The sequence below is a fragment of the Gopherus flavomarginatus genome, chromosome 4 (assembly GCF_025201925.1).
Source record: "Gopherus flavomarginatus isolate rGopFla2 chromosome 4, rGopFla2.mat.asm, whole genome shotgun sequence".
NCBI lineage: Eukaryota > Metazoa > Chordata > Testudines > Testudinidae > Gopherus > Gopherus flavomarginatus.
In genome coordinates this window covers 130,208,907-130,353,085 of record NC_066620.1, presented here as the reverse complement: position 1 = coordinate 130,353,085, position 144,179 = coordinate 130,208,907, and positions in this window count along the sequence as shown.

Here is a 144,179-nt window from a genome sequence, read left to right as displayed (position 1 = left end):
CCTCCTTGTAACACCCTTTTATGTACTTGAAAACTGTTATGTCCCCTCTCAGTCTTCTCTTCTCCAGACTAAACAAACCAATTTTTTCAATCTTCCCTCATAGGTCATGTTTTCTAGACCTTTAATCATTTTTATTGCTCTTCTCTGGATTTTCTCAATTTTTCCACATCTTTCCTGAAATGTGGCACCTAAAACTGGACACAATACTCCAGTTGAGGCCTAATCAGCGTGAAGTAGAGCAGAATTACTTCTTGTGTCTTGTTTACAACACTCCTGCTAATACATCCCAGAATGATGTTTGCTTTTTTTTGCAACAGTGTTACACTGTTGGTTAAGGTCTCAAGAAACAGAGATGCCTGCCTGCAAATCTTAACTCACAGAGGTAGTGCTTCCATTCGTAGTGCCAGTGGAGTGAACAGGACTATGCATATGAGTAAAGGTTTGCAAAACTGGTCCATTAGTAATTGAATGACTCCCACCTCTCAGAGTCACATGTATTTTTTTAATGAAAAGTTCCATAACAGAACAAATCATGTCAAACCAATCTGATAGCTTTCTTCGATAGGATATCGAGTCTTGTGGATAAGGGAGAAATGGTGGAAGTGGTATATGTAGACTTTAGTAAGGCATTTGACACAGTCTAGCATGATATTCTTATCAATAAACTAGGCAAATACAACTTAGATGGGGCTACTATTAGGTGGGTGCATAACTGGCTGGATAACCATACTCAGAGAGTAGTTATTAATGGTTCCCAATCCTGCTAGAAAGCTATAACAAGGGGTTCCACAGGGGTCTGTTTTGGGACCGGCTCTGCTTAATATCTTCATCAATGACTTAGAAAGTACGCTTATTAAGTTTGCAGATGATACCAAACTGGGAGGGATTGCAACTGCTTTGGAGGATAGGGTCATAATTCATATGATCTGGACAAATTGGAGAAATGGTCTGAGGTAAACAGGATGAAGTTTAATAAAGTCAAATGCAAAGTGCTCCACTTAGGATCAATCAGTTTCACACATACAGAATGGGAAGAGACTGTCTAGGAAGGAGTATGGCAGAAAGGGATCTAGGGGTTATAGTGAACCACAAGCTAAATATGAGTCAACAGTGTGATGCTGTTGCAAAAAAAGCAAACATGATTCTGGGATGCATTAACAGGTGTGTTGTGAGCAAGACACGAGAAGTCATTCTTCTGCTCTACTCTGCGCTGGTTAGGCCTCATCTGGAATATTGTGTCCAGTTCTGGGCACCGCATTTCAAGAAAGATGTGGAGAAATTGGAGAGGGTCCAGAGAAGAGCAACAAGAATGATTAAAGGTCTTGAGAACATGACCTACGAAGGAAGGCTGAAAGAACTGGGTTTGTTTAGTTTGGAAAAGAGAAGACTGATAGGGGACATGATAGCAATTTTCAGGTATCTAAAAGGGTGTCATAAGGAGGAGGGAGAAAACTTGTTCATCTTAGCCTCTAAGGATAGAACAAGAAGCAATGGACTTAAACTGCAGCAAGGGAGGTTTAAGTTGGACATTAGGAAAAACGTTCTTAACTGTCAGGGTGGTTAAACACTGGAATAAGCTGCCTAGGGAGGTTGTGGAATCTCCATTTCTGGAGCTATTTAAGAGTAGGTGTAGAGGAGCAGACTCACCCCTGCGACGCCTCCTGTTGGTGACTCCTGGGGAATTAGCTCTTTTTCCAGCCAGGAGCACCCTCTGCAGACCGGTGATGCCCCTGTCCTCTGGCCCCGTGTGCCTCCCTGGATCCCGGTGCCTCTTTTAACTGGGGTGCTGCCCCCTGTCAGTATCCCACCAAACTGGGTCTCCCCTCCCTGGGGCACCCCCCAACCTACTATCCCCACTTTGCCTCAGTTTTGGCTACTGCCCAGTCTCCATCTACACCCCCCCCTTCAATGGGGCAGACTGCAGTATCAGCCGCTCATCACAGGCAAACGGGTTTGGACCTGCTGCCTTTGCCTACCCCTTAGGCTGCCCTCTGCAACCCCTAGTACCCATTGGTCTTCTGCTAGGCCGCAGCCTGGGGCTTTCCAGGCTGCAGGTCCCCAGCTCCTCTGCCTTTCCCCAGCCTTGCTCCACTTAGGTACCCTGTCTCTAGCTCCCTGTATCCAGGCCCTTCTCCCTCTACAGGCAGAGGGAGACTGAGATTTCTGAGCTCCTGGCTCACAGCCTCTTTATACAGGCCAGCTGAGTCTGTTTGAGGCATGGCCACAGCTGCAGCTGTTTCCCCGCTCAGCCTAGGCTTTCCTTCCCAGGCTCAGACCTCTCCCAGGACTGGCTTGAACCCCTTCAGAGCAGGATCAGGGTAATCACCCTGCTACAGTAGGTTAGATAAATGTCTATCAGGGATGGTCTAGACAGTATTTGGTCCTGCCATGAGGGCAGGGGACTGGACTCGATGACCTCTCGAGGTTCCTTCCAGCCCTAGAATCTATGAATCTATAAATGCCAATAGTTATTCCTGAAATCTCATCTGTAGTAGGCATATAACATTTTTGTCCAGGCCTCTATTTGATTTTTCAACAATTGCCTATTCAACTTTAAGACATATGCCCACCAACAATCCATGTAGAAATCAAACCACTCATGTTGACTTGCACACCTCAGCTGTTACATAATCATTCCCTCCCTTAGAAATCACAGAGGGTATGTCTACACTACGGGATTATTCCGATTTTACAGAAACCTTTTTTTTAAAACAGTTTGTATAAAGTCGAGTGCACGCGGCTACACTAAGCACGTTCATTCAGCAGTGTGCGTCCATGTACTGACGCTAGTGTCGATTTCCGGAGCGTTGCACTGTGGGTAGCTATCCCATAGCTATCCCATAGTTCCTGCAGTCTACCCCTCCCCTTGGAATTCTGGGTTGAGATCCCAGTGCCTGATGGGGCAAAAAACATTGTCGCAGGTGGTTCTGGGTACAGCCTCACCCCTCCCTCTGTGAAAGCAGCAGACAACCGTTTCGTGCCTTTTTCCTGGGTGAACTGTGCAAACGCCATAGCACAGCAAGCATGGACCCTGCTCAGATCAAGACCGCAATCGTGGACTTTGTAAACACCTCGTGCATTCTCGTGCAGTCTATGCTGAACCATGCATGACCTGCAAAACCAGGTGAGGAGGTGGCAGCTACGGCAGCACGGCGACAAGAGTGATGAGGACATGGACACAGAATTCTTTCAAACCATGGGCCCCTGCGCTTTGGAGATCTTGCTGGTAATGGGGCAGGTTGTAGCCTTGAACGCCGATTTTGGGCCCGGGAAACAAGCACAGACTGGTGGGACAGCATAGTTTTGCAGGTTTGGGATGATTCCCAGTGGCTGCTAAATTTTTGCATGCATAAGGGCACTTTCATGGAACTTTGTGACTTGCTTTCCCCTGCCCTGAAAAGCCAGAATACCAAGATGAGAGCAGCCTTCACAATTGAGAAGCGAGTGGCAATAGCCCTCTTGAAGCTTCCAATGCCAGTAGAGAATCAATTTGGAGTGGGAAAATCTACTGTGGGGGCTGCTGTGATGCAAGTAGCCAAAGCAATCATTAAGCTGCTGCTACGAAAGGTAGTGACTCTGGGAAATGTGCAGGTCATAGTGGATGGCTTTGCTGCAATGGGATTCCCTAACTGTGGTGGGGTGATAAATGGAACCCATATCCCTATCTTGGCACTGGAGCTCCAGGGCACCCAGTACATAAACAGCAAGGGATACTTTTCAATGATGCTGCAAGCACTGGTGGATCACAAGGGACGTTTCACCAACATCCACGTGGAATGGCCGGGAAGGGTTCATGACGCTCACATCTTCAGAAACACTACTCTGTTTAAATGGCTCCAGTAAGGGAATTATTTCCCAGACCAGAAAATAACAGTTGGGGATGTTGAAATGCCTGTAGTTATCCTGGGTGACCCAGCCTACCCCTTGATGCCATGGCTCATGAAGCCATACACAGGCAGCCTGGACAGTAGCCAGGAATTGTTCAACTACAGGCTGAGCAAGTGCAGAATGGTGGTAGAATGTGCATTTGGCCGTTTAAAGGCGTGCTGGTGCACATTACTGACTCGCTCAGACCTCAGTCAAACCAATGTCCCCTTTGTTATTGCTGCTTGCTTTGTGCTCCACAATCTCTGTGAGAGTAAGGGGGAGACCTTTATGGCAGGGTGGGAGGCTGAGGCAAATTATGCACAGCCAGACAGCAGGGCGGTTAGAAGAGCACACCAGGAAGCGGTGCACATCGAGAAGCTTTGAAAATGAGTTTCATGACGGGCCAGGGTACTGTCTGACTGCTGTGTTTATTTCCCCTTGATGAACCCTCACCCTTGATTGACTCATTCGCTGTAAGCAACCCACCTTCCCGCTTTGATTACAGCTTGCTTAAGGAAATAAAGTCACTATCATTTAAAAATCATGTATTCTTTATTAATTGATTATAAAAAGAGGGAGAGAACTGACAAGGTAACCCAGGTGTGGTTTGGGAGGAGGATAGGAGGGAAGGAAAAGGCCACTAAAAAAATTTCAAAGTAATGACAGCCTTTTGATTGGGTTGTCCACAGGGGTGGAGTGGGCGGGTGCAGGGAGTCTTCCCCCACGCTTTCTTACACGTCTGGATGAGGAGGGTATGGAACATGGTGAGGGGTGAGTGTGGTTACACAAAGGCTGCAGCGGCACTCTGTGATCCTGCTGCTGTTCCTGAAGCTCCACCAGATGCCAGAGCATGTCAGTTTGATCACATAGCAGCCCCAGAATTGCATCCCACCACCACTGATCTTCCTGCTTACACCTCTGATCTTCCTGCAGCTGCCTCTCATCTCGAGCGTCCCTCCTGTCTGCACGTTGGTCCCTTCTGTCCTCACGTTCACTGGCATCTTCCCTGTAATTTGATACCACGTCCTTCCACTCATTCAGATAAGCTCTTTCATTGCTGGTCACTTCCATGATTTCCGAGAACATTTCATCTCGAGTCTTTTTTTTCCGTCTCCTTATCTGAGATAGCCTTCGGGATGGAGTAGGGAGGCTTGAAAAATTTGCAGCTGCATGAGGGAGGGAAAAAAGGGAGAGAAGTATTTAAAAAGATACATTTTACAGAACAATGCTTATACTCTTTCACAGTGAACAACACTATTCACCTTACATAGCACATGTGATTTCACTACAAAGTCGCATTTTGCATCTTAATATTGAGTGCCTGCGGCTCTACTGTTAGAGATCTCACAGACGCAGGTCCGGGCAGCAGAATTCAGCTTGCATGCATCCATGGTAAGCCATTGTCTTTCGGCTTCTGCAGCCTTCATATATCCAGTGCCCTCCTTTCCCAAATACCAAGCAAATCCCATTCAGTGCTGCTTCTTTCCTGTTAACATGCAGCAGCAGAAACCACCCCGCGATCTAATTCTCTGGGATGATCGCTTTACCCCTCCCCCCACCGCATGGCTGGTATCATGGAAGATCACTGCTAGCCAAACGTGAAATAGCTCAGTACCAATCATCCCCCCGCTCCTCCTGCTTGGCTATCAGCAGGGAAGATTTATTTTAAGCAACAGGCAAACAGCCTAGTAGGAATGGCCATCTCTGTCCCCTTAATTAAATTCCTGAATTTCAACTAGGTTACCATGAATGATATCACTCTCCTGAGGATAACACAGCGAGATAAAGAACGGATGTTGCTTGAATGCCAGCAATCACCGGGACCATACACAGGCTTTGTCATGCAATGATATCAGATTACTTGCTACATGCATGGCGTGGTCAAGTGTCCTACCATGGAGGACGGAATAAGGCTGCCTTGCCCAGAAACCTTCTGCAAAGGCTTTTGGAGTACCTCCAAGAGAGCTTCATGGAGATGTCCCTGGAGGATTTCTGCTCCATCCCCAGACATGTTAACAGACTTTTCCAATAACTGTACTGGTCGTGAATGCATCCCAAGTCTTCAGGGCAAATTAATCATTAAAAAATGCTTGCTTTTAAACCATGTTTTATATTTATAAAGGTACACTCACCAGAGGTCGCTTCCATGGCTTCATTGTCTGGGATAGTGGCTTGGGAGGGCTGGGAGGGTAATTCCGTCAGGGTGAGAAAAAGCTCCTCGCTGTTGGGGAGAATGGAGTGCTGTGTGCTCTCTGCAAGCTTGTCCTCCTCTTCCTCCTCCTCAAATTCCCTGTCCGCAGAATCCTCAGCCATAGCTGAGATTACCATCCCCACCTCGGAATCCATGGACGGGGGGGGAGTACTGGTGGCGGACCCCCCTAGAATTGCATGCAGCTCAGCATAGAAGCGGCATGTTTTCGGCCCTGCCCCGGACCTTCCATTTGCTTCTTTGGTTTTCTGGTAGGCTTGTCTGAGCTCCTTAACTTTCACGCGGCACTGCACTGAGTCCCTGGTGTGGCCTCTCTGTATCATAGCCTTGGAAATTTTTTCAAATGTTTTTTCATTTCGTCTTTTGGAACAGAGTTCTGTTAGCACGGAATCCTCTCCCTATATAGCGATCAGATCCAGTACCTCCTGAGCGGTCCATGCTGGAGCTCTTTTTCAATTCTCAGGAGACTGCATTGTTACCTGTGTTGATGAGCTCTGCGTGGTCACCTGTGCTGGTGAGCTCTCCAAGCTGGCCAAACAGGAAATGAAATTCAAAAGTTCGTGGGGTTTTTCCTGTCTACCTGGCCAGTGCATCCGAGTTCAGATGGCTTTCCAGAGCAGTTACAATGGTGCACTGTGGGATATCGCCCGGAGTCCAATACCGTCGATTTGCGGCCACACTAACCCTAATCCGACATGGCAACACCGATTTCAGCGCTACTCCGCTCGTCAGAGAGTACAGAAACCAGTTTAAAGAGCCCTTTATATCGATATAAAGGGCCTCATTGTGTGGATGGGTGCAGGGTTAAATTGGTTTAACGCTGCTAAATTCGGTTTAAATGCGTAGTGTAGACCAGGCCAGAGAAAACAACAACCTGCCACACTCACTGCAGTCATTTAGCAGCAACCTGGTTTTATGCATGTATCACTATCCAAGTTTCCATTTTTCCCTAGAGAATAGGATAAATATAATATTTAGCATGGAAACGTTTCATTTTCAAAGCACTTTACAAACATTAACTCATTAATTATTTCTTAGAACATCAAAACCTGAATTAAAACACTCCTGGATTTTGGTATGGTAGATATTATTATCTTCAGCTTTTTAATTAAGTAAAACCAAAGCAGAGGTAATCATGATAAGTGGCTTCCCTTGGGCCAAAGGAACTGATCCTAAGAAATACTGAGCACCCACAGGTTCCACTAACTTCAGAAGGAATGAGGGTGCTCAGGACCTGTGAGGGTCTCTGAGGATCAGACCCCTGGAGAGAATTAGGGTCACGGCTCAGGAGTTCCTGGTGCCCAGTTTGGCATAGGCAGCATTAGTTCATACATTTAGATGTTAAAGAGAGAGGTTTGATTAAAATTTCTAGAAAGCAAGCAAGCAAGACACTGATTATATTTTCACAGTTCCCTCCATCTCCCAATTATTAGACCAGCTTTTGGATTGGTCATGATTTTGGCAAATAAACATTCCACAATCTCATTCATTCCCTCCCCCCGCCACTATCATTTTTCAACTATATCTAATATTAAATAAAATTGGTGTTGTAAGAAAGTGGAGTTTGGTTCACTCTGGTATAGACATCAGAAGCATCCACAAAGCTCAGGTTTGGATTCCAATCCAAACCAAAATACAGGAGTGTTTTAATTAAAGTTTTTTATTTGAGCCACCTCTAATTTTGCTGAATTATAATTGCACCCTTGTGTCTTTTTTTCAAGCTGAGAATAAAATTTATGGTTTGTATTTTTTGAAATAATACTGCTTTGTCAGAGTCTTTCATTGCAACCAACCAGCCTACTTCTCTCACAGGTATCACACTGAGTTATTTGCCCTATAATTTAATTAGTAGTGGTCAAAAGAAATTACTCTAGCTCTGACAGAATACCAATTGCACATCATTTAAAATGCTCATTTTCCAAAGCTCTCTTCCCTGTAAAATGTATAACTTTCATTCCAATTAGGATTGGGTGAACCAGGTCAGAAGAAATGAGATCTAGCATGAACCTTTTGAAACTGGCGATATTTTGCACACTCCATTACAGGTTTCAGTTGATCTCCCACTTCTTTCTCCCAGATATGGAAACAGCAGCTGGCCTATCCTTTACAAATTAGGGCCAATCCAGCTCCCATTAAACTCCTTGGGAGTCTTTTAGCTGACTTTTATGGGAACTGGATCAGGCTTCCAGTGCAGCCAGAAGTTTGAAATGTATACTGGAGTGCTTCAGGCCAGGGCAGCCTCTCCAGGGTACAAGTTTAATGAATCAGCTGGTCCAGCAGAGTCTGTTGGGGCCATGGAGGCCCACACAGTAGATTTGTCAAGAGTAGCAAGTCAGGGGAGGAGAGAAGAGTACCATGTGGAAAAATATTTATTGCCAGATTCATATGATGGTGGCAGGACAGTAGAGCCAAGAATAATTTAGGAGAGCAAAAGGCTGCACTGGGGCAGGGGAAAGATCAGGTTGGCTTCGCTGGAAAAATAAGAAGAAAATTATCAAAATGGCCTGATCCAAACCCCTTTGAAAATCAGTGGACAAACTCCAAGTGGGCCTTGGATCAGGCCCACTATACAAAATATGAGAAGGAGAACTAAGAACTTTCTTAAGTAGTCTTGTAGCCGTGTTGGTCCCAGGATATTAGAGAGACAAGTTGGTCCAATAAAAGATATTACCTCACTCACTTTGTCTCTCTAAAATCTCAACTTTTGTCAGTTTAGTCAAAGTAATCCTACTGGGCTTCACCCATCAGGGATTTCTTTGAATAACAGTGAACATTTAAGATACAGAGGTTATGTAGAATTGTAAAGTGGCATAATACAGTGTAGCAAATTTTAGGAGGTGAATATGTCATTAATTTAATTTTCCTAAGTCTTTCCAAAGATTGTAAGAAAAATTTTCATTTGAAGAAAATTTAATTGTGCTACCTATTGCTGCTAGAATTGTATTTAATAGCAGATAGAAATGTTGAATCTTCTTTGGGGACTCTGGAAGAACTAACGGGGCCTCCCAATCAAGTCTGCAATAATACAATTATATCCAATTTATAAGTAATCCAAGGGAAAAAAATCCTAAATCTCAGTTCTTGGGCAAAGAACAAAGAACCTTGTCTTTGTAATGTATCAGTAATCCCTATTATGTGCTACAGTAATTTGAAATGTCATCATTGTATGAATGACTCCATTTACATCCAAGAGCTCATCTATATTTATCATTCAAAACAAGTGGAAAAACAAATTTTGTACACTTTAGATGGCTCTGTATTTTATCACCCTCTGCTGTATCTGATTCTACAGTCTTTAATCAAAAGCTTGAATCTGTATGTACAGTCACTTTCATATGTTTCAGTCTACAGTGTTCCTTCTTTAAAGCCACTTTACTGTACATAAAGGCATGCCTGCTTCTGATCCCTGTCCCATTAGAATGATGGACATTGTTTTCTATGTACTATATGAATTGAAAATGTGTCCTTGAAGAACCCATGCTCAAGCTGTGTATCATCTTTTTTTCATTCTTCCTGTTAAATTTCACTTGATGAGAACAGAAATAGTACGTTTTCAATATTACTTGGCTCAAACATATTTGAATTAAGACAGGTACCCTAAAGGTAGATATATTTTCAATCATCTTCACCATAGAACATCATTAAATACTTTATGACTAGTTTAATTTGCTTCTATCTAATAGATTAAAACATCCGCTGGAATTTAATATTACTGTAAAAATATATCTAAGTCTTACTGAGTTGACTGACCCTCACTGTCAGATGCTTAAAGACATTGTTTCACTCCAGTGAGCTTTTGCAAAGCTCATGTGAATTCAATTAAGGTAGTTTAATATTTATTAGTCCAGTTATTCACATAAATAATGGTATCATAGCAATAACAGAGTAGTGAATAGGAGAGTTATGATAACCATGGAACTTCCATCATAATCTCCTTTTTTCAGAAATGCATAGCTATAATTGAGGAAACCTACAAAATGTGTTCTGCTATTATTCGTTCTGATTTTTAAATGAACTCACTTTGACTCTGCTCACAATCTATTTGTGTTTTCTTTCCAATAATGTTCTAGCAAATGCGTTCACTAGCAGAAACATTAATTGAAATGGTGATTTTAAAGTAAATATTAAAGAGCATTCATGGAAAGAAAATTTTGAATTCCAAACTCAAATATTCAGACCAGATGTGATTTTAAGAGTTAAGATCAACAGGAAACAAGCATACAACGTGGCCTATGTACCCTTCCAACAGGTGTTAATACAAAATTTGATACAAAATTTAAAATAGTTACAATTAATTGCTTACAAAGAAGCTACAGGCAAAGAATTATTTGCAAAATCTATTCAGCAAAAGATTAAGAAAAATAAGTATGTTTAAGAAAATCATAATTGCTTTGTGAACAATTCACAGATGAAAGAAGATGTGAAGTCACTGATGAATGTTTGATTAGGAATTGCTCACCAGATGTTCTTACAACTTTCTCAAAAGTGCAACTTTAGGCTTGACATTTTTCTGCTTGGCCCCGCCCACAGGTAAATTTTTTGGAAAATCAGAGCAAGACCCAGGAAAAGTAAAAAAAACTATAGACCCCCATTCTTTCTTAAACAGCAATCTGCAAATTTCTAGGAACACTATTTTTCAAAACCTTTCATGAAAATTTGGTATGCATTTTCTCAGTGCATAAAAGACACAATGGCCCATGGAAAACAATCAGGATAAAGTACAGCGATTCAAAGGAAAGAAGAAACATGGGAATAAGCAATAATGCCTAAATGGACCATGGGTAGATAGTAGACTACTAACTAGATATGAGTTTGAAATACAACATGACAGCAAAAAGACAATTCAGTTTTGTATCATATCAGAGTATTCATGTCATGAATATCATCTGACTGCAGAAATAACACTTGTAATATTATTGGTTCCATGCATGTCATTACTAAATTAAAAAATATTAAGAAAATAGAAGGAGTCCGTGGAAAAATGACAAAAAGGATTAGGAGAAATGAAAGAGTGAATTGGGACCAAAAATATAAAATACTCGAAGAAAAGCTATATAAGCTATATTAAGCACACACAAATCCCAATGAAGATGTGGTTTCTCAACACTTTTGAAGTCAGGTCACTTTTATTTAGAAACATAGGTGTAGATTTAAGATGCAACTATTTTTGGATAGCCAAGTTTGAAAATTTGGTCTATGGTACTTTGAGAATTTGCTAGTTGTATAATAAGTTTGGCCACTTAAATCATATGTTGTTGATCTGCTTTCAAATGGGATGACTTCTAAAGCCACTAAGAGCTATCAAGATGGCCATGCAAACACTTCCTTTGCAAATACTCATGTAAGTATTTATTTGCACAAGTATTTCAAACACTTTGTTTTAGGCCCAAGTATTCTTGTGAACACTAACTCTTGGACTTGAAAAACGGACATGGAAAGTGAGCAAGAGAGATCATGAACACTGTCAAAGCAAACGACGGGCTTTTATTTTAAGGAATGTTTGCAAATACTTTTCTCAGTATTCCTCGGTCTCTGTTACAAAGGAAGGAGCTTCTGCAATGGCTCTTCCCAATGGCAGCCCTAAATTGTACAGGTTAACTTAACTGGCAGAATCATTTACTGAAGTATCTTTTAATACAACTCTGCATGGACATTAATGTGCCAGTTAATGGCAAACTTGATTCCATAGGTTTTCAAAGTAGAGAATCAAATGCAAGACTGTAAGAAACACTGTGTAATCTATAAATAATAAATCCATTAATTAAATATTATGGCTTAGACAGGCCTGTCTCAGTTAAAAAGAACATAAACTTCATATCTTAAAACCATCCTATATCATCTGTAGGCCTGGCAAAATTTGGTTTTTATTTTTGATATTATCCATCATCATTATAAATGTTTATTTTTAAGCATTTTATATATTTGTATATATTTAAATGTTCATAGTTGTGGGCAATTATGGGGGTTGAGTCATTCAATGGGGGTGTTATACAATAATTAGTTAATGATAGTAGATTCTGAAATTCAAAAAGTTTTAGCTTTACAACCATTAAAACACAAATTGACACTAATTGTCAGAATCACATCATAATATACAAAGTAAATATCCTTAAATCAAACTCTAAATTCTTACGCAGCAATTTCCTTACTCTGTCTGTACATTCTGATTATTATTGAGGGAAATAATATTTGTGCGTATAGGGTGAAATGGATGGTTACTGACATTTACCAGTAAAATTCTAATACTTCCAAGCCTAATGATGTGCCTAAATAGTTTTCTCAAAGAAAAATGCATATATTCTGGATCCAGTCATTCCCATCAGACAGAATACAGTGAGTTGTGAGGGGAGGCCATGTCTACACAGTCATGTTATATCAATATAGTTTGTTCACTCTAAATACAGCAATTTAACTGTAGTGAACCAAAATGTGTCAATACCACTTTGTTATGGCACTTTCATTGCTAATCACTGCACACTTCAGCATTAATCTGAATTAATCACTCAGCATTCTGGGCCCATATCCCATGGTGTACTGTTCTGCTGCTCCATTGTGTGCTTTATGTTTTTTTCATGTGGTACATTCTGGGATGAATACCAGAAACTAGAGGAATTCTGGGACTTGGAGTCAAAATAACAAACTCCCATGATTCCTCATCTGGCATTTATTCATTTTGTCAGCACTATTTTCAAACTAGTGTCAGGAATCTTGGAGGACCTAGTGATAATCATGACAATCACTAATCTGAACAGGATGAGGCTTATGCAATTTGAGTTGCACAAGCAGGTGGATTTGGCTCTGCAGTTTCATGCAGCTCGTGCTGCTCTGGCAACTAAGCTAATGGTGGAGCAGGAAGATGAATGCGGAGCATTTATCTGAAGCAGCTTTACTCTGTGGAGCATTGCTGCGGGGCTCTGCCAACTACTAGCAACCAGTAGAACAGGGTAGTGATGCAGAATTGGGATGACCAGCACTAGCAGCAGAACTTCAGGATGACAAAGGCTATTTCCCTACAAATCTGTGCAAAGATCATCCTGGAGCTGCCGTGCACTTTCTGTTCATAAAAGAGAACTTAAGGCAAAGATAGGGTCATAAAGCTTGGCAATGTGCCAGAGATTGACTGCTTTGAAACAGATCACGTTAGCAAACTGTACTAAGGGTTATTGATGGGATACATGTGCCTATTCTTTGCTCCCCCCACCTCCCACCAGACCAAATGCTTTTATCAACAGGAAGGTTATTTCTCAATTTAGTTTTATAAAGTTTTATTAACTATCCTTAACAACAGCAACTAATAGTATAGGACAAAAGAAGGCAGAAAATGGTATTGGACTATGATTTGGCTAACACAAACTAGATAAATATCAGAGGGGTAGCCGTGTTAGTCTGTATCCACAAAAACAGCAAGGAGTGCGGTGGCACCTTAAAGACTAACAGATTTATTTGGGCATAAGCTTTCATGGGTAAAAAAACCCACTTCTTCAGATGCATGGGGGCAGATAGTTTACTGTCCTTTTTCCTCTGTAGAGAAGTAAAGTGTGCACTGTAAATGGGTTGTCTCGTTTTTGTTAAGGCCAGCCACGTGGAAGTTTGTGTGGAAGGTTGGTTTTGTATGAGAGTCTCCAGTTATGAGAGCTCATTCTTGATCTTCTCCTGTCTGCTGTACAGGATGCTGATCAGGTGGTTCCTCAGTTTCTTTGAGAGTGTGTGGCACAATCTCTAGTAATAGTCAGTGTAGTATGTCGATTGCAATGGATTTTTTACCTTCAGTTCATTAGGTATGCTGTCCAGCTGTTTGCACTTGGAGAGGAAGATGATGTCTGTCTGTATCTGTGCAAATTTTTTGATTAGGTTGATGGATTTCCACTTCATGTGGCTAAATTCAGTGCCTCGCATGGTGTCAAGTACCAGAGGGGTAGCCTCCATGCTAGACAACTGGTTGGTATAACCATTCAGTTTTCAGAATCAAATCACAATAGAGAAAACCCTTGTACTCAAATACTATCTTGGGAAGGTGACTTTGTTTAGCTTTTTGACTAAGAATCCCTTAGAATATGGCTTAATTTGTGCCAATTGGTTATCAACTCTGGAAGGAGTCTGGATCTATAGTAATCAACCCCTTTGATCCAATTCCCAATGAATTATATTAGCCCCAAGGTCTGACTGACATTTCTAACTACCTAAAATAAACTACTACATTTATGACAGACTGTATATCTTGAGTGTAGATAAAAAATCTTGCACATGTTCTCATTTTGTGCCTATATACACCTACAACTTGAAAGGCACTGTAAAACCATTAACTATGGTAGGGCAGTGTTCTATAATCCTAGTTAATAACAGTCACTTGTTTAGTTTTAAGGCTATTTTGCAACAATCTTGATTGAAACCTGTTACAAAACCAAGACACATACACTAACTCTGACAATCTTTAAAACACTTACACAAGCATGTCCACTTCCTTGCTAATTAGGTCCCTAGTTTCAGCAAGTGGTCAATTGATTGATTTGGGGCATCGCCCAAGAGAAAATCTCTGTGTTACTTATCACCAGATCTTTGCTCAGCTGTCAACTTTCAGGCCTGTTATTGTTGACAGCAGGAGCTGATGCTGCAAACACAGGTGGCACAAAGGATGATCATGACTATAATTTTTTCCCCTAGTGGGCTAGCAGGCAACCCAAATTGCTGCACAATAGAAAGAAACAGTGAAAGGTGCCTTCTGAGGTAGGTACTTAATGTCACTGGTAGGACTCCCAGATGGCTGGCTCAGGACATCAGTCTTCAGCCCTCTGGGTGTCTTCAGCTTTGGTGAAGTGATGTATTGAAGGAAATAGAACATTTTATCCCTTTTCTGCTAGGTGGTCAAACTTTTGCTTCTTTTTTGAGGTACTGGTACGGCCCAATCAGATGGTCACCCATACTTCTTCTGAAGAGTCAAAAAGTTCAACCAAAAGAAGGGTCATCCTCTCTCACCATCCAATCAGGGAATGAGACATCAGCTTTTGAGTTCTTGAAACTGGGACTAGAATTTTCCATTGTGCAACACATCTTGTCATACCAACTTGTGTAAGACAAGTTAGAACATAGCTGTTGGTACAACCATCTTGAGGCATACCTTGGACAATGGTTGGTTTGCTCTGGTTAGCAACTTACTGTCACAAGTTGCTTTCCGTGGGTCCCTTTGCAGTGCACTTCTTAGCTGTCTTTGCAGTTATGCTTGTTCATATTTCGGTTTCTCCATCAATGCTCTGCTAGCTGCTGAAATGTCTAGTTGAAAGTTCATATAATTTATATAAAGGGCCTCCATATTCCTTGATGCTCTTTAAACTAATTTTAACAGTCCACTATACATTGCAAAGTCACTTCAAGAACTATTGTTCTCTAGCAAGTTGAAACAGCCGCATAAATCTACCATTTCTGTTCTCCTTGTTTTAACAACAATGTCAGGACCTTGGTATGTATGGCTGAGCTGAGTCTGTGCATTATTAATCAAACAGTTACATTGCTGATTATTCCACACTGTGGTTGAGTGGCCTTATAAACACACGATGAGATTTCAATTTGTTTTATCTGCTGCCTCTTTCAGCACAGGTGTATTTCATTAACTTGATAGCATAAACATTCTTGATTCCAAACATTAGTCTTACTTTATCACTGAACTAAAAGAAATCAATAGAAACTCAATCCCTTTCTTTCCTAATAGGATTGCCTATGAGGTAAGCCTTGTCATTAAAGTTTAAAATATTTTGACCAAAGCTGTATCACTTAAAGTTGACTTCCCTTTTATATACACTTTAATTATAATGTTAGGTTCCTTAAGTCCCCCATTTTACTGCTGTATCTGGCACATCATATAATATCAATATTTGATATTAATATAATATTAATTTTAATTCAGTTACTTATTCACAGGGGAAAAAAGCTGCACCTGCAGGAACTCTGAGCATCTGCAGATTATAGAAGAAATATAGCTGTTAGATCATAGGTTTTGTATTTCTTAGGCCTCTGTTCTATCTTTTGTAAAAGGTTGAACAATTCTTAAACAGTAAAAACTCATAACTTGGGTCCTTAGTTACTACAACTCCCTCCCAAGGGGCACACACTCCATTTTGATCTTTTCAGAATGCTCCAGGAAAGAGTCTTTATCCACAACTTCACCTTCAAGGCCCTCTGTTATGATAAATTAAACACTTCAGAGAACAGATCTTCTCTAGCTTTTCTCCCCTGAGATTTGACAGCCTCCGTGTGGCGATAACTCCCCACTTTGCACAGTTACAGGTTCTAAGGGAAATCAGAAAAAAACACAAGTACTTGTTATTCCACTCCTCCCAGTCTCCATGCCAGCAATGATAAAATGTATCTTCTCCCACAATTGTGGAGTGTCATTCTCATCTCTTCCCACTCTGAAGGTAACACATCCCTTCAACATGGTAACACATTTTATAACTTAATTCTCCATATTATAGGGCCTCTGTAGCTTTATGTATGCTTGACATTTTTGTAAATGTAGTTTGGGAGCTGTAGGGTGAGAGGTTCAAGTCTCTTTTCTTTTTAGGGTGGCTGGCTGGGATGGAGTGGGAAGAGGTGGGGACAGGTTAATAATTGTGTGTGTACTTCTGCAAGCTGTCCTAGAATTGAAGGATACAATCTTAGGCGAATCACTAGAAGACAGAGAAAGTTCCTGTTCAAAAAGGCAATTGGCAAACTGGGGAGATACACATGCCATTACCCCAGCTGGTGAACAAGTGAAAGGCAAACACTTGTTATATGGAGAGCATTGAGGGAGCTGCTTTGCCATTCAATCTTTGTGTCTAAATTGAGCAGTATCTTTGCTTTCAGTTCTACAGGTCAGCATAAAGTATACTGCAGCATTAATAGGATTCTGTATCCAAATACATTATAGGTATTTTGAAATGTCTCTGTTGCCTGAGTTGGGTTATTTACTTCATGAACACTAAACTCCTGTAAAAGCTGAGTGTGCTAATGAAACTGTGAGCCAAGTACCATTTCCAATGATTTTGTAATCTTTCTGTTTCAGCGACTACAACAAAGGTGACTTACATGTGATCCATTTCATTTTTAAAGGACATCCTGACATCCCAGTGCTGACAGCCTGAGCAAAGAGTGTGGAGGGTGGGGAAATTTCATTGTAGTTCATAGTGGGAGGGAGAGCAAGCAGGAAGCAGCTCGATATGGAGGGGTGTTCAGATGCAGAAAGAGTAGCAGGTGGTTGTGGGATTTAATACTGCAGAGATATAAAAATATAATGCTGAAAGTCTCTGGTCCAGATGCCACATGCAGCATGCCGCATGGGAGGCACAGTTAAATGCTGAGCAGGTGGAGAGAGATTGCTAGGCTCCACATGTTACTGGACAACTTGTTTTAGGGGGGGAAAGTAGTTTAAATCACCCTATGAAGTTGTATTGTAATATGGAACATAATACTTACAGGCAATGATCCCCTTCGAAGCAGTTTCAGCCAGGGTGCTGGCTGTGCTCTCTTCCACAGTGTTTTCTGTATAGCTGTTTGGACAGGGTTCTTCTGTGTCTCATTAAACAGTTCTTGGCTGCCCTGATAAATCTCCTCCTGGTTGGACCCCATGGCATGCATGGAGTCAGGGGAGCAATCAGTGAGTGGTTTCCTGGGTGTTTGCCATACTCTTTGCAGCCCTGTCCACTACAGCAACTTTGGAGTCAGTGGTGGCATCACTTGCTCAAATGTGGTCCAGTTCCACATAAATAAATATTTGCTGCACCAGGAAGCTAGAGATTGACTCTATAGAACAATGTGGGAGACCCAAATTAAAGTCCCTGCTCCACTGACTAAATAGGTTATACAAAGTGGAACAGCTTCAACAGGAGAGACAGAGAGCCTCACACAGACTTTCCCATAAGCCAGAGGTTAGGGAACTCCTGTGGGAGACCTAAGTTACTATTCCACATCTGACAAAAGAGGGATTTGAATCTGGGTCTCCCACATGTTGGATGAGTGCCCTAACGTCTGGGCTGTTGGATATAAGGAGGCCACCACCTCCTCAGTTTTTCAGGGAAAAACACTGACCTGACTTTGATGCCCATCTCCAGATGCACTCAGCTAAGAATCCTGCCCAGAATTAGCACCTAATTCCCTTTGTGGGACAGGGCTTAGGCTACACCCCTCTCCTCAGCATTTCCTTATGGCTAGATTAGGTGGCTCCTTGCTCAGTGTGCTGGCATCTGTGGATCCCTCTTTTAGGAGTCTATCTTTTCCTGACATGGAGTCATGAATTCCCCTTGGTGGCAAGGCACCTAGAAGTTAGGCACAGCAGCACTCAGCCTAAGTCCTGCTTGCAAATCTAAGCAGAAGTAACTGTAGTTATTGAGGAAACACCTCTAAAACCATCTCAGACATAAGGGCTGTAAGGCTGAATATTAGCTTTCCATCCTCCCTCTTTAATGTACACAGGAGAGTGCTCAGAAAGCTAGTGAGGCAGTGATGGTGCTTAGCTCTACCTTGCCATCTCCTCAAATTGTTGACATTTTTGTGGGGGTTTTGACCAGCTATACAACTGGTCAAAATATTTTGACAATAAAAAATTAGGATGAATTTTCAGATTGGAAATAACAGTAGAAAAGGTTTTAAAAAAATCTCCTAGAACATTTTTTAATCATCTTTAGTTGTTGTTATTACTGTTTGGATTGTGGCAACTTCTCAAACCCCTCAACAACCTTCGTGCTAAAGATGGTACAAACCTACAATAGAAGGGTAGTCCCTTCCCCAAAGAGCCTACAGTCTGGATATACAAGGAGAGACCATATGTTGGTGGCTACAACTAACAGCGATGAAAGCTTCAGGTAACAGTCAAATGATTAGGATTCATGAGATAACTAGCAGTCAGAGCACATCGCCTGTCTCACCATTGTTGAGGGGTTAGTAGCTATGATAAGTTATGGGGCTGAGATTTTGTAGTTTATTTGTTGCCTAAATAGTTCTTGAGGCTACTTCTCCAGCATGGACACAGCTGAGTGTAAAATAGTAAATGGAACAGAGCTAATATGCCTCATCATAAATGTTGCTGACACGAGCATTTAATATGCAACAAAAGAGTGTGTGGTAATGACATTATAATGAGTAACAGGAGAAATCGGTTCATGCTGTCAAAGGTGTTCTAGATGCCAGTTGACTGTAGCAGCTTAGTCATTGCTTCCAGTTGATCTCTTTAGAGCAGGCATTTTGCATCGCTACATGTAACCCTTCAGAAATGTTCAACGTCAGTGATTTTTCTGGTTGGTAACTGAATGGGTTATCGCTGCTGTTCACTATCTTACTATGACTTCATATGAGCTGGAAACAAAATCAGCGAAGAAAACCAGGATAATGATGATAACAGATGGCACAGAGAGAACGATAGCTCTGCGCCGTAGCTAGCACAACACTCAGAACACCTACCCTACTCATTTTTTTGTCATAATAGGTAAATTGGAAGAGTAGCTAAAATTAATCGTTGGTTAAAATACATAAATAAAAGAATCACAGTGTGTTACCATTGTGAAATTTAACATTGTGACATCAACGAGCAGTTACAGGCAGTATGACTGCAGAAGTATTTGGGTAAAATAATATAGTCCAGTGATATATTGCATTGTTTTCTCAGCTTGGGTGATATGGCATATGATTTTGCTTATATGGCAATTTGACCAGATGTGACCACATTACTAAGCACAGATGTGGTTATGTTATCTCACAATAACAATGAAGATAACATGTCATTCATCACCTTTTTTATATAACCCATATAGATATGTCTGCATAGTGCATTTATGATATATGTCCTTATGTAGTTTTTATGTGACAAAACACAGTCTGGACCTACATAATTTTCAGCAGTATAATCACCAGTCAGCATTCCAAAATGAATGCCAGAAGGCCATCAAATAACTCAGCCAAGCTTGCCATCCATCTGCCCACTCACAGTCAGCAGAGTAGGCAGATTTTATCTTTATTCATTACAATGTTCTGTAAAAATAAAAGTCTTGTGTTTTAGTTTTTGTAAGTAATGCTAGTGCAGATTTTTTGTGTTGATTTCTTCCTATAGTAACATTATGTCCGATTCCAACCAGTAAAAATAAAAACAACAATAAAAATAATTTTTTATAAATATATTTTTGCATTAAATTTTCCTCTAAATAATGGCAACAGTGTACCCAGTGGTAATATATAAAATGTAGCATTTTTTCATCGAGTGTTACAAAAAATCTTGGCTCAAATGCTTTGTTGATAGCATTGTTTTGCCAGCATTAAAAATAGTAAAGCTGTAGAAGAATCATTTTCTGATACGAAGAATTTTCAGTTTGTTAGCAGTCCAGTACAACTAACCACCAGCTGATGATTCAAGGATTGGCACTTGAAAGAAAAGGAAATTGGAAATGCTGGACTGCCTCTACTTTTAAAAAAATGTGTGTCTATATAACAATATTAAAAATAGAAATACATTTAAAAACATGTCAGCACTTTGTTCAGTATACTTTGTCTATGCAAATACATTAAGAACTGTACTCAGCCACACAAATACAGCATGCAAATACTGAGTGGGTGTTTCAAACATTTCTAATCACTTGGAGTGAAATCCTAGCCCCTTTGAACTGAAGTCAATGGAAATTTTGCTATTGACTTGAATGGGGCCAGGATTTCACTTTTGGACCATCAGTGTGAGTTCAACTTTAGCACCCAGTAGCGGGTAGTGGAAAGCAGAAAGTGGGCAGATACAGTGAATGCACTGGACAGAGGCAGTCATAGTGTCTCTGGTACTCCAGACTATATTTCTGTTTCGTTCTTTGAAAGGGTGTATCATCCTCTCCGTACCAGTTGGGTTCCAGTCCTTCCCTTACAGCTTTGAGAAAGCTATCACCACTATAGTCACTAGCCTGGACAAGTCCTGGCTCTCCCTGAGAGTAAGAACTGATATTGTGCCTGGCACATGCAGGATATCAAGGCCCTTTCCTCCCATCTTCTCCCCCAACCCTTGGAACAACTTGACCCTTGGTCTCTCCTTTTTCTTTCTCTGAAACGTTTCTTCCTTGTTTTATTCCACTAATTTTGGCCCTGTCCTGAGGACTGACCCTTGTTCTTCTGTGCACAAAGTAGACTCTATGGATTTATTCCCCAAGCCATGTAATACATTGCTAGTATACTGTAAGCTCTTTGGGGCAGGGAATGGCTTTTTGTTAGGTGTTTATACAGTGCTGAGTTCAGTGGGGTCCTGATCCACAACTAGGGTTTACAGGCAGTACTCCAATGCAAATAAATTAATAACTATACATCAATAATGTTATTACTATTTATCATCTTTCTAAATAAAACTACAGTCCACCCAAAAGAATCATAGTCATAGAAACAAAACATCACCATAGATAGGTTTGGAAGCCTTAGATTTTGATCAGTAAATGTCAGCAAAGTTGATTTCACTGTACACACACAAACTGATGAAAAAATATTTCCATCAATAACAAGAGACATTTACAGATAGGCATAGTAAGAAAAATGCTGTTTGAAAACTTGTTAGCGTTTGATCTGAGGATATTTACTTCATATATTTTGACATTCACTGTTTACAATTTGTGTGTTAAAGGTTATGAAGCTTTAACTTTTTGAATCTAGGTGTCTACTGTCATTCAATAATTACTGTCTGCCTTCCCCCCACCCATGTGTGATCCCTATAATTTCCCACAATTGAAAACAAATAAAGAAATGGAAAAAAATGTTTGAAACCCATAATTTTGTGCAGTGTAGAAGTTTAAATAGATTAAAATTGAAAAAAAAATCCTTAAAAAGAAACATCAATATAATTCATCAAACTTATATATAAAAAAAATTACATTTTCTTCTTGCTTCTTTATTATGCCTATATTTAGTTCAGATTGTGCTGCTTTTGGAGATGTATTAGGATGCGAAACTGACTCCCTGCATCTCTTCAGAGGTAGGTGTATTAGAGGAACCTGCTGTGTGGCATTTAAAAACAACACACACTTAGGACTGCATTCCTACAGGATTTATACAGGAACGACTTTCACTGAAGTCTATATGAAATACTGTTATTCTGAGAGGTTCTGGTGACTGCATCGATCACCGACCTCTTTGAGATTGGGTGTGAATGTGGCCTTCAATTAACATAACTGTCAGGATGTTATTCGGAAGCCTCCCTCCACCCCCTTTGACCTAAGACAAAAGGGAGTTATGAACGAGGTCAGGAGTTTGGGCTGAGTCACTGAAGGGGGTTAGTTGATTATTGTTTCTATTTTATTTGTGCATATATATGTGTGGTGGAGTGGGGAAGGCAGAACATACAGAAACTGAGAATAGACAAGAACAGAGAGAGAGAAGCAAAAAAAGGAAGAAAACTAAGCAGTAGCCAGTGAGCACAGTTAAAAAAGCTAGAACAAGACCTTTGGGGCTGTTGGCTAAATTGGTTTGGAACTGTAAGCTAAGAAACTGCTCTTTTTGTTTTTGGCTCCTCTTGTGTTCAGAGAAGCAGGACTTTATAGATTCCCAGTAAATAAACAAGATTGCATCAAAGAAAAGACCAGACTCCACCAGTGTCTGCTCCCAGCTGGAACATCCTTAGACTGCTGAACTTTGTCTAGCTGCTTGGGTCAAAAAGGGACAACAATACAGTTAGAAAAGAGGTGATGGAACGCTGTGCAATTGGCATGATGGATGGAAAATATATGTTCATGATTTCAGTTTCTCTCAATACAGGATAAATTATTTATTCAACAGTTGCTTTATTTTCTTAAAATACTGTGAAAAGAAAAGGGAAATCTTTTTGTGGGGGAGATGGAGGGCAGTGCTAGGTGTAGGAGCTTTTTGCTGTTGTCAGCAGAAAAGAATTCTTATGGGTTGTATGCCGACTGCCACATCTCAGCTGAATTTGAGATATAGTGTGACATATGTGACTAAGATTTGGTTGATAGTCCTGATATGAAAGTATTGATCCTCAGGTTCAGAACAGCATTGCTGCAAGCTTTCTGAATTTACAGCCAGTTCTAAGTGCACGGAGTCAGCTTGTCCTCACAGACTCGCAATGACAGCCCACTTTCATTTTTCATTAAATATTTTATGACGACTTGTTTTTTGCTATCCAGTGAAGTTATAGCTGATGCACTAATTTAGGCTTTATGTTGAATAGAGGCACATTACTCATGAATCATGCATTGCAGATTAAATAAATCAACAAAGCAAGCAGTGGCTTGGCTTACATTCAATGAGGTACGCTTTTCTGGGATTTAAAGATTCTTTGTCTTGCTGAGCATTTCTCCAAGACAAATCGCTTACTGAATTAAATTACTTAAAAGAAGTGAACCATTTCCCATGCAGATCACATTTTAACTAATGAACTTAATGGTTGGGCAAAACAACCAACTTTATGAAAAGGTACAATGAGATCAAATCCTACAATTTCAGTATCAGAAAAGAAGCTGAGTGATTCCTGTCTACTTACATTACACAACATTTGTCATATCTGAAAAATAAGTTATATGTTCACTATTTTTTCCTTTCCAAGAGATCTCAGTTATCAATTCCTATTAACTAACTTAACTGAATGCATCCTTAAAAAGGACATAATGTAATTAACTAGCAATTAATTAGTGAAAAGTTTATCGTTTTTTAGGGGTGAATTTTCAATTTCAGCTTTGAACAACTGGGCACACACATGTGCACATGGATAAGTTATTCACATTTTTAATAAAACCCTGGAATGAGGTTGTATGGACCCATGGACTTCCCACGATGTCTTAAGCAGACAGACCTGTGGGACAAAGGAAACCACTACTGAGGAAGAGGGCAAATGGCAGCCTGTGGTTTTGGAGAGAACCCTCTGCCAATTGGCTAGGGCCCAGGTCTGGAGCCTTGATATGTGGGCCAGTCAAAGCTCCCCTTCCCTCTCAGCCAGAAGAAAATAGAATGTTCAGCAACAGGATTGCTGTGTTTCCTAGGCCTCCATTGACCTCAGAATATGCTGTGTAGGTGGGTAGAATATAAGCAGCTCTCTCCCCCTAACAAGAGAAACTGTGGAGTGAGCTGTAGCTACTGGTAGCCTCTTCTAGGCAAAGGGAAACTTCACCTTGTTTGTTTTGAACTTTGGCCGGCAAATGTCTGGGGAGTGTCTGGATGCCCAGCAGGAACATCAGGGGAGAAGAAACCTGCTGTGTACTTTAACACAAGGCTTTCCCTTTCTTTGTCTTAGGCTTTGTCACCAGACCCAGGGAAGTGAGGGCGGGCATTTTGATTTAAAAACAGCTACACAAGTGTGGTCTTTTGTAAACATAAATTTGTGCCTCCACCCTTAACTCCCCTCACGTGTGTGTAAATTAACTGTTTACAAATATATGTGTAACCCTTCTGCCCCTCTGAGTTGGCAGCAACAAGGGCCGGGTTCAGTATCCAGGGGTTTCGTTTCAATAACACAATGCCAAACCAGCTCGAGCCCCCACCCAGTGACCTGGGAAAATCTTACACACACCCCTAGGTGCCTCAAAGAGGCAATACTTCCCCTCTCGCAAGCACAGAGTCTCGGTGTAGTAGAAAAGGTTTAATTACATGAGATAAACAACCAGCATTAAATTGGGAAAACACCTTAACTAGAGTTCATAGACCAAACCGTGAGCAAAGACCCACCCCAGGAAATTGGGCCGTGTCCTTTTCCCTGGGCTCTTGAGTCCAGCAACCCCCAAATCACCCACAGTCCCAAAAGACCCACAATTCAAAAGTCTCTGTCCTGGGTCAGTGCAGCCCCAAAGTTCGAGAGTCTATCTGCAGACGTCCCTCCCCCCAGCCTGGGTAGAAAGGGGCACCTTATGTGGTCCAGGGCCAACTGCCCTGCCTCTCCGTGGGGTTCTGCTTCTGCCTTTTCCATGAACTGTTCCGCTTTACCAGCCACTCCACTCTGTTCCTCCAGCCGTCCACACAAACTGCTCCGCTCCGCTCTGCCAGCCGCTCTGCTCCACCAGCTGTCCCATGAGCTGCTCCAGCTGTCCCCGCAAACTGCTCGGCTCCGCTCGCTCCATAGGCTGCTCCAGCCGTCCCCACAAACTGCTCCATGCCACTCTGCCAGCTGCTCTGTTCCGCAGTATAGCTTCAGGCTCCCCCACTAGTTAGCACAGTACTCAGTGCTCTCAGCTCAGTAATTCTAGCTCTTTAGTGATTTCAACTCTTAGTGATCTCAGCTCATAGTAGGGGAGCCCCAGTGCTAGTGCACCATTAGCCCAAAGTGAGTTCAGCTCAGTAATCTGTATCTAGATTCTTAAGGGAATAAAAAATCAACTCTGACATTCCACAGTGGAGAGAGGAGTGAGGGGAACTGGTGCTTCTGGCTCCACAAGGAGACTGCACCACCAGGCACAGATACCTATCCCCAGCCTCTCTCAATTCACTGGGTTTTGGAACCCATGTCCCTTGTCTAGCAAGTACCAGCCAACTGAGATTGAGTCATTTCTGTCACAAAGCAGTCCCACAGCCCGGCAGCTTGGGATGGGGTAGGTGTGCCTATGCAAATACACTCTCTGAAATTCTTTCCCCCAGATGTCAGGGTAGAGCTCATCTTAACTCTGCTTACATCCTCCCCCCAGTTGAGAATTTGTCGTCCTGACAAATCACATTCCCTACTATACCAACTCATTGTTCCCCTCTAAAGGGCCTCAGATAGCCCACTTTAGCTTCCACAAACCTGTGCTAATTGTATTGGCTCCTCACTAGTCACACCAGGTGCATCGTAAGTTAACCATTTCACTGGTCTTATTGCCCTGTCTTGCCTATTGAGAGTCTCTGTTGCTGTGGTAAGGGGGACATCTTCTTGAGTGACGGATGGGGAGGTTTCCTGTGAGTTCCCCACAGATACTGGCATAGATCCCTGTATTTCTAGTTCTAACAGTGGGGGGTCGAAGGTGCTCTGGACATCCTCCATCTGTATGTTGCCACTGTCCAATAACCTGTGTATGTCATTACACGGGGGTCCCACCAGTGGCTCAGGAGTGTCAGGAATGGGCCTGAATACTTCTGCCATAGAGTTTAGAGTGGAAGAGGATGTGCTCTCTATTGGTGCAGCCAATCGAGACTGGAATCTTGTCTTCATCCCAGGATACACCATAGTTGTGTCTTCCTCCTCAGACTCACCCTCAGATGTGCTGATTAGGGGTAGGTTAGCTGCCGGGAGCCGGCTGTCCACGTTGGAAGGCGGCTTTGGTATAGCACCTTCGCTCTGCCCCGTTGCCCTGTTCTGGCCCATCTCATAAGGAGTGCCTACCAATTCCCCCACCGGGAGCAAAAGGTTTCTATGCACAGTCTTTGTCTGCCCTGGGCCCTCTTCAGGTTTGATCTTATAGACCGGCAGGTCTCCTAGCTTTTCCAACACCAAGTAAGGTATTGCCTTCCATCTGTCAGTTATCCTGTGTTTGCCAGCAATACCCAAATTTCGCAGCAGGACTCTGTCCTCTGGCTGGAGCTCTTGCAGATGTACCCTAGCATCATATCGATGTTTGTTTCGGCCTGCATTCTTCCGAGCTGCAGATGTAGCTAAGTGATAAGCATCCCGCACCTTTTCTCATAGTCGGGATACATATTGCTGGTGAGTTTCATAGCTATCTCCATCCTCGGATACACCAAAGCACAGGTCTATGGGTAATCTTGGTTCTCGACCAAACATTAAGAAATATGGGCTGAATCCCGTAGCATCGTTCCTTGTGGCGTTGTAGGCATGCACCAGAAATGCGACATGTTGGCTCCAGGTTGCCTTCTGCTCTGGCCGCAAAGTCCCTAACATATCTAACAGGGTTCGGTTGAACCTCTCTGGCTGAGGGTCACCTTGCGGGTGATAAGGCATTGTCCTCGACTTTTTAATTCCTACTATTCTCAGCACCTCCTTCAGAAGGTGACTCTCAAGGTCTCATCCCTGATCCGAGAGTATCCTGGCTGGGAATCCATAAACTGAGAAATATTTTTCCCACAGCACTCGAGCGACAGTAGTGGCCCTCTGATCACGTGTGGGCTATGCCTGCGTATATCGCGCATAATGGTCGGTCACTACTAGAATGTTCCCAATATTCCTCTTGTCCACTTCTAAAGACAAGAAATCAATGCATACCAGCTCCAGAGGTTTGTTGCTGGTGATGTTCTTCAGATACGCGGCCCTCGTGAGCAGAGTTTTCCTTTGAACACATCGAGCGCAGGTGTCACATTTTCTGCGAACATCTTTGGCCATCCGGGGCCAATAGAACCTACTGTGAATAAGTTCCAGGGTCCTCTCCATCCCTAAATGTCCAAAGTCATCATGCAGGGCCCTCATGGCCAGGGCTCTGTACTCTTTTGGCAGCACTAGTTAGTTCCGTTGCTTTTGTAGAGGGTCTGTGGTCACGCGGTGTAGCACTCCCTGAATCAGTTTTAGTTTAGTCCATTCTCTCAATAGTAGTTTACCCTCTGGGTTAGGCAGGACAACTGCAGCTGGGCTTCGCCCCTCTCTTTTGGCAAGTAGTGTATGACGAATGTCAATATCTTGCAGCTGGGCTTCCTGCCAGTCAGCCGCATTGAGCATGGGCAAGGGGGACTGGTCCAATGCAATATAGTTCACTGAAGCAGAAGGCACGCATTCAGGGGGCAGGCCCAAAGCTTCAGCAACACATCCATGAAGGCTCTCATGGGCCCCTGACTCTCGGCGACTCACACTGCAAATAGCTTTCACGCCATCCGTGGATATCACAGCAACTTCAGGTGCCTGTGGGTGTCTGGACAAGGCATCTGCATCTACATTGCTTCTCCCTGATCGGTAGTGAATGCTGAACTCATAGCTAGCCAAGGCGGCCACCCATCTCTGCCCTGTAGCATCCAACTTAGCACTTGTTAACACATAGGTCAGTGGGTTGTTGTCTGTCCACACCTGGAACTGAGCACCATACAAGTAGTCTCGAAATTTCTCAGTGATGGCCCATTTCAAGGCAAAGAACTCCAGCTTGTGGATGGGGTAGCGAGTTTCACTGTCAGACAGTCCTCGGCTGGCAAAGGCTACCGGTTTGCATTTGCCTTCCACTTCCTGATACAGTACTACTCCCAGACCCTCCAAACTGGCATCAGTATGTAGGATAAATGGTTTGCTTGGATCAGCAAAGACTAGGATGGGAACATGAGTTAGGCGAGTAATGATTTCCCAAAAAGCCCTCTCACATCTTTCATCCCACCGTAGCCCAAACGGTTCGAAGGGGCCATAGTGTCTCTGCAAAGGAGGCTTTGGAGGCCTCCGCTTATTCCGGGTTTTAGATTTGTTCTTGTTGGACTGGTATCCCCTGGTAAGATCATTCAGAGGTTTTACAGTCGTAGCATAGTTCTTCACAAATCTGCGGTAGCCGCCACTAAATCCAAGACAGGTCTTGAGTTCTTTGTAGTTAATGGGACGTGGCCAGGTAGTGAGTGCTTCTATTTTATCGGGATCAGTACTCACACCCTCTTGGGACACGATGTGACCCACATACTTCACTGAGGTTTGGCAGAACTGGCATTTGTCAATTGAAAGCTTCAAACCATATGCCTCCAACCTATCAAGCACTTTAAGAAGTCTGTCTTCATGTTCCTCCAAGGTTCTTCCAAACACAATCAGGTCATCCAAGTAAACTAACACTTGAAGTAAATTCATGTCTCCCACGACTTTTTCCATAAGTTGTTGAAACGTGGCAGGGGCCCCAGAAATCCCTTGCAGCATGCGTTTGAACTGGTAGAACCCTAATGGGCAGATGAAGGCTGTCTTCTCCTTATCCTCTTCTCCCAGAGGGATCTGGTAGTATCCACTCCGAAGATCCAACACAGAGGACCACTGGCTACCCAGCAAACAGTCCAAGGCATCCTGTACTCGAGGCATGGTGTATTGATCAACTGTAGTGCGCCTGTTTAGGGTGCGGTAGTCAATACACATCCGGATTTTTCCACTCTTCTTACTAATGACCACAATGGGTGAGGCATAGGGGCTTCACAACTTTGTGATGATACCATTCGCGATCAGCTCTTGAAGATGATGGCGCACGTCTTCCATCTCAGAGAGGGCAATCCTCCTAGACCTCTCTCTGAAGGGTCGGGGATCTTGTAGCCTGATATGGTGTTCCACTCCCTTTGCACATCCCACGTCCCACTCATGTAGTGAGAACACCTTGGATCTCTCGCAAAGCTTCTTCCTCAGGTGATCCTTCCACTCCTCAGACAGTGATGAGTCACCGAAGTCAAACTTCGCAGGATCTATCATTGGAACTTCAGCTTCACACTAGGGTCTCACAACGCTTTCAGGCTCAAAGATGTCTGCAATCTTCTGCCCTAGTTTTACAAACACATCACGGCGTGTTTCATTAGCAACCAGTATAGTCACCTCCTCCTGGGCTTCGGCAGGTAGGGTTATGACTCCACTGAGAACCAGCACTCCTTCTGGGAGCCCTCCCTTTGTTGGCTGCTCTACCACAGCTAATGTTCCCTTACTGCCTTTTAGGCAGGTACTCCTGACAATCACCTCCTTTTCTGACCTTGCAGGCATCACTAAAGGGGCTGGGCCCGCATACCTCAGTGCTCCCACTGGCAAATCAGGCATCACTTTTCTTGTGTCCTCAATTTTTCTGTAGGCCGCGGCACAGTGTGTGTCTATCACCAAAGTGTTCAGATATTGGTCTCCTGCTTGCTGTCTGCAGTAATCGGCAAGTATCCTAAAGAGGCTGGAGTTGGTCCCTATTAGCACGGACACATCAGAGGCTCCTTTGGGGTCAGGGCATATTAAAACAGCAGTGTCCACCTCCTGTCTTACCCCAGCAATCTCTTATGGGAATTCCAGGTGTACTATGACATAGCCCTGATAAGGGTACTCATCCATGCTGAGGCCACAAAGGCCAAGCCCTGTTGGGGCTGTATAGGCAGATGCCCAAGCATCTGCTGGTAGAAAGACTGGAATATGATAGTCACCTGGGATCCAGTGTCAAGCACTGCTCTACATTCTGTCCCTTCAACCTTTACAGTGACCTCCGCTCAGGGTCCTATCAATCCTGGTGGGATTCGGGCCGCATGGTTCCTTCCAGGGGAGCCTCCGCATCCTGCAGGCCTAGGCGGCTCCCTTCCCAGGCCCTGGGGCCATTTCCCGACTTTCTCCAGGTGGTCCTCAGCTTTTGATATACCAGCATGGGATTCTCTGCATTCTGACACTTTGCAGCAATGTGCCCACTCTGGCCACACTGGTAGCAGAAGAAGGATTGTCCTTTCCCCTGCTGTCGGGGTGGTGAGGAGGTTTTAAACGTAGTCCTCTGGACCGTGGTAGCAGAGGGTTCCTTGCACCTTGAAGTCTTTGCTGAATCGAAGGTATTCTCTAGTTCAGTTACTTTTTGTGTCAGGGCCTGCACTTGCTGAGTAAGTTCCTCTTGAGGATTCACCATTAGTGCCTTGGGCTTCCGTATGGATGTTGTGCCAGTTGCCTGGTGCTGCTGCACCTCCCAAACTGTAAAACTGATAAATGAAACTGTTTTTAATTGTTCACTTTATTAATGTAACTTCTGTTCACTATTCACTACACTTGCCTACACTGTAACTTCTGTTCCATATTGTAATTCAAACCCCATTTTAAAACACTCACTCCATTTTGTAAAAGCTTCCTCCAACCTTCATTTCTGCAAACCCTGCTGTAATCTTATTAGTTTAGTTTAGATGTGTGAATGAGGTATGTATGAATGACGGAATCAACCTCCAGCCTCAGCCTGTCCTGATGAGATAAAGTTCAAATACCAATGGCTGAAGACCTAGACAACAACCCTAAACAAAGTAAGAAGCATCCACCCTAAAAAGAAAAGGACAACAGAACAACAGAAGGAAGATCAAAGCCAGGTTCAAGGCTGAAAGTCACGCCTGCAATTGATGGGTGATCAGTCTAAACCCAGAGGCAGCGTGACACAGCAAGACCTATAGACTTTGAATCCAAACTAAAAGCCTATAAAAAAGAAGGGTGAGATGAGAGACTCTGGGTAACATTCTGCTGCCAACATGGAAGGACATCAGTGCCTGCCCAACAGAGATCCAGCTTGTCCTTGTGCCTGGCTTTCCTGGCCAGTTAGCCGCCACAAGCTACTAACCCAAGCTACAAAATCAAGCTATGAACTTAAGCTATCTTCAGGACTGGTAACTATGCAGCAGCTGCAGAACATCTGATGGATGTGTGTGTGTGTGTGTGAATGTGTGTGTGTGTGTGTGTATAGGTATTAGGTATAATGTGTGTGTATAAGAATTAAGATATTAGTTATTAGTCATAAATCAAATTGTTATCATAATAAATGTGGCATCTTTGCCTTGTCCCCTTTAATAAGATCCTGCTGGTTTTTACTGGTCTAATATAATTGGTATAACAAAACCTCGCCAGCTGCCTGCTTCTCTTCTTTCTCTCGGACCTCTTTTATCAGGTGAGAGTAACTTGGTGGATTATCTTGCCGTTCCCTTAATTGAAGGTGGAGAAGGATTGGGTTCTGATATTGAATTCCTCTCACAATCTGAGCCAATCTAGTCCCGTCCATTTGCTCAACTGCTACTGCTCCCCTCATGATGGCTCTCTGTAATAATTTCTCCAGTCTTTGGACATAGGCAGAAACCTTCTCTCCCTATTGTTACCTGGTATTGAGGAATTTGCAATAAACATCCTCTGAACCCTCAGTTCTCCCAAAGGCGTGGTCCAGGGCCTCTAGGCAGTCCCTCACCTTGACCCCAGGGTTACCGAGCTTCAGGGTGCGAATCACATCTAGAGCTGGCCCCCTGAGACACTCTACTAGTTGCTCTCTCTTTTCAGCCTCAGGCACCGCCCACTCCTGCAGCATCTCAGTGGTGTGCTCCAGCCATGGTTCAAATGCTTCCTCCCCAGGTATTGGGGTGGGACCCCCAGAAAACAACCTCAGTTTACGATAGGGGCTTGACTCGGGGGTGTGTGTGTGGCATAACCTTCTCTAATGCTTGCCCCAAAGCCTGCGCCCACTCATCAGGTGAAGGAGCAGTCTCCTGGTGTGGGGCTTTTGGCTTAAGGCCCACAGACCTGGCATATCAGCCGAAGTTTTTCCCTCTTTCCCCAAAAAGGCCAACATTTTCTTTAAAAACTCTACATCAGGGGTAGGGGCTGGTGAGGGCTGGCTCCCAGTGGTTATTACTTTCCACTCACCATCTTCCACTGATATCGTGCCTGGAACCTGTAGAGGTTCCACAGCCAAGGGCAGCTCACACAGTACAGCAAAAGCCCCCTCCTCCCTCACAAAAATGCGCCCACGCATTTTGCACTTACACAGGTACTCAGTGGATGACCTTAAGATAGGTTCTATTGAGCCCTCATCAACTGCCTCCAGCACCCCCGTTACCAGAAGACAGTTCCTGGGGTCAATATTCATCCTCTTGAACCAGTTCTCTGACAAGTGTAGGGCCATTATACAAACTCTAATCTTTTCCAAATACAACAGATCAAAACAACAAGGTAATTTGGCTTTTTTCCCAATTCAATGGATCACTCAAAATGTGCTTGCGAGGGGTACTGACCCAGGAGATCCCGGACGAGCCCCCAAAAATGTAACCTTTCTGCCCCTCTGAGTTGGCAGCAACAAGGGCTGGGTTCAGTATCCAAGGGTTTCATTTCAATAACACAATGCCAAACCAGCTCGAGCCCCCACCCAGTGACCTGGGAAAATCTTACACACACCCCTAGGTGCCTCAAAGAGGCAATACTTCCCCTCTCGCAAGCACAGAGTCTCGGTGTAGTAGAAAAGGTTTAATTACATGAGATGAACAACCAGCATTAAATTGGGAAAACACCTTAACTAGAGTTCATAGACCAAACCGTGAGCAAAGACTCACCCCAGGAAATTGGGCCGTGTCCTTTTCCCTGGGCTCTTGAGTCCAGCAACCCCCAAATCACCCACAGTCCCAAAAGACCCACAATTCAAAAGTCTCTGTCCTGGGTCAGTGCAGCCCCAAAGTTCGAGCGTCTATCTGCAGACGTCCCTCCCCCCAGCCTGGGTAGAAAGGGGCACCTTATGTGGTCCAGGGCCAACTGCCCTGCCTCTCCGTGGGGTTCTGCTTCTGCCTTTTCCATGAACTGTTCCGCTTTACCAGCCACTCCACTCTGTTCCTCCAGCCGTCCACACAAACTGCTCCGCTCCGCTCTGCCAGCCGCTCTGCTCCACCAGCTGTCCCATGAGCTGCTCCAGCTGTCCCCGCAAACTGCTCGGCTCCGCTCGCTCCATAGGCTGCTCCAGCCGTCCCCACAAACTGCTCCATGCCACTCTGCCAGCTGCTCTGTTCCGCAGTATAGCTTCAGGCTCCCCCACTAGTTAGCACAGTACTCAGTGCTCTCAGCTCAGTAATTCTAGCTCTTTAGTGATTTCAACTCTTAGTGATCTCAGCTCATAGTAGGGGAGCCCCAGTGCTAGTGCACCATTAGCCCAAAGTGAGTTCAGCTCAGTAATCTGTATCTAGATTCTTAAGGGAATAAAAAATCAACTCTGACATTCCACAGTGGAGAGTGGAGTGAGGGGAACTGGTGCTTCTGGCTCCACAAGGAGACTGCACCACCAGGCACAGATACCTATCCCCAGCCTCTCTCAATTCACTGGGTTTTGGAACCCATGTCCCTTGTCTAGCAAGTACCAGCCAACTGAGATTGAGTCATTTCTGTCACAAAGCAGTCCCACAGCTCGGCAGCTTGGGATGGGGTAGGTGTGCCTATGCAAATACACTCTCTGAAATTCTTTTCCCCAGATGTCAGGATAGAGCTCATCCTGACTCTGATTACATCTGTATGAAATTGCAGGCACCTTCTTTGAAAATCTCTTAGTGTCTCACCTGCATGCATATACCCATACATAGACTTTATATATAGAACAATATCTTTGCACCATACTGATTCTGGGCTGCTGTATGGCCCAGTGAGATTCCTAGCATAACTCAGACATCAAAGTTACAGCAGCCAGTCCCAGATTCCTGATGGTAGCAGCACTACCTAGAATCTCCACAGTGCTATGCTTTGCAGCCTTATTCTCTTTTACCTCTGACAGGACCCTCCCACCACCACCTCCAGACTCACCTTGAAAGGCCCCCAAAATTGAGATTGTAGCAGGGACCTAATAGTGCAGCATGAAGTGCCTTGCACAAAGCCTGCACCAGCCACTGGCCAGCTTTGGGCTTTATTGGTCATTTTATGACACCACAGCATAACAAAGGGGCCATCTGAGGGGTGAATCTTCCCCCACTCCAACATATTACATGCTGTGGACTAGGGAGGAAATGCACACTGACAAACACTAAGCACAGACATCCTTAAAGAAGTCTGTCAAGTGTTCTTGAACTATGTTCTTTCATTTTTTCTTTGCATTGAAGCCTGATGTGGCTCTTACTTGAATAATCTCATCACACAGAAAGACAAAGAAATTTTTAAGAACTACCGAGGGCTGATTTTTATTGCTGATCGGCACTTATGTAGTATAGGACATTCTGCAATTGTGATGAATTCATTGACAAATCCATGACTTTCAAGTACATATGTCTTCAGATGTGGTGGAGTAGTTTTGTATTTGTTTAAGAAATAACAAAGGTGGAAAACTGTTGAACTCACGCTATTTTCCTTGCTAAAGGTGTTTTTCTTTTGAGCAATATTTTGACTAATTTATTTGATTGATTAGTTCGTTTGGCCTTACAAACAGTACTGTATCAAAACGAGCACTATACAGTGCAAACATGCCACAGAGACATAAAAAGATTGGTAACCATTATGTCCTACACTTACAATAAGGTTTACTAATTTAGACTAATTTCATTTTTGTTAAACATCTTAGATATATCCTTCACACTGTCATTTTTTTTCCTAGGATAATGCATGCTTCCATGCCAGAGATGGTTGGGATGTGTGTTCCAGATACACTTTCAGGCTGCATGGCAACTGTAATGCCGACAGACCCTGTCATCAGCAGGCAGGATTGAACTGGGGACCTCAGTGCATGACCCTCTACTGCATGAGCCAAAAGCCAACTGGCTGTTAGCTAAGGCTATAGAGCAGACTCATTTAACTCTTTCTCTTTAAATGGTCTCGGTGCTACTAGATGGGACAGAACACCACACCCAGGAAGTGTGTGGGTTACACAACTCATCTCTCTCTATATAATTCATCGGGCTGAATATGAACAACCAAAACTTTAATGTTTGCATTCAGATTTTGCACTGCTGTATTCAGAAGTGTGCAGAAAGGTGATTTGGGTTTGTGCATTTTAGAGATAAACAGGGTTTTAATTTGGTCCCATCTCTCACATGAAAGCACTGGGAGTTATAAGCTCTCTATCTCCTGTATAATTAGTAGATTTTAGGTTAATGTTAGGATGAATGACAAAATCCCAGTCCATACCGGGGTTGTTTTGGATCCCAGATTGTTCTAAACATTTGTTTATGCTATAAACAGCCAGTATGTCACCCACTGCTCACCTCTACTTTTGATTCGTTCAAGAATATACAAAGGAATAAATAATCTGCAGAGTCATAACAGGGAAAGACTTTAAATAAAAGGCAAAATCAATGACTGTTAAAAAACCTGCAGAATCTACTGTCATAGAGTCTAAGGTCAGAATGGACCAGCAGATCATCTAGTCTGACCTGCGTTACACAGGCCACTTATACCACCCGCACACTAAATCCAATAACTGAAATTAGACCAAAGAATTACAGCTCACAGAAGACTCAACTATTGTGTGCCACAGGCAGAAAATAGGAGAGACCAAGGGGCACCAGTGCCTGAGGCCACTGCAATGGCAGACAAATGAATAAGTGAGACATTTCCCAGATATTCCTGGCAAGTGACCTGCACCCACACGCTGCAGAGGAAAGTAAAACCTCCCCAAGATCACTGCCATTCTGACCTGGGGGGAAATTGCTTCCCAACCCCACGTACGGTGATCAGTTAGACCCTGAGCAAGAACTAGCCAGCCAAGAACCTGAGAGAATGCTTTGAGCCACCTCAGAGCCCTGCCCTCCCCCACCATCTAATGTCCCATCTACAGCCAAGGCCATCCCGGATGCTTCAAAGAAAGGAGGAAAAAAACCTCATCAAACAAACAAACAAACAAACAAACAAAAGCCCCTGAATACATTGGGGAAAGGGCTCTTCAGGGGACTGGCTGAAATCCTAAAGTATGAATATAAGACACTGGATGTAAGCCTGAAGGTTGCTGAACCCTGCTCCCTACCATCCCAAGCATCCCCATCATATAATCACACATAAATATGTTCCTTTCTCTCTTAGAACTAATTAAGTTGCTTGCCCCTCACAATTCCTATTGGGAGTTGCAGACTATCCTAGTACAATCTTAATACTAGTAAGAGTTTCCCTTCATAAGAATTAGTTCTATTCCCATATCATATATACAAAAAAATTCTTACCAGTAGATTCTGCTCTGTGTGTGTGTGTGTGTTCTTTAAATCAACATCCCATATTCTTTCTCTAAGAAACTGTATTGTGTGAGTTTCTTATATTGTGCAAAGAATACCCTTTAGACTACATTATACCATTGTCTCATTAGTAACTGAAATACTGTAGCTAAACAGGAGATTACTAGCTGATTCTGATTAACACAACTACAATGTTTCATCTATGATGATACCAGAAGTTACGTTTACTCCAAAAGAGCTTATTTTAGATTACAAAAGGTCCTAGTTAACGGAGAAATTTAATTTTCCAAATGTGCCAGTTTCAGCCAATTGCTTGTGATAATGTATCTCGCTACTCAGAATGAATGCAGCTGCGAATACCAACATGTCTGTAATCTTGTGAAGAGAGCACTAAATGAGCAGGCTGTGTGACCTCCATCCAGGCCTGGAGAGAACCTACTCTGCATGCTGCTTTCCCTAGTGGTAAGAAAGGAAGTGGGGTAGGTAAACACATCTAAACTTAACTCTATATTCCCCAAATGAGAAGTGGGCAGACTCCATTTACCCATGTTTGCCCTCAGATACGCAGCTGGATCTTCCCTTTCTGTGTGGAAGGGAGCTCAGCTGCCTCTGTAGCATTGTCTTCATGGGCCCTCTGAAGGCCAGTCCATGTAGTCTGGTGTGACAAAGTTCCTCCTCTACCTTGGTGGGTCCTGTTCTTATTGGTGGATTTGCTCATCTCAGTGATCTTCCCCTCTGGTGGAACCCACAGTCTGGGTCAACTCCTCCTGTGTCTGATCAGGAGTTGTGAGGTTTGGGGGGAACCCTGGCCCACCTTCTACTCCGGGTTCCAGCCCAGGGCCCTGTGGATTGCAGCTGTCTATAGTGCCTCCTGTAACAGCTGCATGACAGCTACAACTCACTGGGCTACTTCCCCATGGTCTCCTCCAAACACCTTCTTTATCCTCACCACAGGACCTTCCTCCTGGTGTCTGATAACGCTTGTACTCCTTAGTCCTCCAGCAGCACACCCTCTCACTCTCAGATCCTTGTGCCTCTTGCTCCCAGCTCCTCACACGCACTTCCTCTCCCCTGGCTCCCCCTTCCCTGACTGGAGAGAGCTCCTTTTTAAACCCAGGTGCCCTGATTAGCCCACCTTGATTGGCTGCAGGTGTTCTAATCAATGTAGCTATCTCCACTGCCTTCTAAAAAGATCTTAATTGGACCCAGGTGCCTTGATTAACCTGGAGCAACTGTCATTTGGTTACCACGGTACTAGGATTTGTTTAGCCTGGGGCTAACATACCTGTTCCTCAGTACTTCACTGTAGCCATCTGGCCTTGCCCCATCACACTGGACTCTGGGATAAGATAGAAAGTGGGAAAAGGGCAAGCCAGGGTGAAGAGTAGGAAAGACATGTACGGGAGGCATGCACATGGTCTCTCTTCTGGCACCATGGAAGTGAGACAATGAAACATCTGCTATGCTGTCATACTTATCCAGTACTAACCAACCAAATCCACTGTCTGGACTAATTATGCCCAACAGACCACCTCTCCAGTGCTTGTCCTACTCACAATGTGTGTCCTTCAGAATAATCTTCAGATGTTCCAGTGATTTTCATAGACAACAGCAGCACAGGTACTAAAGCTCGGGACTGAGTGCAGCAGATATTCCTGGTGCTGGCTTAAAATTACTTAAAGCTCTTGGTCCACTTTCTATGCAACCATTTCCCAGGTCAAAGGATCTCAATTTGACATGAGTCAGAGATATTCCCACTTTTAATATGTTGCTAACGTCTATTTCAGATTTCAAAAAGCCCAGCATTTTCTCATTTTTGACTACAGCAGGTGAAAAATATTAACTAATAAACCAGGCTTTGTATCACATTGTCAGACTCCCCACCTGCTCCATGAAAGGTCTTTGCACAAGTGTGGAAGGTCACAATAGGGGTGGAATAGAAATGCCACAGAGGTGAGTTGGTCACACCAAGCCGTTTGTTTGGATTGACTGTCCCTGAAGTTAATCTGAACCATACTCGGGTCTTTTCACTCTTTTCTGTACCTTTGTACATATTAAGTTACTGGCTTTGCCTCTTCAAAAAAATCTCTCCCCATTTTCTCTGACTAGGGATCCCCATTGGACATATTCCCTTATGCACTCTAGAGTGGGGCTTCCCTTTGTTCATCTGCAAAATGCTGGCAGCTGACAACTGGGACAGCTTCTTCAGTAACAGGGGTTAATTCCTTCCCCTTTAGTTCTAAAGGCATGCTTCTTTCCTTTAACATACAAGAGCTGGTCTTGGCCTGCACCTGGAAACACACTGATTTCTTCTGCTGTAGTGGAGCGGGAGCGACCTTCCCCTACCCCATAGCAGTTTCTGGGTCTTTACCATTTCCCTCTGGAATCCCAGCACAATATTTCTTTTTACTACAGGTTAAAACATTAACGGCAGTACTCATATGCAAAATATCATTCCCCATGAGCATTTCTACAGGGATACTATTCAGCATTTGCACTGTTAAGTCACTCTCTCAACCCTCCTATTCCAAATGAACCTTAGCCAAAGACCCAAGAATTTTGTGTTCCCCTGGTGCCAGAAGCTCTACCTCCTGGCCAGGCAACATGTCAGTCTTCTGGGCCGTGCCTTCCCTGACCAGTGAGATTTGGGCACCAGTGTCTTCTACTTTTTGCATTCTTTGCCATTCACCTTGGTGACTTTAATAAATTCCTCATAAAATTAATCAGATATGCTGCAGGTACCTCTTGGGGCTCTATGTTAAGGAGAGCTGCATTAATCAGGGATTGATGGGCTGTAGGCTTAATTTCTTTTAGATTAGGGAACCGATTTCTCAGTGGAGTACATTCTTGGACCATTTTCCTGCACAGGAGGTCTGTGATGGGGATTTCTAGGAGGGAAATGATTCTGGGGAGGTGAGTGCCTGGGCTCCCAACCGCCCTCCTCATTCCTGGGGATAAAATAGAGTCCCCACTTTCCACTCAGTTTGTGCCCCTCATTAGACATTCAGGCTTGCACAAAAGAATCAGCCAATTTCTTGTACAGAGTTTAAAGATTTATCCCATATTGTGTCTCTGACTTCCTCAGAACAGATGCTTAGGAAATGTTCTTGAGCAAAGAGATCAAACAATTGGTTATACTTTTCAGCCCCTTCCCCTTTACCCATTTTCTCAGTAGCTCACACATTTTATAGGCACTATGAATCACTATGACTCTTGCTGGCACTTTCCCTGAGATTTCTACATTTCAACCTGTGCACTTCAGGGATAATTTTAAGCCTTTGTACGACAGTTTTTAAAAATTCAAGATAGTTCAAAGCCTCATCAGTCAGCAATTCCAAAAATACATGCAAAGCTTTACCAGAGAGTTTTGCAATCAGTTTGGGGACTTGTCCTCTAGAACCTTCTGAATCACACTCAGCATTTCAAAAGTGGGAGCATATTCTTCAGAACAGTTTGTTTCCTTGTATGCAGGGCACAACTTATCCCAGCTGTTTCTTGTATTAAGGGAGTGACTGTGGACTGTGGGAACTGTTCATGTTTTGTCATCATGTCCTAATTATACTGTCTCTCCTCCTTTTCTCGGGCTTCTTTGTCTTTCAGTTCCATGGCCTGCTGGTGTGCGAGTTCTTGCTGCTGCCCTTCTGCCTCTGTCTCCTTGGTTCTCATGTCTGCTTGCCTTTGGCATTCATGTTTTGTCTGTCTGTTCTTTCTCCAGCATGGCCAGCTCCAGTTTCATAGATGCTTCACTGGTGCGCATACCTATGCCTTGCTATTTCCATTTCCCTTGCCTCAAATAAACAAACATAAAACAACAAAGTGTAACCTTTCTTTGACTGTTCCCAGCCACCGCACTTGAGGCTCACTTAAAACTGTTACATCAGTGTTTAAAGTGTAAATCTCAGTTAAAATAGCAAGCTATGTATAAATCTTGTTTTGACTATGCCATTATCACATTCCAGGATGCAATCCAGACCAGTCAGGAGTTGTGTCACTGTGACATCCTGGCACCCCCTTATTCACCACTATCATATAATTATGGTATGTTTTGTACAAAGTATGATGAAGTGGGAATGTTCTTAATGTTTTCTCTGAATACAGTGTGGGTTCTTCAGTTTCCCCTATGCATTTCTTTAGTATCTACGTAGTAGGATAAGGGTGTGTGATTGTTGCAGAGCCTTAGAGGGCCAGTGTGATGCTGTCTGCACAGAAAATGGTCAACACCCTGTCTCCTGGCAATTGATGGCCTGGGCAAAGATGCCAAATGAAGGTGTTGGAGAACAAAGAGATCAGGTGGCCTCCGGGCCAGGGAAAGAGACAAAGGCCAGAGGAAAGGCTGAAGAGTTTCAGTTTGAAGCTGACTGGGGAAACGGAGGGAGCCCCAGGGCTGGGGTCTAAGCTCCCTGCCCCCCAAGATGGACTCGACTGAGGGGTCCGGTTGTCTGTACCTACAAGGTCTGTTTTGGACTTTGTTTCTGTCATCTAATAAACCTTCTGTTTTACTGGCTGGCTGAGAATCACGGTGAATCGCAGGAAGTAGGTGATGCAGGGCCCTGACTCCCCCACACTCTGTGGCACAAAGTATGCCTTGTATCATTCTAAAAGTCTTGATCTGCTAAACATTAATATCTTATTGGATTGTATGTGCTGTCATTGCATGTGAAGTTATAAAGTTTTGCTATATGTATGTTACTGAAAGATGTTGTGAAGCTGGAAACATGCACAACTAACCTTTCAGATACAATGAAGAAGCAAATCAGTGCTAATGGCCCATCAACAAAGACAATGGACCATGGAAGAGTTTATCCTCACCTATGGATGCTTCAGACTGCCAAAGGGCAATGGCTGCCATGACTCATCAAGAACATGCAAGGGCATGTGATCAAACCACATACTACAAAACTCCATTTTGGTACCTGTATTTTTCCACAAACTGGGTTGGGAACCTGGCTTAAAATAAAGGGGTTTCCACCATGTGGAGAAACTATATAAGATGGGAAGTGACATCATCTATTGGACTCACTCCCCACACAATACACCTGGAAACACCTGAGGAACAAAGACTGAACTGGGGGAAGTGCTGGTCCCAGGTTAAAGGGATTTCTAGCCTATGTATGGGGGCTTGGTGGACTGCTTGTATCATACAAGAACTAGGGATCACCAAATGAAATTAATAGGCAGCAGATTTAAAACAAATACAAGGAAGGTCTTCACGCAGCGCACAGTCAACTTGTGGAACTCCTTACCTGAGGAGGTTGTGAAGGCTAGGACTATAACACCGTTAAAAGAGAACTAGATAAACTCATGGTGGTGAAGTCCATGAATGGCTATTAGCCAGGATGGGTAAGGAATGGTGTCCCTAGCCTCTGTTTGTCAGAGGATTCAGATAGATGGCAGGAGAGAGATCATTTGATCATTGCCTGTTAGGTCCACTCCCTCTGGGGCACCTGTCATTGGCCACTGTCGGTAGACAGGATACTGGGCTAGATGGACCTTGGCTCTAACCTGGTATGGCGGTTCTTATGTTCTTATCAGTCAGACTGAGATATTGCTGATTCAAATCCTCTCTAGTATATTAGGCTTAGATTGCATTTTTATTTATTTGCTAGTTAATCTGCTTTGATTTGTTTGCTATCACTTAAAATCTATCTTTTGTAGTTAATAAACTCATTTTATGTTTTATCTTAACCAGTGTGGTTTTGAGTGAAGTGTTTGGAAAATCTCAGCTCAGTTAACAAAGGCTTGTACATATCCCTGCCAGCACTGAGGTAGCAGCAGACTATTTAATAAGCTTGCACTGTACAGACTCCTGTGCAGTGCAAGACGGTTTAATTATGGGTTTATACTCCAGTAGGGGTGCAAGGCTGAGGAGCTGGGAAATTGGCTGGTGCCTTTATTGGTGGTCTATGAGTGGCTTAGGTACAGCAGTCAGGTGACTCTGTTGGGTGTGTGGCACCATTTGCTGTCATGTTGGGTGATAGGGCCCAGAGAGGCTGGTTGTGAGTCATCAGCAGAGCAGTGTAGGTAGGGTGATTATATTTCCCTATGCTGAATATGGGACACCTGGTAAAATTACTCACATTCAAGCAAGTTCAACGACAATCAATCAGAACTATGCAGTACAAGTGTTCAGATTAACATCACGTTGACTGAGCCCCTGTTAAAAAGAAACACTGCATAGCTGGATTCTTTTTATTTACCTCCTTATCTTTAAGACTTTAGGGTTCACAAGGGGAGAGGTGACACACACCCCTAGCTCTCCCCAATCACATGTGGGGAGAGGTGACATACATTCCTGTACACCTCTCTCAAACCAGGGTGTGTATGTGACCGACCAACTGACCCAACTCTCCCTGCCTAGTGCACTCCACCCTCCATGCCTGACTGGTCCCCCAAGATGAACCTGCCTCTCCTAGTAGCTGGTGCCGCATCTGCCCGAGGCAACAAGTGGGGGGGCATGCAGGATCACATGCCTCCACCCCTGATTTCTGCCACGGCTCACACCAGAATGTGGCCAGCAGCAGCCTTTCGGTATGGTGCATGAGGGAAGGAATGGGGGCTGCTCCCAGCTGCAGGGGAGGAGAAGTGGGGGCAGGGATGACCTGGCCTTTGTCTTTACAGAGCTCGTTTCTTCTCCCCACATCCCATTCTGTGTGGCTGGAAGCAGCTTGTCCCTTCCTGTCTGCACAGTGTTGAAAGGCAGCTAACACTTCCAGGCTGCTGCTGGCCACTGACATAACCCAGACACCTCCTGTCCACTGGCTATAGCATGGGCAGGAGGGGGTTAATCTCTAAGGAAACATTGTGCACCAGGGCCCAGGGAACCTGATTGCAGGGGCTTCAGCAAACCTGACCAGAGAGGTGGCTCAGTAGGGGAGGGTGCCTAGGGGACAGAGCAGCCATGTGCTCCCTGGGGGAAGGACCCAGGGTGGAGTAGGGGGTGAAGATGGTGCTAAGCCCCTTCCCAGGGGGCTGCTGTGGAGTCTGTAGGTTTGTGCATGAACAGGCTGGAAATAATTTTCCCCCTCGTCTCCTACCACTCCAGAGCTTAGCTGAGAGGCGAAGAAGCTTCCCTGTGGCAGTGCTGTGCAGAGCTTTGGCACATGCAGGGCTTGGCTCCTCCTGGCCAGTGCCCCTGGCCAGAGGGTCTTGGACTTTCCCAGGGTGCTGGCTCAGCCAGAGGCAATGGGGGAAGGAAGGAGCCTGCTGGTCAGGCTGTTGGTGAGCTGAGTGCTCCAACCAGGGCTAATTCGCCTCACAGCGCTGGGCGTGGGACAGGCCCTGCGAGGGGGGATATGGAGGAGCAGTGGAGCTCAGGGGGAAGGCACAAAGCAGGGAGAGGACAGGGAGAGGGGGAGCATGTAAAGGGCCAATGGGTGGGCAGCAGAGGCGACACGTAACAGGCCACTGCCTGGGGCCTGCCCGCACTCACGAGCCGCCATAGCTTGCAGCACGCAGGCAGCGCTGGCCAGAAACAGGACTGGGGGCAGGGCCTTGCTGGCTGAAAGCTGGCATGCAGTGGGGGCTGTGCTGACAGACCACCCAGAGGAACAGCTGACCCTGCATGCTGCACCTTCGCCCCACCACCAGCCTTACACACCCACCCCATTATTGGCCACTGGACTCCACCATTCACTGCTGCTCGGCGGGCATCTGATGAGCAGGGATCCATCCAGTAGCAGGACTGCCAGTACTGATGGGGGAGAGAGTCAGAAAATATGGGATAATTTGCCCATTTTTAAGAAAAAGTTGGGACACTTGCAGGAGGGATTAAGTATGGGACTATTCCTTTAAAAACAGGACATCAGGTCACGCTTAGTGTGGGAGGCCAACCTAGCTGAATAGCCAGAGGGCACAGTGGCTCCAACAGCTTCCAGGCTTCACCCCAAGGGTGACAACCCTTCACAGTCACTATCTGCCAGGCAATCATGTGTGCCTCATGATACTTCGCTGGTGTAGGTCCCAACCTGGGCCACTCACAGACAGCAGGCAGGTCACACCTTGGCTGTTTGTGTATAGCTTCAGCCTGCCAGGTGTACACCAGCCACACGCTGGCTTCCAGCAGCCTTGATCCTGCTTCCCAACACACTCCCAGTCCCAAATTTTCTCTAAACCTGTGTTCTGTGCCATCCAGCCCTCTGCTGGACAGTTCGGATATTAGAGGTCCTGTGTCCACCTAAGGGGTCAATGTACAACAGTTTGCTATTTTAATTGGAGTTACCAATCAATTCAGTTTAAACACAACATTGCATTAATTTTGATTAAAGAATAAAACAAGCTTATTTAACAACAAAGAGAAAGATTTTAAGTGAGTACAAGTATAAAGCCCTGAAGTCAGAAATGACTAGAAGAGAAATAAAGATACAACACTTTCTAGTAACTAAACCTTAACAAACTAAACTTGGATCAAGGTAAAATCCTTACCACATGTTCCCAGTAATATAGCTGACCAAACTCTCAAGTCAGGGTCTGCCCTCAGGTTCAAAGGCTGGCTTCTTGTCTTCCTTGATAATTATTGACCAGTGAGTTATTAGTTTTTAAATGATGCCTCACAAGGCCTGTTTTGTACAAAGCTTATTAGAATGGTGTATAGGGTGTAAATGCAGGGAGGGCATTCAATCACAGGTGGGAGACCAACATTCAAATCCTTTCTTCCCCTCTGGCAGTGGAGAGAATGGGAATCTCTGGGCTTCAAGTTTCAGATTAGCCAGAGTAAATTAAATTTAACATTTCATTTTTTAAAAAAAGAAAACAAATGTAAATTGTTCTGCAGTACTGTTGCCAACAGAGAAAACGCTTTAACAGTAGCTGGTTTAGGAATATGAACAAATTAATTATGTCACACTAACCCTATTCAGTTGTTGCTTTCATTTTGAGAATATAGTTTACTAGATTTGAGATTTGTTTAATGTAATAAATTGCATTCACTAGGGTGGCCATCCTGACTCAGCTGAGAATAATACAATCCCAAAACAAAAATTTGAGAAAATACATGTAAGGTGACTGGGAAATGTAACTTCTTTACAGAAGACCTTTCAGTCTGCAGACTGTAGTCAAGAGAGGCAGAGAAAGGCCTGGTCTACACTAGGAGATGAGGTCGATGTAAGATACGCAACTTCAGCTACATGAATAGCGTAGCTGAAGTTGAAGTATCTTATTTCTACTTACCTCCCGTCCTCATGAAGCAGGATCAAAGACCACGGCTCCCCCTGTCGACTCTGCTACCACTGCTCGCTCTGGTGGAGTTCCAGAGTTGACAGGAGTGCGTTCGGGATAGATATATCGCGTCTAGATGAGATGCGATATATCGATCCCCGATAAACCGATTGCTACCTGCCGATCCGGCGGGTAGTGTAGACATACCCAAAGATATTAATATCTCCTTTAAACAGCAAAAGAATTGAGAAATATCTTGACCAAACAATATATGTATATACTATTACTGTGTTGCCCCAGGCCTTTTTCTTCATGTGCTTTAGCCCTCACAAGAGTTCTTCTCTCTCCTCTTCTGCCTGTCTCTGTGCCTTCTGCCTGTCTCTGTGCCTTCTGCCAGGTGTCTTCAAGGACACTCTTCCCTTCCATTTCATTGCACTACCTAACTGCCCATGTTTACCCAGATCAGGTTTTACTGTGTCCTTTGTCTCTTCCAAACACATGAAAGCACTTGCATTCTATAGTTCTGCAATCATCAGATCTCAGTCACAACATGTTCCCTGCATTATATCAACCATCTATCTCTCTAGACTACATCTCCCAGAATACCTTTGTTCTGTGCTGCATTGGGTTTGGAGTCACGCTTGGCATGTAGATACCTTTAAGGGGCCAACATACACCCAGTTACACACACCAAAATACATTTTTCTATGCATTGAAGTTATTATAGGATCCCATTAGGGTGATGAACCAAAGATCAATGGATAGCTTTATCTGCCTTATCTTGGTAACAGTCCAAATGTTTTTTGAAGTATATCCAAATATTGATATAAAATTAATATACTGAGGAATTAAAAAAATGCTTTGCTCATATATTTTCCAGTAGCCATATCTGCTGAAACAGTAGTACTAATGCATTGCTAATTAGCACTAATGCCTCAGGCATTCACTGCACATTATTGAATTTTGCAAATTAGTAAGAAAACAAACAATTGAAAAAGCAAGGATAATATGTCACAAAATATACTTGGTTCATTTGTTTTGACTGGAATAGTTTATTAGAACACTGCAAAGCATACCAGTAAATGTAAAATACACCAATTTGTAGAAGCAATGATGCCTCAGTACAGAACTCTGCTTGTAAATCTTTACTGAGAAGGGACGAGACTAACATTTTGTTGTGTCCAAAATGCATGTGAATTAGTGAACTGCAGTTTAGCTAGGTTTTACCATTATGGATTTAAAAGGATTCTGGAATATCTCTTCTCCCCCTCCCCCCAGGTATTAGATTGAAGAAAGTTGTATATTTTTATAGAGCTCAGACAAGGCATTTTCTGACTTGAAAAGATCTTGAAACAGATAACTATGTGACATACTTTTGGAACAATTCAACATGTCTGGGTATTTTGCTGTATGTACGCATATATCACTAAATTACAGAATACTTCTGGACAGTTTCCAATATATTGGCGAAAAATGTATATGCTTACCATAAAGGTATCTATTGACTATATTCCATATTTACTGGCTATCCTAAATCATCCAATTCTTATGTGTATTATCCTTTTAAAGGGAATGCAATGAATTCAACAGAGCATTATGTGCAGTTGATTTGACAACTGCTTTCCAGGTTCTTACGTTTATACAGACCAGTTGCAGACACTGGAGCTAACATGCCAATTGGTGGCTCTGAAGTTTTGATTTGGAAGAAATGTTCCATCCTATTAAACAGAAGAGACTCAGTTTTAGCTGCTCCTTCAGTTTTTCATGGGAAAGAAGGGCCATAAAGTTTTATATCAGTGTGATCATTTCCATTTCCTACAGCTGATCAGTCTTTACTCAGAGAAAGCGGCACTTCTAGGAACCTCTGTGTGATCATACAGTAAGTCCAAATGTGCCAAAGAAACCACATTACCATGAGCAGACAGCACATGACAACATTTGGCTTTAATGTGCCTGTGCATGTTGATCAAGGGGTTAAAGACAGTATTGGAAGAAATTGTATTTGTATAACAGTAGCACTTTGAGGCTTCAGCCAAGATCAGAGCCTATAGTGCTAGGCACTGTATGGACACATGGTGAATAAACAGTCCCTGCCCAAAGAATTTACAATCTACATAGACAAAACAAACAAAGAGTGAGAGGAGAAACAAGGGCTAAGGGGTTGCCTAATGTCAACAGCTGTTGAGTGAAAGAACTGGAATTCGAACACAGGTCTTCTGACTCTTACTCCAGTGCCTTGCCACTTGACCAGTTTGAAATGGAAATGGCCTATTTCATTGTATCAAGTTTATATAATAAGAAAATGCGATTTTCTTCAGCACTTCCCAGTTTTTTCCTCCAATAAATAAAATATTGAATTCATTTTTAAAAGGATACGGATCCGTTAGAATTTATTCTCAGTGTTTTAGAGATTATAATTACCTGAGTCTTAGCTTGTTTCATTTTGTGAATGGTTATCTTCAAAGTTCCTTTTAGTTACCCTGATTACTGAAATAAAAATAAATGTAGGTTGAAGGATAGTGTGACTAGATGGAAAGGATCATTCAGAGCAAAACCTCCTTTGTATAAACATGGAATATTTTCATTAGTTTGAAATAGACTTGATTCACAAAAGCCAAAAAGCTGGCCAATCCAGGCATATGCCTCCCAAGTGTAAAAGCTTCCAGTTGCAGTGCTCAGTGTTAGCCATGGAGACAAACTCACTTGTCTTGTGTGTTGGTCAGCTAGTGTTCCATGAAGGATTACAGCTGTTTGCCATTACTATTTTAACTATTTTAAAGCCCAAGCCAACAAAACACTCAGCATATGTGTAGCTCTGAGCATCTGTTTGACGTCAGCTAGATTCAGCAAAGCACTTAAGCAATGACTTTAGGCACCTGAGCAGTCCCATTGATATCAGTGGGACTTAATCTTATACTTGAAGTTAAGCATGTACTTAAGTACTTTGCTGAACTAGGACCAAAGGCTCTTGGTTTCTTAGGGCTAATCTACACTAGAATCGCTACAGCAGCGCAGCTGTACTGATGTAGCTGTGCCTCCGTAGCGCTGCTAGTGCAGACACTCTGCGCTGAGGGGAGAGAGCTCCACCATTGGTGTGATTACTCCACCTCCCCCAGTGGTGGTAGCTATGTCAGTGGGGGAGTTTTTCCCACTGACACAGCACTGTTCACACTGGTGCTTAGGTTGGTAGAACTTACATCACTTGGGGGGGGGGCGGGGGAGCTTTTCCACACCCCTGAATGACTTGAGTTATGCCAAAGTAAGTGCTAGTGTGTACAAGCCCCTGGACAGGTGGAGGTGCTAAGGAAGAAGATGACATCTTTCTTTGCATCCCTCATGCAATGACCAAGCACCTGCAAGTTTAAGCCATCTGAAAAGAGATAGAGAGGAGCTAGGGCCATAGTTCCAACCCACCTTTGAACCGGTCAATCCTGCATGGGGAAGAAGCATGCAGCACCATCCTAAGCAGGGGCGGCTCTAGGCATTTTGCCGCCCCAAGCACGGCAGGCAGGCTGCCTGCCGCCCTCGTGGTGACCGGCAGAGCACCCCCAGTGGCTTGCCGACCCAAGCACGCACTTGGTGTGTTGGTGCCTAGAGCCTGGAGACGCCCCTGATCCTAAGACACTATCCCTTCTGGTGTGTTCCGTGGGACAGCATGCACCAGTAATTAAAAGCCACAATGTAGCCTTTAATCTTCAATGAAATACTGTCATAAAGAAACGGTTTTATTGTGGAAAAAAATCAAACTGATGACAGAATATAACTGTATATCACTCAATAAGGCTTCTTATACATGTGGTAGGTAGAGATAAGTGTTGCAGTGGTAATCAAAAGAACTGAAAGTATTCCCAATAAAACAGGGAATTAGTGAACAGATAATAAGGGGGAAAAAAAATAAAAAACCCTTGACCTAACTGGACAGAAAAAAGAGACCATACTCTGCTCTGACTTATAGCCAAGTAATCTCACTGGAAGGTTCCATCTTGACTTCAGTAGGGTTGCATGAATTCTGTTCAGGATTGAGTTTAGCTTCTGTAGAACATACCCAATCTCTACCAAAATGGAAAATAGATTGATCTTGATACACACTTACATCAGAAGCTAACAGGACTCCATCTAATAATAGGCATTTATGGAAACCTCCTCTCCTACTTTTCTTGCAATATATTTATATAGAATCGAATGAAAGTGTGGTTGTACACAACCTATACATCTATAAAAAGAACAGGAGTACTTGTGGCACCGTAAAGACTAACAAATTTATTTGAGCATAAGCTTTCATGGGCTACAGCCCACTTCTTTGAATGCACAGAGTGGAACATATATTGAGGAGATACATATACACATACAGAGGTCATTCAATGACGGACCTGCGGGTGGCAATTTTGCAACAGAAAAGCTTTAAAAACAGACTCCAACGAGAAACTGCTGAGCTGGAATTGATATGCAAACTAGATACAATCAACTTAGGCTTGATTAGGGACTGGGAATGGCTGAGCCATTACGAACATTGAATCTATCTCCTTTTGTAAGTATTCTCACACTTCTTATCAAACTGTCTTGTACAGGGCTATCTTGATGATCACTTCAGAAGTTTTTTTCTCTTACTTAATTGGCCTCTCAGAGTTGGTAAGACAACTCCCACCTTTTCATGCTCTCTGTATGTGTATATATATCTCCTCAATATATGTTCCATTCTATGCATCCGAAGAAGAGAGCTGTAGCCCACGAAAGCTTATGCTCAAATAAATTTGTTAGTCTCTAAGGTGCCACCAGTACTCCTGTTCTTTTTGAGGATACAGACTAACACGACTGCTACTCTGAAACCTATACATCTATAAGAACTAGATTATTATATAGTTTTCTATTGGGATTTGATAGGATTATAATCAGAAGTCTTTGCACCTGAACATACATAAATCAAGGTTTCTGCCTATGATAATTAGGAGTTTCCAGCATCTCCTGTACTAATTTATGATCCTCAACTGTTTGAAAAACATATACATATTCATTGAGAAACTCTTTCAGTCCTGCTGTAACTTTGAGCTGATTCTCTATCAGTTTATAGTGGAGATCCACTAGAATCCACTGGTTTCATTAATTAATATAAATAGGTATATATGTTCCCAAGACGACAGATTATTTTTCTTGTTTATTTGTTAAATTACAAACACATTTTGTGTATAAATAAAGAATGCGCATTTTCAAAATAATGAAACAGACATCCGAGGTCACTGAAATGTGATGTTCTTTTGCACTTAAAATTTTGTCATTTCTTTACACACATACTTCATACAAAAAATTAGATACATGTTGAAATGCTTTTGCTTAGAAATTGCAAATGAAGTGGATAAGAATTTGATCAAGTAATTCAACAGCACATTTTTTTTCAAACGGTGGGTTCTGGAGTACCTGCGTACAGATGAGAAGCATCATATACTCTAACTCATACTGTAACCTGCATACTTTAAAGGAAGAAGACTTGCAAACATCTAACCTAAGTAGAGATTGCATGAAAGTGAAGGCAGAAGACAGGAAAGTGAACATAACCCTGAATATCTAATTCCTAGGAGTGTGCACTGGCTCTCTCCTGTAGATATTTATAAATAAATGATGGCTTACTTGAAGCTAGAGGCAGCAGCTGCTTTCCCAGCAGAGAGGCAGAAAGGCTGTGGCAGTGGAGCAATCCATGTGAGGCTTCTGATTTATCAGGTTCAAACAAATTCCAAGGTGAACCAAATCTTTTTTAGACCGAAAAAAAATTCATCCATTTACCTCTAAAAATAAAATACTTACCTTCCTGGCTGGTTTCTTCCTTGCAAGTGCTAACGTTCCACAACATAGAGGTTCTTACTGTAGTATTTTTGGCCCCACCAAAATCTGAAATCTTTGAAGTAAATCTGTTCTGGTGAGATTTCCAGATATCCATTGACAACAAATTGATGCAGATAAGGTTGCATCCAAATGTTTGATGTTCACCAGGACCAAACTGAGACTTAGTTCCAAGTTAGTGTTATCTACAAAGGGTGCAGGATTATGCCAGACACTGGAGCAATTCTTGGCCAGATCTACCATTCAGATCTTTTCCCCGCTCACCTGCTCAGTGCAGCTCAGGATCTGGGCTATTATTAATCTCTGGTTACCCAGACTAAGCAGGGAACAGTGCTATAGGGATTTGGTGGTCATCTTCTCTGCCACTTATTTCACTTCAGAAGACCTGAAGAAGGGTTGCCATCAGCCCAAAATTAGGAAGCAAGGTGCAATGATGACATTCTCTTTCCTTGCCTTGGTATATGTGGAGGGTGTTCTCTCATTTTAGGTCTCGACACAAGGTAGGTAGGTGAGACAGAAACTACAAAATACTCCAAAAAAGGTGTGGTCAGGCATGGACAAAAGTTCTGGCTGTTTTTTCAGAATCTCTCCATGTGTTCTTGTATGATGACAAAAAATATCAGATCATAAAATAATGGTTGTCATTCTCTGATAGCCTGAGGGCTTGATCGGAAGCCTCTTGAATCCCAGTGACTTCAATGGGCTTTGCATCAGGCCCTTACAAGTCATGCTATGCAGTTGCCACATTTTTTAAAATCTAAAATTGAACATCCCCCCTGCTGTTCCACTAAACTGAGAATTGTTGATTCAGTGTAATGAAGAAAAATATATTTCTGATTCTATTCTTCATAAATGTATTTAATGACAAATGGAATCACAATTCAGGGGAGAATTATTATTTTAATTTACAGCCTGCTATATTTCAGTTTGCTGTATATAAACAGTATATTTCTGTTTGAATAACAGTGGTGTTTCCTAAATCTATTACTTGCTCAACATCTCCTGTACTTTCCTGATTTGCTACTCTGCTGCACATTGTCTTGGAAACCCAAGAGAGGCTTTCACATCACTATGGAAACAAATCAATATAAATATCTTTACATTTTACTTATAGACTAGGTTGTGCAAAAGGCAAAATGCAATTTTGCGATTTGATGCAACATGAAATATGGTAGAGTTATCTTGGTAATTTTAATAAATAGAATTATTAGGTGGCACTGATATACACTGTCTTTTTTGCACTGCTGCAGGGGATAAAGAAGCAATTGTCACTTCCTGTCATGGGTTACTTTAATTCAAAGATTTTGCATTCTGCCCTGTAAGGTTTATATCTATCCATTTGACATGGAACATAAGAGGTAACATTGACATTGACCAGGATCTCATGCTTTAACTGGAGATGTACCTTATCTAAATTATTTGCAAACTGCTCCTATATGTGGAGTAGCAGGCAAGTAATCCAACAACTACAATCTTACAACCTTCTTTTCTGTAGTAGATGTTGGAATATAAACCTCCCAGCTGATTTTACTATGGGTGGCTGAGTCCATTTTGATTTAACCCTGCCTTTTCCCAGGCCTCCCAAAAGGTATAAATGTAGTGCTGAATCTGTTCTACATGAGGAAGTTCAACAAAGTGGGAACATTAAAATAAGGGGCCAGTCTTTACATTTCATGGTGCTGGGTATGTCATTCACCTTCAGTTTTCTATCTAAGTCTTGAATAAATAAGACTTGACAATAGGCCAGTGCTACAATCGATGCAATTTTAAGGACTAGATATTTAGGGGGGATTGGTCATGAGCTACAGAGTCTTTTGACCTTTGGTCACTTGTTTTGACTCAGAAGCAGGTTATCAATAACTGAAAGTTGTGACTGTTCAATGGTTCTTCAGTGGCCTATGTGAAATGAATAGGTGGTCCATTAAATGTTCTTCCTATCTGTGGTATCATCACAACAGACAAAATTAATCAGATATTTATCGACAAGCTCAGCACTGGAGGTTATGATTGAATGGACATGGAGAATGAACTAGTCTCTGCCTTCTGAGAAGTGATCTTTCCAGAGAGGGGTACTATGTACTGGTACAGCAGCGTGTCAAAGCTTCCACAGTTGAATCACATTCTGTTTCTATTTTGTGGAGGACTTTGTTATCCATGCTCTGAATTTAAAAACTTTCCCAGTTCAGAGATGGCCTTACAATTTTAAATTAAACAATAAATTAGATCATGAAGGACCTTCAGGACCTCTCAACCATGGAGTCTTTCTTAAGGCACAGACACACATACTCCTTTGATCTGTCACTTGTACACTACATTGTAAGAACTGCTACCAAAATGATTTACCTCATGGTCTGACACATAAGAGCAGTACAAAACCTTTTCTGAGTTTTTAAAGCCCTACACAAGACTACAAAGCTATAATGTGCAGTTAAACTGCACAGTAAAAGTAGTATATACATTTCTCAATCACAGTCTGTACTTATGAAATAAGACTGTAAGACTGAGAAAGAAAGTATATCATTGATAATACATCCTTTCCTCCACCTTAGTTTAGAAGTATACAGTTATGGTATCTGATTATAGTCACCAATCTATTGTACTCTATAGTAACTATGAGCCTGATTGTAATTAACACTACAACCATTTTATGCTATTCTAAAGATGTAAAGTGGCCTTTAAGTGAGTGTGAATATAGCTTATGCCTATTTGATGGCTCTTACAGTACCAGAGTTGTGGAAAGTGGTGTTAATGTAAATAAGAATCATGCTCTATGGCTCCATTCTTGCAATCAGACGTGTGCCAGAGGACCCTTGCAACTGTGTGGAGCTCGATTGACTTGAATGAGTTTGCTTGAAGTCAGGGCTCTGCCTCTGGGCACGGGTTTACCCATGGGAATATAATTGCAGATTCAGGATATTTGTTCTTTGGAGGGAAAAGAGGGCTCTGTAAAATGAAATCCTTCAGAGAAATCCTTCATATTTTGAAATAATATGATTTGATATTTGACTTTACCTTAGGTTGGCAGCCATTTTGGGAGGGGATGACCTTTTAACATATAGAACCCTAGCATGGTAACAGCTGAAGGGTAGTATGCTCCAGTAATTTGTTTGCTTGATGAACCAGAAGAACATGAAGTTCCAGTCAGAGTGGGACCCACAGGTATCGCTATGGTCATTGACTTTCTCTTCAACAAATTTCTCTCTCTCATATTGTTTGAGATGGAGATCAAGATTTGTGACTAGTAGTTTATGGTCAAAGATTAAATACCACAGATATATGCTGCAGAACAAAACAAAACAAACATTAAATAGAGGCCAAATCAATGAAAATAATATGGTTGTGTAGGGTTGTTATTGAAGTCATATGATTTCTTCTTTATCTTTTACTTTGTAAATATGCAGCTTTGCTATCAATGAGGCTGGTGAGGTTATGGGAGGAAAATGTAAATGATTGCATCTGTTTCCAATGTATTTCTTTCAAAACAGCAATGATAGCATAACGGACGTATTTCATGTTCTTTCTTTGTGGGATGTGAGCAGCAATTTGTGAATGATGTATGAAATAAAAAATCCATACCCACTACCCAGTGATTGTACAAACTGTACTTTATGATTGCTGCTCTGCTCTTATGCATCCTCTCATTCCACACACACAACGATGAACTACAGCCATAACCAGAAAAACCTCAATCAAGTCCAGAAGTCTCAAAAAAAAGATAGAGGAGTTTGGAGAGAAAATCTAGTAAATTATAAAATGAAATATGTTCAATACTTTAATTTTTTAAATTTGTTTTTCCTTCTTTCTAGACAGAAAGCCTGCCTCACTATAGTCAGACTTTCTCCATGCACAGCTGGTGCATTAAAAAAGTTAATTATGATTCTAGAAATATTACTTGTGCTAGCAATGTTTTCCAGGTTAAGTACAGGAATACTTCTGAAATCTTTACTACATTAAAAACCATAATTAACTTTTTAAATGCACCCACTGTAGAACCTTACTTTCCCCTCTCAGTAAAACCTTATTTTAAAAAAATCTGGTTCTTTAATATTTTAAACAGTGTATTGCTACCTTCCCTAAAGTCTGATATAGCTATAAGATTTCCTTCCAAAATTGTTTCAATGGGAACAATTTTGCTTATCTCACAGATAACAAGGATACCAGTGGCATTAGGATACAGAAAGTTTATGAGACAGTAATCAGTGGATTTCTTGCCCAGGCAGTGTATAACACAGTGGGACTCTAGGCTGTGATCAACAGTACTTCCAGATATGAATGGTTTTCAGTTAGGTGTTCCTCAACTTCTTAATTCTCTGAATTACTGTGTAAGAAAGTATCCTCTCTTTGACCACCTTCCCTGTCAATGCCACAAAACTGTTAGCTGTTTCATTATGAGAACCACCAAAAAAACTGTGCAGTCCATGGAGCACAGTTCAAGAACCTTATTTACTTAAAAAGGATGATTTCAGAGCTACTTTTGGACAACATGGTGCTAAATTAAGAAACTTTATGGGGACCTCTTAAAAAACACCTGAGTGGCATGAGGACACAGCAGCTAAAGCACCATAGCAATATTTGACCTAAAGTATCTTCAAGTTAACAGAGTAGAGGATACTCACACTACATGGAAGCAGAAGAACTTTCTGGAAATGGTTTCACCTATTCATAACAATGCCATTATGTGCCAGCAATGCCCCTCTGCTATGTACATCGGCCAAACTGGACAGTCTCTACATAAAAGGATAAATGGACACAAGTCAGATATTAGGAATGGCAATATGCAAAAACCTATAGGAGAACACTTCAATCTCCCTGTACATACAATAGCAGATTTAAAGGTAGCCATCTTGCAGCAAAAAAACTGAAGGACCAGATTCCAAAGAGAAACTGCTGAGCTTCAGTTCATTTGCAAATTTGACACCATCAGCTCAGGATGAAACAAAGACTGTGAATGGCTAGCCAACTACAAAAGCAGTTTCTCCTCCTTTAGTGTTCACACCTCAACTGCTAGAAGAGGGCCTCATCCTCCCTGATTGAACTAACCTCATTATCTCCAGACTGATTCTTGTCTGCATATTTATACCTGCTTCTGGAAATTTCCACCACATGCGTCTGACGAAGCGGATATTCACCCATGAAAGTTTATGCTTCAACACATCTGTTAGTCTATAAGGTTCAAAGATCATTTAAAATCCCGAGCTTTTTTTAAAAAAAAAACCCACAAATTCAGCAATTACAATAATCTCAGTCTTTACAATTAGCCTCCACAATGTTTTGCTGCTTTCATGGGGTAGTATTAGTGTCTGATTTAGAAGATTTGGGATTTGGTTTGTTTCTCGCATTCCCGTTCTTTACTGTCATGTGAATAGGAACGTGATTGTCAAAATATCCTCCCACAAGCATTTTTGCTATGATATGGCATGTGTCAGTCAGAAGCTGATAGGCAGTACTTTGTTCCCAGTGACCATTAAAGATTTCATAAATTACTGTGCAACACTTTTAGAAATCTAAAACACATCTACCTGAATACTAAAGGGGTTCCACTAACCAGTGATGTTAAAATCAGTGATCGCAGGATGCCTAATATCATTGGCCATTATTAGATAGGCAAAGAGGGAATGAAAAGAAGCCAATAATATTTTCATGTTTTGTCTGTTTTCTTATTACTTGATGGCATTTACTTTGGGTTGATTTGCAACCTCTCAGGTTAATGTATGACCATTTGGTCTGTTTAGAGTAGTTAATTTGCCTTGCTGTGCTTTTCTTTTTTCTCAGTAGACTTAGTTTATTTCAAGGTCTATTCTGCATTCCTCATCTCATCTAGTTGTCTTGAAAAGAATGATTTGACATTTTGGTTACAAGGTCTTTGATGGCCTGGATTTGTTAATTTTTAACTGCTATTTCTTGCCATCCAAGAATTGAGACAAAAAATGTAATCTGCTGCTTATAGTGTGCCATTTTCATAACAAACAAGATTTCCTGGAAGCATTAGTTGCCCTCATTTAAATATGCAGATATAATGAAACTTGATCTATCCGATAGCACGTAGAAGAGGCAGGTAGAAGGGTGTGATCCAGAATCAAACTTCCCTGATATGTGTGGATTTGGGCTGGACTCTAGTATAAACAAGTATGAAAAGCTAATTGATGGATCATTCACATGCATCTTCAGATTAATAAAAATGACCTGTATGATAAAACCTTTAAGATTTCAATTGTTTGTGCCAGGTTAGAATATTAATGTTTCTCATTAGTAGGTTTCCTGCAGGGGAGTATATTATGCTAATACAAAGTTCCATCTGAAAGCCTGTGGCACTAGTTGCTTCTGTCTTTATCATCACTTCATATTAATGCTAGCCTAATGCCAAATTATTGGGCAAAACTGTGCAGTCCTTTAATTTGGTAGTTATCAAATAGGCAGTTGGAAAAGGTGCTTTGATACAGATCCACAGAAATAATCTTCCCTAAGCATATCATGTGGAAAATCGGCAATGCAGTCAAAACTATTATACTTTAGTTTCTTTATCGTGGAAACAGAATTGGATCCATCAAATACTTCCACCTTTTGACCTTTCTTGGGATGAAAGAAAAGTCAAATCTGAGGATAAAGCTGAGTGTGAAATTTTGGTTTTCTTCTATCTTGTTAACAGAACACCTGAAATACACTCTTATGAGGAAGCAGAGGGAACAGAAGGAAGTACCTAGACTTTTTGGAAATCAAGAACTATATTGTTGCCATGGCATTTTGTGTGTGGAAAAATGTAGTGGCTATGGCTGGAAGGGAGGGAAGGCTGGGTTGCAAGTTCTTTAAAAAAAAGTTATAGTGATACTGTCAACCTGAAGTGCCTTGAAACAAACTACTTTTTTTTTTGTTTAATCAGTTTTCTGTAAGACCATCCTGCAAGCAGTGTGAATCTCTTTTGTTTGCTTGGCATTTTTTGTTCCTATAAGGGACTTTTGTGGCTATGATAGCAACCAAACCAAACAGGAACAGGCCCAATCCTCCCCTCTTCTTTTGCATCCTCCGGCCTTCTACCTTTTCAGTTTCAATTTCTCCTTTGCTGCTGTGTCTGACAGACATCCTCCCTCTTGAAAAGCTTCAGAAAGGCTGGGTACAAACAACACAATGGCAAAACTAATGCGGCACAAAGCATTAGCAAATGCAAAAAGTAAACACAGGGAAACATAATAGAAATATAGGTTCCTTAAATAGTTCCGTTATAATAACCCTAAGAGTTACCTTTAAGAATAGCAGATATAAAATTTTAAGAAGGAAATGTGAAGGTGTCCCATTAAATAAAACTGCTTTAAAAATCATTTTCCGATCCCTCAGTGTTTTACAATGTGAAACAGTCTCACACTGAGTTCTCGCATTAGACCTATATTGCTTCAGATCACACACTGTATCATCATAGCTGATGTGGAATGACACAATAGGGTTCATTTTCAGCACACCTTGCAGGGGAATTAAGGAACTTAAATAATTATTAATGGGAGTTCTGCTCCTATATCCATCCATATATGATGAAAGTTTACCTCAGTGTCAGGACACATTTGAACAACTGGATAAAGGCTTACATAAAGGAACAACCTTTAGTGTCCCCTCACCTTGTATATATAAAGGATACATGGTTGCTTTGTGTTTTTTTACCTAAAGTGTTCTAGACAATTAAGTGGGGCAACCCTCACAAGGTTTCAATGTGTTATTACATTGTCTTCTAGTTGTAGCTGAGCCTAACCATTTCCTCTTGATGGGCAATAGGGATTTTGTGCTTGGAGTGAGGAGAGTGTATAGCACTTTTTTATAACTTGCACAGTGGCCTCAGTGAAACATTCACTACAAACTCAAAATTGAGTGATAACATAGCCACCAATTTCCATTTGCTGCCCATCCATATGGAAATTAATTAGCAGTAAGAAGCATCTTCACTGTATCAAAGTAGGATGTGGACTTTAAGCATTTAGGGAAAAAATGAAACATAAAAAAGCAATTAATCATTCAAAAATACCATACAGGGACATACAAGTGGGAAGGCGTGCACACCTAGGCCTGGTAACTAAATCAACTGGAGGTCCGTGGACAGAAAAACATAGGAGAAGTTTTGGAAGAAGTGTACTTGTGCGATAGTGAGCAATAGCATCCACACGAACAATTGAATAGTCTAGGGTCAAGACCTGGGTAAAGAGTAAACTAAAGCATTGTGCCTTAGAGAGCTCATCCAAAGAGATTCTGACATCCTCTGAGAATAGTGTGAGTGTATTTTTCATTAAATTGAGGCTAAATGATATTTACCATTATAGTCACCTCTGTCTAATATCTATTAAATAAGAACCGATGAGCACGATGGAGTGACAGCCTCATATATCTGCTCCCTATTTATACTTTCCCTGCGCAAAATTAGAGAGAGCGAGTAAAGATTTGTCATCTTTAGGTCCTTTTTCTTTCCTGCTTCTGCTGTGGCTTGGATGATTTATCCTGTCTTCTCCAGTTCACTCTCTGAGCTTGAGAGGGGAAAATAAGAGAGTGTATCCCTCATCAAGCTGTTTGCTCTCAGCACTGATCATACATGGCTGCTTTGATCATTTCTGCTCCAGTTCCCTGCCAGGACCAGGTGTTGGTATGTGCTCAAGTGGAGGCACTAGATCAAAGAACACACAGAGATACAAAAGTTTATCAGTGGAAGGGAACGTTCATACATTATCCCTCTGAGAGCAGACTTCATTTGTCAGACTGCGGCATGGAAATGTGTTGTGTCAGTGCATGATGTGGAGAGGGCCTAACAACACCAAAACATGCCTGTAATAGAATTATCAAAGGAATTAGTGGTGAATGGTGGCCATTATTTTGAAGATTAACATATGAGAATCTGATGCCAGCATTAGGCCCATAATCTTCATAGCCTCCTGAATCACTGACAAATTTGTTGGATCAGAGACAAATTCCTTTTTTTAATAACTGAAGTATAATTTAATTCCAGTCTCTATCACAAAAGACCAGATTAGCTGTAGTAAGTTAACTGTTGGGAAACACAAGCCATGCCTCCTACCAAAGTGGAAGTTTAAGTAGCTATGCAACCTCTGATGTTTTTTGGCCATACTGTAGTGTTTCCTTCTGACCATTACCCTAACACAACTCCCAGCAAGCAAGAAATGTGAGCCCTATTACCTTTCCCTGCTGATTTTATTGTTACAATTCACCACATGTGAATTTACTCGGTTCTAGTATTCATTTCCAGTCCTGCCATGAACTTCAGGTAGCCTCCAACATCCACACAGCACAGAAAATCTCTGCTGGCAAAAACACACCCAGGTTTAAACCAATAAGGCTATTTAAGGCTGTCATAATTCCCATTTTGTCAGACAAACAAATGTTGTGGGTGGACATCTGCTGATGTCTTTAGTAGCTTGAAAGTTTAATCATAAACGACTAAGTTAAAGACTCTAACTTAAAACCACATAAAATAGCCTTTAAGTTGTTATGCTAGTTATTGCAGTACAAGTGCATTCACTATTCTGGGAATTTGCACCTTCTCTCTTCTGCAAATTCTAGCTCTGGGAACCTAGACAATGAAACGACATCAGGTCCAACCATGAAGCCTTCCTGCTGTTCTTCTTCTCTCCCATGTTCTCTGCCACAGTCTCTGAATTTCCTGGGATTTTGCTCTATTTGACTCTCTTAGCCAAAATAACACCTCATCCTCAAAGTATCTTACTCAGCTATCTGGCTGTCTTTTTTATACCTCTTCATAGGCTTTCCAGACCCCCAACCAGGAGATACCCAGAGCATCTACTAGTTTCTTTGACTCTCAAGCCCCAAGAGGTCTTGCTTCTATTCTAGCCTTTCTTGCACTGAACAAAATGGAGATCATCTATCCCTGCCCCCTTTCACTGTAAACATTGCTGCAAGACCTACTTCTTCCAGTGAAGACCTCAACTCTCAGAATTCATCCTTGGCAGAAACCAGCAAAAGGACTGTCTTACGGGCCAGAACAACCTGTTATACAACATTAACTCTTAAGCCATGCTAAGAAAATTATAATTGGTTTGCTTGGGTTGTTTGTTTTCTCAGTTGTCCTACAGCCATATTAGAAACCATTACTGTGTATACATAGCAGGCTTGATTTTGCTGTCAGTTGAACTCATGCAACCTGATTGGCTTCTGTGCAGTTGCACAGGTATAATTTGTTTGCCTAATGCTGCTATTGTTGTCTGGTGCAAGCTGCTGCTGACAGCATGTGCATTAGCCAGCAGGAGTCCTACACATGCCCCTGTAATAACCTTAGTCCCAGATTTGGACCTTAGCGTCCAAAATATGGGGGTTAGCATGAAAACCTCCAAGCTTAGTTACCAGCTTGGACCTGGTACCTGCTGCCACCACCCAAAAAATTAGAGTGTTTTGGGGCACTCTGGTCCCCCTGAAAAACCTTCCCTGGGGACCCCAAGACCCAAATCCCTTGAGTCTCACAACAAAGGGAAATAATCCTTTTTCCCTTCCCCCCTCCAGGTGCTCCTGGAGAGATACACCGACACAAGCTCTGTGAATTCAAACAGAGTGAATCTCCCTCTCTGTTCCCAATCCTGGAAACAAAAAGTACTTTCCTATTCCCCCAGAGGGAATGCAAAGTCAGGCTAGCAATCCAACACACAAATCTCCCCTTGATTTCTTCCTCCCACCAATTCCCTGGTGAGTACAGACTCAATTTCCCTGAAGTAAAGAAAAACTCCAACAGGTCTTAAAAGAAAGCTTTATATAAAAAGAAAGAAAAATAAGTACAAATGTTCTCTCTGTATTAAGATGACACAATACAGGGCAATTTCTTAAAAGAATATTGAATAAACAGCCTTATTCCAAAAGAATACAAATCAAAGCACTCCAGCACTTATATTCATGCAAATACCAAAGAAAAGAAACCATAGAACTTACTATCTGATCTCTTTGTCCTTACACTTAGAAACAGAAGACTAGAAAGTAGAGCTACTTCTCCAAAGCTCAGAGAAAGCAGGCAGGCAGACAAAGACAAAGACACTCAATTCCCTCCACCCAAAGTTGAAAAAATCCGGTTTTCCTGATTGGTCCTCTGGTCAGGTGCTTCAGCTGAAAGAGACATTAACCCTTAGCTATCTGTTTATGACACGCCCCCCAAATTGCAGACAGTGGGGAAGCTCACTGGCGGCGATTTCCTTCTAGAACTTGAAAATAAACAGATTAATACAACACATACACCTTTACATATACTCCTAAGTATATAACTAACAGACTTCTACATTTTAAGAACACTTTTTAACGACTGAATCCTGGGAAACTCTCACGGGAGAGTGCATCAGCTACTTTGTTAGAAGCTCCTGTGATGTGTTGAATTTCAAAATCAAAATCTTGGAGAGCTAAACTCCAACGAAGAAGTTTCTTGTTGTTCCCCTTGGCAGTATGAAGCCACTTTAGTGCAGCATGGTCAGTTTGTAGTTGGAACCGCCGTCCCCAAACATATGGGCGTAGCTTTTCCAGGGCGTACACAATGGCATAGCATTCCTTTTCACTGACTGACCAGTGACTTTCCCTCTCAGACAGTTTCTTGCTGAGAAACACGACAGGATGGAAGTTGTGATCTGTTGCTTCCTGCATGAGCACTGCTCCTATACCACGCTCAGATGCATCTGTGGTTACTAGGAATGGCTTGTCAAAGTCCGGGGCCCTGAGCACAGGGTCAGACATGAGCGTTGCCTTAAGTTGGGTAAAGGCCTTTTGACACTCATCAGTCCACTTAACGGCATTTGGCTGGGTCTTTTTGGTCAGGTCGGTCAATGGGGCAGCGATTTGGCTGTAGTGTGGTACAAATCGCCTGTAGTATCCGGCCAAGCCTAAGAAGGATTGGACCTGCTTCTTTGACTTTGGGACAGGCCACTTTTGGATAGCATCCACCTTGGCCTGTAGGGGGTTTATGGTTCCTCGACCCACCTGGTGCCCCTGGTAAGTCACTCTGTTTTGGCCTATTTGACACTTTTTGGCCTTAACAGTTAGTCCGGCCTGCCTGATGCGCTCAAAGACCTTTTCCAGGTGTAGTAGGTGTTCGGGCCAGGAGTCTGAAAAAATGGCCACATCATCGAGGTAGGCAACTGCAAATTCTCCCAGTCCCGCTAGTAGACCATCTACCAGCCTCTGGAAGGTGGCGGGTGCATTTCGAAGGCCGAAAGGAAGGACATTGAATTCATACACCCCCGCATGGGTGACAAATGCTGACCTCTCCTTGGCAGGTTCATCTAGTGGTACTTGCCAGTACCCCTTGGTTAAGTCTATTGTAGAGATGAACTGGGCACGTCCCAACTTTTCCAATAGCTCATCGGTACGTGGCATTGGATAGTTGTCCGGACGAGTTACAGCATTTAGCTTACGGTAATCCACGCAAAAGCGTATTTCCCCATCTGGTTTGGGTACCAGAACCACTGGAGATGCCCATGCACTGGTAGATGGGCGGATTATACCCATCTGTAGCATGTTCTGGATCTCCCGTTCTATAGCAGCTTGGGCATGAGGAGACACCCGGTAGGGTGGGGTTCTGATTGGGTGAGCATTACCTGTATCAATGGAGTGGTATGCCCGTTCAGTCCGTCCTGGGGTGGCTGAGAACAATGGGGCGAAGCTAGTGCACAGCTCCTTGATTTGTTGCCGCTGCAGACGTTCCAGGGTGGTTGAGAGGTTCACCTCTTCCACGCCACCGTCTTTTTTCCCGTCGTAGTAGACACCGTCAGGCCACTCAGCATCCTCTCCCTGGACTGTAAACTGACAAACCTGTAAGTCTCTGGAATAGAAAGGCTTGAGAGAATTAACATGGTACACTTTAGGCTTTAGTGAGGAATTGGGAAATGCTATGAGGTAGTTTACAGCTCCCAGGCGCTCTTGGACCGTGAATGGCCCTTCCCATGATGCTTCCATCTTATGGGCCTGTTGCGCCTTCAAGACCATAACCTGGTCTCCTACCTTGAAGGACCGATCTCTGGCATGTCTGTCATACCAGGCCTTCTGCTCTTCTTGAGCATCCTTTAGGTTCTCTCTAGCAAGGGCTAAAGAGTGTCGGAGGGTGCTTTGTAGGTTGCTTACAAAGTCCAGAATGTTAGTTCCTGGAGAAGGCGTAAACCCCTCCCATTGCTGCTTCACCAACTGTAATGGCCCCTTAACCTCGTGACCATACACAAGTTCAAATGGTGAAAACCCTAAACTGGGATGTGGTACAGCCCTGTAGGCAAACAGCAACTGCTGCAACAGTAGGTCCCAAGTATTGGAGAATTCGTTGATGAATTTTCGTATCATGGCCCCCAAAGTTCCATTGAACCTTTCAACCAGGCCATTGGTTTGATGGTGGTACGGGGTGGCAACCAAGTGATTCACCCCATGAGTTTCCCACAGTTTTTCCATGGTCCCTGCCAGGAAATTAGACCCTGAATCTGTAAGGATGTCAGAGGGCCAACCTACCCTGGCAAAGATGTCTGTTAGGGCCAGGCACACAGTGTTAGCCCTGGTGTTGCCTAGAGCGACTGCTTCTGGCCATCGGGTAGCAAAGTCCACTAAAGTCAGTACGTACTGCTTTCCTCTGGGCGTCTTTTTTGGGAAAGGGCCCAGAATATCCACAGCTACTCGCTGAAATGGGACCTCAATTATGGGGAGTGGCTGGAGAGGGGCCTTGACCTGGTCTTGAGGCTTTCCCACTCTTTGGCATACCTCACAAGACCGGACATACTTGGCAACGTCCTTGCCCATCCCCTCCCAGTGGAAGGACTTCCCCAACCGGTCCTTGGTTCTGTTCACCCCAGCATGGCCACTGGGATGATCATGGGCTAAGCTTAAGAGCTTCCCCCGGTACTTAGTTGGAACCACCAACTGTTTTTGCGGCTGCCATTCTTCCCGGTGTCCACCAGAAAGAATTTCCTTGTATAAAAGTCCTTGGTCTATAACAAACCGGGATCGATTAGAAGAGCTGAGAGGCGGTGGGGTGCTCCGTGCCGCCGCCCAAGCTTTCTGAAGGCTGTCATCTGCTTCCTGCTCAGTCTGGAACTGTTCCCTTGAGGCTGGGGTCACCAGTTCTTCCTCAGACTGTGGACTTGGGCTTGGTCCCTCTGGAAGCGATGTAGGTGATGGGGTTGTTTTCGTTGCTGGTGTACCGCTCTCCGCTGGTGCACCTGAGGGTATTTCAGGCTCTGGCTGAGCCTTTTGGGTATGGCTGTCTTGTGCTTCTGCCAGTTTTGGCTCGCTGGCGCCCTCTGGCGTTGAGTTTGAAGATGTAGTTGCACTTGCTGGTGCTGGTTGCTGTTCCAGTTCCGGGCCTGGGACTGGAGATGCTGTGGCTGTTTCAGTGGTAGGCATGGAATCCGGGTCCACTACCTCTGTCTGGGTCTCTGGTAACACAGACGGGGCCTCTGTGGACGGTTCAGGAACAGGAATGGGTCTGGAAGCTTGCCTGGTTTGGCTACGTGTAACCATTCCCACTCTCTTGGCCCGCCTCACCTGGTTGGCCAAGTCTTCCCCCAGTAGCATGGGGATAGGATAATTGTCATAGACTGCAAAAGTCCACATTCCTGACCAGCCTTTGTACTGGACAGGCAGTTGAGCTGTAGGCAAGTCTACAGCTTGTGACATGAAGGGGTAAATTGTAACTTTGGCCTTTGGGTTGATGAATTTGGGGTCAACGAAGGATTGGTGGATAGCTGACACTTGTGCCCCCGTGTCTCTCCACGCAGTAACCTTCTTTCCGCCCACTCTCAAATTTTCCCTTCGCTCCAAGGGTATTTGAGAGGCATCCGGGCCTGGGGATCTTTGGTGTGATGGTGGTGTAATGAATTGCACTCGCATGGTGTTCTTGGGACACTTGGCCTTGATATGTCCCAGTTCATTACACTTAAAGCATCTTCCATCTGATGGGTCACTGGGCCGAGGTGAGTTACTGGAGACTGGTGAGGTTGAAGGGTAGGGTATCTGTGGCTTTACTTGGGTGGTATGTGGGGTCTTTGGCTGTCCTCGGTGGTAGGGTTTATGGTCTGTGTGCCCCCTGGGGTAATCGTTCCCCTTGACAGTAGCTTTTTTGCTTTCTGCCAGTTCCATCCATTTGGCTCCAATCTCCCCCGCCTCAGCGATATTCTTGGGGTGTCCATCTTGTATGTACCGTGTGATGTCTTCAGGAACACCATCCAAGAACTGCTCCATTTGTATGAGGAGGTTCAGTTCTTCCAAGGTTTGAATGTTGTTTCCTGTTAGCCAGGCCTCATAGTTTTTTGCAATGTAGTAGGCGTGTTTGGGAAATGACTCCTCTGGTTTCCACTTTTGGTTTCTGAAACGCCGACGGGCATGATCTGGGGTTATCCCCATCCTGTATCTGGCCTTGGTTAGAAAAAGTTTATAGTCATTCATTTGGTGCTTAGGCATTTCAGCTGCCACCTCTGCTAAAGGTCCACTGAGCTGTGACCTCAATTCTACCATGTACTGGTCTTCGGGAATGCTGTACCCAAGACAGGCTCTTTCAAAATTTTCCAAGAAGGCCTCGGTGTCATCACCTGCCTTGTAGGTGGGAAATTTCCTGTGCTGTGGAGCAATATTTGGCGCCGGGTTGTTAGGGTTGGCTGGCACATGCAGCCCAGCTTTTGCCAACTCCAGTTCATGTTTTCTCTGTTTTTCCTTCTCTTCATTCTCTTTTTGTTGTTTTTCCATTTCTTTTTGGTGCTTTTCCATTTCTCGGCGGTGGGCCGCCTCTCTTTCTCTTTCTCTTATTTCCATCTCTGTTTGTTTTATTTCCAGTTGTCGCCTGTGTTCAGCTTCTCTGACTTGCTCTTGGGCCTCAATTTTTGCCTTAGAAGTCATGATTCCTGTTTTCTTGTGTTGGGGTGCCCTCCGGTGTTTATCTTCTGAACTGCAGGTTCTCTGTTGCCTCCTGAAGTCTGCCTAGCAACAGTGTTTTTTGTCCTTTTCTCTCTCTAGCTAATGTTCAATGAAGGGAAACCAGAAAAACCACTTTATTTGCATGCCTATAAGTGCTGCTACTTGCCTCCTAATGGGAGGGCTATTGCATGACAAAAGACCCTTAACATGCAAGCCACAAACTGCGAGAGAGAGCAGAAAAAAAAATTCTCTCTGGTTCCCTTTTAAAACCAACTGCTTCTCTCTGCTAAAAAGCCCTTAGCAGAGAAAAGAAAAATATAATATTCCTACTGGCTTCTGGATTCTGTCTATCTCCCACCAGCTGCACACCATGTAATAACCTTAGTCCCAGATTTGGACCTTAGCGTCCAAAATATGGGGGTTAGCATGAAAACCTCCAAGCTTAGTTACCAGCTTGGACCTGGTACCTGCTGCCACCACCCAAAAAATTAGAGTGTTTTGGGGCACTCTGGTCCCCCTGAAAAACCTTCCCTGGGGACCCCAAGACCCAAATCCCTTGAGTCTCACAACAAAGGGAAATAATCCTTTTTCCCTTCCCCCCTCCAGGTGCTCCTGGAGAGATACACCGACACAAGCTCTGTGAATTCAAACAGAGTGAATCTCCCTCTCTGTTCCCAATCCTGGAAACAAAAAGTACTTTCCTATTCCCCCAGAGGGAATGCAAAGTCAGGCTAGCAATCCAACACACAAATCTCCCCTTGATTTCTTCCTCCCACCAATTCCCTGGTGAGTACAGACTCAATTTCCCTGAAGTAAAGAAAAACTCCAACAGGTCTTAAAAGAAAGCTTTATATAAAAAGAAAGAAAAATAAGTACAAATGTTCTCTCTGTATTAAGATGACACAATACAGGGCAATTTCTTAAGAGAATATTGAATAAACAGCCTTATTCCAAAAGAATACAAATCAAAGCACTCCAGCACTTATATTCATGCAAATACCAAAGAAAAGAAACCATAGAACTTACTATCTGATCTCTTTGTCCTTACACTTAGAAACAGAAGACTAGAAAGTAGAGCTACTTCTCCAAAGCTCAGAGAAAGCAGGCAGGCAGACAAAGACAAAGACACTCAATTCCCTCCACCCAAAGTTGAAAAAATCCGGTTTTCCTGATTGGTCCTCTGGTCAGGTGCTTCAGCTGAAAGAGACATTAACCCTTAGCTATCTGTTTATGACAGCCCCTAAACCCCCCGTTGCAAACCCCCCATTCCAAACAAACTCCAGATACAAATATGCCCCCCTGCTGGAAGTAATGCAGACTCCACAATCCAAACACACCCACAGGTGAGGGGTTAAAATTCCCATCTGAATCTGAACTTTTCCAAAGTTGAGGGTATTATAAACACAGGTACAAGTGCAAACACAGAGTCCAGATTTGCATCACAAGTTTTGTTTCAGACTGACAACTAGACCTCGAGGAAATGTTTTGCAGGCTGCCAAATGTCATAATAAGAGAGCCCATCTCCTAGGGCTCTTTTGAGCACAGGTTAGACATTCTGCCTTCCCTCTCCATTTTCTTGTGGTGGAAGAAAGTTGTTCCCTGCTCCATCTTCTCCACCCTGGCTCTACTTGTACTCCAGTGCTACAGAAGGCAGGATTTTACCATTAGCACAAATTGCACAATAATAAGGATAATACATGCTTAATATTGAATAAAACACTTATGAAAGCCAGAAACTTTCCAGGTCTGCACGTTTGATCCATTTTATTTATTTAAAAACAACAACAAGAAGAAGTCATGTGGTATCTTTAAGGTCCACTAGACTCCTTGTTTTTGTGGATACAGACTAACATTGCTACCCCTCGATACTTCATTTATTTTGGAACAAAAGATTTAAATAGCCCCAAAGTCAAAGGGTTTCTTTTGGCAAAAGCTATAACAGGAGGAATACGAAGAGCTGATACAGAAACTGTTTTAAACTGAGAGGAGCAACTCTTCAAAGCTGGGATAGAGGCTACATGGGAGCATTACACAGTGTTTGTATTTTTAAGTGTTGTCTGTATGTACAATTTGTATTATATTCTTAAAACTAATTGTAATCTTTGAACCAAAAGAATGTAGTCAGTGCTTGGCCCAAAGTCCAGCGCAGTCAATGGGAATAATAATATTGTCTACAATAGGCATTTGAGCAGGCCCCAGACATACCTAAAAGCCTGTAGTCCTGAAATGTATTTATTTCTATAAGTTTCTACAATAACAAAAACACTACTCTCTAGAACTATAGACATAAATTACAAAAAGAAAATTAATTATAAGTTTACCCACCTACAGAACTGACTCTCTTACAAAACAGAAAACGCAAAATATTTCTTTTTCATTCAGCTATAGTCTCATCAAACCTCTACCGCTGCATCATTGTGTAGCATTATGCTGCAGCATCGCACCATGTATAAGTTAAAACATTGCTGTGCAGAAGCACTGAATGCTAGCTAATGACAGGCTTTGTTCTGTATCTGTACAGCATCTAGCACAGTGAGGTCCAGGGCCATGACTAGTGCTCCTGTGTGCTAGGGTAATAAGAATAGTAATAAATAGTAATTAAGGGGGAAGAGACTACCCGTTCAGGTCATGTTGGCTGTTGTGTCTTAATTAAACCCAATAATATCAGTAAATTAAATAGATGTTTGGCTAACTTCCCGGTTGGAGTAAATCCTACACCAAATCTAAATTTCATCTATTAATTCTAAAAGTAAATCAATCTCCTTAAGAACAAATCACACAGTGTATTTAATCATATAAAATGGAGGACTTTTCTTAATGAATGTAAAAACGGCTGAACTCAGAAAACTTTTTCTGCTATCATCCAACCCAAAACTGACAAGACTGATTTATTTCAAAATGTGTTAAGGTTTGCTTTTTAGCCTGAGAAATGTTGGCTTTCCTCTTGTCAGCATAAAAGCTGTTCATAGAATTGACAGAAATTGATCTACTTGCGCTATAAGCTTCAGCAAGGAACCCTACAGTATATAGTCCAGACTCATTTTGTTTTAAATCCAACAGCCCCTATTTATGGCGGTTATGATCACCACTTAGCATTGGTGTTGTAATTATCAACAGCCAGGGTAATAATCACTCCTAAATATCTTATTGAAATAATAGGTGTGAAATTTATACAGACAAAATTACTTGTAATTGTGAACAAAATGCAAAATATCTCTAATAGAGATAATAATACCTGATAAATTCTTTATGACATTTTACATTAAAATATCATAATTTAATTCAGTCAAACTAAAATAGAACTGAAAAGTTTTTTGAGCTTATCTGTGTGTCACTAAATACTGAACATATTAACATCACAGCTTGGAGCTGCCTTTATGAACAGCAATAATATAGTTCTTGTTATGTTAATGACATAGTTGTCTGGATTCCTGCAAAGGAGATGGTAATTAGGATCTCTTCCTTTATTTTTTCCCTAAAGTTTGATGAGTTCAGCACAATGTTACTGTAGTAATGGGAGAATCACTAAAAGTTAAGATCTCAGGTGAAATGTTCAAACTTATCCAAATTATGCAGTAGCAATAGAACCACTAGCTATGGTATCCTATTTGCCCATGTTTGGGATATGGGAGTGTTGACCATGTATAGTCACTATAAGACTGTTCTATTGGCTCATAGACAGATAGATTTTTAAGGCCAGATGGGACCATTAGATTATCTAGTAGGACCTTCTGTATATGACAGACCATAGAATTTCATCCAGTTACCTCTTTTGAGCCCTATAACTTGTGTTTCACTATAGCTCATGGTTAATAGTTTGAACTTAAATTATAATTCTACTTTGTCTGGCTTCAAGCCATTTGTTCTTGTTATATCTTTTTCCATTAAAATAAGAGCACTTTAGCAGCTGGTATTTGCTTCTCATGCAAATGCTTATACACCCTAATTAAGTCACCGCTTGATCTTCTTTTTGATAAACTGATCAAATCAAACTCCATTAGTATATCACTGTAAAACATTTCCATTTCCATAATCATTTTTGTGGCTCTTCTGTGTACCTGTTAAGTTTTTCAACATCTTTTTTAAAATGGGCACACGAGAACTGGATGCAGCTTTCCAGTATCATGGTATGGGGTGCTGGAAAGGTTTACACTGTAGCAAGACACTAGATTTTTTCAAGATAAAAACCTTTGTAGTTAAAATGTTGTTTGATACCAACAGAAACAAAATACTATCTTAATGGGAAACAAAGTGACATTTAGACTATTTATAAGAAACAACATCTGTTTAATCTGAAAGTGAATTCTGAACAGTTGTGTTTGCAGGACCGGGTAGAGTGTCTGGAATATGGATTAAATCTATTCCAATTTTTTGTCAATTTTGAGTTTAGTTTTAAAATTGAATTTTCCTGTTAGATAGTCTGACAATATCTCAGTGAAACCCGGGCTTATGCCAGGTTCCTCAAAATAATTTCACCTGAAGATCTTTGCTACTTAAATGAAACAAGATGGGATTATTTTTAAGTTACATTTATTATTTTAACATCTCGTGCAACTGTGTATATTAGAAAAGGAGGAATAATAGTTATTTAATCACAAAAATCTGGGCCAGCAGCCTCTACCATTTGGGCAACCACAGGTATTTGAACTGTAATGTACAACTAGCTTTAGCCTGGGATTTATTAGTTCCCTTTTTGTTGCTGATACATACATATAGGTTCAATTGGCACTGATCATGCCCTATTATATGGCTGAACAGATTGCTGCCTTTCCAAACTGTTAAATAAAATGTGTTGTTTTTAGTATTAATCCATTTGATTTTAACCTGCTAATTAGGTTAATTTGATATTAACATATCTTATCTTTGTTTAATTTGCATCATTAATTTAGGAGTAATTTTTGTAGTGACTTTTTTTTATAATTGTTCTTTGAGAATTAATTTATTAAAATATATAAAATTGGAAAAAACATGTCAGATCAGTATTTTTGCTCTAGGAATGTGACAGGCTAAAAATCACAAGAGAGCGTTTGGGGTTCACAGGCACTATTTATTTCAAAATTAGTATATAGGCCCATCACTGAACCCATCTGCCCATCACTGAATCCGTAGCCATATCAATACAAAATAAGACTTTTCATTGTTGTGGCTGGAGTCCAGTGGAACACAACACCATAGTACCCAGGATGTGCAGAATCCCCTGTATCCTGACCTCTTTCCTTCCCCTAGCAGAACTTGATTGCTTTTTCTCTCTCTGTCTACCTCACCCATGGTTGATTTCCTCATCCTTCCCAAAACCCTTCCCTTTTCATGGTGGCTGTCTTGGAGTCCTGTGTCCTAAGTAGGAGCGCTGGAATTAATTTAAGCAAAAAAAACCCAAAACCAAAACAATCAGGATAAACTTTCCAAGGGACACAGTTTAATAGAGGATTGACAGGCAAGCGCAAGCTGTGTTCCTGAGGAAGGAGTGCAGCGAAGCAGTGCTCTATCTCAGAAGAGAGATTAGAGAAACTCTGAAGGGACAGGGAACTGAGCCTGGGCTGAAGAGGAGGCCAAGTGGGTGGAAAAAAATCTTGTTTGTTTGGGACCTTTATTATCCTGGAAGAGGACTGCACTGTGAGAATGGTGGGGACACCATTGTCCTTTTCATTGATATCTTGTCCTTTTCACTTTTCCTCCCTTTTTTGGTCATATCCACCTATTGTCTCTCCCTTCATATGCTTCAGATGTAAACTCTTGGAGACAGGGACAGTCTATTATTACATGTGTGTACCACATCTAGTATATTGGGACCTTGATCTCTTATTGGGGCCTTTAGAAACCACTGAAATAAAAATAATAAATAATAATACTCATTGGTTGTGTCATTTACCACTGGACTGATCAGTATGGACAGAGCACTAGTGAATGTGTGGTATTACACATAACAGCATCTATTGTGATAGGTAGATACACTAAATGATCACCTATAATTTTTTTCCATTTTTAACCAAATGGGAACAGTATCTAGAAAGTTCCTGGACTCAATGGTGCCAGCACATGGGTCCAAAAAGTATAAATATGCAGAGACTTCCTTGAATAACAATAATATGAAAGCAGTATATGAGCCTCATGGCTATCATTTGGCTTTAGAAGATGTGCCATAAGCTACACCCATCTAGCAGAGACTTAAACCGTTACATATCTTATTACTCCAGTAGGGAAAATAACAAACAACTAAACAAGTCTTGACCCACTCAACACTTTTCAGCAGAACTCAGGTATGCTCATGTTTAGCTATGCAATAGCAGAACTGGACCCCTAATGTGTGCACTTCACATTATGAATCATTATTATTATTTCTTTTTTAAATAAAACATTTGCGAGTTAGGGAAGTAATATCCCCATTTTACCAATGGGGAGTGGAGGCACAGATAAATTAAGTAACCTGCTCAAAGTCACATAAGAAGGCTAGAGCAGAGCTTGGAACCTGGAACCCAGATCTCCTGAGTCACAATCTGGTGTTTTAACTACAAGCCCATCCTTTCTCCAAAATGAAGAGTGATGACATTGAAGTCAATGGAATTACACAAGTGTAACTGAGAGGAGAATCAGGCCCTTGGTGTTTCTGGATGAAATATGAGTATGTTCACTTTAACCCCCATAAAACACCCCTCACATGTGGACCTTCATATATTTATTAGTCAGAATATTTTCTACTCAGTTGTGAGATCTCAGAAAAACATTTTTCATTTTCTCTTTGCTGGTGGAAATGGGGAATGTTCCCATCACTTCAACTGAGCTCTGCTTGAGGGACAAATGTTTTATATGTATAATTATTCTGTCAATATACTTCAGTCGTGGTGTTAAGTGAACCTAATGTGATAAAGTCTGTTTTTCTTTCTGTATAATACTATGCCCATACCTTTACAAACTTTGTTGTTGAAAAAACAGAATGTACCATTATCCTAATGTATAAATCTTTAAGTAAGTTTTAAAGATTATCTAACTTTGCATAACTGAATGTAATGTTATATTTAATTTTTAAACATTAAACTTCTGAAGTTTAGCATATATTTAATTGTGAATGGTATACACTCCATCCACTCTGAAACTTTAAATAGCCTTATTCGTTTGAACCTGTGTGTGTTTCTACCAGCAGAGATTTTCTATGTTGTGTGGATGCTGGAGGCTAATTGAAGTTTATGGCAGAACTGGAAATGAATACTAGAACTGAGTAAATTCACATGTGGTGAATTGTAATAATAAAATCAGCAGGGAAGGGTAATAGGGCTCACATTTCCTGCTTGGTGGTGGTTGTGTTAGAGTAATGGGTAGGAGGTGGCATTGCACCACGTCCAAAAAATATCAAGAGGTTGCATGTCTACTTTAACTGCCACACTGGTATAAGGCATGGCTTGTGTTTTGTTGTCTGGAACCTATTAAAAGAAATAAAAGCAGATATGAAGCCTTTCTTCAACATATGGAAGCATTTTTCTGTCAGCCACATTCCAGGGTAGAAGCTGTCAATTCACAAAGCATTTGTGCATCTTTTCTTATCACAGGCATATCTGTCTCTTACCCACAGAGAGTATTAAATGATCCATTCCTGTTAGTGAAAGGTTAAGGGTCAGCTTTAGTTGTCTAAATATCAGGAAATTCAGAGTTAAGACTTTATTGTAAACTTCTATTATAAAAGTTCTTTCATTATAGCCCCAGTTCATTAAGGTATTTAAGCATTAGCCTAACTTTTAAGGTTAAAGTTAGGCACATCCTTAAGTCCTTTGCTGAACTGGGAACTATATGATCAGTCTGGATGATAACACTTTGTGTGACATACATACATATATATCTCACAGGTTTGATAAAATAGACTTTAACAGTGCACCTCTATGGACTGCAGATATTGAAGATCTGTTGAATGTCTCTATATAATACTGAACCTTTGAGATAGGTAAATTACAATCACTTCCTAAAGGCTAAAATACTCCTCAACAGCAGTGAGAAGCAGGCATATGGGAGATCCACCACATAGAAAGCCACCACATATAGTTTGATCATGTAAGTAAGTGTACCAGCTGAAAGATTTGTGGGGAAAAGGGGAAAAAGCCTGATCGCTCACATCTAACAAGCTACTTAAGTCAAAGACAATTAATCTTGAGTTATACACAAAATACAGCAGGACACTGGAACAGAAGAAATACTACAACTATATTGTGATTGCTAAAAGAAGAGAATGTTAGATTCCAAACAGAAAAATGGCCAGTAATGCCATGATAGCATCTATACCATCCTCACCAAACTGTTAAAACAAATACAAAGTGTTTCTCATAGACACAACATCTCTCTCTCTCTTTAACATTGTACATATTTTTGATTAATTTTTTTTTCATTTTATCTTAATGGCAAAAAAACTCAACCACTTGTAAATTTTCCCCCTTTTACCAACAGAAAGAGGGTAGAAAAAGTAAAAAAATACGTTGTCCCTTTGGCCTGAGCTGTTAGCCGAAGTTTAGGGCCTTGCCAGGTTGTTTCCATTAGGAGGAGAAATTATTTCTTCGGTGCAAATATTTCTTTGGTGCAAACCTGTTTATTTACAAAGCATGTACACAAAGTCCTGCTTTCCTAAAAACAGTAGCAATAAACAATTGTTGACAGTTTCTTTATCCAGAAATCCTAGTCTGTCTTTCCTTGTCCTGTGCCCCAAAGAACCTCTGACTCTCAGCTTCTTCCCAGCTCACCACTGATTCTGTGGCTTTCTTCTGGCTTTTCTTCCTTTCTGTTCCCTTTCTGCCTTTAACACTGCCCCCACCACAGTCAAATCCCTAGCCCCTATTTTTGAAACCAACTCCAGGGAAACACCTCGGACTATATGGTTTAGCTTCTGATTGGCCTTGTATGTGGCTTAGAGCCATGGGTGTGGCATCCATTGTCTCAAGCTATTTTATTCCATAAAGGAATTTAATTGCTTCTTCTATTTAGCCTGAATGAAGGGTAGTTAGACCACAAATTTTATCCAGGTCTGTGATTGATCTAAGGATCAAAGACACACTAGATGACTGTCATGGTATAACCCCCACTCTGAACCTTAGCGTCCAAAAGATGGGGTACCAGCATGAATCCCCCTAAGCTTAATTACCAGCTTAGATCTTGTAGTGCTGCCACCAACCAGGACTTGCAGTGCCTGGTACACTCTGGTCCCCCCAAAACCTTCCCAGGGGACCCCAAGACCCAGACCCCCTGGATCTTACACAAGGAAAGTAAAACCTTTCCCCCCACCGTTGCTTCTCCCAGGCTTTCCATCCCTGGATTACGCTGGAAGATCACTGTGATTCAAACTCCTTGAATCTTAAAACAGAGAGGAATGCACCTTCCCCTCTCCTCTTTTCCCCTCCCCAAGAGGTAATACAGATTCAAGCTCAGTGAAGCTAAAACAGAGGAATTTCACTTTCCCCCCCCCTTCTCTCTCCCTTTCTCCCACCAATTCCCTGGTGAGTACAGACTCAATTCCCTTGAGCCTCAACAAGGGGGAAAAATCAGTCAGGTCTTAAAAAAGAAAAGCTTTTAATAAAAGAAAGAAAAAAGTAGAAGTTGTCTCTGTAATCAAGATGGTAAATGTTACAGGGTCTTTCAGCTTATAGACACTAGAGAGGAGCCTTCCCCCCAGCAAAAATACAAATTAAAATCCTTCCAGCAAAATACACATTTGCAAATAAAGAAAATAATCAAAAAGACTAAACCGCCTTTCTACTTGTACTTACTACTTGAACAGAAAATTAGAGAGCCTGTAGGTACATCTGGTCACTCTCAGAACCCAGAGAGAACAACAGACAAACAAACAACACAAAACTAAGACCTCCCTCCACCGAGATTTGAAAGTATCTTGTCTTCTGATTGGTCCTCTGGTCAGGTGTTCCAGGTTCACTGCTTGTAACCCTTTACAGGTAAAAGAGACAGTAACCCTTAACTATCTGTTTATGACAATGACAATCATTAAAACTTTTCAAAGTCAACTTTTCTCCACTTTGTCTCACTTTTTAATGCTTCTCCTTATGAGTAGTGGAAAGATGTAAAAAACAGAGAGAATGAGTTTTCCCTCCTATTTTCAAAACAATAGAATTCAAAATATGTAAAATAGTTTTTCTTTTTGGTCAATATTTATTTGAGATTTTTCAAAACCTAAACAAACAATTGACAAATATTTTTTCCTCTTCATGAAAAAAAATATTTTAAGGAACATTTCAATTTTAACAAAAAAATCATTCCCCCACCAACTTGAATCACAACCACCTAAGCTATTCCTACAAGAGGAATGTAAAATTTCTAAAAAAAAAAAACAAGGAAGACACTGGGTCTCTGTTTCTTGCGGGGATTCAGAGTGCTACTGGATTGTTGGAAAAGCATGTTATAAGAAAGAACACATCTATCCAGTCAATGAAAAACTTCAGAAGCACCACACACGGTCGGCCACTCTGACTTTCATCCTAGATTCCTCCATCTGTGAGGAATTAATATAAATTGCAGTATTTGGTTGGTATTATGTTTCCACTGGATATGATTTCCAAAAGGGGAGATATCACAATAACCTATTAATAGGCTATTAAACTTTTGTAACTGTAAAGCTGCCTTCAGTGACTCAAGAGTGTGAGTACCAACTTCAGGGCACAAACCCCAGATTGATTGTGATTTCTATATTTTCATTTCCCAACCAGTTATTAAGTGTAAACTCTTCTGGCACTGTAACAGTCTAAACAAGGAGTCACAGACATTCCCTTCGGGTGCTCAGATTTATCTCACCACTCAGGTGACCATACCTTTGTGATGGATTGTTCCTTCCTCCAAAGATCATTGCAATAGTCAGGTTACTCCCAGTCCCAAAAGGATCAGTCAGTGAACCTAGGTCAATTGCACCTTAGATCTTATACCAAAGACAATGCTTGTAGCCAATCCTATAATAAACGATCTAAAATTTTATTAAGTAAAAAACAAGATTTATTTACAAAGCTAAAGCAGATAAAAGTATATATACATAAAAGAGTTATGATCTTAAGTTTAAAAAAATAGAAGCTTCTATAATAAGCAAGTTCTATATGTTGTTTAGGGCTAACCCCTGCCAATGACTGGGGATCTTTTGCTTATGCCTAGTAAACCTTGCTCCCCAAAGTCCAAGCAGCATAGATACATAATTCTTTCTTGTCAGAGGTTTTTTATCCCCTTCCTCCCTTGTGCTCTGAGCTGTAAGCTCAACTGATGGAAGGAATCCACTTGCATGGAGATATTTGGGGGGATGGCAAAACAACAAACATCTTTTGTCATCTTTATTGTCCCACAATAGTCCATCTGGTATCAATGGACCTTTCTTGTTGGACAGGATGTAAAACCTTCTGTTGAAAATCATCCCTTCACATTAGTTAACATCTCTTTCCTGTCTAGTGATTGGTTGTATTGTAATCCTCTGTGACTATGTCACTCAAATATTACCTAACAAAGTGGGATATGGATGTTGTAAGTAAGATTAATACATGCAGCTGCTCACAATCATTCAATAAAGTCTAAACACTAAACATAGTCTTATAACACTGATTCCAGTTCTATATTTGCCAGGGTTCACTGAGACATGAGGACTTTGGTATGAGTTGGCACTTAGTTTGCCAGCGGCAAAGTAATCCCGTTCCGTACCAGGTGACTCAGGCCTAAAAGTTAAGACGAGTTTCCTAGCAGAACCTCTTCATATTACAGCTTTTCTACACATAACATCCTGCGGTGCTGATTGTAAAATATTTAGTTTCATTACTAAAGTAAATGAAAGTTTCACTTTTACAAATAATTCATTAGATTGTGTGGGGGAAAGCTGAACTTCTAAAAAGCACTGCTGCTCATAGAGCTCAGTGGGTGGATGAATTGAATGCCAGTGGCAATTTTATTTGATCTATGTATTTTCCCAACCTGTGACTAGCACCAGATTCTTTGCAACTATTTGTCTGTGTGCATGTGTGAAGGCTGCTTAAGGACAGGGCAGATACAGTTTTCTAAGGAGAGACTCAGCAGGTATGTGACTCTTCAGTTTGCTGGCAAATAAATGTGCCTATTTGAGGAGTTATTTCATTTTATGTGTATTCTTCTCACCATGTAATTAGCTGCTTTCACTAAAGAAAGAAGAGACTAGTTTCAGTATGTCTACACTACACACTCCTTTCAACAGCATGCAGAGTACATATGTTACATATCCTCCTACCAGGGGTATAAATATTCATGTAGACTGTGAGACACTTCTTTGATGAGTAAAGACACATCAGAACCCTGTGCATATATGCCACACATAGCTCTCTATTCATCCAAGCAGTGCCTCCTCTGTCTACACTGCTATTTTTATTTGCATAGTGTCTCCCTACCTTCCTGCTGCTGGAGTCTTTCCCCACTGCTGGGACAGGCTCTAGCAGTGGGGAAAGGCTCTGGCAGCAGAGAATCAGCAGGGAAAGCCTCCGGCAGTTCCATGGTACTGGAGACTTTTCCCACTGCCTCCCCTTGACAGAGCCTTTCACTGACATGTAGCTACACACTGGCAGGGTGGAGACACTTTTCACTGCTGCATGTAGCTACACAAAACCCCACATGCTGCCACAAGTGATATGCAGTGTAGACTTGGCCTATAACGGCAGGTTGCAACAAGGAAGGCTAGAAAAAACAAATTTGGACAAGTCTGAGACTTGTGTGAAGACTTCAGTGTGAATTGAAGCTAACAGAATCAGACACCTGTGCTGAAGGGGTCCCTGGAATGACAAGATGCTGTGTAAGTTTCATTATAGGAAAAAGAATACCTCCCTAGGGATGTGTGTACATGTGAAGACACAGAGACATCTCAAAGAATAATATGGAGGATGCCCACTCCAAGAAACAGATATGAATGAAGATACTCTTCAAAGCATTTAAGAATACCAATACCAGTCTTTGACCTTTCTAGCTTGTTAGCTGAACTTTGATAGTACAAGCTTCTCATGGATGAATCCACATAAGAATCAAAGTCAATGGCTTCTTTTGTTAATGATTTCCTTCAGTTCCCTGAAAACATGCGCTCAATGTGCAGAGGCAATAAAAAAATAAAACAAACAAAACAAACAAACAAACAAACAAACAAAAAACCCCTAACAGACTATTAGGAACTATTAGAAAAGGATAGATATTAAGATAGAAAATATCACAATGCCACTATATACATCCATGGTATGCCCACACCTTGAATACTCTAAAAAGAGAGAAGTTAGAAATAGAAAAGGTGCAGAGAAGAGTAACAAAAATTATTAGTGGCATGGAACTGCTGCCATATAAGGAGAAATTTAAAAGACTGGGACTGTTCAGCTTGGAAAAGAGATGACACAGGAGGCATATGCTAGAGGTCTATAAAATCATGAATGGGGTGGAGAAAGTGAATAGGGAGGTATTATTGACCCCTTCATAAAACATAAGAACCAGGGATCACGCAATGAAATTAATAGACAGCAGGTTTAAAAAAAACAAAAGGAGGTATTTCTTCACACAATGCACAGTCAACCAGTGGTACTTGTTGCCATGGGATGTTGTGAAGGCCAAAAATAAAACCGATTTCAAAAGAAAATTAGATAAATTTGTGATGGCTAGGTACATCAATGGCTATTAGTTAAGACGGTCAGGGATGCAAACCCATGTTCTGGGTGCCCCTAACCCTCCAACTGCCAGAACCTGGTACTGGATAACAGGATGGATCATTAAATAATTGCCCTGTTATTATTCCTTCCCTCTGAAGCATTTGGCACTGGCCACTATCAGAGACAGGGTATTGGGCTAGATGGACCATTGGTCTGACCCTGCATTGCAATTCTTATGTTTGTTTATATCCATTTTTTCTCAAGTTTAAAAAATAAAATACGAGACCATTGGGAGTGAAAGGTGAATAGGGAGAGAGATGCCCTGGGCTCCACAGCCAAGTGATGGCCCAGTGATGACCAACTGTTTATCTCATTCTCCACTGATGGAAACCACCAACACTGAGATATCAAAATAGAATGTGAGATCAGCTCCTGGATGAAGAGCAGATGGCTCAAACTCACCGCTGTCAAACAAAAGAACTAGACTGCCGTACTTCTCCTTCCACTGAAGGCATATAGCCCCAATTTGTCAAAATGGTGTGACAAATCTGAGTCCAGGCTGATTCATCAGTAAACTTGAATGACCAATTCACAGTGACCCTGTTACTCTGTGGCCCTTCCTCTTAGATGAGGACCTGACCATAGTCATCTATGAAGTCGTCAGCTCCAGACTGAATTACTGTAATTCACCTTATCTGAAGATGATTGTGAAAACCATGCAAAGGCTCCACATGATGCAATGTGTGACTACCTATCTCCTCCATAGTGTAGGCTGCTGTGAGCACATCTCCCTGTGCTCCTGTTCCTTCATCCTTCCATTGGCTCCCATTCTTCTTGAATTGCCTGTTTAAGGCCTTGGTCCTAATCTTCAAAGCATTTACTGGATCAGGTCCCATTAGAGCCCATATTTTCATCTATGAAACAGCTAGAAAGTCACAGTCCTCCAAGACATACAACCCAATAGAAAGTGTTTGAGAATTGCAGACAACACATTCTACAGGTGGATCACATAAGTTAAGAATGAATCTCCAATGAAAATAGATGAAGCTAGAGTCTGACTATCTTTAGAAAATGTTGCAAAACCTTGCAAGTTGAAAAAGTTTTCCCCATCATATCACCACACAGCCCACTCCTCCCTCCTTCCCCCACAAAACAAACCCCACAACTCTACCTCACACAGAATTTGAGTAACTTGAAAAGGAAAAGAATTAGAGATCCATGAAGTCCAGCTGGGAACTTTGTTAATTTACCTGGAATGCACTCAAAGTACAGCACCAAACCCAAAGATAGATAATTTAAATGCAACTGTTGAGTATGGTTTATAAGCATTGTAAACAAACACCTACATAGAACAGAGGGGCTAAGGAATCCATCCTGGACTTGAAGTCAAGTTATTGGTAACTGCAAAGGGAAGGTATACTGAGCCTGAAAGATCTCAGAGTGTCTCTCAACCCAATGGACGTGTTATCTAGAGAATATTCTGGGTGTGATAAAACATTGATTGAAATAAATGCCCATCCCTTTCACAGTCTCTAAAACAAAACATAGCCTTGATTAATAATTTGGGAGAAAGAAAAGATATGTTTGCAGATTACTGATCTGTCTGAGCTAATAGTTTTAAACACTCAAACTTCTGTTTGCCCTCTTGTTAATATTAGGCTTTGATACTGAGCCCGAGATATCAGTCAAGATAAACAGAGCCTATCTGATTATGACTAAATTCTAGAATTCATCTTAATAAAGTGGAGGGCAGTAGGTTTCACCTAGATCTAATAAGATGTGGAATTTGCCAGTCATGATTATTTTTAGTAACCTTATTGCAAAAGGGAATCTGGATATCTGAAAACTGAAGAAGATTAGAAAGGGGCTTTCCAAAGGATAAGGTTTTTTACTTCCAGATGTTCCAAAATCTATTCTGTTATATTGCTGCAGATTCAGGCAGCTGAAGAAAGACTTTTTCTTTCCTGCTCCATTGGATGTTCACATGGTTAATTTTTTTTTTTACTATGATAAGACAGGCAATTGTTTGATGTGCATGCCACAAGGAATACCCTTCATCTGGAACAGAGGACTTTCTTGTCACCTTGATATGCAGCAAAGTGTATCAAATCCACTGGAAATTTTGCAAACTGCTTAGCAGAACAACACATTTGTAACCAGCCTGCATACTTGTTGCTCCCAGAACTCCAGGATATCTCAACAAGTGCATTCAGTTTAGATTAGCATGTATATGAGAATGAACTGATCTGTTTCAGGTGAGGGAATATGTTGTAAAACTGAGGTAAGTGTTTTTCTTTTTTCCTCACCCTCAGTGTGTGTTTTATATGAATATCAATGCTTTTTTTTATAACAGCTTTGACTATAAAAGATATTATGTTCCATTATATCTCTTACTTTGGACTAACCAGCAGGATCTCTTTAAAGGGACACTGCTTCAATTTTATGAACATATGTTTCAGTGTTGCCAATTCAGTGTAGCAGTAAAGCCTTAACTTGGGCAGCATCCAATTTTAATAATAAAGTGGTTCCAAGTGCCCCAATGTCCCTCAGTCTTGAAGTGACCTAAAATACAAATAGAAAATGTTGTACTGAAAGTTTGGACATGTTCTACTGCTTAGGCATAAAGACAATAATCCACAACAGCTTTTCTACAAGGTTAGATAATTTTCCCTTTCTCGATGACAACTATGATCATGCTACATTTTGCCTTTGAACCAGAATCAGCCACCTCACGAGTTTCCTTTCATGGCCGGGATGGCTCTGGAGCACCCTGTGTCTGTTTCTGCTTAAGACCAGACAATCTCTCTCTCTCTCTCTCTCTCTCACACACATGCCTAACATCACCCCTGCTTGGTGCTGGTTTAACAACAAACAGTTCAAAAACAATCCTCAAGGTCCCAAAGTCAAGTCCCTATCACAACACAAATGTTCATAGCCAGCACTGTCATCTTCTACCACTGCCAGTGCTCTTCTTCTATCTCAATCTGCTCTTCACAGAACCCCCTGCTCCCTGCCCCCAGTGCTTCCTAGGTAGACCTCAGCCTTCTGGCTCTGGCTTCCAGGCCTTAACTCTTCAAGGCCTCCCACAGAAGCCTTCTGCTCACTGCAACTTCTCTCCACAACATTTATTTCCTTGTTGTGACGCTGTATGGAATATGGGGGGCACTTTTGGATAGTGATCTCTAATCTTTTTAAGCACAAGATCACTTTTTGAGTTTAAGTCAATCCAGGATCTATCTCAAAGAAAACGTAGAAATAACAGTAATCACACAAACCAAAACACTCTTGCCCCTGCCCTACCTCTCCCCTGAGGCCATGCCCCTTCCCCACCTCATTGGCCACAGGTCCCCGTTCCCAGCCAATGGGAGCTGCAGGGGTGGTGCCTGCAGGTGAGGCAGATGCCTGAAGTGACTGATACTGAGATTGACTCTCAGAGGCTGCGTGATTATGGTCCATCCATGTACACAGTCTACCGGTTGGTGACCACTGCTTTAGGATATTATGAATACCAATATTATTAAATTGCAATGAGTTGTGCCAGATATGCTGTACAAGGTATCTGCAAAAATGTTATATTTTGCCACGTATGATAATCTTGTTTATATGTGTATATCAGATTGGATTATAAATTATAGATATATATGGTATATCTGTATTTCTAAACTTGTGCTGCGCATCTGGGTGACGCCCCCAGACAGAGTGGCCCCAGCACTGCCTAGGCTACTGCATGGGTCATCAAAGGACATCAACTGTACAGTGAAACCACTGAAAGGGTCAGGAGCTACATCTTATGACTCAGCAAGGCATGCAGAGGCTTGCCTATGAACAGAACTCAAAGGCTTCCATGCCACGTGCTGGGCAGGTTGTGTTTGGAACAAAGGAAATACAAGCTGAATGGCACAAGACTATAAAAGGCACTGGCAGCTGCATCTTTTCCATTTTGTCTTCAGTCCCACTTCTTCTCTTCTTTCCTGCTTGTTACCTATAGAGGACCTTTGTTATAAACTGAAGCTCTGAACAAAGGACTGAATGACCCATGCAAGCTATGGATGTATTCCAGAGGGACTTTCAAACCAGAAAACTCTCCAATACTGCAAAGAATTTGATATATGGACTTTGAAGTCTCTGTATCCAATTGCTTTACCGTTTAACAACTCTCTTCTTGTTCTTTCTTTTATAATAAACCTTTTGTTTTAGGCACTAAAGGTTTGGCCGGCAGCAATGTATTTTGGGTAAGATCCAAATTTATACTGGCCTCTAAAGTGGCTGTACCTTTGGGGTCGAAAGAACATTTTGTATATGTGAGCAGAGTTTTACAATAACTTCTCACTGTACTGGACCTAGGAGCTGATTGGGAGCCAGAGAATTGGAATGCAATAAAGGGTGCTGTGTGATTTCTTTTTTTGCTTCTTGATAATCAGTATTCAGTGTGGGGATCAGAAGCACAGTTTGTGACTGGTTGGGGAGTTTAACTTCAGTGTTACTCACCAGTCTTGGGAGTATCTTTCTCCTTTTTGCAGCCTACCCTGACCTTGGCATTTCCAGTGAGTGCTACCCCAGGTCACACTTGTTTCCAGTTCCCCTCTGGCTCTTTATAGGGAAGATCGCAATTCTATCAGCTCCAATCAAGGCTGTTGATGAGGCACAGGTGGACTGGAGCAGGTCCCTCTTAATGAGATCAGTCCACTCTGTGATATTCCTTATCATTTTTGAATAATGCTGGCTCAGTTTTTCACTGAGTACATGGAAAAACTAAAATTCTCTGCCCCCCATACTCACACTTTCAAAAGTGGATTAACCCAGTTGATCAAACTGTTGGGCTGAGAGAGGCAGAGCAATAAACAATGCTTTCTGGGGCCAGGGTTCCATTCCCAGTTCCATCACCAACTTGCTGTGTAACCTTGAGCATATCTGTCACTTTACTCCTCTGTTTCCCTTTCACCCTGCCTGCCTTGTCTATTCAGATTGTAAACTCTTTGGGACAGGGACTGACCCTTATTCTGTGTTTGTAAATTACCTAGCAGAACGTGATATCAGTTCATGCCTCTAGGTGCTATCAGAATAGAAATTAGAATTAGAATTTCAAGATACAATTATTTTTCGAGGAAACAGCACTAGTGTTTCCATGAACTAAATGTGCATATGTGTATATGTTTAGGAAGGAGAGAGAATTATAAATATTTGTGTTTAGGTAAATACAGGTAATCCTGAAATATTATATTACCTACTTTTGATGGGACATTAGGAAAAGAATAACAGAAAGGAAGGATATATTGCAAAGATTTTTCAGATCAGGGTTTTTAAATAAAGTAAAAAAACTGGTGCTATGTATGGCATAAACAGAACCCAGCCACCCGGTTCTATAGTTTAGAATATAACTTGCAGCCATTTTTCCCCCAAAATGTTTTAGGTGAACATTACTTTAATAATTATTGTTTTAAGGTAGACAGTTTGTAATATGCCAAGTAATATATTGACTTTTATATTTATTTAAAATCACTACGATAAGTTTGGATGTTCTATCACAGATGTTTCACGTGTTTTGAAAAGAGATTGGCCTAAAATCTGGTGCTGAATTTTTTTGCTTAAAATACATCTTTAATTTTGAAGCTATTGTTAAATTACATTCTGTAGTGTATGGTTATTATAGCTTAAAGTTGTCCATTTTGCCTTTGGTTTGGTGCTGTCTAACACTAAATCGTAATTATGGGCTCCTTTCTCCAGTGTATTTAGAGGAAAAACTGGACCCTTGATGCTGTGCCAATAAAATTGCAATTATGTATAAAGGGATGAGTTTCAGAAGAAACCTCAAATTATGTGACTGTACATTTGCACCCATACATGAAGTTTTACAGGCACAAATATCTGCGGTGCATTTTATAGCACATAGACATTCATCTAAGTGATTTGCAGGTGCAAACAGATACTTAGACTTCTATTGCTATAAAGTGTGCCAGCAGTTAGGTGTGGGGTACAAAGTTCAAAGTCCTCTTCAGGGCCTTTGAAAAATCAGGGTCAAAGACTTCAGATCTTAAATGCAATAACTTTTTCTGCTTCTTAGGCATCTGTCCAGCTCATCACATCCTTAGGCTAATCCTGCCTTTAGTAGCTGACATATGAAGTGACTGGAGAGCTCCATAAGGCATCACAGTTGTGCACAGCTATAGCCCAAAAATATTTTTCAGTGCTCTGAAAAGTCTGAACACTGAAGCAAATTCTGCCATATGAGAGAAGGATTTTAGTATACAACTAGCTTTAAGGGCTAACATAAAATAAGGGTATATGTCTGTTTTGGTGTCAGTCTCCTTCGTTAATATATAATTTTGCTACAATTTCTTTACATTTATTATGATGTAAACAAACTGTCTCTATCAGCATTTCAGTCCTCATGTGTTGTCATATGTTGAGTAAACCATTCTCCTTCTACAGCTCATATGCAGTCACCATTCCAAGAGTCTCAATTCAATGAAGCTTTGATGCTTGCCTTTGAGAGTCTGTTCTGAAACCCCCAAAACATCTGCTTTAATTTAGCTGGCTATTTCTAACTGGAAAATATGATTGAAATGCTTCATTTTCTATGAACTGTGAGCATTAAATAATGGATTCTTGGGAGTGAATTCCTAGGTAGTACTTTAGTCTTTAAAATCTCATGCAGTCATTCATAGTGGCCCAATTGCTAAAGTAAAAGTGCAGCTTTTTAGTCAATCAGGAAATAATATATTATTTCTAACACAACTGTGATGAGAGCCTTCGCCTGGTGACTTACTTGTCTGAGAACTGTTACCAGTGAGAAAAGTCTGCCATTGGTTGACCTCTAACAGAGGAAGACATTTATATTTTGTTCGTTTTCCTGTTTAGAATTCTTTGCTTGACTTTGACCTTGGATTGTAAGGAGCATTCCCTTATGTGCAAAGATATAAGTCTCACAGTTTGTGAGTTTAGACCTCTCCTATCCCCTAAGGGTGGAGTGCTTCTAACTATAACAATGCAAGGGTGCCTGTGCTCTAAGGGGCCATGTTGCCTTTGCATACACATTATTAGTGTGGTTTCCAAACACAGCAATGACTTTCCTGACTGAAAAAATGTGGTTTTGGTTTACATCACTGGCAGAATATTGTGTAATTCAAATAAAATTGTCTAGGGTTTTGTTTTTTTTTAAAGCTTCACACAGACTACCAAATATTGTCAAGGAAATGTAATTGAATAGCAACAGGACAGAAGTGAAAAGACCATGTACTAGCAATAGTCACCTCAAAAGCTTCAGAGCTCAGAAACAATGAAAGGCTGGGGGCTTCTCTGACACTTCATTTATGCACAGTTTTTGTACCCATAATAGAAAGCACAAAAGAACAGTTTCTCTTGTAAGATTTCTGGTACTTCCTGTGGCCAATACAGCCAAAGAAGCCTCTTTTATGATTCCAGACACAACTTGGAGGTAAAAGAAGAGACAAATATGATTTTTAAGTGGATATTCTATACTTTAAAAAAAGGCTTGACTTGAGATTTTGGTCAGAAGGATGTCTCTCTCTTATCTGAACTTATTTCCCCATCTTTGTTGTGTGTGTAATAGATGTATGCTGGAGAAGTTCACAGATCTCTTCGATTAGATAATTTCAAGAGAAGAAGACGTAATGCAACAATGTTCTTGCAATCCCCTGCCAAAGAGCCTCATGTGTCAGCATTTCATTTTGTAATCAGTTGGCTAGTGTGTGTACATGGTGAACCCTGCACTTACCGACTGGAAACAGGGCTCATCTGCTCAGCTGGGTATCATAGGCAGTTTACTGTTGAGAGCTACCTGCTCCATGAGAGGAGCTTGTGCTTCGGGGGAGGATCCCAGTTCCAGTCTTGCTATCACTGAAGTTCCTAGTGGCAATGTAAAGAATATAAGAATCGGGATGTCTTCTATCCAGACAGATTTGTAACAATACTATGACACAGTCTTTAATATTAGCTTAAACACCACTACTGGGTAATGCCAGAACGGGATAGAAGTCTGAGATTAATTGACCACCTTTAAATTTGATCATCACTGAATATGGTACCCTTGTGTTTTCATTAGTTAAACTAATATATCTTTATGAACAGTGCGGGAGGCTTTAACAGCATATGTTGCATCACTGCTTAATGTAGAGGCAGCAGCTGATACATCCTGAGAGTCATTGCTCAGATGAACATGTTCCAAAGTAACCTTGGAAAAGCAAGTTTGAGCAGTAATTATTTACTTAATTCAAATGATGTACAGACACAGAGGCTTAAATATGCCTTCAGTATTCTTACTCAAAATAAAATGGCCAGCAGCCCTGATTTTGCCAGGAAAGTCTTAAACTGGCCTTTCAGCCTCATGGAATGAATTCCCATTGTTTGGGCTGCTGCATTAATGGCTGGTAAAGGGAGAAGATTTACCTGATTGCATCACCAGTGCTATGATTGATGCTGCAGTAGTGCCAGTTTGTAAATCTTTCCTGTGAGTAAATACGTTTTCATTGCCCAACCAGTCACTTTGCAATGCGAGTGTGCTTAGAATAATGAGCAAATTATTTTGGCATGTTTCACTTTCAGTTAAGCAGTGCCCTAGCGAGATCAGAAAATAGATACTTTCTCACCTCCACAAAACAGAGAGAATTCAGGCACATTCTATTGTTCCCCAATTTTCAGCTCATTAGCTGGCTGCCCTGATCACTTAATACTAAAACCAGCCATTTCTTTGGTAGCTAACAAATGAAAAGGTTCCATGAAATTTCAGGTAAATGGGTCAATGAATTGCCTTGTTCCCATGCTGATTCAGAAGGGGGAAAAAGATGGTTGCCCAAACGGAATACTCTGTGTAAACCCCAATGATCTCATCTCAAATATTTTTTTAAAATATCCAAGCCAGAATGGGTATTGAAGCCACTGCTTATTGCTGGGGGTAGGAGAATTGGGAGAGTTGCAGATTGTGGCAGTAACATGGAGGATGCCCCCCACCCCGTCTCCTCCTCCTGCTATCATTTCCATGCTTTTCCCACCAATGCCAAAAGGACCCTACCCCTTAGATACCCCTTAGTACCACAAGCAAGAGTTTCACTTGGTACTTGCCTTTTGCCCCATACTCCAGAGTACAAAATGTGTCCCCTGGTGGGTGGGAAAATTAAGAGTAGGACTCCCGGACTAAGAGGCTGGAGGGTACAGGATCTCTTATAGGAATGGGGAGAAGGAGTCAGGTGAATGCAGGGGTCACTACCTCTGGCCTAGTGAAGGCTGAGCATATTTACCTGACCTTCACAAATGTAATGTGAGTGGGAAGACGTAAAACCTCTTCTCCCCTGCTATTCAGGAGCCCAAGACTTTCCAACTCTGACCTGTGGGAATTTGGGCACCACTTGTGGAAAGGAATGGAGTCCTCTTAAGATCAGTGTTGCAGTTAGTGTGCAGGCTTGACTGAGTTCTCTAGCCTCCTAGTCATGTCTATGCAGATCCCTGCTAGCCACATCCACTTCTTTAGTTTTGCAGCAGTCCATGAGGATTTCTACTTAAACACTAGGTTCTGCTTCTGAAAAATCAGGCAGCAACGCACTACAGGCACTGAGTACTGCCTGTTCTGGCTTCCCCATGCCAGCCATGCTAGGAATCTACTGAAATAGCTAACAGTGTTTTCCAGTAGTTTGTAAAACATCTTGGCATCTTTGGGTAGGAATGGTGCTATTTCATATAATTTTCCATGTCAACATTTATAGGACTATCTTTGTACCATTAACTCAAAACGACTCAATAACGTGATAGAAAATGATATGGTTTGTGAGCACTGTTGGCTTAAACTAAAAGTATCTGCTGGAGAGTATGCAGAACAAAGCACCGAGAAGCACTTTTCCACCTGATTCAATTAGTTGAATCCCATCAAATATTTTATTGCAACACTGTCAAGGAAATCCAGTATTAGAATTCTATTCGTATTTTTTTTTAGCCTAGATTTGAAGAGATCATGTAGCTCAGAGTAAGCATAGCCTTCTATTGCACTGCCCAGGAGCAGCCTGGGAAGGAAACTGTCATCCCAGGACTCAAAATCACAGTCTCTCTCTCAAGCTCTTCTCTGCTTCAGGTAAGCAAAATACAGTGACAAGTCTACAGCTAGTGCAGTAGATGTTGCTAAGATCACTGGTGTAGCTCTATTGCTAAGTGCATGTTGAGGGTGGGAGGGAAGCAATGCTCCGCCCTCTTCTGGCCCCATGGGAGGTAGAAGCTCTGCAGATCCCTGGTTCTGCATAGCAGCACAAAGAAGCGGGGGGTGCCTTAGGCGTGATGTCCATCTGCATACCTGAGATTCCTTAGTGCTCTAATTACAGGGTGTCATTTTCTGACATTCCTTATCAGGTCTGAAAGGAATTTCCTGGAAATGCTACTAAGCAAATATTTTTAACACTGCAGAGCAGATAACAGTAGTATTTTAAAACAGTAAAAGTTTGCAGGCACCCAGCCCAATAGTTTAATGACAGCCATAGACACATTGCTTTGAGAAAATGATGAATGCTATGTATTGTTTCTTAGAAATGCTATGTGGTCTGAGTGGTAGAATGGTTTTCTAATCCAGGAATGGAATATGGTCAGAGAGGGAAGTTAGAGAAAACACAGTGAAGGAAACAGGAAAAAACCCAAACCCCACACTAATTTTTGCATTTTATTGAAAAATATATGCAAAATATAGTGTCTTAACCATCTAAATTCTAACTTCCTAGACCCAGATTATAACTTTATAAACTCCCCTCTGATTCCTGCTTAGTATATGCCACTTTCTGCTTCCACAGATTTGATTAAAACCCTCTGCATCATAGGGCAGGCTACCTCCCATATATCCCCTCATGGCCTCCAGGAAGCCCCCACAAACAGCTCCTGCCTCACTTTCCCTGTTAAGGGACTTCTTCAATAACTCATAAACTCATTCAATCCCCTTCTCAGGTTGTGCTTTATTAAACTAATCTTTCAAAACAAAGTTCTTAAATCCATCCATTTACCTCCTTTTCAGGTCACTCCCAGGCCTTTCCTGCCTGTAGTCTCATGTCAAAGTTTCTCTGCTGGAGCTTACTCACGTCCAACAGTCTCTATACTGTCTTCTTGTCCGCTCAAGCATCCCCCTGCCCCCTTTCTGCAGCTTCCTTCTGTTATTTATAGTGGAACCAGGTGATCCCCACTCAGGGGCATCTTATTATTAACTTGGGGTCACTGGGGTCCAGGGCTCTGGCTCTTAAAAGGACAAGCCCTCCTGTTACGTTCTGAAGGGACTTTCTACATTTTACAGGGTTTGCAAAAGAATGGGGCTCTCTTCCAGCAGGGTTTTAAAAAACCTTCAGGGCGGATGCAAAAGTATTACAATGAAGTAGTGCTCAATTACAAGAAACAAGTTTTAGTTAACGTTTTTGTAAAGTTTTATCAAACACTTAATCGATAATAGGTTTCAGAGGGGTAGCCGTGTTAGTCTGTATCAGCAAAAACAACGAGGAGTCCTTGTGGCACCTTAGAGACTAATCAGTTTATTTGGGCACAAGCTTTCATGGGCTAAAACCCACTTCATCAGATGCATGGAGTGGAAAATACAGTAGGAAGATATATATAGCAGTACATGAAAAGATGGGAGTTGCCCTACCAAGTCAGAGGGGCGAGACAATTCAATTAAAGTGGGCTAATATCAGCCTCCCTGGACACTCAATAACAGACTTAAAAGGGGCACTTCTTCAACATAAAAATTTCAAAAACAGACTCCGATGAGAAACTGCAGAACTGGAATTATTTTGCAAACTGGACATCAAAGTAGGCCTGGATAAAGACTGGGAGTGGATGGGTCACTACAAGAACTAAAAAAACCTAATTTGCCCCTCGTGTTACTCACACCTTCTTTTTAACTGTTTGAAACGACCACCCTGATTCCCACTATAAAAATGATTTTTCAGCCTGTTAATAATAGCCCACTTTAACTGAATTGTCTCAACCCCCTACTTGGTAAGGCAACTCCCATCTTTTCATGTACTGCTATATATGTACTGCTATATATATATATGTAAATGAAAAAAATCACAATAATCATTTAAATAACGCTTGTGAAAACTGAGTTTTCAATAAATGAAAAAATTGCAATAACCATTCTGATAATGTTTTGATAAGCATTTGTCAAAAATACTGATAAAACAAAAATAGGTTACTTACAGACCTAGTGAAATGAAAACAACTTTGAAATTTCAAATTTGCCCACAAACTTCATTTTTCAACCAACCTTCCATTCACTTTTAAACATTGGGGGACTTTTTTCACCATACACTCCTATTGCAGGTGGGGAAACTTGGGTTTAAATACAAGATCTGGTGAATTTTTTACCTAGACAGCAGGGTTTGGAAATGTTGCAAAGAGAAAACAAACTGCTTAGCCTCTGGTGGAAGGGATTGCCTATCACTCAGTCAGCAAGCGCCCCAGCTAATTAAGCACTGACAAGCTCCTAAAAGCTTTCTTTAGCCAAATGGATGATGGCCTTGACTCTGGTTCCTCGAGAGTCAGGGGTTAAAGTATGGAAAAATGAGATCATCCTTAGGGATGTGGAAAGCATGCTGGAGTAAAGAAAATAAAATGAGCTGAGACTGTGGGACTTTTCTACATGTTCCTTTCCCTTTTGATAGAGCATTTACTGCATGAAAGATTCCATGTGTGTGTGTTAATTTCACTGATTAGGAGAGGGTAAATTCCTCATTTCATGTGCACCTCTGGAGCAAAACACCACGAATGGCAAATTACTTACAGGAGAGAGAAAAGATTTCTCAGAGCACTTACTGGAATGTAACAGTTAGCACTTGTCTGGTTCACTAATCACGTATCTTGTACAAAGGAATATTGTATGAAGGAAGCTTCAGAAATAATGTTAGAGGAAAACATTATCTCATTTTTAGAGTGGACATAGCAGAAAATGTCATTTCAGGCCCCTAGTTTATCTTGATTTTTCACACACTGGTTTGAGCATTATTTATGTACTTAGTAACATATGGGATTGTTACTGATTGAGGCAGATGGGTCATACTCCTGTGGGACAGTGTGCATGCAAAGAGTGCACTCTTTCAGATGATTTTAAACTGCAACAGAAAAATGCCTACATTTGAAAAGGTTTATCATGTCTAGTGAGTTTTGCCTAGCTAGTTTTGTATACAAGAGTAGATCTTCATGCTGGCTTGTTCTTATTCTACATTTGGGATAGACAACAATTGATAAATGACATGCATATATGTCTTAAATAGGCCAGATCCTCAGCTGTGCTAAACTGGAGAACTATGCTGATTTATACCAGCTGAGGATGTAACTTTCTGTATCTTTATTTCTGTAAACATCATTACTGGAAATGCTGTGTTTCAAGTCTTTCAGTATGTCTACACTACAACATAAGCCGAGGGTAAATAGAACTCAAGTTAGACCCTGGGTTTGTTAACAGGGGCTGGAGTATCTATACCCATCCATAACCCCAGATTAGGAATTGTTGAACCCAGGGTCCCAGCCTGGGTCTCGAGCATTCTGATCATGCAGGCCTGATCCCAACCACTCTATCTCAGACTTCCTAGAACCCTCCCAAAATGTGGCTCCTTTAGCCCTTTGTGGTGCAGTGTGGGAAACTTGACTGTCCACCTAACATACTGTCCAGAGGATAAAGAAACTCAGCCCATGGGTTTGTGAGATACTTCTGACAGACTCCCAGAGTGTGAATCTCGCAAGGCTGCATCTACTCTGCAAAGCAATAGGGCTTGAATCCTGGATTTTGGCTTGCCTCAGGTTTGGATCCTCCACCCCACTTCTGGGGTCCTGAGACACTAGTCTGAGCCTTGGGTTAGTGCAATTTGTGTATAGATGGAAGGGGTGTTTGGCTTGAGCCTGAGCTTACGTTGCAATATAGACATGTTCTTCAGTAAATGTTGTTGTTTTTAAACTAAAGGGGAAATTGAGACAAAGAGGGTGCATCTGCTACAGGAAAATTAGTTTGTGCAGAAAGGGTTTGGGTGTTTTTCCAGCTATGCCATGAAAACCTGTTTAGAGCTATATAAGAGACTATTTATAACAACAACGATGATTACCTATATTGCACCTCTTACCTAGCTAAAAAGAAACTGTAGGAATTATGTCATACACCATGAAAATCCAAGCACCTTTAGGGTGAACTCAAGAGCTGCTTAAGAGCACACAAGCAATACTTCACATTGTCTATGGGTGGAGAAGAAATTTAGAAGAATGTTGCATCTGATTGAAATTGCTGGAGCAATTCATGTTGGCAAAATATAATTTCCTAAATTGTAATTGGCTAGGACAGGGGAATTAACAGCTCTAGTCCTTCAAAAAGTGTTAAACTTCTAGGGATCTTTATTGACTAATTAGTTAGTACCTTACATTTACATCTTGATCAAAAGATAACATCTACTGCAGCACAATGCCCCAGATCTACGTTAGTGCACTTCATAGATTTATATTCACAGATTCCAACGCTACAAATGATCACTGTGATCATTTAGTCTGATCTCCTGTCTAACTCAGGCCATAGAACATATCCAAAATTATTGCTAAGGCAGATCTTTCATAAAAACACCCAATTTTGATGTTTGATTCTGTATGGGTGGACTACTGCATCAGCACTGTGTCAGGTTTTTTTGTTCAATTCTGATTAAGAAGAAAAAAATCTTATCTTCCTAGTCAGCAGTACTTTGGTACAATACCTAACTGCCACTTAGATATCTCTGATGCAGGTATTATCCAGGTGAGCTTATGTTTCTTTGATAAGTTCACAGCACTTGTTACAATAAAATAGTAAGGACACAGATATTTAAAAGTGGATTCCTAATGTTGGATATCTACACCGATATTCAGACACCTAAATAAGCAGCCTGATTTCCAAAAATGATGACAACTCAGCAGCTCCCATAAAAACCAATGAACACTTCTGGGTACTCAGAACTTCAGGAAAATGAGTATTTAATGGTGAATTTAGGAGCCTAACTTTAGGCATTCACTTTTGAAAATATTGGTCCTTACTATTTGATCATAACAAGTGCTGGGACCCTATCAAAGAGACAAACTCACAGACCACTGTTCAAATCCTGCTAGCTGCTTACTCCACAATTGTTCTGACAGAATCTCTGTGGAAATTATTTTGAATGAAAGAGTGGCTCTTACTATTCAAAAGCTCATGTTTTCTGAGAACCAAGCTACTGTTGGCCTGTTCCACCAATTTCTTTTCTACATAAATTTTATATTTTGCAAATCGCAAAAGAAAGTGAAAATGATAAGATCATTCTAAAGTTACAATAAAAAGAAAACAATAAAAGCATCAGTAGTAAGATATTTTTTCTACCATGGACCAAATCTTGGCAGTGGCATGGATTGCTGTTTTCCTCATTTAAAAAAAACACTTTATTTTAAAAAAGAATACTGTAGTGTCAACTGATCAGTCTGTGATGTTGCAGTCTATATGATTTTATAAAAATTTGCTAATAAGTGAATATAATGTAACTGGAATAGGCTTCATGAAAAAGGTCTCTTGTAAAGTATCATTACAAAGCTTATAATCTACAGAGTGTGATCATCCTATTTGTATAAATGTAACACTCTTGTATCTGAAACTAGAAATATGAAATATAACTCTGAGGGCCTATTGTAATTATGAAGAGTGGAGGCCATTAATGGTGCTTTGGAATCTTAATGACTCCCTTTAACCACGACAATTGACTGTGAATGGCTCTGTTTGCAGGCAGCCTTCCTGTGAGTGAGGCTAGGGGGAATGAAGGCTTGAAGTCTTAAAGTGACATGTGATCATGTCACCTGAACTAGACTCCATCTTTAATGTGATGTTCTTCCATTGAGAAGAAGGGGGTGGGAACACAGAGGGACAAAGGATTCCCGCCTTATGCAAAAAATATATAAATGGATGGAACAGAACAAAAAGAAAGAGCCATCAAAAGGAATCCCCTAGCTACTACCTGAGCTGGAACAAGAGCTGTACCAGGGCGAAGAATTGTGCCCAGACTAGGAAGGTGCCCAGTCTAAAAAAATAAATTTATTGAAACATCTCTACGGGTGAGATTTTTACATGTATTTAGTTGTGTTACTGTATTAGGTTTAGATTTGTGTGTTTTATTTTGTTTCACTTGGTAATTCACTTTGTTCTGTCAGTTACTACTTGAAACCACTTAAATCCTACTTTCTGTATTTAATAAAAACACTTTTTACATATTAACTGACCCAGAGTATGTATTAATACCCGGGGGAGCAAACAGCTGTGCATATCTCTCTATCAGTGTTATAGAGGGCAAACGACTTATGAGTTTACCCTGTATAAACTTTATACAGGGTAAAACAGATTTATTTGGGTTTAGACCCCATTGGGAGTTGGCATCTGAGTGTTAAAAACAAGAACATTTCTGTAAGCTGCTTTCAGTTAAGTCTGCAGCTTTTGGGTACTTGGTTCAGACCCTGGGTCTGTGTTCATGCAGACGGGCGTGTCTGGCTCAGCAAAAGAGCGTGCTGGATTCCCAGACTGGCAGAGGGAAAGCAGGGGCAGAAGTAGTCTTGGCACATCAGGTGGTAGTTCACAAGGTGGGTTTCTGTGATCAAACCCATCACACAGTCATCTTCAGCTCTTGGGCTTTCTTAGAGGTTATGGCTCACTCTGTGGGTCCACCCATGCTGAATCAGTTGCTGGATCATGTCCTTTAGTTAAACACTCATGACTTACAGTACTGGAAGATTTACATAAATCTTTCCAAAGTTGTTTTCTTTTTATTCAAAAAAGAAATTATAAATGTATACAGAGTTGACATATTTTTAATATTAAGGAAAGCAGAGTTGTGTGTCTACCCTGTCCTCCAGTACTTTGAACAGTTTCACATGAATTCTGCATGTAGCAGCTCTCATAAAATATGTATTAATGTAATATTTGAACTGTGACAGTCACAGCTTTTCAATTTATTTGGATAAAATTGTATTAAAATTCTAAGAACTGGTGTTTCATGACTATATCTTTTTTTGGGAATAGATTGCCTTAGTGTATATATAATAAAATCAACACACTGTGACTTTTATCACTGATCACCTAGCACAAAATGACTAGCATCACACACTAGATGATCAGTTTAAAAGGTTCCATAGTATTTGTTTGTAGCGCTATATTTTATTTCATTATATAATTTTACAATCATGTTTTATCCCCATTTAATACAAAAATCAATAGCAAAATCTTTACTGATTCTAGTGCATTTTAAACGTATTTATTTTGTAATGGAAGTCTTGTTCCTGTCAATGTTAGCAGTCATTGATCTGTGATATTCCTTTATTATCTAGAATTGTGAGGAGAGACTGTTATCTAATGGCAGGGTCCCATAGTTTTATCCCTCCTATTACGCAGTGCTTGCATGAGGAAATGAAGCACTTATGAGTGAACTGGTTCAATTAAAATAAGAACTGAACTGAACTCCACTTGACGCTCATCTATACTGAACCATGATGATTTTAGAGGTAAGAAAAATTCAATTAGCTTACACATTTTTTAAACTGAATTTAGTACTCAAGACAGTGGTTGGATTGACATCCCCGAAGGAGAAAGTTTTCAACTTATAAAAGGGGGGAAAAAGACATAGCATGGAAAGCTGCAATGGTTCCATCTTCATGCCCATCCAATCCATGCATCTACTGAGAAAATCAGCCAATTTGGTAGTGATTTTCATTGTATGTCCACTGAGATATGGACAGAGCCCATTTAGTCATTAGCTGCCAAATAGCCATCAAATTATCTATATTAGGTCTTGGCTGGATGCTTAATTAGTGATAAAGGGAGTGTTTTTCCTTTTAATTTCTCATATTACTGCACTTTCTGGTTTCATCTAGGACCAGAACTGGAAATATAAACCACCAAAGATAGAGAGCTCTTACAACTTTTCTCACTCTCACAAATACACATAGAATTGAAAGCATTGAGAGGATCTGTCTTCTGCTGTTCCAAACAGCATCCAAAGACCAGGTGCCAGCTCTTGGCAAATCTGCTGGCATTAGCTAAGGTTTGACAAACTCACAGCTGAAGACCAGACCTGTTCACTTACGTGTTAGTGTTGCTCAAAATAGGTATTAATCTTATAAGAATGTATTTAGTGTTTAAACTGTATAGAACAGTGGTGGGCAACCTACGTGGCCCATCAGGGTAACCCACTGGTGGGCTGCCAGCCAGTTTGTTTACATTGACTGTCCTCAGGCACGGCTGCCTTGGAAATGCTATGCACAAGGAAGTTTCTCCTATGGAGTTGGAGGCTGAATGAATGAAATAAAACAAAGACACAGGAAAATTTTCCATCTCTTTGCTGTTTGAACTCTCGTAGAGCCAGACACATCAAGCTGAAGCCAGAGATCCCCAGGTGTTACCTCCTAGCTCTGCCCTAAAAGACATTTTGAATTCGTAGATCACTACAACTCTATCACTCTTAGGATTTAGATTGCAATTCATTTGTGTATATGTATTTGCTTTCTTTAAGCTTTAAATAACTGTCAATTATTTTTCCTAGTTAATAAACCTTTAAATAGTTTATAACAGGATTGGCTACAGGCATTGTCTTTGCTGAGGATCTAAGGAATCAACTGATTTGGGGTAAGTGACTGGTCTCTTGGGACTGAAAGCAATCTGAATATTATGTGATTTTTGGTGTAAGGGACCATATATAGCTAAGTCCAGCTTGCTTGGGTGTCAAAATAGACTGGAGAGTCTAAGGCAGTGGTGGGCAACCTGAGGCCCATCAGGGTAATCCGCTGGCAGGCTGCGAGACAGTTTGTTTACACTGATCCTCCCATTGCCCCTCCAGCCAATGGGAGTTGTGGGAAGTGGTGGCCAGTATGTCCCTGTGGGCTCCAGGTTCCCCACCACTGGTCTAAGGGGACTGTCTATGACTTCTTGGTGAGACTGTTATAGTGAACCAGGAATTCACATTTGTCCTTAGCTTGGTAAAATCTAATTCTAGAACTTACCATCAGTTTTGGGTATCTGCCCTGTTTTTGAGAGTCTGCCTTGAGGTAGGCATTCACAGGCGTGAGACACTCCAGAAATCCACATAGAATTCAAAGCTTTGAGAGGATTTGTCTTCGAGTATTTCAAACATTGTCTAAAGGTTTTGGTTAAACTTGTGATAAGAATTTTGAAGCTTCTCCACAAAGCAGTCAAAATTAGAACTGGTTGTAAAATTTTCTATTGCAATTTCTTTTATTAGAAACCCCAGTTTTCCATCAAAATGATTTTTTTTTTTATTTTTTGCAAGAGGTATATACTTTCTGTGGAAATTTTGGATTTTTTTTTGTCAAAAAACAAAACAAAAACAACCCAAACACCAAATGATTTTGTGTTTTTGTCTGAAAGCTGAAATATATTGGTAAAAAAATTAAATATTCCAATTCAGATATACCACCAAGGTGCCTTGTGAGAGTTGTCCTTTCGCCTCAGATTTTGCAAATACAAAATGTAGGTACAGATCTCACAGACTCAATTTATATCTGCTGAAAGGAGGTACAAATACTTGGATATGTACCTGCAATCCATTTTGGTGCATACAGATATTGTGAGGGCAATGTGAAGTCATAAGAAGGGGAGATAGCACTCAGCTTTTTGAAAGTTTGCCCTTTTTGAAAATCTGACACCAACTACTAGGGCTATAAAAAACCAACTCTGTTGATTATCCAATAGAGTATTTAGTGCAAGCACATATCCAACTGTTAGCTTGCTGGTTGTGTGGAATAAAAATCAATGTGTCTCTAGACAGCAGTGCAGTTGCTCAGTTTAGAGGAACCTATGTATTTGGTGAAGGATAAATCTGATATGACCTTTATGTATAGAACTGGTATTGGTTATCTGTGAGTGAGAGAATGCATGATGATAGAATGAGTTTTGATGTAAGTTGCATATGTTAACTGTATTTTCTGATGACAGAACATTTGTGAGTCAAACTTTTAAATATCCATTTATCAATATTGTTTGGAGCTTGTGGTCAGTATATTAACTATATTTATTGCATATTTGACAGTTCTGAGCAAATCAGAGACACACATTTTGTGGTGTTTGTTGAGTCCTTAGGGTAGATTTTCAATGAATACCTACAAGACTTCAATGACCCATATAAGTGAGAGTCATATGGTGAGGTTTTATATGTAGCATTTTCAAAATGAACTTCCAATTGGTTTAACTTTAAAATATTATACTAAAAGTATATGTAATGAGGGATGTTTAATATTGTTTTTTAAATCAGAATTAAAGGCTCAATTTAAGGAGAATTTAAAGATGTTTGATTGCAGATGTCTGCCACAAATCTTCACAACAACCATTAACTACCTCAATCAAACGTCTCTCTCTTTCTCTTCTTCCCCCCGCCTAGGTTCCAAGTTCTCATGGTTTTATCCTGAATGTCACACTATGTGATGCTATTGTTAGAATACCAGTTTCTTGTAACATGTGATTAGATGAGGACCTCAGCTTTTATTTAAAAAAAGAAAATAAGTTTCTAGCCCAGTCATGGTTGGCAACTAAAGCTTTAAAAGACGATCCAAATGTACCCTGAGATCTCAAAAACAGAAAGCAAATAAAAATTAGTACCTGCTTTAAAAATCTTATGATTTTAGGGGGACATGACTCCTGTTTTTTGAGTGCTTAGGGTTGACAATACTGTGCTCCTTATAAATTGGAAAATCTCCTTGAGAAAATCCACCAAGTCACTACCATTATCCTTCTGCAGATTCCTCCTTAACACTCATGATGCCTACCATGATGCCTACGAAGCATACAAAGCAGCTGGTGACAATGGTGTCATAAACAGATAGCTAAGAGTTAATGTCTCTTTCACCTGAAGCACCTGACCAGAGGACCAATCAGGAAACCGGATTTTTTCAACTTTGGGTGGAGGGAATTGTGTGTCTGAGTCTTTTTTTTTCTGGCTGCCTGCTTTCTCTGAGCTTTGGAGAAGTAGTTCTACTTTCTAATCTTCTGTTTCTAAGTGTAAGGACAAAGAGATCAGATAGTAAGTTATATGGTTTCTTTTCTTTGGTATTTGCATGAATATAAGTGCTGGAGTGCTTTGATTTGTATTCTTTTTGAATAAGGCTGTTTATTCAATATTCTTTTAAGCAATTGACCCTGTGTTGTATCATCTAATACAGAGAGAACGTTTGTATGTATTTTTCTTTCTTTTTATATAAAGCTTTCTTTTAAGACCTGTTGGAGTTTTTCTTTACTTCAGGGAAATTGAGTCTGTACTCACCAGGGAATTGGTGGGAGGAAGAAGTCAAGGGGAGATCTGTGTGTTGGATTGCTAGCCTGACTTTGCATTCCCTCTGGGGGAATAGGAAAGTACTTTTTGCTTCCAGGACTGGAAACAGAGAGGGGGAGTCACTCTGTGTAGTTTCACAGAGCTTATGTCTGTGTATCTCTCCAGGAGCATCTGGAGGGGGGAAGGGAAAAAGGATTATTTCCCTTTGTTGTGAGACTCAAGGGATTTGGGTCTTGGGGTCCCCAGGGAAGGTTTTTCAGAGGGACCAGAGTGCCCCAAAACACTCTAATTTTTTGGGTGGTGGCAGCAGGTACCAGGTCCAAGCTGGTAACTAAGCTTGGAGGTTTTCATGCTAACCCCCAGATTTTGGACGCTAAGGTCCAAATCTGGGACTAAGGTTTTGTCATGAGTGGCAGCAGGTGGGATATAGACAGAATCCAGAAGCCAGTAGGAATATTATATTTTTCTTTTCTCTGCTAAGGGCTTTTTAGCAGAGAGAAACAGTTGGTTTTAAAAGGGAACCAGAGAGAATTTTTTTTTCTGCTCTCTCTGGCAGTTTGTGGCTTGCATGTTAAGCGAGAAGCCATTACCAAACTGTTGAGGGTCTTTTGTCATGCAATAGCCCTCCCATTAGGAGGCAAGTACCAGCACTTATAGGCATGCAAATAAAGTGGTTTTTCAGGTTTACTTAACATTGAAGATTAGCTAAAGGCACTGTTGCTAGGCAGACTTCAGGAGGCAACAGAGAACCTGCAGTTCAAAAGATAAACACCGGAGGGCACCCCAACACAAGAAAACAGGAACCATGACTTCTAAGGCAAAAATTGAGGCCGAAGAACAAATCAAAGAAGCTGAACACAGGCGACAGATGGAGATGAAAGAAAGAGAAGAACAAATCAAACAGGCAGCACACAAAAGAAAACTAGAAGAAGAAGAGTTCGCCCACCGAAGGAAACAAGAAGAAGAAGAGTTGGCCCACCGCCGAGAAATGGAAAAACAACAAAAAGAGAATGAAGAGAAGGAAAAACAGAGAAAACATGAACTGGAGTTGGCAAAAGCTGGGCTGCATGTGCCAGCCAACCCTAACAACCCAGCGCCCATTATTGCTCCACAGCACAGGAAATTTCCCACCTACAAGGCAGGTGATGACACCGAGGCCTTCTTGGAAAATTTTGAAAGAGCCTGTCTTGGGTACAACATCCCCGAAGACCAGTACATGGTAGAATTGAGGTCACAGCTCAGTGGCCCTTTAGCAGAGGTGGCAGCTGAAATGCCTAAGCTGCAAATGAATGACTATAAACTTTTTCAAACCAAGGCCAGATACCGAATGGGGATAACCCCAGATCATGCCCGTCGGCGCTTCAGAACCCAAAAGTGGAAACCCGAGGTGTCATTTCCCAAACACGCCTACTACATTGCAAAAAACTATGAGGCCTGGATAACAGGAAACAACATTCAAACCTTGGAAGAACTGAACCTCCTCATACAAATGGAGCAGTTCTTGGATGGTGTTCCTGAAGACATCACACGGTACATACAAGATGGAAATCCCAAAGATATCGTTGAGGTGGGGGAGATTGGAGCCAAATGGATGGAACTGGCAGAAAGCAAGAAAGCTACTGTCAAGGGGAACGATTACCCCAGGGGGCACACAGACCATAAACCCTACAACCGAGGACAGCCAAAGACCCCACATACCACCCAAGTAAAGCCACAGATACCCTACCCTTCAACCTCACCAGTCTCCAGTAACTCACCTCGGCCCAGTGACCCATCAGATGGAAGATGCTTTAAGTGTAATGAACTGGGACATATCAAGGCCAAGTGTCCCAAGAACACCATGCGAGTGCAATTCATTACACCACCATCACACCAAAGATCCCCAGGCCCGGATGCCTCTCAAATACCCTGGGAGCGAAGGGAAAATTTGAGAGTGGGCGGAAAGAAGGTTACTGCGTGGAGAGACACGGGGGCACAAGTGTCAGCTATCCACCAATCCTTCGTTGACCCCAAATTCATCAACCCAAAGGCCAAAGTTACAATTTACCCCTTCATGTCACAAGCTGTAGATTTGCCTACAGCTCAACTGCCTGTCCAGTACAAAGGCTGGTCAGGAATGTGGACTTTTGCAGTCTATGACAATTATCCTATCCCCATGCTACTGGGGGAAGACTTGGCCAACCAGGTGAGGCGGGCCAAGAGAGTGGGAATGGTTACACGTAGCCAAACCAGGCAAGCTTCCACACCCATTCCTGTTCCTGAACCGTCCACAGAGGCCCCGTCTGTGTTACCAGAGACCCAGACAGAGGTAGTGGACCCGGATTCCATGCCAACCACTGAAACAGCCACAGCACCTCCAGTCCCAGGCCCGGAACTGGAACAGCAACCAGCACCAGCAAGTGCAACCACATCTTCAAACTCAACGCCAGAGGGCGCCAGCGAGCCAGAACTGGCAAAAGCAACAGACAGCCATACCCAAAAGGCTCAGCCAGAGCCTGAAATACCCTCAGGTGCACCAGCGGAGAGCGGTTCACCAGCAACGGAAACAACCCCATCACCTACATCGCTTCCAGAGGGACCAAGCCCAAGTCCACAGTCTGAGGAAGAACTGGTGACCCCAGCCTCAAGGGAACAGTTCCAGACTGAGCAGGAAGCAGATGACAGCCTTCAGAAAGTGTGGGCGGCGGCACGGAGCACCCCACCGCCTCTCAGCTCTTCTAATCGATCCCGGTTTGTTATAGACCAAGGACTTTTATACAAGGAAATTCTTTCTGGTGGACACCGGGAAGAATGGCAGCCGCAAAAACAGTTGGTGGTTCCAACTAAGTACCGGGGGAAGCTCTTAAGCTTAGCCCATGATCATCCCAGTGGCCATGCTGGGGTGAACAGAACCAAGGACCGGTTGGGGAAGTCCTTCCACTGGGAGGGGATGGGCAAGGACGTTGCCAAGTATGTCCGGTCTTGTGAGGTATGCCAAAGAGTGGGTAAGCCTCAAGACCAGGTCAAGGCCCCTCTCCAGCCACTCCCCATAATTGAGGTCCCATTTCAGCGAGTAGCTGTGGATATTCTGGGCCCTTTCCCAAAAAAGACGCCCAGAGGAAAGCAGTACGTACTGACTTTAGTGGACTTTGCTACCCGATGGCCGGAAGCAGTAGCTCTAGGCAACACCAGGGCTAACACTGTGTGCCTGGCCCTAACAGACATCTTTGCCAGGGTAGGTTGGCCCTCTGACATCCTTACAGATTCAGGGTCTAATTTCCTGGCAGGGACCATGGAAAAACTGTGGGAAACTCATGGGGTGAATCACTTGGTTGCCACCCCGTACCACCATCAAACCAATGGCCTGGTTGAAAGGTTCAATGGAACTTTGGGGGCCATGATACGAAAATTCATCAACAAATTCTCCAATAATTGGGACCTAGTGTTGCAGCAGTTGCTGTTTGCCTACAGGGCTGTACCACATCCCAGTTTAGGGTTTTCACCATTTGAACTTGTGTATGGTCACGAGGTTAAGGGGCCATTACAGTTGGTGAAGCAGCAATGGGAGGGGTTTACGCCTTCTCCAGGAACTAACATTCTGGACTTTGTAAGCAACCTACAAAGCACCCTCCGACACTCTTTAGCCCTTGCTAGAGAAAACCTAAAGGATGCTCAAGAAGAGCAAAAGGCCTGGTATGACAGACATGCCAGAGATCGGTCCTTCAAGGTAGGAGACCAGGTTATGGTCTTGAAGGCGCAACAGGCCCATAAGATGGAAGCATCATGGGAAGGGCCATTCACGGTCCAAGAGCGCCTGGGAGCTGTAAACTACCTCATAGCATTTCCCAATTCCTCACTAAAGCCTAAAGTGTACCATGTTAATTCTCTCAAGCCTTTCTATTCCAGAGACTTACAGGTTTGTCAGTTTACAGTCCAGGGAGATGATGCTGAGTGGCCTGACGGTGTCTACTACGACGGGAAAAAAGACGGTGGCGTGGAAGAGGTGAACCTCTCAACCACCCTGGAACGTCTGCAGCGGCAACAAATCAAGGAGCTGTGCACTAGCTTCGCCCCATTGTTCTCAGCCACCCCAGGACGGACTGAACGGGCATACCACTCCATTGATACAGGTAATGCTCACCCAATCAGAACCCCACCCTACCGAGTGTCTCCTCATGCCCAAGCTGCTATAGAACGGGAGATCCAGAACATGCTACAGATGGGTATAATCCGCTCATCTACCAGTGCATGGGCATCTCCAGTGGTTCTGGTACCCAAACCAGATGGGGAAATACGCTTTTGCGTGGACTACCGTAAGCTAAATGCTGTAACTCGTCCGGACAACTATCCAATGCCACGTACCGATGAGCTATTGGAGAAGTTGGGACGTGCCCAGTTCATCTCTACAATAGACTTAACCAAGGGGTACTGGCAAGTACCGCTAGATCAACCTGCCAAGGAGAGGTCAGCATTCGTCACCCATGCGGGGGTGTATGAATTCAATGTCCTTCCTTTCGGCCTTCGAAATGCACCCGCCACCTTCCAGAGGCTGGTAGATGGTCTACTAGCTGGACTGGGAGAATTTGCAGTTGCCTACCTCGATGATGTGGCCATTTTTTCAGACTCCTGGCCCGAACACCTACTACACCTGGAAAAGGTCTTTGAGCGCATCAGGCAGGCAGGACTAACTGTTAAGGCCAAAAAGTGTCAAATAGGCCAAAACAGAGTGACTTACCTGGGGCACCAGGTGGGTCGAGGAACCATAAACCCCCTACAGGCCAAGGTGGATGCTATCCAAAAGTGGCCTGTCCCAAAGTCAAAGAAGCAGGTCCAATCCTTCTTAGGCTTGGCCGGATACTACAGGCGATTTGTACCACACTACAGCCAAATCGCTGCCCCATTGACTGACCTGACCAAAAAGACCCAGCCAAATGCCGTTAAGTGGACTGATGAGTGTCAAAAGGCCTTTACCCAGCTTAAGGCGATGCTCATGTCTGACCCTGTGCTCAGGGCCCCGGACTTTGACAAGCCATTCCTAGTAACCACAGATGCATCTGAGCGTGGTATAGGAGCAGTGCTCATGCAGGAAGCAACAGATCACAACTTCCATCCTGTCGTGTTTCTCAGCAAGAAACTGTCTGAGAGGGAAAGTCACTGGTCAGTCAGTGAAAAGGAATGCTATGCCATTGTGTACGCCCTGGAAAAGCTACGCCCATATGTTTGGGGACGGCGGTTCCAACTACAAACTGACCATGCTGCACTAAAGTGGCTTCATACTGCCAAGGGGAACAACAAGAAACTTCTTCGTTGGAGTTTAGCTCTCCAAGATTTTGATTTTGAAATTCAACACATCACAGGAGCTTCTAACAAAGTAGCTGATGCACTCTCCCGTGAGAGTTTCCCAGAATTCAGTAGTTAAAAAGTGTTCTTAAAATGTAGAAGTCTGTTAGTTATATACTTAGTAGTATATGTAAAGGTGCATGTGTTGTAGTAATCTGTTTATTTTAAAGTTCTAGAAGGAAATCGCCGCCAGTAAGCTTCCCCACTGTCTGCAATTTGGGGGGCGTGTCATAAACAGATAGCTAAGGGTTAATGTCTCTTTCACCTGAAGCACCTGACCAGAGGACCAATCAGGAAACCGGATTTTTTCAACTTTGGGTGGAGGGAATTGTGTGTCTGAGTCTTTTTTTTTCTGGCTGCCTGCTTTCTCTGAGCTTTGGAGAAGTAGTTCTACTTTCTAATCTTCTGTTTCTAAGTGTAAGGACAAAGAGATCAGATAGTAAGTTATATGGTTTCTTTTCTTTGGTATTTGCATGAATATAAGTGCTGGAGTGCTTTGATTTGTATTCTTTTTGAATAAGGCTGTTTATTCAATATTCTTTTAAGCAATTGACCCTGTGTTGTATCATCTAATACAGAGAGAACATTTGTATGTATTTTTCTTTCTTTTTATATAAAGCTTTCTTTTAAGACCTGTTGGAGTTTTTCTTTACTTCAGGGAAATTGAGTCTGTACTCACCAGGGAATTGGTGGGAGGAAGAAGTCAAGGGGAGATCTGTGTGTTGGATTGCTAGCCTGACTTTGCATTCCCTCTGGGGGAATAGGAAAGTACTTTTTGCTTCCAGGACTGGAAACAGAGAGGGGGAGTCACTCTGTGTAGTTTCACAGAGCTTATGTCTGTGTATCTCTCCAGGAGCATCTGGAGGGGGGAAGGGAAAAAGGATTATTTCCCTTTGTTGTGAGACTCAAGGGATTTGGGTCTTGGGGTCCCCAGGGAAGGTTTTTCAGAGGGACCAGAGTGCCCCAAAACACTCTAATTTTTTGGGTGGTGGCAGCAGGTACCAGGTCCAAGCTGGTAACTAAGCTTGGAGGTTTTCATGCTAACCCCCAGATTTTGGACGCTAAGGTCCAAATCTGGGACTAAGGTTTTGTCATGAGTGGCAGCAGGTGGGATATAGACAGAATCCAGAAGCCAGTAGGAATATTATATTTTTCTTTTCTCTGCTAAGGGCTTTTTAGCAGAGAGAAACAGTTGGTTTTAAAAGGGAACCAGAGAGAATTTTTTTTTCTGCTCTCTCTGGCAGTTTGTGGCTTGCATGTTAAGCGAGAAGCCATTACCAAACTGTTGAGGGTCTTTTGTCATGCAATAGCCCTCCCATTAGGAGGCAAGTACCAGCACTTATAGGCATGCAAATAAAGTGGTTTTTCAGGTTTACTTAACATTGAAGATTAGCTAAAGGCACTGTTGCTAGGCAGACTTCAGGAGGCAACAGAGAACCTGCAGTTCAAAAGATAAACACCGGAGGGCACCCCAACACAAGAAAACAGGAACCATGACTTCTAAGGCAAAAATTGAGGCCGAAGAACAAATCAAAGAAGCTGAACACAGGCGACAGATGGAGATGAAAGAAAGAGAAGAACAAATCAAACAGGCAGCACACAAAAGAAAACTAGAAGAAGAAGAGTTCGCCCACCGAAGGAAACAAGAAGAAGAAGAGTTGGCCCACCGCCGAGAAATGGAAAAACAACAAAAAGAGAATGAAGAGAAGGAAAAACAGAGAAAACATGAACTGGAGTTGGCAAAAGCTGGGCTGCATGTGCCAGCCAACCCTAACAACCCAGCGCCCATTATTGCTCCACAGCACAGGAAATTTCCCACCTACAAGGCAGGTGATGACACCGAGGCCTTCTTGGAAAATTTTGAAAGAGCCTGTCTTGGGTACAACATCCCCGAAGACCAGTACATGGTAGAATTGAGGTCACAGCTCAGTGGCCCTTTAGCAGAGGTGGCAGCTGAAATGCCTAAGCTGCAAATGAATGACTATAAACTTTTTCAAACCAAGGCCAGATACCGAATGGGGATAACCCCAGATCATGCCCGTCGGCGCTTCAGAACCCAAAAGTGGAAACCCGAGGTGTCATTTCCCAAACACGCCTACTACATTGCAAAAAACTATGAGGCCTGGATAACAGGAAACAACATTCAAACCTTGGAAGAACTGAACCTCCTCATACAAATGGAGCAGTTCTTGGATGGTGTTCCTGAAGACATCACACGGTACATACAAGATGGAAATCCCAAAGATATCGTTGAGGTGGGGGAGATTGGAGCCAAATGGATGGAACTGGCAGAAAGCAAGAAAGCTACTGTCAAGGGGAACGATTACCCCAGGGGGCACACAGACCATAAACCCTACAACCGAGGACAGCCAAAGACCCCACATACCACCCAAGTAAAGCCACAGATACCCTACCCTTCAACCTCACCAGTCTCCAGTAACTCACCTCGGCCCAGTGACCCATCAGATGGAAGATGCTTTAAGTGTAATGAACTGGGACATATCAAGGCCAAGTGTCCCAAGAACACCATGCGAGTGCAATTCATTACACCACCATCACACCAAAGATCCCCAGGCCCGGATGCCTCTCAAATACCCTGGGAGCGAAGGGAAAATTTGAGAGTGGGCGGAAAGAAGGTTACTGCGTGGAGAGACACGGGGGCACAAGTGTCAGCTATCCACCAATCCTTCGTTGACCCCAAATTCATCAACCCAAAGGCCAAAGTTACAATTTACCCCTTCATGTCACAAGCTGTAGATTTGCCTACAGCTCAACTGCCTGTCCAGTACAAAGGCTGGTCAGGAATGTGGACTTTTGCAGTCTATGACAATTATCCTATCCCCATGCTACTGGGGGAAGACTTGGCCAACCAGGTGAGGCGGGCCAAGAGAGTGGGAATGGTTACACGTAGCCAAACCAGGCAAGCTTCCACACCCATTCCTGTTCCTGAACCGTCCACAGAGGCCCCGTCTGTGTTACCAGAGACCCAGACAGAGGTAGTGGACCCGGATTCCATGCCAACCACTGAAACAGCCACAGCACCTCCAGTCCCAGGCCCGGAACTGGAACAGCAACCAGCACCAGCAAGTGCAACCACATCTTCAAACTCAACGCCAGAGGGCGCCAGCGAGCCAGAACTGGCAAAAGCAACAGACAGCCATACCCAAAAGGCTCAGCCAGAGCCTGAAATACCCTCAGGTGCACCAGCGGAGAGCGGTTCACCAGCAACGGAAACAACCCCATCACCTACATCGCTTCCAGAGGGACCAAGCCCAAGTCCACAGTCTGAGGAAGAACTGGTGACCCCAGCCTCAAGGGAACAGTTCCAGACTGAGCAGGAAGCAGATGACAGCCTTCAGAAAGTGTGGGCGGCGGCACGGAGCACCCCACCGCCTCTCAGCTCTTCTAATCGATCCCGGTTTGTTATAGACCAAGGACTTTTATACAAGGAAATTCTTTCTGGTGGACACCGGGAAGAATGGCAGCCGCAAAAACAGTTGGTGGTTCCAACTAAGTACCGGGGGAAGCTCTTAAGCTTAGCCCATGATCATCCCAGTGGCCATGCTGGGGTGAACAGAACCAAGGACCGGTTGGGGAAGTCCTTCCACTGGGAGGGGATGGGCAAGGACGTTGCCAAGTATGTCCGGTCTTGTGAGGTATGCCAAAGAGTGGGTAAGCCTCAAGACCAGGTCAAGGCCCCTCTCCAGCCACTCCCCATAATTGAGGTCCCATTTCAGCGAGTAGCTGTGGATATTCTGGGCCCTTTCCCAAAAAGACGCCCAGAGGAAAGCAGTACGTACTGACTTTAGTGGACTTTGCTACCCGATGGCCGGAAGCAGTAGCTCTAGGCAACACCAGGGCTAACACTGTGTGCCTGGCCCTAACAGACATCTTTGCCAGGGTAGGTTGGCCCTCTGACATCCTTACAGATTCAGGGTCTAATTTCCTGGCAGGGACCATGGAAAAACTGTGGGAAACTCATGGGGTGAATCACTTGGTTGCCACCCCGTACCACCATCAAACCAATGGCCTGGTTGAAAGGTTCAATGGAACTTTGGGGGCCATGATACGAAAATTCATCAACAAATTCTCCAATAATTGGGACCTAGTGTTGCAGCAGTTGCTGTTTGCCTACAGGGCTGTACCACATCCCAGTTTAGGGTTTTCACCATTTGAACTTGTGTATGGTCACGAGGTTAAGGGGCCATTACAGTTGGTGAAGCAGCAATGGGAGGGGTTTACGCCTTCTCCAGGAACTAACATTCTGGACTTTGTAAGCAACCTACAAAGCACCCTCCGACACTCTTTAGCCCTTGCTAGAGAAAACCTAAAGGATGCTCAAGAAGAGCAAAAGGCCTGGTATGACAGACATGCCAGAGATCGGTCCTTCAAGGTAGGAGACCAGGTTATGGTCTTGAAGGCGCAACAGGCCCATAAGATGGAAGCATCATGGGAAGGGCCATTCACGGTCCAAGAGCGCCTGGGAGCTGTAAACTACCTCATAGCATTTCCCAATTCCTCACTAAAGCCTAAAGTGTACCATGTTAATTCTCTCAAGCCTTTCTATTCCAGAGACTTACAGGTTTGTCAGTTTACAGTCCAGGGAGATGATGCTGAGTGGCCTGACGGTGTCTACTACGACGGGAAAAAAGACGGTGGCGTGGAAGAGGTGAACCTCTCAACCACCCTGGAACGTCTGCAGCGGCAACAAATCAAGGAGCTGTGCACTAGCTTCGCCCCATTGTTCTCAGCCACCCCAGGACGGACTGAACGGGCATACCACTCCATTGATACAGGTAATGCTCACCCAATCAGAACCCCACCCTACCGAGTGTCTCCTCATGCCCAAGCTGCTATAGAACGGGAGATCCAGAACATGCTACAGATGGGTATAATCCGCTCATCTACCAGTGCATGGGCATCTCCAGTGGTTCTGGTACCCAAACCAGATGGGGAAATACGCTTTTGCGTGGACTACCGTAAGCTAAATGCTGTAACTCGTCCGGACAACTATCCAATGCCACGTACCGATGAGCTATTGGAGAAGTTGGGACGTGCCCAGTTCATCTCTACAATAGACTTAACCAAGGGGTACTGGCAAGTACCGCTAGATCAACCTGCCAAGGAGAGGTCAGCATTCGTCACCCATGCGGGGGTGTATGAATTCAATGTCCTTCCTTTCGGCCTTCGAAATGCACCCGCCACCTTCCAGAGGCTGGTAGATGGTCTACTAGCTGGACTGGGAGAATTTGCAGTTGCCTACCTCGATGATGTGGCCATTTTTTCAGACTCCTGGCCCGAACACCTACTACACCTGGAAAAGGTCTTTGAGCGCATCAGGCAGGCAGGACTAACTGTTAAGGCCAAAAAGTGTCAAATAGGCCAAAACAGAGTGACTTACCTGGGGCACCAGGTGGGTCGAGGAACCATAAACCCCCTACAGGCCAAGGTGGATGCTATCCAAAAGTGGCCTGTCCCAAAGTCAAAGAAGCAGGTCCAATCCTTCTTAGGCTTGGCCGGATACTACAGGCGATTTGTACCACACTACAGCCAAATCGCTGCCCCATTGACTGACCTGACCAAAAAGACCCAGCCAAATGCCGTTAAGTGGACTGATGAGTGTCAAAAGGCCTTTACCCAGCTTAAGGCGATGCTCATGTCTGACCCTGTGCTCAGGGCCCCGGACTTTGACAAGCCATTCCTAGTAACCACAGATGCATCTGAGCGTGGTATAGGAGCAGTGCTCATGCAGGAAGCAACAGATCACAACTTCCATCCTGTCGTGTTTCTCAGCAAGAAACTGTCTGAGAGGGAAAGTCACTGGTCAGTCAGTGAAAAGGAATGCTATGCCATTGTGTACGCCCTGGAAAAGCTACGCCCATATGTTTGGGGACGGCGGTTCCAACTACAAACTGACCATGCTGCACTAAAGTGGCTTCATACTGCCAAGGGGAACAACAAGAAACTTCTTCGTTGGAGTTTAGCTCTCCAAGATTTTGATTTTGAAATTCAACACATCACAGGAGCTTCTAACAAAGTAGCTGATGCACTCTCCCGTGAGAGTTTCCCAGAATTCAGTAGTTAAAAAGTGTTCTTAAAATGTAGAAGTCTGTTAGTTATATACTTAGTAGTATATGTAAAGGTGCATGTGTTGTAGTAATCTGTTTATTTTAAAGTTCTAGAAGGAAATCGCCGCCAGTAAGCTTCCCCACTGTCTGCAATTTGGGGGGCGTGTCATAAACAGATAGCTAAGGGTTAATGTCTCTTTCACCTGAAGCACCTGACCAGAGGACCAATCAGGAAACCGGATTTTTTCAACTTTGGGTGGAGGGAATTGTGTGTCTGAGTCTTTTTTTTTCTGGCTGCCTGCTTTCTCTGAGCTTTGGAGAAGTAGTTCTACTTTCTAATCTTCTGTTTCTAAGTGTAAGGACAAAGAGATCAGATAGTAAGTTATATGGTTTCTTTTCTTTGGTATTTGCATGAATATAAGTGCTGGAGTGCTTTGATTTGTATTCTTTTTGAATAAGGCTGTTTATTCAATATTCTTTTAAGCAATTGACCCTGTGTTGTATCATCTAATACAGAGAGAACATTTGTATGTATTTTTCTTTCTTTTTATATAAAGCTTTCTTTTAAGACCTGTTGGAGTTTTTCTTTACTTCAGGGAAATTGAGTCTGTACTCACCAGGGAATTGGTGGGAGGAAGAAGTCAAGGGGAGATCTGTGTGTTGGATTGCTAGCCTGACTTTGCATTCCCTCTGGGGGAATAGGAAAGTACTTTTTGCTTCCAGGACTGGAAACAGAGAGGGGGAGTCACTCTGTGTAGTTTCACAGAGCTTATGTCTGTGTATCTCTCCAGGAGCATCTGGAGGGGGGAAGGGAAAAAGGATTATTTCCCTTTGTTGTGAGACTCAAGGGATTTGGGTCTTGGGGTCCCCAGGGAAGGTTTTTCAGAGGGACCAGAGTGCCCCAAAACACTCTAATTTTTTGGGTGGTGGCAGCAGGTACCAGGTCCAAGCTGGTAACTAAGCTTGGAGGTTTTCATGCTAACCCCCAGATTTTGGACGCTAAGGTCCAAATCTGGGACTATTTTAGGGGGACATGACTCCTGTTTTTTGAGTGCTTAGGGTTGACAATACTGTGCTCCTTATAAATTGGAAAATCTCCTTGAGAAAATCCACCAAGTCACTACCATTATCCTTCTGCAGATTCCTCCTTAACACTCATGATGCCTACCATGATGCCTACGAAGCATACAAAGCAGCTGGTGACAATGGTTAGACAGATAGCAAGCTGAGACCCCTGCTTTTAATACAGTAATTTGCTTGCCTTACTTACTGTCACTTATCTTTCCTCTCCCCCTCAGTTGTAGCATCCACCTATTGTATTTTGTCATAACCTAGACTGTAAGATCTTTGGATCAGGTACTGTCTTTTTACAGCATGTCTATACAGTACCTAACACTTTGATTGGTATCCCTAGCAGCTAATGTAATACAAACAAGCAGTAATAAATGTGAGATTTGCTTGATAGAATATTTACATGAGGAGAGCTCATCCATTAGTACCAGTGGATCACAGTTTTTAGCAGGCTGCAAACTCATCTGCTTATGCTCCATAGCTGTACTCCAGCTGCTTTAGGTCTATCAACAAATTCAGTAATGTGCATTTTCAGAGGGGACTCTTTGAAAATGGCATGTTTCCCACTTTGACTTTGCTCATTGCTTTACATTATGTTTGGCAGCAGCTTTCCTTTTGTTTTCCCCCATAACTCTCATTAGTCAGGGATTGTGGGCCTGATTCTCAATTACACTAAGGCCCCTTTACATGGATCTGGGGGAACAGAGGGGACTTAAAGTGAGTGTCAAAGTAATTTACTCCCAACTTAACTAAAGTCTCCTTTACATTGCCAAAGTGATGTAAATGGGTCTTTGGAGATAATGATACTAACTTCCCTTGTAAAGCACTTTGAGACAGAAAAACTAGTATTATGAATTACTGAAATGCGAATCAGGCTGGTCTCTCTTTGGGAGGTATATGTATTCACAGAGTTTAAGGCCAAAAGGCACCATTAGATCATCTACCTTGACCTCCCATCACAGGCCATTAAATGTCACTCTGTAGTGCGCCAAATAACTTGGGTTACTAAGGTTATGTCTACACAGTCCATGGTACTGAGGCACTAAGCCCAGGTTGCTCATACTACCTGAATAAAAATAGCTGCATAGACAGTGTAGCTCAGGCTGGAGCTTAGGCTTTGAAGCTCACACTCTCCCTAGGCTCCAGAGCTGGAGCTCCAGCCTGAGACACAACTTCTACATGGCTACTTTTAGCACAGCACTGTGTAGACATACCCTGTACTATTTCAGTCCTCAGAAGATTAAACTGTTGTGTACCACAGGCAGAGAACAGGCAAGACTGAGCTGCTGCTAATGCCCATATTGTATTTGGTAAAGTTTTTTCCCTTTAGTTTTTTAGATCCTGATTCTCTGTCACACAGCACCTTGTATAATAATTTGCAAGAGTGAAAAACTGGCTATAAAATGTTAATTTGTGGTGTAAATTACTTCACAAGATACAGGGGTAACTGGGAAATCAAACCTAAACGTTACAGTCCTGACTTTAGATGCCTTGTGATAAGCACCATGTAAATAATACTTAATTATAAGGCCTACTGTATATTTCATTAAAGTTTGCCTTATGGTAACAGATACAATCAGACAGCAGGCACTGATCACAGCAGTTCAGTTAATACTCCTAATCTCTAATGATCACAGATAAATCTCAGATTGGAGTTTTGTGCCTTCCTCAAAGATTCTGGTTACATTTGAATTTTGGAAGTAATTTTTGACTTGATTTCAGTGGTTTCCCTAGGAATTGAAATTAGGGTGTGTGTGTGTTTGAATTTACAGGGTGTGTGTGTGTCAGGGCCGATGAGGGGTGAGTCTGTGAGGGTGAAGATGGGCTGTATGGCACCATAATAAAAACTGAAAAATGTTTCATGACCATTTTATTAGATTTAACTCACGTTTTAAAAGCATCACACAAATTAAAGTTGGCTACTCAAGCCTTCTATGAAGCACAATGTCTACTTCCTTCTTGGTTTCTTGTTATAATTGTGCACAGCTCTGTTAATGAACTTCTTGAAATGCAATGTGTTCATCTTTGGTGGCTTCTCATGTGTCCAGTACTTCCATTTCTTCAACTGATATGCTCATTATTTCATTCACATGATCAGGCAGAAGGCAACTTCTTTCAGAACACACAATTCTTTTCAATGATGAAAAAGAAAACTCGGCTGTAGCTGTTGTGACTGGGAGTAGCAAGAGATGAAGTCCTATATCTTTCATCCCATGAAACAGAGCACAAAGATCGGATCGAGCCACCAATGATGATAAAAAAGAAGTTGAAGTCAAATCTTCATTCATTCGTTGTATGGTATTCCACTCTGCGTTCAAATTCTCTGTTCTGTCCTGATCACATGGCAGCCCCATTGCTGGTAGTGCCTCATTCCACTCAACTGTTTGTGTTTTATAGGACAGGCATCTGTAAAAGCTACGTAGAGGTTGAATAAAATCTAGAAGTCGCTGTTGTAGATTTTTAAGAATCAAGTCTGTTTACTTTTTCAGTTGTCTTAACAAACACTTCTTGTCTTCTTCACTTAAGGATTCAGTATAAATGCCTTCTTAGTCAACTTCTGGACTGAAGTCTTTGCTTCTTCCAGTACTTTTTCAATGGATAGCTCTCTGATTGATCCAAATGTAGCTTCTATTGCTGGACAAAGATCTGCTACTGTTGTAGCAGATGCCTGGATTGCATTGTTTAATGACCCAAGTGGTTTCAACAGTAGACTTATGAGAGAGAGAATGGCAATAGTCTTCTCTGAACGTAGTACAAAAGTAATCCACCTGCCTCAGTACTTATTATCCCATCTTGGTAGATACTTTCCAAAGCCAGTAATAACAACTGAAGTAATTTTAAGACAACAGCCAAGGATCGCTCATGAGAAAACCAGTGGATTTTCCCAGGTTGGACTAATCTGAACTTCAGTCCCAGTGTATCTTCTATATTTTCAAAGATATTCAGTTTTTTTGGACTCTTGCTGAAAAAAAGAATATAATGAAGACATTAAATGTATAGCTTTTTTAATGTCTTTTGAAGATTCTGCAGCTTGTACTAGTACTAGTTGGAGTAGATGGCTTCTGGTGTGTGTATAGGAGAGATTAGGGTTAACTCTTCTCCGAGCAAAGCTTGTACTCCACCATGTCTTCCAGAGGAGTTTGCAGTTCCATCAAATGCACAAGCAGCCATCTGTTTGGGGTCCAACTGACAATCACTTAACTCTTCTAAGATGTGGGTTGTCACAGTTGCAGCCACTGTGTTTTCTATAACTTGAACATCTAGAAATGCATCTTCTGGCCTACCCCGACATCAAGATAATGTACACAATGACTTAATACTTGATTCCCATTTGCATCAATGCATTCATTAGCCATTAATGCAGATTTTTTGAATGTGGTGAGAGAGTTCTTCACTTTTTCAACCATTGAGTCACTGTTGCATCGCATGCTTCTAGCCAGTCAGTAGAGTTTCCTGCAGAAAGAAAGTGAGCATTTGCTGGTCTTGTTCAGAACCAGCTTCCAACTTCAGGATGAACAAGTGACAATGGACTTAACATTGGCCTCCAGTTTGTAGTGTGTGGTATCTCTTGCTTAAATAGAAAGTAGGATGCCACAGCCATGTTTGTTTGCATGAACAGTGTTGTGTCTCCAGCATTCTTAACAGCCTTATTAAGTACTTCCAAAATTGGCTTTGAAAGTGAGCTTATAAGCCTTTCTGCATGTTGATGCACTCCAGAGGCCTGGTATTTTGCAGCCTTTTCACGTAGTTTGTCAGCATTGGCTTTGCTGATCGGTTTGACAAATCAAGCTCCTCCACTTTTACCAATTATAGCATTGGGAAGCTTTCCTTCTTCGTAAGCTTTTTTGCAAGAGGTGCACCAGTAGCCATCTTTTGTAACTTCAATAAATGGGAACACTCTGACTGACAAACATAGGGAAGTGCCTTTAGGTTTTGGAGACATTGTTTCTTCAGTAGGTAGCTATATTTGTGCTTTGGGCTGGTCAGAAGTAGATATACCACTTGAACCTTCAGATTACACGTTGATATAGTCTTTGTTCTTCATGTGTTCTTCACCTGAGTCAGTTTTTGAGTCCTCTGAGTGGAAAAATTGTTGTATTGTTTTTTGTCTTTTCATTTTCACTTTGACCTGCAATGAATAAAGTAAATATTTTGTTAGGATAATGCAAATTTAACATAAGGATAATGCAAGTTACACCAAAACATGTAACAGGTTTAGATTTCTAAAAATATATAATTTTTTTTAAAAAATGTATTTAATTTAAATTGACTTTTGAAAAGTTAGCCATCATGGGATAAGAGGGAAGTCCTCTCATAGATCAGTAACTGGTTAAAAGATGGGAAGCAAAGGGTAGGAATAAATTATCAGTTTTAGAATGGAGAGAGATAAATAGTGGTGTCCCTGATGGGTCGGTACGGGACCATCTTCAACATATTCATAAATGATCTGGAAAAATGGGTAAACAGTGAGGTGGCAAAACTTGCAGATGATACAAAACAATTCAAGATAGTTAAGTCCCAGGCAGACTGTGAAGAGTTACAAAGGGATCTCACAAAACTAGGTGACTGGGCAACAAAATGGCAGATGAAAATCAATGTTGATAAATGCAAAGTAATGCACATTGGAAAACAATCTCAACTATACATACAAAATGATGGAGTCTGAATCAGCTGTTAACACTCGAGAAAGAGATCTTGGAGTCATTGTGGATAGTTCTCTGAAAACCTCCACTCAATGTGCAGCGTCAGTCAAAAAAGCAAACAGAATATTGAGAATAATTAGGAAAGGGATAGATAATAAGACAGAAAATATCATATTGCCTCTATACAAATCCATGGTACATGCACACCTTGAATACTGTGTGCAGATCTGCTCACTCCATCCCCCCAAAAATATATTGGAATTGGAAAAGGTATAGAGATGGGCAACTAAAATGACTAGGGGTATGAAACAGGAGGAGAGATTAAAATGACTGGGAATTTTCAGCTTAGAAAAGAGATGACTAAGGGGGGATATGATAGAGGTCTATAAAATCTTGACTAGTGTGAAGAAAGTGAATATGGAAATATTATTTAATCCTTCACATAACACAAAAAATAGCAGTCACCCAATGAAATTAATAGGCAGCAGGTTTTAAAAAAACAAAAGGAAGTATAAAGTCAACATAGCATAAAGTCAATCTGTGGACCTCTTTGCCAGGGGATGCTGTGAAGACAAACTATAACAGGATTTAAAAAAGAACTAGATAAATTCCTGGAGAATAGGTCCACCAATGGCTATTAGCCAGGATGGGGAGGGATGCAACACCATGCTTTGAGTGTCCCTAGCCTGTTTGCCAGAAGCTGGGAATGGGCAACAGGGAATGGATCACTTGATGATTACCTGTTCTGTTCATTCCCTCTGAAGCACCTGGCCTTGACAACTGTCACAAGACAGGATACTGGGCTATATGGACCATTGGTCTGACCCAGTTTGACCATTCTTATGTAAAAATTTATTGTAATAATAAAAACATTTAGTACAGAAACTCCCCAACATCATAACCTTTCAAGATAGCAATGATGTGGGATAACAACCTTGGCAAATAATGCATTTTAAAAAACTTGGAGTACTAGGAAACATATTTATATAAGTTTCCATTCCCAGTCACAAATTTAGCATTCTGAAGCAAAGTCACTAAAATATAGTCCAACAAACAAATGTTTATTTAACGTGCCCCTCACTTTTCCCTCCACCGCTCCCCACTCACCGGTGTTGTCCTTGGTTAGTGGAGACTCAGAGTTCAGAGGTGCTTTCATGTAAGTATACCTCCCAGGTGGGAGGCAAGAAGGAACCTTGCTCGTTCCTCCAGCTGCTCACTGTTTGCTCTGGCCACTGTTGTTCATTGTGCCACTGTTCACTCCACCACTCTGTTGCCAATGCCCCTGTGCAGTTACTTTCTGCTGCCACCTGCCACTGTGACCTCTGTGAGTTGGTCTCTTGAGGTTCCACCAGCTCTCAGTGATTTCAGCTGAGCTCTCAGTGGGGGAACCTCACTGCTAGTGCAGTCTATGCAGTCTCTGCCACAGAAACACTGTCCCCACAGCAGGACTAAACACAAGACCTGATTATCAGTGATTTCAGCTGCAGTGGTCACTTAACAGAACAAAAGACTATCTATGGAGCCTACTCAGCTCTGTCTTTAAACAGTGGAGAGGGACAGGTCCCCACCCTCTCTCTTGATGCCCTCAATCAGCATGGGCTTAGTACAGTTCTACTGCCCTTTACTCACACAATAAGAATAACAACATTTCATTCCCCCCACCCCCCCTGCATTCAAGTGGTTTGTAACCCAGCCCCAGCCAAAATGGGCAACACAGCTCTGTTTGCTGGATACCTAGGTAGATTAGGTGTGAATGTAAATACAATCTGGTCCTGAAGCCTTTCCCCTCAGCTCATCACTAGCTGTCAGGGAGCGCTCATTTAGACTTTGCTTATAAATCATCATTTGAAATTATTAGGTTGGCCAACATCACTGAAATGAATGCACTGACATTGTCATAAAAAACAACAGCTGTATAAGGAAGCTAGTTTCAAACCTATTATACTTTTCCAGATACCCATATTTTATCATACACTGTATATGCTTTTAAAGTGTATATTAATGTTTTAACTTCAATTCAAATTTCCAAACAGTCACTAAATTGGTATGTAACTAGTTCACAACATTGAGGGGGGGGTAGTTGGGGAAATTCAGGGAGGGGGTGTAGGGAAATCACTGCTTGGTTTCGTTCCAGCTTTTTGTTCTGCAATCAGGAGCATTGCTAGAATCTGTTCCAAAAAAGGAACAATATTCTTCTTTTCCTATCCCAAAATATGATATTGTCTTGGTGATTGATGGATGACTCCCTGATCTGGCCATGTGTTTCAGGTAGCGTGGAGAAAACTGGTAATCTAAGTCAGGATTAAGGGAGTGGGGAAGGCTCCCTGTTTTAGTGCCACACTTTCCTCTCAACTAAGACACCCAGGAATTTTGAGAGAAATGGGCCAAATAATTTCTTATGGTAATTATCTCTTGTTTAGACTCGCCTCAAGTAAGAAAGGGTTAAAATGCAATATCTTGACAAAGATTACAAACTCTGTTTTCCTTTTTAAATATAAAACTCATATATAATATATACATTTCTGTAATGGAAAGGCTGGGAAGACAAAATTATATGGCACCATCATTCTGCAGAGGACTTCATATGTCTCTCTCTCACACACACACATGCGCTACTGTAGCTACAGCCAAATGAACTGGAGCTAATTTAGCTCTGTGATACTGACATGACAAGCCAGAAGAAAATGGCAGCAGCTTTAAATAAGCACACAGTGATTTATTTGGCCAGGCAGTATTATTATGCTAGAAAGTCATATTATTTTGTTGTATTACAGGTGGAGAAGCACATGTGCAGAACTGAAGGTGAAGTCAATAGATAGAGGTATTGGAGCACAGAGAAAGAGAGATGTGGCTTAGAAACAAATGGTAGAAATGATGCATTTCCTGAAGGCATTAGTCAGATTTGTGGTCCTCAGTACATGGAGGACTTTGACAGTGTATCAGCATGACTGTTCAGAGTGCTATGTCTTGTCCTTTGGGACGTGACAGTAGTTAGGCTATTAGCAGAGCCGCAAAGTGACTGAGGCATTGTGGTAATAGATACAGATCTCAGCTGTACTCAGGATCAAATGGGAGATAAATGAGCTTCTGTTATGCTTAACCCATTTTCCAGGAAGCATGCTTCGCTCAAGTTTGACCTGCTCTCTTTGATGAAAAGGCGGCTGTGTTTCTTCATCATAATACGCCTGTACGCACCATATGTCTGCTTCAGACTCCCAAGGAGAAGAAAACATTTAATACAATTCTGCCAGGCAGCCTAGACCCAGTGTTCCCAAAGGGGATTTACAATGTATTAGCTTTGCACTTTCTGAAGGGCTGACAGCAGAGTAGTGTCTTCTATAAATATGCTTTATGCGGGCACGTATAAACAGCCAACAGTGATGTTAACATTTAATAGCTTGTAAAAGAAATCCATTATTTCTTAGGACCAAAGCTAAATTGTGGATTTTATAATAAGGATGAGCAAATGGTTTCAAGTTGATTCTGTCCTGAGCATCAGCAGGATTTTAGTGAATAATATGAATAAAAGATGTTCCAATAAAAGGAGAACTTTCCTTCCCTTGTGGTGTTTATCTACCATTTTTACAACCACGTGCCATATTTAACATTAGTTCCTTGAAATGTTTGGATTATTCCCAGGAATCAGAACATTAATAAGATCACAGGTGCCTAATGGGAGATATCTCTTTAAGAGATCTATGGGGGGGTGGGATGGGTAGGAATGAGTTGTGTTGTTGCCAGGCACATGCACAAAGAGCACTCCACATCCAGAAGTTTCTGGAACTGGGTCTGGTGGTTTGGGGTATACTCAGTAGGTTCCCTGTTGCCGGACTCAGACTCCATGAGGGCAAGGAGGCAGGACAGCTGCTTTTCAGAAGACCACATGCACTGTGTGGATTGGGAGAAGCTGAGCCCAGGGAGCAGAAAGCAGGCTGTTGTCCCTAACTCTGATGTATTTTGCAGCAGGTTAGGGACATTGTTAACTTTTCAACAGGGAAACCCTGGCAGTGCTAATTATAAAAAAAGGGAACTTGGGAGGGAAAACTGATTTATTTTAGTTATATACTTTGGATGTTTAATTTTAGCCAAACTGTTTTAGTTAAATTGTCTCAACCAGTTTGATTAACCAACTTTTTTTCTTATTTAAATGTGGTGATGGGGAAAGTCATTTATTTTGCTATTCTCAGTTTTGTATTTTTCTTTTAACAGGGATTTTTTTAAAATCTGCATACTTAACTGAGTGGTTTGTTAATTGGTTAGCTGACTAGCTAACTGAGTGATGTCAGCAGAGGAGGAGGAAGACTCTGCATGTAGTCCAGCTGAAATTTTCTACAAGGAAGCAGAAGAAAGATGTTATTTTTGACTCAGCACAGCAGACTGGATAGATCTGGTGACCAAAGACTAAGTGAGACTCAGGTGAACTCACCCTATACTTTTGGGAACTCTGAGTTTCTTCTCACTGTGCTTGTGTAGGAACTGACCTATTTGTTTTCTTTATTTATGTCCAACTGTGAAGAGAATGTATGTGGCTCATAAAGTAGCCAATGCTTATTATGTCTCTTTATCGTAAGATTTTATGAAGTTGATACTTGAGAATTAAATTCATTCCTTTTGTTCCTTTAGACTTGACTGCGGGGATGCTGACCCTGTGGAATTCTTGCTGAAAATCATGTTTGACTGAATTCTGAGACTCCAGATGCTTTGCTATGGGAGTTGGGTTTTTAGGCACTGGAGGAGGGCAATGATGTAAACTAGCCCATCCAAAAGTTACACTGTACCCTAAGAATTCAAACTCTATGAATTGTATGGAGGATGTTACATCAAACCAATACTATAAAATGAAAGCACACAGAGAGAAACTGTCCAAGACCATTCAGCAATGTAGGTCTCCTTTGCTCAGGCCAGGACTTGAAAGAACAAATTAAATGTTTTCAGAAATATTTCAGAATTTCCTTCTGTCCATAGCACAAAATGAATTCCCAAAGGCTGCTAAAAGTGAGACACACATGCTGGGCAGACAGAAAGTTCAGCTCATAAAACTATTATGCATAATTTGCATGGATGTTCTGCAGAGCTTACTTGGGAATAGCACAGAAGAAAAATTAATTACACACTTTTAATATTCATTAAACCTTTCTTCCCCTGAGCGCAAGTTGTGACTTCAGTATCACATTCCTAAAGATTATATAAACAACAACAACACAAGAATAATCTGTCAATAGAACAGGAAAATAAAGCGTCCCTGTCCAAAAACCTGCCCAACTGCAGGCTTTGGGGCTATGCATTGCAGGAGATGAGTGCATCATGTCCTACCTACTCACCTGAGCAGATACACCACAGTAACTGGGGTGAGTACTGGAGGGTCCCTTTGCTCACACCTTTACCTGTCTGGAGAGAAGAAGGTATCCGAGCAGTTCCCAGGGGGAGGGGCTGTATGCCATTGTCCCTGCCTCTCTGGAAAGGGAGATGAACCCATGTCACTGCCATTCCAAGAATGGGATAGCACAACAGAGGTCCCATGGTGCAGTGCGTCTAAGGCCCTGGATTGCTTTAATCCAGTTCTGAGTCAGCCAAATAGAAGATCTCTCTCTTTTCTATTTATCTTTGTAGAAAGGTAGGTAAGTATTGTTGTGAATAAAGAACATTACCAACCATTATATGGAGTAAAATCTGATCTAGGGTAATTTGTAAAGATACCACTTACATGAGAATATCTAGTCATCGCTATCTGAATAACAAAGGAAACACCTACTATTGTATCCCTATGTCAAATGGTTCACTGGAGATTTAGGCACTTATCCTGCAAACGGTCAATATTTGCATGCCTTTATTCACATCAGTAGTCTTCCTGAATTCTTGAAAATTCTAAATCAAGTGTTGTACTTGGTGGGAAAAAAATCTTTAACAAGACTTTACAAAGGAAAGCTACAAGGAAGGACTTACCATTTAGGAGATTGGAAGGATGCTCTTGTTTTCAGGACGCTCCATATGTCTGCAGCCACTGGGAGCTGCTAGCGGCTGTATCTGAGGACGCTCAGGTAAGCAAAGCATCTCTCGGCCCGCCAGGGGCTTACCCTGAACAAGCCACTAACCAAGTTTGGGAACACCTGCTCTAGATGTTCGTGCAATACACATGAATAATAATAAATTTAATTTTTTTACCTATGTTATTGACCAAAATAATAATTAAGTTAATGCTAAAAAAATTCAGAGGATTTTTCATGGCTCCCCAGTTACAGACTTACAGAGCTGGATTCCTTAAATTATTCCTAAAGTACTATAGCTGATCAGTTTAGTTAAAAAACAAATTGCTGGGACCTTCTGTGAACCACAACTTTCCAGGCAGAAATTGAAAACTGAAGCAATTTACCCTGTTAAGAATTCATCAGAAGTAATTCACCCAGTGAATTCTCCAGTAGATGTGAAGCAATTGCTTTCCTGTAGTTTAAAGGGTAAGATGTCTTCTGTTCTTTATCTCTTCTAGCAGGGAATAGAAGTGACCTTCATGCCCAATTAAGAATAAATATCATAGCAAATGCAAATGACTAAGGCTCACCCAGAAGCATGGATATGTAGTTAACACTTATCTGAAGTGACCCAGGCATTCAGAGACCCATATAATCCACACCCTACAATCCTTCAGATCTACCGAAAGCTAACTGTGGCATGCTCAAATCAATAGACTACATCACATGAATTCAAAAGCAAAAGCAGAAAAAAAAAGTTATTCAGAAGGTAAAATACTGGTAGAAAAGGTTTGATTGTAATAGGTACCCTAAAATGTAGATATTGTATTTATCCAAACCTCTCTGCATGAAAAAATAACATGGAAGTCTCACATCATTACTAATATTTGCTGCTCCCATTCAGGCCAGAAATAGATTCATAGAGTCTAGGACTGGAAGTGACCTCAAGAGGTCATCGAGTGCAGTCCCCTGCCCTCATGGCAGGACCAAATACTGTCTAGACTATCCCTGATAGACATTTATCTAACCTATTCTTAAATATCTCCAGAGATGGAGATTCCACAACCTCCCTAGGCAATTTATTCCAGTGTTTAACCACCCTGACAGTTTGGAACTTTTTCCTAATGTCCAACCTAAATCTCCCTTGCTGCAGTTTAAGCCCATTGCTTCTTGTTCTATCCTTAGAGGCTAAGGTGAACAAGTTTTCTTCCTCCTCCTTATGATATCCTTTTAGATACCTGAAAACTGCTATCATGTCCCCTCTCAGTCTTCTCTTTTCCAAACTAAACAAACCCAATTCTTTCAGCCTTCCTTCATCGGTCATGTTCTCAAGAGTTTAATCATTCTTGTTGCTCTTCTCTGGACCCTCTCCAATTTCTCCACATCTTTCTTGAAATGCGGTGCCTAGAACTGGACGCAATACTCCAGTTGAGGCCTAACCAGCGCAGAGTAGAGCGGAAGAATAACTTCTCATGTCTTGTTCACAACATACCTGTTAATGCATCCCAGAATCACGTTTGCTTTTTTTGCAATAGCATCACACTGTTGACTCATATTTAACTTGTGGTCCACTATAACCCCTAAATTCCTTTCTGCCATACTCCTTCCTAGACAGTTTCTTCCAATTTTGTATGTGTGAAATGGATTTTTCCTTCCTAAGTGGAGCACTTTGCATTTGTCTTTGTTAAACTTCATCCTGTTTCCCTCAGACCATTTCTCCAATTTGTCCAGATCATTTTGAATTATGACCCTATCCTCCAAAGCAGTTGCAATTCCTCTCAGTTTGGTATCATCTGCAAACTTAATAAGCATACTTTCTATGCCAATATCTAAGTCATTGATGAAGATATTGAACAGAGCCGGTCCCAAAACAGAACCCTGCGGAACCCCACTTGTTATACCTTTCCATCAGAATTTGGAACCATTAATAACTACTCTCTGAGTACGGTTATCCAGCCAGTTATGCACACACCTTATAGTAACCCCATCTAAGTTGTATTTGCCTAGTTTATCGATAAGGATATCATGTGAGACCGTATCAAATGCCTTACTAAAGTCTAAGTATACCACATCCACCGCTTCTCCCTTATCCACAAGACTCGTTATCCTATCAAAGAAAGCTATCAGATTGGTTTGACATGATTCGTTCTTTATAAATCCATGCTGGCTATTCCCTATCACCTTACCACCTTCCAAGTGTTTGCAGATGATTTCCTTAATTACTTGCTCCATTATCTTCCCCGGCACAGAAGTTAAACTAACTGGTCTGTAGTTTCCTGGGTTGTTGTTATTTCCCTTTTTATAGATGGGCACTATATTTGCCCTTTTCCAGTGTTCTGGAATCTCTCCCATCTCCCATGATTTTCCAAAGATAATAGCTAGAGGCTCAGATACCTCCTCTATTAGCTCCTTGAGTATTCTAGGATGCATTTCATCAGGCCTTGGTGTCTTGTAGGCATCTAACTTTTCTAAGTGATTTTTAACTTGCTTTTTTTAAATTTTATCTTCTAAACCTGCCCTCTTCCCATTAGCATTCACTATGTTAGGCATTCCTTCAGACTTCTTGATGAAGACCGAAACAAAGAAGTCATTAAGCATCTCTGCCATTTCCAAGTTTCCTATTATTGTTTCTCCCTCCTCACTGAGCAGTGGGCCTACCCTGTCCTTGGTCTTCCTCTTGCTTCTGAAGTATTGATAAAAAGTCTCCTTGTTTTCCTTTATTCCCATAGCTAATTTGAGTTCATTCTGTGTGTTTGCCTTTCTAATCTTGCCCCTGCATTCCTGTGTTGTTTGCTTATATTCATCTTTTGTAATCTGTCCTAGTTTCCATTTTTTATATGACTCCTTTTTATTTTTTAGATCATGCAATATCTCATGTTTAAGCCAAGGTAGACTTTTGCCACATTTTCTATCTTTCCTACCCAGCGGAATAGCTTGCTTTTGGGCCCTTAATAGTGTTCTTTTGAAAAACTGCCAACTCTCCTCAGTTGTTTTTCCCCTCAGTCTTGATTCCCATGGGACCTTACCTATCAGCTCTCTGAGCTTACCAAAATCCGCCTTCCTGAATTCCATTGTCTCTATTTTGCAGTACTCCCTTCCACCCTTTCTTAGAATTGCAAACTTTATGATTTCATGATCACTTTCACCCAAGCTTCCTTCTACTTTCAAATTCTCAGTGAGTTCCTCCCTAATTGTTAAAATCAAATCTAGAATAGCTTCCCCCCAGTAGCTTTTCAACCTTCTGAAATAAAAAGTTGTCTGCAGTGCAGTCCAAGAACTTATTGTAATAAAAATACAGTATTTTCAGAACTGCTTTCCTACATTCCTATAGATAAGCACTTCTAGGCCTGACAAGAACCCAAGAAAAAATAATGATGTAACACAACTTTTTTTGAACCAGAAAAGTGCTGGACTAGATTATAATTTTATTCACAGATCTGAGCATGGCTTTGTGTTAAGCTACACTACCCCACAAGTAGCTCTAAGAGGCTGCAGACATATCTCTAACTCCTGATTCTACCTTGCTCCTAGAGAAATAATTTACTTCTGGCATATATGATCCTAACCCCTGTAAATGGTTGCAGAGTTCAAGTTGTAATTTATCCCTATAATGGGATGTTCACCCCCACATAAACTCTGAATGGGTTAACTTGGGCCACAAGGGACCAATTAACCTCATATGCTGCCTCTGAAGGGGAGCCGGGTATAGACAACACCTAATTCCAGACAAAATCCAGATGGGGGAGGAATTGAGATAGGATTATAAAGACAGGAAGTGCAAGTAGCAGAGGCTACAGGAATGGGGTCTACAGTTACTTTAGAGAGGAGATGGTCAGGAATGAAGAGAAAGTCCAGGTAAGCGAGTAAGATGTGGTATCCTGCTCTGCATTAGGGAGTCTGGCAAGAAACTAGGAGAGATGAAGTAGCCATGGGGACCAGAGAAGACTCCCATGATAAACACCTGGATAGATCAGGAAATAAGGATATCAGGTTAGAAGTAGTCCAGGGAAACACCTACTGAGACTAAGTAAATCTGGATTGCTTCCTTGGTTGGTTCCCAAAGTGTCTGCTCCAGTTTAAGGAGGCAGAAAAATAACCAAAGGGGATCCAGGCACTACATTTGCAGGCTCTGGAGAGCAAACAGAGACAGTAGGAAGAACATTTGTATCCTCAGGGATATTTGATTAAGCTGGCTGAACAGCAGCAGTATTTATATAGGATCCTGCAGAAAGAAGTTAGCAGAGGGGGCAGAAATTAGGGCAGAAGAGATTCTGGAGCCAGGAAGCCAGAGGGTGTGTTATGTCAGCTGGCAGAGGGAGCACCTGACAAGAGTACCTCTATTTCTGTGGTGATAAAAAAGACTTGCCTGTAGGGAGGAACACAGGAAATCGCAAAGGTATCCGACCTGTTATGAAAGTAAGAGTGGAAGGTGCTTGTTTTTCCTTTGGGGAATTGGGACATAAGGAAGCATTGTCCTCACAAAGAGATGAACAGTAGCCAGGAAAAGGGCAGGGTTCCAAGTAAAGAATTAGAGGTAGCATTTATGGCACTCATCATGAGCACAGTATGAGTAGGTTGACAGGGCTGTAATGGTGGAAAGTGGGCAGGAACTGGAAGGGAGAGAGGTTCCTGCAAAGATAAACCTGAAAGATGCAGAGCTAAATGCTGAGACTAATCAGTCTATTATTGGACCTTGAAGGAAAGGGTGCATGGGGGATTCCATGGAATGACTAAAGGGGTTATGGGGAGAAGTTAGTAGCTGCAGAGCAGGCCTTGCAAGTAGCTGTACAGGACCATGAATTTCAGTAGCAACAGCATTGGGATGTCACAGAAACGAAGGCCAGACTTTTTCTCTCAGTGTGTGACCAGGAGAAGGGTGAGATGACCTGTGGGACCAACTTCAGGGCAGAAATCACAAGCCCTGAGCAGGTTAATGGGGGCCAGAAGGAGACCATTACCCTTACAAGCTGCACCTGGAGGGGAGCCAGATATGGGTAAGGCCTAACTGCAAACAAAAGCCAGCTGGGGGAGGAGCTGAGATAGGATTATAAAACCAGTGCAATCTGCAGAGGGCTGCAGGAAAGGGACCTGAAGTCCCTCTGGAGAAGGGAAGGGAATTCCTCCTGAACAAGGAGGAAGTCCAGGGTGAGGGAAAGACCTGAGATCTTACCCTGTACTAGGGAGGCTGGCAAGAAACAGAGGGGTGGATAGCCAGAGGAAGCTCCAGCAGCAAACCCACAGAGAGACCAGAAAATGGAGAGGTGGAGTAGAAGGGACCAATATTGTAAAGGCTCCCTTGCTTCAGGTGCACCTTCTTGTGGATGGGTCTGGGAATCTGCTTTTACCCCATATGGTGCCCCCTATAGTTGGTTGCTTGCATTGTGGTTCCTTCCTCTCTCTTTATGCATTAAAGTGCTCCCTCTGGATATGTCACCATACATCTCCCTCCTTCTGGGATATCTGAATCCAACCAGACAAAGAATCCAGATGCCACTTGAGATGGCAAGTAAAGTGTTTCACCTTTAGGTCTTGTGCAGTGTCCCAGTGGCTGGGAGGGACACCTGGGCCTGTCTGCAACTGTGGATTCCAGCCCAGGGACCCTATGACTAGCAATCCAGGTTTGCTCAGTCTCTGGTCCTGTTTCTCTGATAAAAGGGGACAGTATCCTTCACACCCCACCACTGGAGCTTCCCTTGTTCCCCATGGCTTCTTTACTCCTCTTGGTCTCTTGCCAGACTCCCTAGTCTTGCGCAGTATCCCAGGGCTTACTCTCCACCTGGATATACTCCTCGTCTCTGACCGTCTCCCTTTTCCTTTCCAGAATGACTGCAGACCCCTTCCCTTCAGCCCACTCTTGCTCTTACATGCCTATTCCAGCTCTTCTCACAGCTGGGTTTTGTCTGTAATTAGGCCTTGCCTAGCCCTGGCTCCCCTCCAGGTATGGCACAGAAGGTTAATCAGCCCCTTCTGGCCCACATTAACCTGTTCAGGGCTTGTGTGGTGTGGACACCCCATTGTAATTGCTTTTAGCTTTTGGCAATTATATGGGTCTGGGGATTTTATCCAAACAGTTTTGTCCTTCTCTATTAAGTAACAATCATTTCTCAAATCTCAAAAGCTAAATTTTTCTTACTAGCCTTTCTCACAGTACCTAGAAGGAGGTCTAGCACTGCTGCTATATAGCGTAGTACAGTGATGTTACAAGCCCAAAAGAAAGGTTTATGGAAGAGCAATATTTAGAGTCTGCAGAGGAGCTATGATTTGGTTTGTTTTTGTTATGTAGTTGAAATTAAAAAAAACACTTTAATTGTATTTAAATATAAATTGTCAACATACAGACAATTACAACCAGAAATACAGAAAGAATGAGACATTCAATACATACACTGAATCTATACAAGTCATTGAGAGTGAAAAAGAAAAAATGATTCTCCTAGCAAACCATCTGATCTGAAAGAAACCGCTAAACAGTCCGTTCTATTCACTCGCTTCCAGATGGGTAAGTCAATGGAGCTATTGCCAATTTATTCTAGATGAAGAACTGGCCCTCTAGCTCTGGAGTGAGATCATTATGGACAGATCAGAGAAGGAACACAGTTTAGAAAGAAGAATCACATGAAGAAAAACTGTCAGAGGACTTCACAGAAACTACATTTGACTTTTTTTCCTAAGGTATTTGTTTCATGTTTTGAAAATGCTTTATGTAGAAAACAAAAACATCATGGCCCAAAAGGCTTTATTGACTTGTGCTATGTAAAACGAGGATAGCTTCAAGTGCAGCTGGAATGCATGCAAGAAATACGTCTGGACGGGGGAGCTGCCTGTGCTTTCATTTAAGGCTTTTGTATAGATAGATCAAATTAAAGGCTTATTCAGCCTGATTCTGAAATTGATACTGGAAAAGTATAAACTTCCCAAGCTAGGTGAGCAATGTATAACAGCTTTTAGTGAGTAAGGTATCCAAGACTGCATCTCACAGCTTAGTAAATTTGGCAATTCCATGTGGCCCGCAGAACCTGCCAAAAGGACTCATGTTGCTTGAGAAGAAAATATTTTGTTGTGGCACTTGGGTTTTGTGAGCGCCAGACAAACAAAGAGCGACAGAAGGCAGTGCTGTAAGAAATGTGAGGTGAAATCACCACTTGAGTGCACTTTTTCCAAAGATACAGGGACAAGATATTTTTAAATGGTATCTAGTTAGCCTCCTAAGTCCCTAATTAGGTGCCTAAATAAATGGCTTAATTTTCTAAAGGATTGAGCTCCCAGCCGCTCAGTTGGGTACAAACACATACATCAAGCACAATGGGGTCACAATCCTGGCTGAGGCTTTTAGGTGATGCAATGAAAAAAATATATTTTGCCCACTCAGGCAACACTGCTAATCTTGCCTATTTTTCCTGTTTTTGGAGCACACCTTTAGTGGAGCTGCTGTCACTGCTGTTGCATAGTGTTAAACTCTTTTCTCTATCTTTTAATGAAGAATGTATATATTGTCTGCTTCTGTACCTTCCCCCTCCAATTTGTACCACAAAGGATGATGATGATATGGTGACATTTTTCATGCCAAAATCCATCTGCTTCTGGATAGTTGGCAATTTCTGTGCAAAAATATGTGCTGCTGGTGATCTATCTGCAAGATATTTCGTATGGGAAATGTCACAATTATTTGATATAGTAATATGCATAGGAAATGAAGATGGAAAGAACCAGTGATCAAAGGAGTCATGAACTGGGGAATATCCATTAGAGTAAATCAGCCAAAGGAAGGGAGTGAGGATAATTCTGAACTCACTGATGCAAAATACTAGCTATGTAGAAATGACAGGTGTTATCAGTCCTCATGCTTCAGGGTGAAAACTGAGAAATTGATGATATTAGAAAGGAACTTCCCCTACCTAACTCAGGTAATTCATAGTTGGTTATGTGTATTACTATACTTTTCTGCCTTCCTGCGAACCAGTCTTTGGATACTAAACTGTGTGATCCATTGGTCTATTTTTTGTGACAGCTTTTGTATTCCAGTTGGAAAATTTTTATTCTGCTATCCTCATATTTCTGATTTTTCTCTCCTCCATGCTATGACGGCAGCACTGAAGATACAGGCCAATTTCTCCAGTACAATTCAGCCCTTTATGCCATCTGAATGGTAAAGAGGAACTAGTACCTGATTATAAATGGATAGAATTTCCCCTTGTGAAGGGGAACACTCTACTGGTATAAATATGCTGAAGGCAGCTTCTATGCCAGTACCCCACCTCACCCCAGGTTAAGAGGCCAGGCTGGCATAGGCATAGGCATAGGCTGAAGAAGAGATCTGCTCTATAGAACTTCCATTGACATAAGGTCTTTTAGGGACTGTAAACCAGTTATGTAAATTAGAGCATTCCTTACTCTGATTAACTCCTGTTGGAGCATGGCAGATGCAGAGTGAGCCTGGTGTAACTGACTCCGTGATGACCCCACTTCCCCTCCCCATGCTAATTTGGATTTAGGTGGTGTCCATAGTTACTATTAGTAAATCAAGTATTTCAGTAACTATCCATCTTTAATTTCACTCTTGTATGTGAAAAAGAAAAAGACAGACATATTCTTTTCCTAATTACTGCCCACAGTGTGAATAAAATATTTTGTTCATTATTCAGACCTCAAGAACTTCAGTTCACCTTGGACCTCTAAGAGTATGTGTATATGGCAATGTAAGCCTGGATGCAGGCTCAAGCCCAACCCCCACTTCTGTCTACACACAATTCTTTCTGACTCAGGCCAGCAAGACCTCCTGATCTGGGCCCCAGGATCCCACAGGGGGTGAGTTCAAGCCTGAGTATGGTGGGGGCTTGGGTCCAAACTCTACTGTTTTGCAGTGTGGATGCAGCTCAGGCCTAGGTCCCCCAGACTCTGGCCTAAGAGTCTGCTAATGCTATCCCATAATCCCATTGGACATCATTCCTTGTCCTTTCTACCCCAAGACAGGCCAATTGACTTGAAGGAAATGAAAACAGTCCCCCTCATTCACATACAGCTACTCAGCATTTTTATTTTGACTGCTGAGCTGCAGCAGAGTAAACCTTCTCCTGTGTTTGCAATGGCCACCAACAAGTAGTTCTTTGCCATGTCTGCTGCTACCTGGTCACGTAACCACAGTCAGATTTTAATTAATCTATGGTGTGAGATGAGCAAAACTTTCAACTTTAGCAAGAATACCAGGAAATAGCGAAAAAGCTGGCATCATTAGGAATTCACTAGACAGATGACCCTTGCAAGGAGCAGATTAAGCAGGTCAAGACAGACTAGCGGAAAGCCAGTCATGAGAACCACACCTCTGGGAACTTCCTGTCATCTTGCCTCTTTCACAAGGAGTATGACCAGTTGCTGGTTATTCCTCTGAACCCTGAACCACTTCATGACAACCTGGTCACCTGGGCTGGTGACCTTCTGACCCCAGGATCCAGTACAGGACCAGAGGGCAGTCAGCAGGTCCCATATCAGGCTTCCAAAGTGACTCCAGTGCTCACTCTGGTCCCCAATAAGGCTTTGCCACTGGAGCAGCTGCAGCATGTCTTGGATCCATACTAGGAGGAGCTGTTTGAAGACCCCCAAAAAGCAGCCTGCCATGGAATGGTGGCAGAATTAGCACAGAGACTGCTACATTTCTGGCTTCATGTTATTTGTTGTTAACGCAGGGATTGGAGGGATTTCCTATGTATGACCCAATGCAAAATGTATTACAAGAGTGAACCACAGCAGGTATCTGCTAATGGCAGATTGCATGCCAGTACCGTGGTATCAATCCTGCCCCCTTCGCCCCCACCACTGTGTGCAATTCAAAATGGCGACTGGGAAGCACAGACAGTGAAGCAAAAAAAAAAGCAAACATTTCAAATTACATTTTTATTAGGAACTTACACATTCTTACAACGATGTGACAGAGTGTAACTAACAGTTAGATTGCCTTCACTTTTAGTATGCCCTGCTGTAAAATTGGCCACACCACATTGTAACGAGCCATCTGTAAACAGCAAACTGTACTGGGTGACGGAGGTTAAATGTGGTCCATGGATAACTAAATTCATGTCTTAAGTACAGCTGGAGGGTTGTGTATAGTCCAGAAATGTACCAGGGGAAGAAAGGTGATGGCTATGTAAGTCTTTGTGAATCTGTATTGCTGCATGTGTCTGCCTGTAGTCCAGAGTAGATGCATTCAGAACATGCTTCATCAGAAGCCACAGGGAGGCAATAATCCATGGGGATGCTAAAGCAGCATCCTGTTGATTCCCCCATTAATTTTGCCCTAATCCCGGATGCTGATAGCTGCATATTTTTCCTGCAGCAGATAGTCAAATTTCAGGGGAGAGCATATTTTCCAGGCCCACCTCTGTAAGTCACCAGCCCACACCACTTGTACATATGCTGCACAGTCACCAGAAGTTTGAGAACTTCTGTGGCACACATGACTGGCTACCAGCTGGCAGCTTGGAGTAAAATGCCATTCAGGAATCTCCAGAATTATGTCCTCCAGCACATGGAAGGCCTGAAAGGATAGAAAAGGCTTAGGTAGTAACCCGTGCTGACCCTCACTACCCTCAAAACCCAAGCTGATCTGCAATTTTTAAACAAAAAGCAATTGTGAATTTTAACTTACCATTGTTTGGGCACTCTTTTCACTGTGATTATCTTGGTTGTGTCCATGGAGATTCTGGGAATTAAGATGTTCCCCTCACAATATACTGAAGCTCAGTTTTACATAGTACCACTTTCTGGCCTCCAGGGGTGTGAAGTGTATACTAAACATCTAAGAAAGGGACATTAGAAGGGGGACCAAGGAACACACAACATTAGGGGATTTATTTGTTGGTACTGTTTGATTTATACACTTTTATTAATGGGTTGGGTGTTTGGTATTCTCTAAATCAATTTGTAACGTAAATCCACTGTTCCTGCCCATGTGTGTGTATGTATGCATTAGCGTGACTGGGTCCAATGACTGTAAACTGTAAGACCAGGTATACAATACAGTGTAGATGCTAAAGCCTGGGGTTGGAAGCACCAAATCCAGAAGCCCAGATCCCACAGACGTGGGTTTACAATGCAGTGTAGATGTACTCTAAATGTTGAACAGTGAGCCTTTCGTATGTGACGTTTAGTCTATTTAAAAAATGTTTTATCTGTCCTTACATTATTATAAATAATAGCTTGGGGCTTTCAACCCAAAGTACCGGCTTAGTAATACACACATTTTAATACTTAAACACTCCGGCAGAAGCTTTAATGCAGTCACAACCTTAATTTGGGATTATAACTTTACAGTTCAGGCAGATGGATAGAAGTTTTGTCTCAGGTAACTGGCATGTGCCTTTTCCCCATGTAATTAAATGAACACAGGGTACGCCGGCCAGTGGCTTCACCAGAATGTTATTCCCTTGATTATGGCTTTATGGATTCTCACTTTTATGTGAGTGAGATTTGTGAAAAATTCAAAGATCTCTGTATGCTCCCAGGAATATTAATTTGTGCAAATGGAGCGTATCCAATTAAAATGAATGGCATGAGCTGTCAGCAAGCTATTTCCAGTACTGAATCATCCTTGATGCAGCAAAATGCAGCCTGGGACATGGGACGACAGCATTCCAGTTAGGCAATCTGTTGTCCAAGAAAATTAAAATCTCTACAGATTAAGGGCACATGGCCAAAGAGTTTGTATCAAATTGTGTCTTTTTATAGGAGAGCTCCTTTTGTCTGCAGATAATTCAACTATCAGTTGATGTTTTAAACATGATTATTTTACATACATCAGACAGTGACTTGTACCACAGAAATATTGTAGTGATGTGGTAATACTGAATTCTGAACATTTTATTTAAATTAAAATCCGTACCCAACAAAAGTAAATGAAAATGAGTAGCCCAACTTCTAATAAAACATTAATTGAATGTGATTGTGGTAAACCCATGTGTTACGGTATCAATATTGATATTGAAATCATATTTGGGTCCAAATATTCCTAATGATTAGTATTATTGCACACTGGACATTTAAGAAATGGTTAATATTTACTCCCATGGTAGTTATATTTACCACTGAAAATGCAGTAATGCAGTATTTCCTGTTCTAATTATAGGGAATATAACAAATTTTGTACTGAAGTCAAAGACACTATTCATTTTTCATATCACTCACTGTGATAACTAGGTAGGATATTATACTACAGAGGATAAAGTTTTTTGCTATATTTTGCCAATGAACACCCTCTTAACCATTAAGCCAGTGGTTCCCAAAGTAGACACCCCGGAACTCTGGGGATCTGCAATGGGTTATGCAGGGGTTCACCACTTGAGCCAGAGCTGGAACACACTGAGACTGTGTTTCAGTACTTTTGCTACCTGGAGGACACCATTTTGTTATCAAAATGGCATCCTCTGCCCAAGGTGACCTCACATGCACCATGCGTGAAAGGTTATGCTGGTGGGGACATTTTCATGCTGGCAGAGGTGTGCAAGTTAGTACTGGAAATGAAAGGGGTCTGGAAGCTTAGTAAGATACCAAAGGGGTCCTTGGGGAAAAAAGTTTGGGAACCACTGTAATAAGCTGTTGTGAATGAGAGTTAGGTGTTTAACTGTTGTTTCAGTCCAGTTTCTCATGCACAGGTGTCCACATCATAAAAGCGAACAATAGGATTGGTACTTTTGTGGAGGTCTCAGGCAAAAGGGTCAAGGGCTATGTGGACATTCAGAGTAAATCTGCCTCTCACCTGTAAATATAGGCCTCCAGTTTAGTGCTGAGATACATTAAGGAGGAATAGGGTAATTTGGTGAAATTTACACTGTTACTACTGTAGTTGAAGTACCAGGTACTGACTACTGCTGGAGGCAAATACTGGGCTAGATACGCCTCTGGTTAGACCTGTCTGGAAATTCCTGTATTCTGTGCTATAGGAATTTCATTCTTCATTCCTTCAGGCTAGCACCTTTCAACAGAACTTCATTCACTAGGGGGAAAGATGTCTAAAAAAAAATAGGCATAATGGTCTGGTTTCAGGTATTGTTGCTGCTAATTAAGCGTCACCTTTTTGTATTGTCATTAGGACAATTTTAGCCTGGGTTTAACTGAGTGAGGCTATGTCTACATTAGAGAGCTTACAGCAGCACAGCTGTACCAATGTAGCTGCGTGACTGTAAGCTCTCCCATGTAGCTGCTCTAAGCTGATGGGAACAAAGCTCTCCAAGCAACATAATTAAACCACCATCAATGAGCAGCGGCAGCTGCACTGGCAGAGAGCGTCTCCTGCCGACATAGTGCTGTCCACACTGACACTGCTGTCAGTGTAACTTGTGCCACTCAGGAGTGTGTGGGTTTTTTTTCATATCACGGAGTGATATAAATTATACTGAAAAAAATGCTAATGTAGACATAGCCTTAAAGTTCAATGAAGGTACAAACTGTTCTATTTTAAAGACTATAGGTATTCCTAAAGTTTCTGTATCTCCAAGATATGTCTTCATAACCAATTAAAATATAATTTATAATAATACTTATGACAGCATATTAATGAATATACAAAGGCATAACATCACAGATCAAGGAGAAACTAGTCCATTTTCCTCCAATCCCTTTTCCCTTGATTCAATTTAATCCTATTACTTCTATTTATTATTCCTTCCTAAACCATGCTTCCCCTCTACTTTAATCTAGAACTCATCAAATAAAACCCTTAGTCATCTTTTAGACAAGCTATAGGTTCCTAGGATCTGATCATCCATTTTGATACACCAGGTTTATATTTTATTACTCCATTGAAACCAATGGAGTTTTATCTGGTATAAAAACTGGTGCAAAGGAGTGGAGAATATGATCTTTAATTTTTATAACCATTCCTCATGGGTCAGCTGTTCAAAAAGCTTATAAAAAGCTGTAGGTCCAACAAGAAATTCACAGAATAGTAAACAATGATACCATCACCTTTGAATGGCAAATGGAGGATTTGCACATTCAGACCAGGAAAAGAACATGCAGATAGTGGAGGCGAGGGGAAGGCCTGGACTCAAATGAGATTTTTTTGATTGGGATCCCAGTTAACTTGGCCATGGGAAAGAAGATTGACCTCTAATAATTAAAAAATGTTCTAATTCCCACCAAATTCCACTCATCCCAGTTTATGAATCCTTGCTGTATGTTTCCCTTTTATAGATATTATAAACCAGACTCTGTTGTCAGTTACATGGGTATAAATAGGGAATAATTCCATTGCTATCAATACAGCCTCTCTCCCTCTGCCTCTCTCTCTCTCTCTCTCTCTCTCTCTGTCTCTCTCTTTAATTGAAATCAGATCCTGTCCCAAAGACTGCATTCTGAAAGGTGCCAGATACAAATTTGACACTAGCAGTGAGAGGCAATAAAATGTTTTTTTTTCTGATGTCAGCCAAGTCACACAGACAGTCAGGCAGAGTTGGCAGACATGAAGCCCTGGAAGTTGTGGGAAACACAGCAGCAGCAAGCTTTATTTCTTTTTGGGACACATCTTCCAAGATCAAACTACTTTAAAAACTGTAACAACAAAGAATCAGGCTTCAAACACCTGCCTATGACACCATTTTTGTATAACAGCTTTTCTTTGATCTCAGCATCAATGGATTTAGCTGCAGATATCCTAGGTTGTAAGACTCCAAGATGTTTAATTAGCACTGATATCTCATTAACTAAATAGTTTAGGTTACTGGTCCAAGTTTATTGGTTTATAGTAAATGACTTTGCTTTAGTTCTTGAGGATTTAGAGGATTTCTTCCTACTATTAAATTTCTCCTTGCAAGAATGTTTCCTGTATACTATTGCAATGGAATACAATGGCTCTGTGGTATAAGTGCTTTTACTAATGCCTTAACTTTCTTTAGATCTCAGTCTATTTTAGTTTGTTGTCTGTTCATGTGCATTAGCTATGTTTCCCTTTGCATGACATTGGTAAAGGGTAGCTTCCTTTTCTCTATGTGCAGAGGCCAGGTTAACTAGCAATTGTTAAATCTCTAGGATAGTCTGCAGAGATTAGCAAACTTTGTATTTGTTTTATTGCATAAAAGACTTTCATGTTTGTTTTTCTGTTTTTATTGCCCTGTTGCATGTATAGAAATGTATCTGTTTAAACATATTGACCCTTTCTAGTTTTCCTTAAATAGCATAACATTGTGACAGCTGCCATCTTAACCAACACTGCAGACTGAACCAGGGACCTACAGAACTAAAACCATCAAGGACTAGGGTTTGAGAGCAAAATGCTACACACAGATTTGTAACTGACACATATCTTCTTTGGAACAAACATACACAGTGCAGGCCATGATAATCTGATCATTGTTATTCAAGATTTACATCAGTGTAACTCTTTACATCAGCTCAGAGGTGAATCAGGCCCTTTGTTTGCTGGAGAATGAAACACTAAAAAGGACAATTTTTTTAAAAAAGGCAATGAGCCAATAAAATTATGCTGATTTTCACTAGCTGAGGATCTGTCCCAGTATTGCTATTTGTCATCCAATTTATACTCAGGAAAATAAAATGTGACTATGTGAAACAGAATCTGCATGGAGTGTTACTGTTATAGAAACAGCTCTGGAGCTGTAAATGCACACTCCTAAGTGTTTTGAATTTTAATTTCTGGTATGTGTTAAGCAGCGAAATATTTATAGACTGTGCTAGTAGGTATTTTTTTAATAGGCAGGGATTTTATTTTATTGCATCCTTTGTAGTTAGTAATGGATACCTCAATAACAATGTATTCTGAGTAAAATAGAATATTCTTTCATGGTATCAGTCCAGTCTAAAATAAAATCTCATTCCAAATAAAACTTTTTTTCACTGCAAAAGAAATTTGAAGTTTTTTCCATATATGTTGATTTGTCTTAATGTGCCCATCTTACAAGCTCATCTCCCTTTTCATTCTCATATTCTTCCATTTTTTAAAATGCACAAATCCTATTTCACTCTACTAAACAGTCTGTTGTAAGCAATTTTTATCACAATAATACCCTCTGCTCAACTGCAGGAGGCACTGACAATGGCGATGTCTGTTGGAGAGGTCAAAGCTGATTAACTGAAAAAAAGACAGCTGTTGTTTCAATTAACTGACTCCATATTTCAAGAGATGTTTTTTCTCATTAAGGAAAACAAGAAGTAGAGAGATGGATCTTCTTTAGCTGAATTGCTCCTTCCTTCTCCCTCCAGGGAGAAAAAGTCAATCTAGTAAACAAAGAACAATCATTAGTGGACATCTGTGGCTAATAACCAGGGCACAGTAGAAACTAGTAGAAAATAATGCATTATAGCTTTCATTTGCATGGACCAATGAAATGTATTCTATAATCTACAGAAAACTCTTCTTTTCGCTGGTTGCAGCAGAAATTGCTAGATTTCCCCACTGCAAGTGAAGATGCTAAGAAGTAGTATGTGAATTTTAGAGATGCTCTCATAAATATCAGTTACCAGTATTTTAGAATCTAAAACCTTTTTCTCTGCATATGGTTTTAATTTATATAACATACAAGTTCAGATTCTGAACTGCCTTTGTGTGAGCGCACAGAAAGGGAAGGTCAAATGAGTCTTTCTCCTTTGCACTCTCCTTGCATGAGCCACTGAACAATTGCAGCCCCTGCGCCCAGATAAATGGAGCGACTTCTCTACTCTTGTGTCTCCTGGGAGTGCTAAGCATCTGTAAGGCGGAAACAAAGCCTAAATATTTCCTTCTGCAGTTAGCAAAGTTGAACAAGTGTGCAGGGGGAAGCAGGCTGCATCATCTCAGGCTAGCACAGAGGTGTAACTCCTCCTGTACACTTTGGATTGTGTCTTCTATAACCATAATCCCTTCCAGTCCTTTCCATGAGTTAGTGTGGGGCCGCGCTGCTACTTACTTGGGGCTGAAGCTAGAAGTCACAGCTGAACCCCCAATATATTATCACTAAGCTTCTTCTTCGAGTATTGTCCTCATGGGTGCTCTACTGTAGGTGTTTCTGTGGCCCTGACCTGCTGATTGGAGAATTCTTGCAACCATGTCCATTCGGCTTGCACATGCTCTGCCGCTCCCCCTCCCTCTCCCTCTCCCTCTCCCTCTCCCCCGCCCCGCCAGCCCATGGTCTGCCACGAGGCTAACCAGCATTGCTCGGGTGAACCTTCTTCAATTGCCCCTGGCTAAAGATGAGCTTTAGCTGTCCATTAGCAGATCATTCTTTCTATAGATTGCTAATTGTTTCTCTAATCTTTTAGAGACTAGACTTCATCTTGACTCCATCCAAGCAAGAGCAACACTCCCACGATACAGGTTCCTCAGTCTCACCATGCTTATAGAGACAGTGCAATCCAGCCCTCAAAAATTGGCCAGATATTGCCTCCAAATATGGTTCAGTTAGATTTACAGACTGAACAAAGACAACATAGGAGTTGGTCTATCGATGCCTACCCAAAACAATCCTTGAACTGCTGGACCCAGCAAATGCCTGCCCAAGAACGCTGTTTGCTCAGCCTTTCCCATCACTACTTCTCACCACTGATGCATCTCTCATAGGATGAGGTGCACATCTCAATGATCACATAGTGCAGGGAAAATGGTCTCCATTCAAGATGTGCCTTCACATAAATCTATTCAAACTCAGAGCAGTCAGGAATACATGTGCTCATTTCCTGCCACTGATCAGAGGCTCATGCACAAAGGTCATGATGAACAATAGGGTTCATGCATTATATAAACCATCAAGGAGATGCCAGGTTACCCTCCCTTTGTATGGAAGTACTACAGCTATGGAACTGATTCATTTCCCAGAATGTTACAATATTAGCAGCTTACTTAGCAGGAGTACACAACACGACAGCGGACAGTCCCATCCACAAATTCCCACACAATCACAAGTAGGGGAGAAATTTAGTGGTACTCCACAACATATTCTGACAATAAGGGGCACTGATAATAGACTTGTCAAGAAACAAGATATGTCCATGGTACTGCTCCAGAGTGGACATGGGCCAGCATTGCCTTGAGGATGCTTTCCTCCTTTCATGGGACAAAGGCCTCCTATATGTCTTGCCCCCATTCCCTCTATTGCTGAATGTCCTGTTAAAAATAAAAAGAGAAAAAAGCAAACATCATACTTATCCCTCCAGCCTGGCCCAGACAGACATGGTACCCTTACCTGTCACAACTGATGCTGTATCCATCTTTGAGTCTTCCAACCACACTTCCCTCCTCTTGCAGAACAAGAGACACACTCTCCATCCCAACCTATGGATATTATGGCTCAAAGCCTGGTTCCTTTGTGGTTCCAGCCCATAGAAACATCATGCTCTGAAGAGGTAAAGGAAGTGTTACTACATGGCAGAAAAGTAGTTACCTATCATACTTCCCTACAGAAGTGGACTATACTCTGGATCTGGTTCCAGTTGAATAGAGTCACCCTGAATATGGCCACTCTACCTGTAGCCCTAGACTATTTGTTGAATCTGAAGAAATCAGGACCCCTTATTATCTCTCTGGAAGTATACTAAGCAGCAATAATGCCCTTCCACCAGCAGTAGGTACTCAACTTGTTTCCCACCGAGCTGCAAAGAGGTTTCTCACGGGCATAGCTAACCTCTTTCCCTACCTAGGCTTCTTACCCCACAATGGGATCTCAATCTAGTATTAAAGAGATTGAATAGTTTCCCTTTAAACTCATGGCCACATGTTCTTTAACTCACCTTTCCATCACTATTACCTTGACAAGAAGGATTGGGAGATAGTGGCCTTGATGGCATATCCCCCCTTTACAATGTTTTCCCCTGACCAAGTCACACTTAGACCACATCCAAAGTTCATCACCAAAGTGACTTTTTCATTTCACATGAACCAACTCATTCACCTTCCAACTTTTTATTCCAAGC